Genomic DNA, 132,115 nt, shown 5'->3' on the forward strand with positions numbered 1-132,115 from the left:
TTTTTCTTAGAAAGGACTATCATTCAATTCGTTACAGAGTTTAGATTTTGAGTCCTTGAGTTCGAGATTCGAAAAAAAAAAAAAAAAAAAACCACCGCATTCCTCTCTCTCACCTACCTCCACAAAAACTCTCTCCCTCTTCTCCAAAGTTTGGAACACCTTCCACAGGACTCGCAACCAATCTCCGTACTTTGTTTAATTTTTCATTCCTTTCTATTTGCTAAAACATCTGACCACAACTTCTGTAATTCTGCACAAAACAAACCCTTCTGTAATTTTATTATTACTTTTTCACACGGCTGTATGACCTTTTCATGTTTGCTGGACACTTCCAAAAACCTAGTTTTGTGTTCACACTTTCCTGCTAAATATGACCAACTTGCCCAAATATCAGCCTCCCTAATGCCGTTTTCTTTTAACGCGGACACTGGACGTCCACTAATTTCCTGTTTACTTTCTAACGGTGGCTTAGATAAAAAGGGATACTTCATAACCCAAAAAAAAAAAAAAAAAAAAAACGTAACGTAATTCTGCTCTACCGACACCAGTCTCGTGATACATGATCATGCCCAGCAGATGTGCGCTATTGTAACCATCAATATATACTGAAGTAGACCATTCAGAGACTAGCTGATGAAGAGGCACTTCGCTTGAAAGCTACTACGTATTTTAACGCTTTTATTATATTTTAAAACTTTTATCTTATTGTATTTTAACGCTTTTATCTTATTTTATTTCTGTTTTATCTTATGTATATATCATTTTTATTTTAATAAATTTATTTTAACCAGTTATTCGGTCGTCGCAGGAAACTTGGATGATATGCTTCATAACCCTGTTTCACGGCCCTATTGTTCTTGCCCTTAGTAACCCCTTTTTTGCCCGTTTGGAAATATCACCCCTTCCCTAGTTTCTTGTTTCCATTTAGCCGCTATTCAACACATACGTCTATAACTTCCCCAATAACTTCCCCAGCGTTTCTCCAACTTTAACCTTTATTATATTCAAACTAACTATTTAATCTTAATATTTACTGTTTTTAAAACTTAATACCTCCTTTCCATCGACCATCCTGGATTTATTCTAGCTAAAATAAATATTTCTATTGTATTTGTAAGATCTAGGTCTTATATCTAGTAGTTGACAAGTGGCCTTAATTTAGGGGTGCATAGTTGCATTAGATTGACATGCTTCTGCTTAGCCAATAGAGTACGATTCTCCTGTCCTAATAAAGAATCCCCTAGGATACTATTAATGCAAACAGCTTCACACACAGTGGCCAAAAAAAAACACGAACCTTTGTATTAAGACAGTCACAGACAGAAGAAAATGCAAATAAATGCATAGAAACCCGTGGGACATTTGATGACGTGTTGCCTCATTGAGTATGAAGACTGTACAGGTTCGTCAACTGCAGCAATTCGAAGCCAAAGCATGGAGATGATGCATGATCTACCAGATTTTGAAAGAGGCCTTATGGTAGGTGCACATTTAGCAGAAGTCAAGATTCGACAAACGAAAGACACAAATGGTTTCTCAAAAGCATTCATCTCAAAGGTTCTTAATGAGTGGAAAGCAAGCGGTTCTTCCATATCTCAAAGGCGCAAATCTGGGAAAAACAATACTTCAAGATCGAAGTCCTATTGTAAGGAAGAATCAAAGGAAAAACAGGACATCCAGTGTACAGCAAATAACATGTTAATTTAACCAAGACAGAACTGCCCTATTTTGAACCCGTACCATGGGAACTGAAGAGATTGGGTATTGGCAGTCGCCTGCCTATCACGAAGCCACTTGTTTCAGAGAAAAACAGAAAAATCCTCTTGAAATGGTTCCGAGAATATAGTGATTGGACAGTGTCATGTTGTCATAAAAATCACGATCTTGTTCTGCACTGATGGAAGGCAGAGAGTGTGGCAAAAACCTCATATGCGATGGATTCTGTTTGCCTTGTTAAGAAAACCCAAGCATCTGGAGATGGAATCATCGTGGTATGGGGATGTTTTGTTGGCACAGACTGGGATCGTTGATACCGGTAGAAGGTCGAATGTCGTCCAGAGAGTACCTGAATATTAAAACAGGTCTACTGCACCCTGCAAATGTTGCACTTTTATCCTGAAGGTGATGGCCACATTATGGATGACGATGCAACAGCATATCTTGCCAGAATCGTGCAAGAATGGTTCGGGAACATGACACGGATATCCACCCTCTTTCCTGGTCTCCACATTCAACCGATCTCAATCTCATTGAGAATGTTGGGAATATGCTGGAGAGATAGAAGAATAGAAGGGAACAGAATTCATGCTGTGCCGTTATTCAAAACAGGCGACCCGATTCGATATTGAATAAAGGTTCATATTATTTTGGCCAGTGTGTGTATATTAAATAAGGAAGGAAACTGTCATTATTTCGGTATTTTTATTAGTATTTTCTTGACCAAGAAACTGTCCATATTTTAATTAATTCCTGAGGAAGCTACCAAAAATGGTATTTTTCAGAGGTTTTGACAAACTCCAAGAATATATTTCGAGCAGTTTATGGAATACACACGAATTTAAGGAACATGTACTTTATGTACGAGTCTTCTCATTTTCACTCAATTCTGGAAAGGTTGGAGTCTTTCTTTTAATAGATACAAATCACACATGAAACAAAATGCACTACTGCAGACTCGCTTATTTTCTCATACTCCAGCGTCTGTTTTCCTGGGTACACTATGACCCGAAACATTATGGCCGCCCCTGTACTTCGTGAGTGGAGGTATCCCACATCGCTTATTTTTAACCAACGCATTCCAACTTTTAACCACTTTAGTACTAAGGGATCATCAATAGCATATTAATTCAATTTATGCAAAGGGAATTCTTATGGGATTTCCATGTCCAAATCTTTCAGGTTTCTAGTTGTCCATGTCACCCTAGGAATCAACTTTATAAACTGGAGGGAGGCATTTTTACATCTCTAATTTGATTGGACCTCGCCCGAGTCACATCTATTATAATAGATAAAGGTTTGTCCATTTTAATTCTTCTTTTAGTGTAACTGGATAATCCCATCTGCTCCTTTTGCCTTATCCACATTCCAGTATGAAAACTTCTCAACGATCCATTTTGATTGATCACCCACTCATGTAGTTATTTTGAACCAGTTGTCCCAAATAGTTCATTTAGATGATCAGCTGTCTGTTTAAAGGTTATCAGATATTACCTCTAATGCATTGATATGGTTTTGTCCCTTTCTTCTGGCATTCTCACATGCAAAAAATTCTCTATTATTAAATGTTAGATGGCCTCTCCAAAACAGACACTTTAATACGGATGCTGACACTTTAATTGGCATCTTTTTGATATTTTCAACCTCCCTAGTCCGGACACTTTCAAGAGTAATTGACACATATATTCATTTTCATTGCTCAAAAGGTTTTTGCCAGAGGAAGGCTGGTAAGGGGAAGGTCATCACAGTAATACTGATTAGACTTGTGACAGCCATGGATTACTCGCGTAACCGATGGCAGAATACTTAGTTAATACTCAGTCTACTACTGGTAACAGATGTTTACAAACTTATTTGGGCTGTATGATGCTTTTCCACTGTTTCTGATCACTTAGCCAGGCTATTAGAGAGAGAGAGAGAGAGAGAGAGAGAGAGAGAGAGAGAGAGAATTGTACCAAGTCTGAATACAGGATTCATTTTGTGACAAAACTACCAATGGACTTCATAGACAATTTTGGCCAGCGCCCATGGGGATTTCCTTGTCCACAAAGCTTTAATAAACTAAAACATGGTTATAGTTTTGCAATTATGCTGCCAGTAGATGGCAACATAATAGCAAAACTGCAATCACGATGGAACTTACCAACCCTGAGAAGTCACAGTGCATACTTTGTTTCAATGAGCTGCAGCTCTCACTGCTATTTTGCAAATTTCAAATATAGTTTATAAATAAACCACAGAGTATACCTAGTTCTAGAATGGTATGGAAAATTCATAAAGGATTCGTGTCTGTGCAGTCATTCCAGCCAAAATGTTCGAACAAAAGTTAGCGATGGTAGTGGTGCTGGTTGGATTAAATTTTATGCAAATCCAAGGGAAATCCATACAACATGTTATGTTACTGTCTGAGGATGAAACCGTACATTTTACAGCTCATTGCAGACGTCTTTGATCAATGACAAATCCAAGAGAATTAAATTTTGTTGGGAAATACCTTTAAAGATTTGAATCATCTATCCTATTCATGCAATAATGTTTTAGTTTTGGTAAAGTGGACATCTGTGGACACTGTACTCACGTACAATTAGGATTCATTTTAGAACAGCAACAAAAAGGTAAATCGAGTAATTTTTTTATTTGTGGCTTGTCAGACACAACGACTTACAATTACAATGTCAGAATTTTCTGATTCCGAGTTCGGTTACTTTAAAAATTCACCTAGTACAGAATAACCGGGTTTACCAGAGGCTTAACCAGGATTTTTCAGCAACTGTGACCAAATGACAGAAATACATCTCTGACTTTCAATAATTTTTAATTAAAAACTATTATTTAATTAAATTATTATATAATGGTTTAATAAATATGTATGATTATAATCGAACATTGTTTTAATCACTTAATTATAATACTCATCTGACCATTTTTGAAGTGTATTCAAGACCTCCTGAAGGATCGCTGTTTGACGCTGATCATTAATCACTTTGCCAATCTTAACTTGATCCGAAAATTTGTCAGCTCACCCCCTATTCCAATGTCATTCAAGAAAAATCGGAAACAAGAGGACCCATTTGCGATTCATGACGATCTCCACTTATAATCCTAACCCATTCTGGAAACCCACCCTGCCTCCTGCCATGTATAAATCCCATAAATTACTAGAGACCTTTCCCATGATTCCAATGTGTTTCACTTTATATGGCAATCTCGTGTGCAACCAATTCAGACTCTTGGTAAAGTGCAAATAAACACCTTTCCTTGACGAAAAAGGCCACGGACTTGGCTCTCAGATGATTCTAATCAATAGGTGCAATTCCAAAACTTTGCTTATTAGAGGCTTGAAGTGGTGGAACCCATGTTTAATTTCTAAAGCAAAGCTCCAGCAACCCCATATCTTCCATCATGCAGTATGACTGATGGATTTTCAACTTATAATGGACACCATAGGCGGGTTCAATCTTCCTTACATTTCGAGGGTTCAGCTCTAAAACGGTGTTTGCAGGTAGGCTTCTAGATATTCGACCGGACCGAACCTAACGGTAACCCTCTGGGAGGCTTCAGGATCAACTAGTGTATAATCTTGCTATCTCTACCCTGTCAGATAATGACTGGAGGGAGTTGGAGTTGTGTGTGTACGGGGGGGGGACTTGTCAAGGCCGGGTTATGTCAAGGAGCTGGGTGTAACCTTGCCATTTCTACGAAATATTCAAAAATTTCATTACATCATATATCATGTCCTCCTACCTTTTATTACTACTGAATACACCATGAATTGTCAAACTAATAAAACAAACTTATCTGCGAAAAGATCTAAACCTCACAAACACTTCCTCGTTCATTTTACAAATATACGTAGTCTCAGTTTCAACTTCAATGATGTCCATTTCCGCTTACAGTCTACCACCCCCCTGTAATCTTTCTGACAGAATCCCAATTATCAGTTGATTCAATCGCTGCCCATCTCAGTTGTTCAAATTATTTGCTGTATGATTGCTTTGACTTCAAAGATGGTTTTTGCATATATCCGTTCTGATATTCCCTGTCACGAGATTTAATAATTTTGAAACTCCTCTTTTCGATTTTTTCTGGCTTAATATCTCTCTACCACATTCTGTTAACTTCGTCTGTTGTCTGTATCGTTCTCCCAACTCCACTTGGAACTGAATGAATTCCTCCCTTTAAATTTTGACTTTCTCCAATCGAAATTTTCTCCAATCACAGTAAGGTAATTTTTCTTGTCGATTTTAATGTTTACAACTCCAGTCGGCTTGCGTTTTGTAGTCACAGGGACTCAGCTGGTCGAGATGCTGAGGCGTTTCCAATTACGCCCTAACTGCGCAGTCAACACGCTGGATATTTTTCACACAAACTACCCTTTTGAGCACACGGTCGAGGCGAGTGGTCCTCTGCGCACCACAGATCACAACATGGTGATGGTCTCTTCTCCAGTGGCGCCTTTCTCGTGTGGCCATTCTGAATCTCGTGTTGTTTGGCATTACAAGAATACAAAATGGGATGATTTGAGTGATAATTTTTCTTGTTTTCCTTCTTCGGATTACTGTTTCAAGCCTTCTGATGTCAACTTATAATCAGATCGTGTCAGACAATTTATTCCTGTAGGGATGGAATCCTTTATTCCACACTCCATCTTAAAATCAGATCCTTTATTTAAACCTTGATTTTCCAATACATGAGCTAAGACTGTTCAAAACAAGAATGTTGCATATCGCAATTGGCTTGTATCCAAATCTCCATGTTCATTTTATGCTTATACCAAAGCTGACAACAATTGCAAGACAGCTATTAAGTTATTAATCAGTCGAAACTGGATTTCGAACAGGTTAAGAGTAGAAATTATGCTTCTTGTCCAAATGGTGGTCGAGCAGTCTGGTCTCTTGCCAAAGCTATTTGCCGAAACTTTTGCTCATCTCTGTCTAAAGATGATTCTGTTGCTACTTCATCCAAAGATAAAGCTGGCCTGCTAGCGTCCTGTATTCCTTCCAACTCGTGTATTGATGAACTTGGTAAACCACCTTGATTGCTTATATTGTCCTCCTCTGATGACACCCAGTGTCTACTCTATTTCATTGATGTGCTTATTTTCAACATGAGCCCAGTTAATTTAAAACTGATTCTTGACACGTGAATGGCAAGCATGGTTTACTTTATCTAAATTCCAGGGATGTCCAGATACGCATGGTAATACAACATACTATTTAATTGGTTGTAGCAGGGATTTAGGCGCATTAACAACTTAGTCCACATTGCACCATATATGATATGTCTGTAAACTGCGTGTGTTCTGTAGTCGATTTTCTGTTTGCTGAAAGAAACCCTAGTTTCTGGGATAAAACGGAAACCATACTCTCGCATGAGACCGACTAACTCACCCATTGTGAAAAAGACCCATAAAAATTACTCGCGTCGTTAACAGGATTCAGAAGTCAGGTCCATTACTCCTGGTGTTTGTAGGATGGTGATTATACCAACTCTGCTATCCACGAGGTCTCTTTTTGATGTTAATAGAAAGGAACATTAATGAAGAGAATATTCACTGATAAAAATCAAATATTCCTTCTGAAGATTGTTCTTCCAAAGGCGCACATAGTGGATATTACGCAGAAAGGTCTATATATTGTCAGGTAGCCTTTAAGCCATTACGTCACATCTTTTCACCTGGAAACAGTCTCAGGGACCTTTGTTACCAAGACGAGATAAGGTGAGAACGAATCCTGCTGGTGATTAACTATTTAGATATCCAAATAGAACATCTCAGTTGTCATTCCTCTACAGAGATCCATGATGGTGTTAGTAAGGTCCATAGTCACGATTGCTTTGATTTTAATATCTACGGTGCATGGTATGTTAAATATTTCTTAATCATCATTTTTCTTAAAGATTGGCCTCAGTAGTATTATTCAAAGATAATAGTTTTAATAACAGCAAACACAAACAACTTTCTTCTAATATACATTTGTCTAAAAATTATGTTACAAATAACAGAAAGTTAATGTAATTAAGTGTATCTGCATCTTACTCTGTGCTTACGAAAATTTGATGTGGTTTGTAATACCACATAGTACCACATTTTATTTACTGTGGTAGTACCATATATATAAAAATAAAAGAGTACAATAATAATGAGTAATTAAAGAAAGTACTGGAAAATTAGAGAAATTAATTGGGTACGCTAAACATTAAGTGAGTGTGCAGAATGTTAGTCACAAAATACATAACATGAGGAAATACATCGAATAGCGTAATTATATACATGGAATCGAGTAAGAGAACACATCGGGACTCATTGGAGGCCTTGGCCACCCCCTACGGAGTATTCTTTTTCTGTAATGTCGATCCTGACTAAACGTGCTGAAGAAGGAACCGTCCCAACAGGTGAAAGCTTGTTTGAAGAGGGAATAGCTGTGGACTTGCTTGCAGGTGTGCCACTGGGATCCTCTATGCACAGTTATCCCAGAAGGAGGAGGGAGAAGATGAGACCAGTCATGAGTTTCACTGTAATGACGATTCTTCTTTCATCAATGAGCCACGCGAGCCTTGGGGGGTCGAGTATGTTGGCCATAGCGGTCGTTCGGAGCTGGGGAGGTAGGCTGAGTTGTGGCAAGCCCATTTCAGGAGCCAATACTCGGAGAAGAACAATGGTTTGGTGGTAGAGGGAGATGTGGATGTCCAGATCTCTGCAGCATAGAGAAGTGGGGGGACAAACAATTGTTGAAATGTATCTGGCGATGGTGGATTTGACTGTCAAACGTTGAAGATGCTGCTAGCATAACCATCTTATCTAGTGGCTTTTGCGAGAAGCATGTCCACATGTTGTCTGAACAGAAGCTTTGGATCGAATCTGATCCCTCGGTCAGTATGATTTTGAACAAGCGAGATAGAAGCTCCATTGAGGGCTGCATAGATTTTTGTTGGGTTTTGTTTTAGAGAGAAAACCATGGTTTCTGATTTCTCTGGATTGATGCGTAGACCAAATTGCTTGAGGTAGGTAGCTATTGCTGGATGTTAGCTCTTTCGAGATTTGGTGAGGTTCTTGGTTTGCTTTAATGGGAGTGAGTATTTATACGTCGTCAGCATATATTGGGGTATTAATCTCTAGGATTACCAGTGGAGCAATGAGAGCGGTGAAGAGGAGGCCGGATAGTACTGACCCTTGTGATACTCCAACCGAGATTACTTTGCCGTATTTGGAGGTATCTGCAGACAGTTTCACTATGCGGTTATGCAGCAGAGATTTCAGGAAAGCTAAGATGTCACCACCTATTTGATAGTGGTTCTCTAGTAACTTTAGGAGAGATAGGATGTGGACGGCATCATAGTGAATTTGTGTGGGGTTATTTGGTAGGATCTGTTGGTGAGGATCGGCAGCAGTATTTTTTCTAGCAGCTTCAACAGGAAAGATGAGTTTTCAATTGGCCTGTAGTGTTCACCTCTGATGGAGTTCGGATTTTTGGCCTTGGCTTGACTGGGCATTTCTTTGATTGGTATTGGGATTACAGCCATCAGGTCCAGTAGTAGCAGTTGCTGCAGTTGCTGGCAGTGAGTTTATGGCAGTAATCGGCTCTTGTCTTGATATTAATATGGTGGTCAGCGGATCAAAGTTGGTGTCAGATGTTGGTAGTCGGATGTGATCATCTTGATTGACAATGGCGGTAAACCTGGTGATGTAATGACGCCAACTTTCGGGATCAAGTTGTGGGGGGACCTGAAGGAGTATCCTTATAAGGCACTCTCCCGAGCATATGGTCCTGTCAAGATACGATAACAGTAATTATATTGCATCACTTTGGATTCATGTAGTAGGACACCGTTAATCGCACAGAGTTGAAACATGGAATGACTGTCTAACCACGCGTAAACGAAAGAAAAGATATAAAAAAGTGTTACTTAATGCGCAATTGGTGTTGAATTGTTGTTCACATGCAAAGTGAATAATGCGTATGTCTTAGATATAAAAGCAGATGCAACGACAAATTTGGATATAAGAAGACAACATGACGCTACGAATGAAAGAGTGTGCTTTGTTGCTGAAGTTATGTTTTGCCAAAACAGTGTAACGTCGGTTAAAGAAATTAGGAAGAGGATCCTTTCCGAAAATGAACTGGCAAAATTATGAGTTCCCTTAAAAGATCCGTTTGATTATCACAGCGGACTGAATTCACTGTCCGGTTTCTGGTTAGGATAGAACGTCTTAAGGATCGATGAGGCTCATTCCAACTATGTGAATACCGTAATTGTGTGGAAAAAGAATAAACGCTGTTTTCTCGTGTTATGGACAACGTCCCTCTCCACTGTCCGCATGTTACTATCTGGACGATTCATAGTTTAACGATGGCGATCAACACATACTTCAATTGCAGTGAAATCAAACACCAGTCCTGTTGGAACTTGTCAGTAAAGTATTTCATTTATGAGATGATCAAATCAGTATTTGAAATTGATTTTCCGCAGCGTAGACTACCTTAATCCGAGAATTAGTGGACCCTGGATCTTCCCGATATTTCATAATGTGACTCCGGAAAGAAGGCTGAGAAGAACAGCAGATGATGTACTTTTTTACAGGAATACATTCTGCACACCACACAGCAAGCTCTGAATGAATGGTCAACGATGATATGTTTAATTGCTGTCTATTATGGCTGTGTTACTGTGAGAAGAGCTCTGGTCACCACTCCCAACGGGCTTTCATGAGAACGTCAAGGGTTTGATGGTAAGTAAAGTGTGTTAGTTGTCTGACGGCACCGAGGGTTTTCTTCATCTCCGCGTTGTATTCTTTGTAAGTGACATGAACTCTGTGGAGGCCAGAAATTTAAAAAGCGTGTGGGGAGTGGTTTGTTTTGCGCTGGGGCTAAAGTGTGTAAAGTGTAAAGTGTATTTAGGGTCATACGGCACCAGGGGTTTCCCCCATCTCCGCGTTGTTTACATTGTGATGGGTGTGCCAGTTTGCTGGAAATGCCAGAGATTTAAAAGTGTATGGATATTGTTCATATGTAGTGTCGTGTACCGTTGTTCATCTGGTCATTTAGCCGCTGGACCCCTACTGAGGCCCAACGTTGCCCCACTTTCGCCCCGTGGAGGCAGACCAGGTACACCAGTATTATAATTAATTTACTCTGGCAGGTCCTGCCACCTAATTTCCTGAGATTTCAGTGGCTAGGACCTTAAAAAAAAAAAAAAAAAAAAATTCGCACGTTGTATGTTGATCACATACATGTTTCCCGGTTTTAAGGTGTTGCATTTGAAAATTTAATGGCCGAGGAGAGGGCGAAATAATTTAGAGAAGCTAGAATTTTGGTGTGGGTCTTGCGCTGGCATAGAGATAGAGAGGGGAGGAGACTGAAGGCTGGGGGGGGGAATAGCTAGGAAAGACTGGGGTCAATAGAGTAGACGACCCCAGCATGTGCCAGTGGGGCATGCCCATGCCCCACCAGAGAGAAAGATGTGGGATGGCAGGGGGGAGGCAACAAGAAGGCTGTCGCCTCCCCCTCTGCCAGGGAAGGGAGGAAAGTGTGCCCGGCAAGGGAGCCGGCACAGGTCGCCATATGGCCTGGCGGCTGCATGTCTGCTTGAGTCAGGTCCTTGTTGTCCCATCCGTGTGTAGGTTCCTGTCTGTGGTTGTCACTTGGCAGCAGGACAGGTGTCTTAGTCAGGTCCGTAGTTGTGGGTATTTAGTCCAGTCTGTACTTATGTCTCTATCTGGAGTCATGGTCATTAGTTATTGGATCCTGGGTCCATTTGTTGGATCCGAGTTTGTCGAGTTTTTTTTTTTTTTTTTTTTTTTTAATGCTGTTTCTTCCTGGGATGCAATCCCTTTGTGGATTGTCTTGATGGTGACTGTCCGTGCACCTTATATGGTTGTTTGCAAAGTCATATATTGTGAGCCTGAGAAACGCTATTGTGGCTGTGGGGGCGGAAGAGTATACCTTCTGTGAAAAAGATCTTGTGCAAAGTTTGCCAGTGCTTTGTAGCTATGCTCTTCCTCCAATAAGCGTTCCTCTTGATTCTCTGGTACATAATGTAATTCCGTAATTAGTCGGCATCGGAGGTCTTCATAAAGCTTGCAGTGGTACATTAAATGCTCCCACGTTTCCACTAAGCCACAATGACAGAGGGCAGTGTTGCTCAGTCCAAAGGTCATTAGTTTGAATCTGATGGCGCCGTGGCCAGTTAGGAGGTACGTGACCAGCAATCCTGGGGAGAGCCAGCTTGGGTATTTTGGGTATACGGCCGAGACAGTTGGGAGGAATTTTCGCGTTATTTGCCCTTTTGTTGAGTTTTGCCACCGTGTTTGCCAGGTTTGCTGAAGATATACAGTTAGTCTTCTTTTCTCTATTTTCGGTTCGATGGCTACATTTAATGTGAAATTTAGGCAGGTATCCGGAATGCCTCTGGAAAGGCTGTAGAGGAGTCCACTGCGTATCACTTCCAGGTCCAAGGGGAGGGCACCCGTGAGCACCTGAAGCGCGTGTGTACTCACTGTTTTGCAAGCTCGTGAGATAGTCAGTAAGATGTACCTCTGTATGGTTTCTAGTTTTCTTTTATTAGTTGCAGTGGTTGCTTTCTTGTACCAGACACCCGAGGCATAGAGGATGACTGGCAGGAACACAGTTTTGTGAAAAAGAGCAAGGGTTTTCTTCTTTATGCCCCAGTCCTTGCGGGTGATTCTTGCAAATAGTGACGAGTAATTTCTGATTTTGTTTCTGAGATAGTTAAGATGGGGAGTGAAGGATAGGTTTCTATCAAGGACAACCCCAAGAAATTTCATTTCTGTGGTCAGCTTGACGGTGGTTCCTTGTACTTTTATTTGGGGGGGTCTCCTGGTGTCCAGGGTTCCCCGAAGTAGGATGGAGCTTGTCTTAGTGGATGATATCTTCAGGTTATTTTCGTCAGCCCATTGTTGTAGAGTGGCGAGCGCCCGGTTTGCTGTGTTTTCCAGCTGTGCCCTGGAGTTTTCTGCCAGTGTCAGGACAAGGTCATCCGCATACGCATGGGAGGTTGCATTTCCGAGGTTGAGGTTGAGGAATCCGTCCAGGACCACGTTCCAGAGCAGTGGGCCCAGGACGGAGCCCTGTGGGCATCCTCTGTAGATGCGTCTGGTTATTGTACAGTAAGGAGCAGTGACTTTTACTGACCTGTCGCATAGGTAACTGCTGATGCAATTGTAGAGATTACTTGGGAGTTTGGCCTCACGGAGCCTGCTGAGGACGCTTGGCCACCAGAGGGTGTCAAACGCCCCGGCAAAGTCAACCGCGATGGCAAGAAAGTATTTGCGGTCTGTTTCTGTTGCAGCGTTGATGATGCTGCGTAGGGCATCGGTGGTGGAGTATCCTTTTCGAAATCCAAATTGTTTGGGTGACTCTAGGCCTGCGTTTCTATAGTGCTTCTCTATCCTGTTTCGCAGGAGATGTTCAAGAAGCTTGCTGAGAACTGTCAGGAGCGCTATCGGGCGATAGGACCCTGGGAGGTCCTGCCTCTTCGTGGGATTCTTCAAGATTAGCCGGAGCGTCGCCACCCTCCAACTGCACGGGAAGTAGCCTTCTTTGAGGCATTTATTGTATAGTTTCAGTATTTCCTCCGGGATAGTGTCCACTGCTTTCTTGATGATCTCTGGCTCTAGGAGATCTTCGCCTGGGGACGTTTTGTTTCTCAGCTTGGCCGCCGCGATCTCCAACTCAATCTTGGTGAAAGGTTCCTCAATTTGCTGGGTTGTGTATATCCTGTTCTGTTGGCAGAGCAGTACTTGTTCTGGCGTAGCGGGATCAGTGTGCTGCAGAAACATAGCATCCAAAATATTGTTGACAGTTTCGTGCCACGTCTTTGTGAACCCCCCTTGCGGTTTCCTCATTGCTGGGAGTACCTCGCCTCTGGGAAGCCTATTTGTAGTCACCCGATAGACCACTCCCCAGGGGTTGTCATTTCCTGTCGTGGAAACTAGGTGTTCCCATGTACGCTGTTTTCTTTCTCTGATTTTTGCTGTGTATTGATTCCTTGCAGTGCGGTATCGTTCCCGGAGCGCCTCTACTTCTGCAGTAGGCCAATCACGTCTAGCCCGCTGGAATTTTTTCCGACAGGTGTTTGCTACCTGCCTTAGTTGCTGAAGCTCAGGGTTCCACCAGGGTACCGCCCCCGGAGATGGTTTCTTTCTTTTGATAGATTTGTCCGCCGCTTCTGTGATAAGTCTCACCAGTTTTGCCTGGTGTTGGTCTGGGGTTGTCTCTTCTGTATTGAATGTGTGGGCGGCCACCCGTATGGTTTGTTGGAATTTGGGCCAGTCTGCTTTTCCTATGGCGTATCTGTGCTGTATTTGTCTGGGTGTTGTGCTTCTGGCTATTGTTCGGTTTAGTTGGAAGGTTATTGCTCTGTGGTCCGATGTTGTCCAGTTTTCCGTTACTGTCCAGGCTGTGATGTGATCAGTGACGGATCTTGTGGCAAGGGTGACATCAATTGTTGTCTCCCACATAGTACTGGAGAATGTTGGGAGGTTGTTTGGCTGGTTAAGTATATTATAGCAACTGTTTGTGAGGTACTCTTCCAGATGCTGCCCGTTCACAACGCCTCTCCGTCCTGGGGTTTCGCTATACCATGCCGGTGAGCGGCAGTTTACGTCTGCGCCTACAATTATTTTGGCGTTCGGAAATTCTGTGTGCATGGTCTGTAGGTAGTTAATTGTTGGGAGGATATCTTCCCCCGGTCGACTGTATATTGAGACAGCATAAAATTCCCCTAGTGCGGTGACTATGTGGGCACACGCAGCCCAGGGGAGGCAGTAGTTTGATAGTTTAGTCACTGTGTAATCCGGATTTCTAACTAGGATGGCTGCCCACGGGGTTTCAGCATCAGTATGCACAATCTTGTATTGCATGGGGTATCCCCTGACCTTTTTGCTGTGTGTATACGGCTCTTGCACGAGCATAATGTCGACATTTTCTTCGCTGGCCTTTTTTACCAACTGGGCGGCAACCGCCCTAGACCTTTGCGCGTTGAGCTGTGTGAAGTGAACTTTTAGTTGGTTATACTGTTTAGGGCGTGCTTCCATAGTCGAGTCTTGTTTGGTATACTCCCTTGGCCTTTATGTATACAGGGCACTTGTTGTCACGGATTGAATGGTCTGCCTGGATTTTGTGCGCCTTGCAGTTTGCACATGTTGGTGGATCCTCTCTTTTAGGGCATGTCTTAAATTCGTGTCCTACTTCAGCACAGTGCCCACATGTTGGTTGCGTTTGGGCGCATGTGTGGGTGGTGTGTCCGAAGCGGCCACACCGGAAGCATTTGGGGACTGTCACATGTTCATTGTAGCGATGACTGCCCCAGTTTATGAACACTCTGTTGTGTTTATTTATAGTATTCCAGGCCGCAGGCGAAAGCTCAACCACCCAGTTTGTGGCGCTACCTATTCGGGATTTGGTTTGATACCTCGGATTTATAAGTGATGCTGGATCTACCTCCGGGTGTTCTTGCTGGAGGTTTCTCATATACAGTTCTTCTCGAAGAGCTGTTGGTGTGAGGTCTTTGTCCGTGTTGAATATAATTATGCTAGGCCCTCTTTTTTGGGGGGGCGCGGCCTCCAGGCCAAGAGTTTGTATTCTCGGATTGGCTATTATTTTTTGGGCATCTTCCTGCGTATGCGTTTCGATTATTATGCCTGTGTTGCGCGTTTTCCGTACTGATTTAATTTTTGTGGTCTTGAGATCCTCTGCTAGTTTTGTCATTACTGTGGTTTTGACTGCTTCGCTGGAGGTGTGCTCCTCTGTGGAAGTTGGTCTGAGGATGACCAAATTCGGCCTTGGGAGTAGTGTCTTCCGTCTGGATGCCGATTGGAGTGTCGTCTCTGGTGGTTCCTGGGTTCTGGTCCTCAGCGCTTGAGCGTATGTGGAGGCGCGCTGTGGCATTTGGTTTGCCCCACATTCCATGTATGCTTGTAGTCGCGAGGTCGCTCTTTCACATTCGACATGAGTGTCTAGGAGTATCGTTTCCATTTTATGGAAGATCGTAACTATTTGGGCCCTAAGGCCTGTGGATACTCTGTTTGAGTGGTCCTTGAATAAGTTTTCGAGGGCCATCTTTAGGAAGAGAGACTTCTGGTAGACAGTACCCTCTGGGAGAGCAGGGTCAAGTAGTGAGTCCTGTTGCTTTTCGTCGTTCTGGTCCTTCTGTGAGGTTGTGTTGTGTAATTGGTCTCTCGCTTCAGTCTGAGACCGCGTTTCACGTTGTTCTGATTTTGGTGCCATTCGTTTGACATTCTTCCGTTTGGTTGAGAGGGCCCCCGGGCGAGTGTCCTCCAAATCCTCTGATTGCTCTGCGGTTATCTGGATGTAGTCGCATTGATTAGGTTGCTGTGTGTCCTTCATTTTGTCTGTTTCCCCGTCCATGTCTACAAAATTCGGATTAACGGGGTCGTCCGAATTAGCGGGATTTTGTTGATAGTGTTTGCTAGGGCTTGGATTTTGCTGGCGGATGATGTCAGCCACAAGTTTGTGGGTATATTAGTTGGCTTGCAGTAAGCCGTTGAAGTTTGGTTTGTGCCCCCAGTTAGATTGTGGGGGGGGGAGAAAACAGCTCGGTACAGAAATACTCCTAGGAGAGCGGGGTCACTTTCTTTGCGGTTTTTAGGGTCGGCGAAGTTTCTGGTAATACTAAAAAGTTATTTGGCGCATCGGGAAAAGATGACATTTCACCATTGTAAGTCTATGGTAATGGAGGGGGGGGGGGACCGTTTTGGTCACTGTTCCTTAAAATGAAGAGTACGAAGATCGCTGAAAATTTGGGACTAGGTCACAGTCCGAGGTTACTAGGCTTGGGTCACCTCCCCAGTCAAGTTGCTCGATAGAAGCGTGGCGACCGCGTTATGTCGGTTGCCTCTCTATATCCCAAATGTCAGCCACATGGTGACCATGCGGTCTGGCACAAAGAATACAAATAGTGACGCTTCTAACCAGCCAAATTCCCAACAAAGCACAGAAAGTTTCTCACCTTGAGAGTCCACTGGAGTTGAGGAATCACTGTATATACTTTTGATGAGAAAAACACTTTAAACTGAAATCCACGAGTGTGAAATGAACAACGTGTCTGGCAGCCATATTAACGATCGTGAAGGCGGCCATATTGGCTCTATGCATACGCACTGCATACAGGCACAACGCTAACATATGTAAGAATTTAAAAACTCACATAAATTCTTGAAATCCGCACAGAAATTCACATAAAATCACCTGATGATTCAGTATCGTTAGTTCTTCAAGTCCGAATCTTTGGCGAATAGTAAATCCATGTTTAATCAACACTAAAATCACTTATTAATCAGAGCACATAGAAACGTGACCGCACGATCGAAATCCCACTAGGTCACCTTTGCGCTGGGGCTATTGGAACCCGCTGTTGAGCACACTTTACCACGAGGAGGCAAGTCGGCACCCAGTAGATTAATTAAGTTCTCTGGCAGGTCCCGCCGCCTCTATTTTTCGAGGGTTTCAGTGGCAAGACCTATATATATATAAAGGGGAGGGGTGAACAATAGAATTTGGAAAGGCCGAAAGAGGTTTACGAGAAAGCGGTTGAAATTTTAGACGTTGATTAGAATTTGGCAGCAGTGTTAAGGGGTCGGTTCAGTTAGGGTGGGGGTGGGGAGACTGGAGACGGGGGAAACAGGTAGGAGGAATGGGGACGGTAGATTAGGCATTCCCAAAGAGGTCAGTGGGGACGAGCCCCACCAGGCGAATTATGGGGTGAGACAGGGAGGGAAGGAGACAGAGACCTGTGCATGTCTTGTAGAATCCGATAGGAAGGTCAAACTGCTCATCCCACTCCGGGGGTGCGATACGTTAGCTGGCAGTGGAGAACCCCCCAGACGACAGGGGTGGGAGAGACACACATTTACTTTATTCATAATCCACATTCTCACTCTACTTGTATTCTATTTGTCTACTTTTTTTCTTATAGTTTATAATAATTTTTTTCCCGTTAGGTTATATAATTTTTTTTCTCCCTTCTCTCTCACTCATTCATCTTTTTTCTCTCACGCCAGGGGGGATGCAATAGTGTGTAACGTAATATAAATACTAATGGTTAATAATTAAATTAAATAAGAAAGAATATAAATGATGAAAACTAGGGTTAGTGTGAACTTAACTAACATTTATGGTTTGTGTTCTTTTTCTCACACACTTTCATTCATTCTTCTCGCTTTCATTTCATTAGTTCGATTCTTGCCATCTGCACTGCACTCTCTGAAGAATAACAGTTTACTGTCTTTCTTCAGTTGTGGTTCAGGCCTAGCCCCAAGTTTTTTGCAGGCCAGGGAGTGGAGAATGCAGTGATTGTGTTAGAAAATGTTTGTTAGTACAGTATATGTAAAGTAATGTAAGTTATTTTTAACTTTGTATTCTTTCGGCCAATTACATTTGCTCTTCCGCTCATTCCCATTCACTCTCTCTTTCCTTCACGCTAGGTCACCCTTTCTTTCACCAAAACTGCCATTTATTCCCTTTTACCATAATTCCTAGTTCACTCAGTGCCCAACATATTCATTGTCTTTCATTCTCATTCATTCATCTACGTTGCATCCCCTTGCTACCAACTTACTGCTTTTTTTCAGCTAATCTGCTTCCCTGGCTGCCTCTACATCTCTACATGGTTATTTATTTGGTGTGGGCCCCAGGTTTCTACACAAGACAGGGTAGTCCTGGGGAGTTTTGTCATTTCAGGGCACAAAATACTGCTATCCTGTCACACCTCTTCAGATTGTTTAGGTTTGAAAAATTGTTTCCGAGTATTTTTTGTTATTAATTTTAAATCCTCTGCAGTTCGCCATCTGCTTCTTCTCCAAAATCTGTAGAATGTTTGTTGATTCTTCTGTAGTTGTAGGGTTTTTCAGGCGCATCTGCGACTTAGACCATATTGCGCCGTATTATGTCCTTAATTGCGTACGATCTGTGGTCGATTTGCTGTTTTCTGGACTAAAACCCAAGTTACAGGAAGGAAAAACCATGCAACTCTTTCTTGAGACCAATTAATTCAGCAACGTCCTGAAAAGGCCCACAAAAATTCTTTGCCTCGTTGATGGATTCCAACTCAGGTCTTTTCACCCTGGATGGGAAGGACAGTGATTATAACTGTGCCGCTCACGAAGGGAATGTACTTCTGAACTCAAAGAAATTGCAAACACCTCATTTTTATTCCTTACCAAAATATTTTTGTTCTAAGTTAACCTAAAACTATTTATTTTCTTCACTAATTTAATTTTTTGTTCCTGAGTGAAATTCAATTGAAAAAATCAAAAAAAAAAATCTGCTCAATGACGTAAATGTTTCAAAGGTAACACAAAATAAAAAGACTAATTTTGTATTTGTTTTCTAGGCGACACAGATCCATGTGGACCAGATAAACCGAGACACATAGACTTATCAACCAATATAATAATCTCCATCTTTAGTCCTGGCTACTTGGATAAAAAGAACTACTCCAGCAACTTGGACTGTAGTTATTCTGTGCAAGCCCCTGGTGGTTATGTGAGTATTTTTATATTTAATATGCCATCTACTGGCATTGAGATTTTCCATAATCTGAAGAAAGATAATTTGTGCGATCTTCATCCATTATTTGAGGAAAGTTCATTTATGATCTTTAACCAGGACCTGAAATTCCAAAGAGCTGATCATCCCAATCAGCTCTTTTGAACTTAAAGCGCTAGATTTACAACTGGACTTGTAAATTAGTAATGCATTTGAAAATAACCACGTGTCTTGTTTTGTTAATTAAATCCTTCATAAAGGAATGCATATTAATAGAGAATGACGTGTTTCTTTTTCGAAATAGGGAATTAAAATTTCTTTCGTGGATTTTGATCTGGAAGAAACATCGTTATGTGAGGGAGATAGACTGGACATTTTTATCAGGAATCGGTTGGATTGGAGATTTTGTGGCAGAGACCGCCCTCGAGATAAAATATTCTTCAGCGATTCCATATCAATTAATTTCAAAACAGACTTCATGATCAACAGAAGAGGATTTTATATTCAGGTTGAAGCTGCATCAGAAAAAAGTAAGTGCAGTGTTCATTGAATGTGCCCAACTGTTTATAAGAATATACTGGATCACCTCTTTTTTATTGCTTTTGCAGGTCTCTGTGAGATTCAAGAATTCGAATGTAAGAACAGAAATTGTGTCCCCATTGAGGCTAAGTGTAACGGAGTTGATGACTGTGGAGACGGATCAGATGAAGAATACTGTGGTAAGCGAATTCTGTTTGTAATCCTTGTATTTAAAGTGTAGCTAGTAGTGGGTATCAGGTCCTGAAACTGAAAGAATAAAAGGTACAGAGTTTCTGAGCATTCGGTGATTGGGGACCGAATTTGGTAGGGAAAAGTTCCCTTGAAAGCAAAATTGATTATGTCAGTTGGAGAGGGGCCTCAAAACGTGAGTTTGTATTTGGACCAAATTTTCATGGTTAGGTCCTAATGGTGAGTCATCATCATCATCATCAGCCATTTTAAATCCACTGCAGGATGAAGGCCTCCCCAGAAACTTTCCAGTTCCTTCTGCTTTGAGCACTGGCCATCCATTTACTACCCAGAAACTCATGAATTTCATCTATCCATCTCTACCGTTGTTTTCCAGGTTTTCTTCTAGCTCATCTCCGGTACCATTCTGTTATTTTCTTAGTCCATCTGTCATCATGTCTTCGAGCTATGTGTCCTGCCCAAGACCATTTTAGTTCTTTAGTTTTGATAAGAATGTCCTTTACTTGAGTTTGCTGCCTAATCCATGTGTTTCTCTTCTTATCTAACAGTCTGATTCCCAATATGATTCGTTCCATTCTTCGCTGTGTAGTTCTCAGCTTCTCTTCCATTCTTTTGGTGAGTGCCCAAGTTTCACTTCCATAAGTCATGGTGGAGAGTATACATTGATTCATTATTTTACGTTTCAGACAAACTGGGATATTGCTCTTCAGTTGTGACTATATTTCCTGAATGCTCTCCATCCAAAATTTATTCTTCTCTTGACTTCCAGCCATTTATCATTATTACAGCTAATAACTTGTCCCAGATAAGTATATGACTCCACCTTTTCAATTACTGCTCCTTCAATCATTATATCCCTTTCTATGGCATACTTGTTCATCATTACTTTTGTTTTAGCCATATTCATCTTTAGTCCAAAATCCTTACTAACTGTGCATAACTGATTAAGATTTTCCTCTAATTCTTTGGGATCGTGGCTAATGACCACAATGTCATCTGCAAATCGTAAATGGTTTAGGTACTCTCCGTTCACATTGACTCCTTACTGCGACCAGTCTAATCTTCTGAAAGCTTCCTCAAGGGCAGCAGTAAACAGCTTTGGAGATATTGTGTCTCCTCGTCGAACTCCTTTCTCGATTTTAAATTTCCTACTGTCTTTGTCTAGTCTAATAAAGGATGTAGCACTCTCATATATTTTCTTCAAAATCATAATATATGGAGTATCTATGCCTTGTCTTTCTAGTGCCCGAAATATTGCCTTATGCTGTATGGAGTCAAATGCCTTTTCATAATCCACAAATGCCAGGCATAATGGTGTTTTATATTCATTTGCTTTCTCCATTAGCTGTGATATTACGTGAAGGTGATCCATAGTTGAGAATCCTGTCCTAAAGCCAGCTTGCTCTTTCGGTTGATTCTCATCAAGTATTCTTTCTAATCTGTTAGTAATGACCCTTGTGAACAACTTGTAGATGTGGGATAACAAGCTAATTGGTCTATAATTTCCAATTTCTGATTTATCTCCTTTCTTATGCAGCAAAACTATGATTGCATTATTCCACTGCTTAGGCATCACACCTTTTCTAATGCACTTTGTGAAGAGCCTTGCCAGTTTTTGTGTTATGTCTCTTCCTCCCAATTTTAACAACTCTACAGTAACTTCATCTTCCCCCGGGGCTTTCCGATTCTTCATTTTCTTCAATGCATGTTCTACCTCATCAGGAAGAATATCGGGTATGTCGTATGTGTTGCTACTTTGCAATCCATCTTCCCCACTGCTGGTGTCATTCCCTCGCTCCTTGTATAATTCTCTATAGTAGTCTTCTGCTATTTGAATTATGCCTTCTCTGCTGTTTATAAGTACACCATCGCTATTCTTCAGTTTCAGTATCATTTGTCTTTCTGTATTACTGCTCATGGCTGCTGATTTAAATCCTTTGTTTTCCCTTAATGCTTGTTCTACTTTTCTTGTGTTAAATCATCTTATGCCCTCTCTGAGTCTCTTTCTAATGGCTTTGCATAACTCAGTATACTCAATTTTCTCCCTGTCAGTGTTTATCTTGCTCTTCATTTGTCGCCTTCGGTTCATCATACAAGTGATTCTTTACTAATGTTTTCTTCTTTGGATTTCGTTTTTCCTATAGATGTCTTGGGCTTTATCACTTTCAGAAAGTTGTAATATTCCTCGTCGATATCTTGGCCCTGAGCAGTCTGCAGAAGCTCAAACCTGTTCTTAAGTTCCAGTACATACTACTTTTTCTCCTCCTCTGTTATTTCAAAGACCTTTGTATTATTTATTCGAGTCAGTTTTTTCCTTTCCTTTCCTACATCTATATCAAGTGTACATCTTACCATTCTGTGGTCACTTCCAACATTTACCTTATTCAGGACAGTAACATCATTCACGATATATCTTCTGTTAGTGAGGGTGAAGTGAATTTAATTAGTTGATGGCGTATGAACCAGTAATTCTGAGGGAGACGGCTAGAGAATGCCCTGAACCATTGAAGTTAATTATGATGATAATTATACCGACCATTGGAAGCCAAGTAAGCCCATGATTTATTGAACATTATCCTGTAGAGATATGGAGGTCATTGTCCCACTGTATGAGGGCAATTGTAAGAGCACATTTGTAATACTGAGTTCAAGTATGGAGACCTCATCATTGAGTTTCCTCGAACGTACGAGGAAAGATTCCGATTATGTGGTCTACAGTCTTATCAACGAGGCAGTGTAGACGTCATTGTGGTTTATGAGGCTCTGAACGATATTACTAAAATGAACGAAGGCGAAGATTTCATTGTTTTGTAAAGGGTTCCATAACTAAGGGCCATGACTGCAAGTTATAGGGGTTGATGTTTAGATTAGATTGTGGGAAGTTTTCTTTTAGCCACCGAGTAATTGGTTAATAGAATAAGTTCTCCCTGCAGGTAGTTGAGGCTGACAGTTTGAAGAAATTCAGAAGTATACTCGTCAGTTACCTACGTGCTTAATAGGTTAATTTCCCTATTTTTTTACCTACTTTTTGCTTTTTTTAATTTTAGTCCGTTGCAGCAAAAGGCTATGGCTTCCTTGCAGTGTACAATTAATTCTAACACACTGCTCAACAAAATTAACAGCCACCAGAAGCGATTATTTCATCTATTAGGGATCCTGGTATGAAAATTCCGAGTATCCAATAGAAATCGATCTAGGATCTCACAGAGCTGCACATTATGTAAATTATTCATGTCAATAAACACACGGGTTCCGACCACATCACTCCATTCCCATTTTTTGACTTGTTCAGTGGGATAATCACATCTCCAGTACTCAAGATGGCAAGTCATCGTCGTTTAAAACTTTTTAAAAGTTCAGGGTGTCCGCAAAAAAATGTATACACACTTTGATTGTTAATAACTTCTATGTTTATTTTCATAAATTCAATTTTATAATTTTATAATGGATTAAAAATATGAGAAAAAAATATGCATTAACGCAAGTGTTCAAATTGTCTTCCATTCTCATCCAGGCATTGTTGACATCTTCGAGAAATTGAATTGCATACGTCACCTAAGATATCTCTTGATATTGCTGCACATTCTGCTTCAATAGCTTGGCGTAATTCAGCGATTGTTACTGGTTTTGCCATAAACTTTATCTTTGAGGTATCCCCATAAATAAAAAGCCATTGGCGTTAGATCTGAAGAAGGCCGAGGGACCTCAACGCTGCCTCTTCGTCCAATCCATCTCTTTGGGAAAGTTTCGTCCAGATAAGCCGTAACATCGCGATGAAAATGGGAAGGAGCACCCATCGTGTTGAAAATAGAATTCATCATCATCGTCAAACAGCTCACGAACGTGTGGGACAATTGATTCCTGAAGCAAGTGGAGGTAAGCAACACCAGTAACAGTTGCATCAAAAAAGAATGGTCCAATCAAACCCAAGAATGATAATCCACACAAATTTAGGCATCACTGTAATGTCCGGTAAATTCAAATGTTGTTTCTCAGTGATGTGTGGATTCTCGGTTGCCCAGTACGAACAACTGTGGCAATTAATTGTGCCATTCAACTTGAATGTTGCCTCATCACTCTAAACGATCTTATTGGCAAATAGAGGGTCCGTTGCAGATTTTCTTAAAAATCACTCAGAAAATTCAACCCTATAATCAGGATCTTCTTCCTTCAGGGCCTGCTCTAATCTTAGAATGTACCTTTTCCATTTTACACGCTTTAAAATGTTATGCACATTGGATTTGGGGATTGCCGTTTCTCGGGCTGCTTGCCGGACAGATTTTCTTGGTGTTCGTCGGAAAATGTCTAGCGCCTCTTGTGATCTCATGGGGCTCGTGGATGTGCGAGATCTTCCTAATCGTTGCCTGTACATTTTGCAGAGTGCCATCCATTTCAAACTTATCACGAATACGCGAAATTGTGAGACGCTTTGGTGGTTCAGTGTGGTATTCACTCCTAAACTGTCTCTGGACTTGGTTGATATTTTCCAACTTCCAATACCACTTCAAAACAAATTTCCGCTGTTCAAATGTCTGTCTGGTCTTCTCCATTATTACCACCAACTTGCAACTGAAAAAGAAAAAAGGTTACTAAATTATGGGCTATCTTGAATTGACCTGGATTCAAGCCTGTGACTGCTAAATACGGTGAATGTTTGTACTGATAATTTATCGTAAACCCCTTTGACCCGATGGTCATGCTGGAGTATAATAACGTATTTTTTTTTTTTTTTAAATTCAACTACCCATGTGTATTGTGTCTGTAAATTGCGAGTGCTCTCTGGTCAATTTGCCTGCTTTGCTGGAAGAAAAACCTAGTTATCAAAAGTCCATAAAATCTTCTTGGGTTAATCAGCGAACTCAAGACACCGTTTCCACGCAGGGTTGGAAACGGTGTTTACAATCACTGTGCTATTTGCGAGGATGTAGACAGCTTCAAGGCACATTAATATCATATTAGTAATGGTAATTGCCATTGGTGCAAGGAAGCCTAAGGCTTATACTGCACAAACCAAAAAAAAAAAAAAAAGAAAAAACAAAAGAGTAAAATTATAAAATAAAATAAATAAATAATAAAATAAAAGGAAAAAACAACCTATGCGCTTCCCTCACCCGAAGGTACTATCCAGATGACCTTTGAATTTCCCCAAACTGTCGGCCTCTACCACCCATGAAGGACGCCCTTTTGCCGATCTCACCAGGCGAGTTACCCGTCTTTGCACCCTTTCAAGAAGCTCGATGTCCTTTTGTAGGTGCAGGTTCCATACTTGAACACAGTATTCCCAGTGTGGTCTAACATAAGCCTTATATAATGGAATTATCACGTCCCTATCTCTACTTGAAAGTTCGATAGATCATCGATTGGACACCATGGGCCTTCCTTGCAACCTGTTTACAATGCTCAGAGAATTTCATGTCTGACCGTATCGTAACACCCAAGTCCCTTTCCTCCACTACCGGCTTTAGTTCAACTCCACCAAGTGTATAAATTATTTTAGAGTTTCTGATCCCCAAATATGAGGCCTTGCATTTTACTGAATTAAAGCATAGCTGCCACTTTTCTGACCATCCCTGAAGTTTATCTAGGTCTCTCTGAAGAAGCTCTGCTAGGCGGTGTTCATTAACTACTCTACCAATCTTTACATCATCTGCAAATTTAGGCATCACGTCCTCTATCCCCTTAATCGAAGTCATTTAAGAAAATTAAAAACAACAGTTCCTTGGGGAACCCCACTGCTTCCCTTAATCTAATCATGTTTTAGCATATTTTTTATTAATTTCCAGCCTTATGTCTCTGTAACACCATTGATGATAATTGGAAGAAACATTTAATGAAATTAAATTGGCTTAACTGCTATTGTCAGAAGAATTGAAATTAACGAGTTTTATTTATATCTTTAGCGCCTTGGACATTACCACGTTGTGGAATTTCGGATATACCTCCACTACTAGAAGACGATCGGGTTGTTGGTGGCGAAGAAGCAGTTCCTGGTAGCTGGCCATGGCAAGCTGACATGCAGGTAAAATTTATCGAACCTAATGGACACAGCTGCGGAGGATCCATTTTAAATGATAGATGGATAGTTACAGCGGCTCATTGTATAACGTAAGTTTTGCTCCACTACACTTTCCAAAATAGGTCTTTTCTGTTGGAACGAAGTATAAGAATCATTGCAATAATCATAACTTTCATTTAGCGTTATCTTAAATTCACAAAACTATTTAACAAATATAATACATTCGAACAGAAAAGATATGTATCGTACGCTCTTCTTGAAATACATTTTAACTATTTCTGTCTTCAGTATTTTTTATGATGGTGTTACCATAAAAGACGTTCTCATCGTGTTCGAATCTAGCCTGCATTCGATTTCTGTCGCTGGACAACGTTAAAATATACACTGAGCGATCGCCGAATTATGACCACCTACTTAATACCTCACGGTATTAGGTAGGTGGTCATAATTCGGTGATGGGTCACTGATAAGAGCCGCTATTCGTCTAGGCATGAATTCCACTAGATGTCTGAAAACGTCCGTAAGGATTTGAGCCCGTCCTGCTTTGGTGGCTTTCTAGTATCAGAATAGATGACGGCTGCATGTCCATACGCCTCAATTCCCGTTCCAAACCATTCCAGAGATGACCTATTGGATTGATGTCAGGTGGTCATTGAGGTCAATCAAGGCGGATGGTACCTTCACTGTGTTCTTCGGACCACTCGTTAATACTTGGAGCACGAATGTAAAGCGCATTATCGTCTTAGAAGATCCTATTTCTGTCCAGAAAACAAAAATGCAACATGGCAGTGTTGCGCACAGTTACCTAAGAGCTGCCGGTGGACCTCGCTAGTGAAACATTGGTTCATACGCACCAGGAGTTATACTTCTTGCTAGAAAACCATGTCCCATATCAAGCAAACATCACCTGGACAATGGGCACCATGCTCGATGGATCTATGGACTTGCGTTGCATGCACAACACACGAAAGCGTCCGTCGGCGTGATGCACCAGGTTTTTGAACTCATCCGACCAACACACTCATTTCCAATCCAACCAGCGCGTTGTTGACACCATCTCATTCGCAGTCGACGTTGATCAGCGGTAAGGAGAGGATATCTAGTGCGCTATTCCTGATGATATGGTGTATGATTAGAGAGATTAATTTGCAGCGCAGGTTCATGAATGAGATGAGACTGCGATGGTCGACTGTTTATCGAAAAATTCTCTTGCCTGAATTTTCATCTTCTCGGTCTGTATTTTTTGGAGAACTTGCTAATTTATTTTTGCATGTCAATCAATAAATGTGTGCTGTTTTGAAGTCATAACATAGGTCAATATGGTAGATTGTCCAACACATTATGCAATGATTCCCTAAATGTTTTGACAATCAGCCACAAATGAGCATTTCATTGGTTTCTTTAAATGCCATGTAAAACGTTATTCTGGAAACAACTTTACCTTATTAAAATTTCTTTCACTTAAAATTCATTATTAATTATTAGTTCTGTAAAAACATCATGAATTTTTACAATTTTTTAAAACTCCATTTCCGCTTCGACGGTTAACCACAATACTGCAGTCCAACTCTTGTATATGCATATTGATATGCACTATCCAGACAAAACATTGTGACCACCTACCTAATAGTGGGAATGATCTCTCTTGTCGTTAGTTGTCCTGCAAAACGGCGAGTCATGAACTGAACTGAACTACTGAGAGTACGATCATTGTTCACATACGACCTCCTATACTTGAATACTTCCTCTGAGAACCTTTGAAAAATTCTAAACTTTCTTGAGTTATCAATTAAACATTGAATGTTTTGTTCTGAAAAATCCCGGATATTTTTGGCTAAGTCTTGTTGATTGGACGTGTAGATTGGGCAGTATAGCGGCAAGTGTTCCTCCCCTCTTTCCCACAGAAACAGCAGGGGTCCGACTCCAAGCTGAGATGATGTAATTCAGCCTTCAGTGATCCATCTCCCGAAAGTAAGAACAAAGGCCATGTGGAGGGAATGAACCATGACCCTTTGGTCTTGGTCATTGCGAAGGTGACATTGGATATAAAAAGTTCGGTGACCTGTCTTGTATCACTTGCCCAACAATGTGCCATAGAATCAAGGACCTCAACCAAAGCTCCCTCTTCTCCGATTTGAATGTGTTAGCTAAATTTCCCGAAATTCATAGAATGGTCAGAGATACTCCATTTTTTAAGTTTATAGAGAATAGCTCTGTAAAGATCAATTGGTAATGATCCAGAAATAATCTGAATGGCATGTGTAGCCGCTGTACGTGGATTCCTATAAGAAGCTAGAAGCGTCTGTATTTGCAGAAAGTAAAAATTTCGCTTTAATCTTAACTTTCGGAACACAAGAACGCGAGACATCTGCAGCAGAAGAAATGATTGAAAGAAAGACAGTACTATAACATGTATAATGTCAAAGCGGCTGTGAAGTTTTTGATAAACTATTTACATGAGTCTGGAAAGATATTCTATCATTCAGCAGACACCTAAATATTCTATTTGTGAAACATTTGGAACTTGAACACCATTGATACGAATTTTTGAGGGACGATTAAGATCAAAGTGGTTTTTGAAGGTCGTGAATTTAGTGCTTGAAATGGATATTTTGAGTTTATTAGCATGGGACCAACAAAAGAGATCATCTAAGACAATTTCAGCTCGTTCATCAAGCGGCACTCTGGAATTCCCTGAAACACATACCACCAAATTGTCGGCTTAAGGCATACGGGTGTAGTTGTCAAATATTTGAAATAACCAAAGATCTAATAGAATATTCCACAACAACGGTCCAAGAACAAGGCCTTGTGAGCATCGTCTTGAAATTTTCCAAGTAAATTTTGAGCAAAATAAATTTGACGGTCCTGTTCTCAAAATAAGACCTTAAAGTTTTAAATAAGTAGTTGTCAGAATCTATTAGGCGCAAGTACCTGAGGGCACTTTCCCACCAAAGGGAATCAAAAGCTCGCTCAAAATCAACAAAATGGCTAGTTCATAGGAAGCAGTGGAAGCGGAACCATGGTTTACTGAAGTGGTAACAGCATCCTCAGCAGAGCGTTCTTTTTTTAAAGCCAAACTGCAGGTCAGAGCATAAATTTTTATTTTGAAGAGCACGCAAGATTCTAGGAGCTGAATGACGTTCACATACTTTGCCCTTGCTTCTTAAAAGAGATATGGTACGGTAGGCTTCATGGGGGTGGGGGATTGCCTGGTATGCGAAGTGTCTTAAAGAGAGTTAATTTCCACAAATCAGGGAAAGTGTCCTCTAGTAAACATTTGTTCAATATGTTTAATAGTATTTGTGGTTAATAAGAATAGAATTTTTGTATAACAACAGTTTTAATCAAGTCCAGACCAGGACATTTTCTCACATTTAGCTTTGAAACAACAATTTCTAAGTCCTCAGAGGTAAAAAGTGTCATATCAAAAGAGTACTTAGTATTTCAAGGAGTATTTCTGTTTGTTCCTCCGGGGCAAGGGCTAGGTGGTCATTTGGAAGCAAGTTGTCTGTTATATCTGAAATTATGGAGGATCTAATCTGGAGAAGTAAGATTATCATCAATCATCACAGCGTTATAAACATGTTGACAAATTAATTTATTTCTTAACGATTTATGAATCAAATTCCAGCTGCTCTAAAAATATCATTCTGAACATAATCAACATATTCAGACGCTGTGAACCTATTTAATTCGTTACTGGTATCAGATCCAAAATCCAAGGCCAATGATTCTCTGAATTTATCGCATTTAACAGTTTTCATCGAAAACTTACTGAGTTCTCGAAGACTGTTAGTAGGTACAGGTGAATTTGAAGTGAGCACAAAAACAATAGTTCTATGATCGCTGTGTGCGTATGCTCGTAATGACATCCCAGTCTTAAATCAGATTGGCAATACTAGGCGAGGCAACAGCGATATCAATATTACTCTGATCGTGGACGTTGGAAAATGTGTAATGTCTATTATCTTGATTGAGAACACATAAATTTCATTAGAGTAATTTCACTATATTTCAGATGCAAGGATCTAAAATCTGAACTCAATTAATTCTGACAATCGCTAAATAATACGAATGTCCAATCTGTTTTCTACTCTACTAGCCATTCTAGTCTTTTTCAACTATCCGTTCACTCCTTGAATACCTTAACTCCAGCACTCAGCGTACATCCCATCGAATTGCATCAGATCTCATTTCGTGCCTTTGTCGATCAAGTACTTCGTATACTCCACATGCCAAGACCCTGAAGTATCGCATTGACCAGTTCTCACTGCGTCGCGTGTGCCACCAGGAGGGGACGAACAGCCAACTGCTAAAACAGGGGATGGTCCTAATGTTTTGAGCACATAGCGTATACTGTATTTAGTAATGCCAAGTAAAACTTGTTCGTCCATGTTTCATCGTAGTCAACTGAATTACCCATCCTGTTTCAGTCTCTTATTAATGTTATTCCTCTTCTACATATCTTACAGGCACACAGCTGAGCAATTTAGACTGCATTTCGGAAACCATGACAAATTCGTCGTTGAAGATACGGAACAAGTTCGATATGCGAAAGAAATCTACAAGCATCCGGATTACAACTTGAATGGGGTAAAAAAAAATAAAAAAATTGTTTCATTCACTCCATTAAACTATTGAACGTTTATCTAATTTCAGGATGGTTGTTGTAGGGCTTTAGGAGCATCAGCAACTTCCTCACTCTATCTTGCGGCTTTAAATTGCGCCTTTCCTACAGTCGACTTTCTGTTTTCTGGATGAAAAACCCCTTCCAGGAGAAAAAAGAGAAACATGCTGTCCTCACTGGGATCGAATAACTCTTCCACGTTGGGAAAAAGACAGTTCCAAAATATTAAAGCAAAAACCTCCACTTGTCATTGATGGGATTGAACTGAAGTCTTTTATTTCCAATAAAGACAGGACAGTAATTTTACCAACTGCACTACCACAAAAATTCAATTAACGTATTAAAATCTTATTTCAATGTACAGTACTTCATATGGTCCAGTGTCTTCATCAAACGCACTTTAATAGTAATTTCCACACAATATCGCTCTCATCTTTAATTAATATTATACATTGTTTTTGGTCCTTTAATATTTAATTCACAACTTACCAGACTCGCGCTGACAATAAGAATCATGATATGGAGTTCTGCCTAGATGGCACCATTATGGAAATAAATAAGAGTGGTTAGCGAACCTTATCACAGGGCCAATCATATTTTCAAAAATAATATACGGCTTAATAACACCTAATTCGTTGATGCACCTAAAAACCAACAGCTGTACATTAGGCGCTCTGAATATGTTCCGAAAGCAACTTTGCGCTGATAGGAGATATTGCATTTCTTATTAGTATTAGTATTTAGTATCAATAGTGCCAAATGATGCAAGAAAGCAAGCTTAGTATCAGCAAAAAAACCAAAAAAAACCCCACTATTTCACCTATCTATCCCCACCAATATTTTGTATAGTTCATACTTGAATTTATTTAAACCACCCACTTCCACAACTGCAGATGGAAGTCTGTTCCTGCAATGAACAACCCTCTGGCTGAAGGCAAACCTCCTCACATCTACCCTGCACTCATTCTTCTTCAATTAGAATTTGTATTCCCTCCCCTCCTACACGGCCTTCGTGGGTAGCACAGTTCGTAGAATCGACTTTCTCCCCAACATCGGGTGCAAAAGACTTGAGTTCGAATCCTGCGATGACGTTAGGAATTTGTATGGGATTTTTACACAATGTAGCTGAGCTAATCGGTCTCAGCCGAGGGTAGCACGGGTTTTTCATCCCGGAGACTCGAGTTTTTCGTCCAGAAAACAGAAAGTCGACCTCAGAACACATGAAATTTACAGACAGTATACATGGAGCAATATGGCCTTTTACTGCAATAAGCTCATGCAGCATCAGCCAAAAAAAAAAAAAAAATATATATATATACCCTCCATTCGTTCCAAATTCCTGTCCAGCTCAGGATTAAATTTATTTAGGCTATCAAAAGATGGAAGTCTGTTTCACCAAGCAACTACCCGCTGGCTAAAGACAAATTTACGCATATCTATTCTACAACTCAATTTGAATCAGTACTCCCTCAAGTTCTTAATCACCTCGACCTCGCAGGTGATCTGATTGAGGTGTACAAAGCCTTGAATACTCGAGTACTTTCCGGGCACTGCAACTTACAGAACTTAAGCCTTTCTTGGTAAGAACACCCCTTTGTTCCCTTCACCAATCTTGTTGCCCTTCCTTGTACTCGTTCTAGCAACTCTACAACCTTCCTAAAATGAGGCCTCCAGACCTGTACGCAGTACTCTAGGTGTGGCCTGACCATTGTTTGTATAACGGAATAAACACCTCCCTCTCCCTGCTAGCAAAATTCCTATATATCATTGACAAGACTCCATGACCTGCCTGGCAGCCCATATGCACTGCTCAGCGAACTTAATATTTGCCTTCACAGTTACCCCCGGGTTTTTTTCACTTTCCAATTCCCTGAGTGTAGTACCACACAGTTGGTACGTTTCTTTTGGGTTATTGCTATCCCTATGCAGTCTTTGCATTTGTCAATATTAAATTTCAGTTGCCACTTCTCAGCCCATCTGTCTAACTTTCTAGATCCTGTTGCAGTAGCACATTGCCATTACTGTCATTAACAACCCTGCCAACCTGTGTATCATCTGCAAACTTGGATATACAAGCCTGATATACCTTCATCGATATCATTGATGAATACACAAAACAACAGTGGACCCGGCACCGAACCTTGGAGGACTCCCCCAATAACATTTGTCCACCAAGATCAGGGTCCATTGATTACCACTCTCTGTCGTCTTCCACTGAACCATCTCTTTATCCATTGCAGCAACTTGCCCTTAATGCCATACCGCTCCATTTTGTACAGTAATCTTCCATGTGCAACCGTATCAGAAGCTTTTCTGAAATCCAAGTATATGATATCAAAATTATTTTTGGCATTCAGTTCCTTTGTGACCACATCATAGTATCCAATCAAATTGGTCAGACAAGATCTCCCCTTAACAAACCCATGCTGTTCCTTAACTATTACTGCAGTCTTCTCTAGGTGATCCAGCTATGCTTCTTTAACCAGTGATTCCCTTATTTTCTCCGGTACACAAGTTAAACTAACAGGTCTATAGTTAATTGCATCACCTTTAAACTAACAGGTGTATAGTTAATTTTGTCACCTTTTGAACCCCCTTTGTGAATTGGTGATACATTTGCACACCTGCAGTCCAAGGGGACCTCTCCTGAGCCCAAGGAAACTTTCATAATTATGACTAAGGGTTTACTTACTTCCTTTGCTGCCTCCTTTAATATAACTGGATAGATCCCGTCCATCCTAGGTGCCTTCCTTATGTTTAACTTCAACAATTTTCCCTCCACTTTGCTCTTAGTTATGACAAAATCATTAAGCTCCCTGTTAGAGTTTGATAAAATTCTGGCATTCCCCTCCTTGAACAATTCTGATGTGTGAATGTAAATGCAAAATACTCATTGAGGTTATCAGCTACCTGAACATGATCATCAATAGTCGACTCATCTATGTTAAGTGGTCTAATCTGATTCATCTTTTTCCTTCTAGAGTTTACATAAGTAAAGAACTGTTTGCTGTTTTTTTTGCATCCTTTGCCAAAGATATCTCGTAAACTGCCTTCGCTTGCCTAACGTCCTTTGTGACCTGATTACAGAATAATTTATATTCTACCATAGGCTTCTGTATCATCTGATACTTTAAATGCATCCCATACATTTTTCTTGTCTGCCACGAGCCTCATTAATTCATCTGACATCCATTTAAGCCTAAACTTTGAATACTATTTCTTAGTTGGAATGAAAAGCCGAGCAATGTCCAAAATTAAGTCCCTGAAGGTTTCCCATTTAGAATTCAACGTTGGTACTATCATCAGTTGATCCCTTGGTCGTTGATGCTGCAAAAAACCCTAATACAACAACAACAATAACATCCTGTGCATAGTTTGACCAAGAGGAAAAATTCCATCAGCATTGCGCTTGCTCAGTCTATTCAAGGCTTTAAACGCCCATCAGATCACGTCGCGGCTACCTAATCTCCAGACGCTGCAATTTGCAGAACTGAAGCGCATTTCTAGGTAAGAGCACCTCTTTGTTTCCATCACTAACCTCGTTTCTCTTCTCTATTTCTCGTTCCTCTTCTCGTTCCAGCAGCTATATATCCTTCCTAAATTGAGGCCTCCAGGCCTGTATGCAGTACCCAAGATGCCGCCTAACCATTGCCTTGTACAAAGGGAGAATCACCTCCATGTTCCTGCTAGCAAAGTTCCTGTATGGCATTCATGAGTAGTCCTGGCAGGCTATCCAAGGATTTTCATATCTGATTGCACAATTAACCTAGACGTTTTTCATTTTCCACTATCCTGAGTGTAGTACTACACAGTTGGTACATTAATCTGGGGTTACTGCCACCCATATGTAGTATCTTTGAGCCCATCTGTCTAACTTTTCTAGATTCTGTTACAATAGCATATGCTAGTTACTGTCGTTAACCATCCTGGAAACCTTTATATCATCCGCAAACTTCAACATTTAACTTGATATATATCTTCATCTTTACCATTAATAAATACAAAAACAGCAATGCGCCCAGCACTGCACCCTGTGGACTGCACTAATAACATTAGTCCACGACGAGCAGTGTCCATTGATTACCACTCGCTTTTTTCTTCCACTCAACCATTTCTTTATCCAAAGCAGTAACTTGCCCCTAATGCCACACTGCTCCAAAATGTTCAGAAGTCTTTTATGCGCAACAGTACCAAAAGCTTTCCAGACATCCGAGTATATGAAATCAAAATTATATTTTGCCTCCAGTTGCTTTTGTTACTTCGTCATAATATTCAATCAATTTGGCCCAACAAGGTGGCCCTTTATCTTCCCTATGACCTCGTTTAAAAATGGGAAGGTGAATGACGCTTAAAATTATCATTACGTGCCATTAAGCACTGTCCGATTATCACTTTTCAGATTTATTTTTATGAAAATATTAAAGGTATTGACTTGCGTAGAAGTGAGGTTTGAGGTTTCGTATATTAGACCACTGGCTCAATGGATGAAAAATAAAAATTCATAATTAAGGAGTTCGGAGCAAAATATAATCGCAATTATACTTAATTTTAAATACTACTTTAAAAAAATAATAATATACTGCTTAATTCACTGATGGCTCAGAATCTATGCTCACTGCTTGAAAGAAACTTAGAGACCGTTATTCAATATCTGGTAGGGCTATCATTTTAACTAAATGCAACCAGGACACATCATGCCATGGATTCGACTAGGTGTCTCTAGAAATCTAGCTCCATATTCGACCATTCTTCCAGCAGGATGTGTGTCAGCTGCTGTATTGTGATAGGAAGCGAACTGCGAAGCCAAACTGCCATTCCCAACATTCCCAGACATTTTCAACTGGATTCAAATCTTTGGACTAAGAGGGGGGCCAGCGTAGATGTTGGAGTATTCCTAGAACCATAAAAATTAAATTTTTGCGCGTTAGACGGTTGAGTTGCTGTCTTTCAAAAATCTATCACAATCCAATAAAAATGAAGCATTGCAGGGCGAAGCTGGTCCCTTACCATGACACCACATCCAGCTGCTCCAGTCCTACAAGCCTCAATTTATGCTATTTTGTACCAATGGTAGAGTAAAAGTGTCGCATCAACTGAAGCCATACATCCATTCCAGACTTACTCGTGTTTGTGACTGTCATGGAGCTGACAGCACCATTCCAGTGGGCTTTTTCGAACAATTCTCTTTAAATTCTTAGTCTGATTCTTAGACTACTAATTTATTGTATACTTTTGAGATGGTTGCTGTCGACACCACTGGCTTCCTTTGTTTTCTCAATTGTGGCTCCTGCTAAACGTGCACCAACAATAATTTTCAGAAAATTGGAAACCCACTTTCCAATGAAGGTGTATAAGAGAAGAACGAACCTGTGATCATACCATGATGCCACTTAATTTGCCTACCGTAAGTTTAATTATTAGTTGATACCAATTCCAAAAAGGTACTGGGCCATCAGTGAATCAACTCATTGATCTCAGCTCAAGCATCCTTAAATTTCAAACAGAAAAGCATTCCAAATGAAACAGCAAAAGGCTCAAATAATGAAAAAAGAGTGAAAAAGTGAATTTGTGGGGAAAAAAGGTTAAATTTTTTAATTAATTCATTCAATGTAAAAGCTTATTTTTCACGATTTACTGTTTGGATTGCTCACATCATGCGATATTTATTTTTATTTATTTATTTCAGAAAGTAGACCCATCTGCAAACAAGCCGTCCATCCTGAATGACATTGCGCTAATTAAATTGAGTTCTCCTTTAAAATTCACTTCTTACATCAAGCCTGTTTGCCTGCCATTTTCCGAATATCATTTGCCACCTGGAACCAAGTGTTACGCAACTGGCTGGGGTGTCACCAGAGGTCTCTGATTTAAAATTTATTTATTACTACTATTTTTTGTTTCACTCGCTATTTATAACTATTTAATACAAAACTATTGATATCTTTCTTTTTTTAAAATATAATCGCCGACCAAAAAATTAAAAACAGATAATTAATTATGATATGCAAATTAATTTTTCAAATGGAATAATAAACGTGTTGGAGCACGTTTAGCAGGAGCCTCAATGCAAAAAGGTTTCCTATTTTTGGCATTTGGTTTATTGCTGGGGAACCCTGTGAAGATTGGCTAGTGGCGTTTCAAACTCATGTTGAGAATTCTACATCCAAATATGGATTAACAATCTACGTTGATTTCGAAGGGGCATTTGATGCAGTTTGGTGGGAGGCAGCGATGGATCCGTTAAGAAACGCTAACTGTTCCAAGGAATTATATGAGTTTCAACAGTTACTTTTCAAAACGACATGGGCTAGTAAAGTCGAAGCACTTTGAACTACAAAAACAGGTGTGGGGGAGATCCTCAAGGCTCTGTTTTGGGACCCCTTATTCGGAATCTACTTTTACAGAATTGGTTGGTTCCCATGTTTCCTTATTGTAAGGTGTTGCCATTTGTAGATGGTCTGACGATTTTAATAGCAGGACGATCTCGTTTACTCTTCGAACAGAGCGCTGGTGGCGTGTTGACAGACTTAATTTCTTGGGCTCATACATATCTGCAAGAATTGAAGTTCTCTAGCTTTTGTCCTTGCACAGCTTCTCAGCGTCTATGGATAACCTATTAAATATTTCGATGGAGTTAAGTGGAAACATATTGCCCAGGGAGGACATCCTATGCAGCTTACATCTGTATAGGGGAAAGGGTGCATTGGTCTGGCATCTATTTCGATCTGATGGTCTGGCAATGATATCCCAGATATCAGGTGAGTTCAGTTTTTCCGGATAGAGCTCAGAGAAGGTAATAAGGTTTCTAGAGATACTTCCAAGGAAGCATATTAAGATTGGTGACCAGAACAGATTTTGAGATTGTAGGTGTTAGACCTGCGATCTCATTTAACCATTTAAAAATTCTGTATTCCAGATATAAGAACCTGGTTTGGTAAGATAAGGGTGCAGAGGACCCTTATCTTACTATATAGTTGAGGCATACAAAGGAATTGGGATTATGCATCGAAGAATGTTATTGATGATAAGGTGCGGATTATGTGAAAGTTGGAAATTTCCTGTTTCACTGCCCATAAACCCGGAAATGTTTTCATTCGAGTGGCATTAAAGTCTTTGTCCCAGGTGACACCCAAATCCTTATGTTGGGTGACTTTTTTAACTGGGGAGTTCGCTATAATGATGTTCACATCGTTTATATTTTTCTTCTTCGTAATAGAGAGCTGTGCGGTTTTCTCTTTCTTAATGGAGAGACCAATCGCATGAAGGCAAATTTCCAGTTCATGTAACTGTCAGTTGGAGCTCACAGTGATAAATGGAGAGACTGGGGACATTTTGTAACGATGAAGAACTTTAAATCATCAGCTTACGTGGTAAAGTTAGCATAGTTTGAGAGGAAGGGTTCTAAAGATGCGACGAAGAGGGCGGCAGAGAGAACACCCCCTTTGGGGAACCCTTTGGAGCAGAGAATCCGGTGATGATGGTTCTGATTTCTGATGCATAGGGTCCTTGACTGTAGGAGTTTCTTAAGGTGAACCAAAATGTGGCCAGAGATGCTCTTTGCTGCTTAAGGTATATTCAATTCGGAAAAAAAGTGTCCATGAGGTTGGTGATCGTGGGTCGCCCATTGTAAAGGTTTATGGCCAATCATGTGATGTGTAAGAGCTGGGAGTAGAACTTTTCTACGATTTTGAGCAAGGTCTACAGCAATTGGTCTGTAATCGTTAGGCGATTTTGGGTTAGACTTTTTTGGGACGGGAGAAACAATATGTATTCCAGGTGGTAGGGTAAGTTCCTGTTTCGAGGATGGAGTTATATGCATCAAGTAGGAGGTCGATCGATCATATATACACTGCATAATTTAATCCTAAAAACAGGTCATCCATCCGGGCCAGTGATGGACTTGTTGGGAAGACCGTTGATAACCTCAATAAGGCCTTCCTTTGTAGTAGTAGTAGTAGTAGTAGTGGCACTTGATGCAAGAAAGCCAGTGTAGGAGCTTATGCAGCATCAGCCAAAAAAAAAAAAAAAAAAATCACACCATTCCTCCAAATGCCTGTCCAGTTCCTCCTTAAATTTATTTAACCTATCAACTTCCACAACGCCAGATGGAAGTTTGTTCCAGCAATTAACCACCCGCTGGCTAAAGGCAAATTTCCGCACATCTATTCTACATCTATCCTTTCTTAATTTGAACTTATGTCCCCGTAGGTTCGTATTCTGAACAAGTGGGAGGATCCCATCAGAATTCAGCGTGCTCAACCCATTCAAGGCCTTATAGACCTCAATCAGATCACCGCGCAGGTGCCTAGTCTCCAGCCACTGCAATTTGCAGAACTTAAGCCTCTCTTGGTAAGAGGATCCCTTCATTCCCCTCACCAATCGTGTTGCTCTTCTCTGTACACGCTCAAGCAAATCTACATCTTTCCTAAAATGAGGCCTCCAGACCTGTACGCAGTACTCAAGGCGTGGCCTGACCATTGCCTTATACAGAGGGACAATCACCTCCTTTTCCCTGCTAGCAAAATTCCTATATATCATTGACAAAACCCCATGACCTGCCCTAGCAGCCTGTCTACATTGCTCAGAAAACTTCATATCTGACTGCACAATTACTCCCAGGTCTTTTTCATTTTCTACCACCTTAAGTGTAGTACCACACAGTTGGTACGTTTCTCTGGGGTTACTTCTACCCATATGCAGTACTTTGCATTTGTCAAGGTTAAACTTCAGTTGCCACTTCTTAGCCCATCTGCCCAAATTATCTAGATCCTGTTGCAGTAGCACACTGCCATTACTGTCATTAACAACCCTGCCAACCTTCGTGTCATCTGCAAACTTCGACATTAAGCCTGATATACCTTCATCAATATCATTGATAAATATACAAAACAACAGTGGACCCAACACCGAACCCTGTGGGACTCCACTAATAACATTAGTCCACGAAGAGCAGCACCCATTGATTACCACCCTCTGTCTTCTCCCACTTAACCATCCTTTTATCCATTGTAGCAACTTACCCTTAATACCATTCTGCTCCAATTTGTACAGTAGTCTTCCATGCGCAACAGTGTCAAAAGCTTTCCTGAAATCGAAGTATATGATATCAAAATTATTTTTTGCATCCAGTTCCTTTGTAACCACATCATAATATCCAATCAATTTTGTCAGACAAGTTTTTCCCTTAACAAACCCATGCTGTGTCTGAATTATTGCTGCAGTCTTGTCTAGATGATCCTGCAATGCATCTTTAACCAGCGACTCCATTATTTTACCCGGAACAGAAGTTAAACTAACTGGTCTGTAATTACTCGTGTCACTCTTCGATCCCCCTTTGTGAATTGGGGATACATTTCCACATCTCAAGTCCGTGGGTACCTCCCCTGAGTCCAAGGATGCTCTCATAATTATGGCTAAGGGTTTGCTTAGTTGCTTTGCCGCCTCCTTTAAAATAACCGGATAGATCCCAACCACCCCAGGTGCCTTTCTTATGTTTAACTTCAACAATTTCTCCTCCACTTTGCTCTCAGTTATTACAAAATCATTAAGTATCCTGCTACAATTTGATAACCTTCTGCCATTTTCAAAGCTTAATAATTCCTCACGTGTGAATGTAGATGCAAAATACTCATTCAGTTTGTTTGCTATCTGAGCAGGATCATCAACAGTCGAACCATCGATGTCAAGTGGACCAATCAGATTCATCCCCTTCCTTTTAGAGTTTATATAAGTAAAGAAATCCTTGCTGTTTTTCTTAGCATCTTTTGCCAAGGATTTCTCGTAATCCGCCTTCGCCTGCCGAACCTCCTTTGTGACCTGATTACAGACTAGCTTATATCTGCCACAGGCTTCTGCGTCGCCTGATAATTTATATGCATCCCATGCATTTTTCTTCTCTGTCACGAGTCTCATTAGTTCATTTGATAACCATTTAGGCCTAAACCTTGAACAATATTTCTTAGTTGGTATGAAAAGCCTCGTAGCTTCCAAGATAAGTTCTTTGAATGCTTCCCACTTAGAATTTACTGTTTGTAACATCGTCAGTTGATCCCACTGTACAGAATTTAAAAACTGTCTGAGACCACTGTACTCCCCTTTACGGAAGCAAAAACCCTTTCCTTTACCCCTGACGGTAGTTACCTCTTTGAGTAAATCCCACTTCAGCACACTGTGATCACTGCCACCTAGTGGTTCCTTTATCTGCAAATTCTTAATACAAGAATGATCACTGCTGATAACCAGATCAAGAGTATTACTTTCTCTGGTTGCCTCTCGAACATGCTGCTGCAGAAAACAATCATCCAATAAATCCACAAAAGTCTGACTGGTGTGTGAGTGACCAACCCACAAGTTCCAGTCAATATCTGGGAAGTTGTACCTAGAATCATCTCTCTAGGTGGCTGATGCTTCTGGGTAGTAAGCGGTAAGGGCCGGATCCTAAAACATCAGGCTACGAGCCGCCTCTTACAAAAAATGTGTCCACTTGGTGTACATTAGCATAAGTTATATAATTATAAAACAATTTTCTAGTTTGTAGTAAAATAATCTCTGATCGTTCCCTTGTTTACAGGCAGTGGCTCCGATAATCGATTGAAGCAAGTAGCCATGGTCATCGAAGAAGAATCCGTCTGCAACCACAATGACGCAGTTTCCAGATTTTTAGAAGACCAAATGGTTTGCGCTACAAATGTAAACAAAGACGGCCCGTGCAGTGTAAGAATCTTTTTCGTGTTTTATCGTGGTTTTTTAACATTTGCTTTACAATTTACTCTGGTAAAGCTTTCTTTGACAAGTTTCATAGGTTCTTTAAATTTGTAAAGCTAGTTCTTAAAACCCTAATATTTAATTTTCAAAATTATTTTCAAGTGGATTTATTCTATTTTCGCTTAATGAAATTTGTGAAACATATACTGAGTTCGCTTTGCATTGGCAACACTCCCCTTGTGTAGGAATGGGCTGCTTTGTGATGCTGGTGACAGCTCCAAGTCGGGAATGGCTGATATAAGATCGTAGTTTGCAGATGTGGTGATCAATATTCGAGTGTCTGCGAGGAAGAATGGGTGGGCGTCGAAACATTGTCGACTTCAGGCATGGAATGATTGTGGGGCAACACGTTCAACAGCTGACATGGTCAATTGTTTCGTTCTGTGGTGTCACGAGTCTACCCGGACTGGATGGTTGTTCAACGTCGAACAATGACTTTGGACACTGTGCAACGGATTCAACAGGGTTCGTAATACCAAAGGACATCCCTCAACACCTGTGGAATCATACCAACGTATACGGGTTATCTGAAGAGCAAAAGGTGGATCCCACGTGAGAGTGAATAGGTGTTAATAATGCAAAGTCAACTCAGTGTATTTCTTATCCTGTAGATACATTTCTGAACTCCTTATACACAATACTGCCAATCACATTAGTTCCCCACGAACTTTGGCATCTGAAATTTCAATTTGCAATCCACAGAGTATTAAATGCCTTAAGTGAATATCGGCTTCGTCTTTATTAGACGAAAGTAATAACAGATATTTCAAAAATAACTTGATTAAGAAATGTAGTTCCTTTACTTATTTCATATAGTGTATAATTGCTGATATTTTATTTCAGGGAGACAGTGGAGGACCTTTGGTGTGTCGTGTTGATGGTAACTGGATATTAGTGGGAATATCCAGCTATATAACTAAGAGTAATATATTCGGCCCCCTATGTGCTCTTGTCCCTACTGTATTTACAAAGGTTCGTGCCCACATGGACTGGATTCTAAACACAACAAATTTTGATCGATAAACAAAAGAGAGAAATGTCACTTAATTAACTAAAATGTTAAATAAAGCACCTTTGTTTGCCTCTGTTTAATTCTACTCATTGCTTAACTTTATGTTTGCACCTTTCTTTCATTCAATTTTTCAGTCTATCCTTATTAAGGAAATCTTATAATGCTTGAACAAAAACACTAAAACCAGAGATGATTTTAATAACGTTCTACAAGACAGCTTATCATATTAAGGAGTCGACAAATCGGGTCTCCTGGTGATCATTGGCTACTAAGAAATTTGGCCCCTGTTCCAAACCTCCCTCATTTTTCTTACGGATTCGGTACCATCTAAACCATGTCGAATACCAAAGCGCATGTCAAAAGATTGCTCAGTCTTAAAATTTTCCATTATGCAGCTCACAAAACAGACCACAGTTACAGAAAAATAAAGGTTAATTTGCACCTACCAGATGACATGCCACAACTTGCATCTGTGTCAGCTATGCTTGGACATACACATGCACCACTGCCGGCAGCTTGCCGAAACTTGGGTGGTTGTACGGTGGCACTGCCATTCTCCGAATTAAATGATCAGCCGTTCTAAATACCATTAATGTAAATAGCTTCACACACACACTGACCAAAAAAAACACGATCCTTTTAATTAAGACAATCACTGACAGAAGAAAATGGAAGTAGATGCGTAGAAACCCGTATGACGTGGGATGATGATGTGTTGCCTCTTTGAGCATAACGACTCCACAGGCTTTTCGACTGCAACAATCCGAAGCCAAACTGGGGAAGACGCATGATCTATCAGTCTTTGAAAAAGGTCTTTTACGTGGGTGCACATTTATCAGGAGCCAAGATTCGAGAAACGATAGACACAACTGGTTTCTCAAAAGCATCCATCTCAAAGGTTTTTAATGACTGGAAACAAGCGGTTGTTCCACATCTAAAAAGCAGAAAAACGATACTTCAAGAGCAAAGCCATCGTACTCCCAGGAGGACTGAACAGAAAATAGGACATCCAGTGTACAGCAAATAACATCTTAATTCAACCAAGTCCAGAACTGCCCCATTTGAACCCGTATCATGAGCAGGAAATTGAAGAAATTTAGTATTGGCAGGCGCGTGCCTATTCGGAAATCGCTTGTTTCAGATTAAAACAGAAACTCTTCTTGTAGTGGTCCGAGAAAGTCGTTATTGGACAATGGAACAAAGTCATGTGGTCCCACGAATTACGATACACTTCGTTCTGCACTGATGGTAGGCAGAGAGCGTGGCGAGAAACTCACACTCGATGGACCCTATTTGCCTTGTTAAGACAACTCAATCATCTGGAGATGGTGGTATCATGGTATGGGGAATGTTCTGTTGTCTGTTCTGTTCTAATGTCATCTAGGGAGTACCTGAATTTTGAATCGGGTCTACTGCACCCTGCAATGTTACACTTTTATCCCGAAGATTGTGGTCACTTTATGGATGGCAATGCAACAGCGCATCGTGCCAGAATGGTTGTGAAAACATCACACAGATTTCCATAATCTTCCCTGGTCCTCAAATTCAACTGATCTCAATCCCATTGAGAATGTGTAGGATATGCTGGAGAGAGCTATTCGGCAACGAGGTCCTAAGGTTTCTCTTTTGTAAGTTGTTTCTGTGGGTTAAACGCCATCTGAGCTTGGACAACTCGGATTAGAGGACGCATTCTTCCTCTCCCCCTCTCAGTACATGGGTTTTTCATCCAACAAAACATACACCCACCATAGAAAGATTCTTGGAATAGTTCAAGAAGCTATCTCTTAAAATCAAACAAAACAAACTTTGAGCATGTTTCTTTACTCATGGACCACGCTGTACATAAATACCTTCTTCTTATATAATAATAATAAAAAGAAAATCTTTAGGTAGGTGATTCATAAGTAAAGAAACATACTTGATAGTGTATATTAACTTAAAATCTACAGCTGTTCATATGGCAGCCATTTTGGTCTTTGCAAAATTAGTCTTTTGGGTACAGAGTTGCCAATCTTAACTTGATTTGAAAATTTGACACAGCACCCTACATCCCTTTGTTCCCTGAATGGACCTCCACGATGATGGGACTGTTAGTAACCTCACATGGACATGTGGATATGTAATGGTTAGCATCTAGAACGTCTGTTTAACTGCGCCTCGTGTCACTGTGAAGAACGAAATCACTCTGAAAGGGCCAAAAATGTGTTTGGTGTAGGTTTGTATGAGTGGTCTGCATTTTCTGTTGTTGTGTCTGGCCGCTTGGCTACCCAGAAGCATCTGTCACCTGGACAGATGATTCTGGGTACTCGTCCACACCACGTGAAGGTTGGCCAGTCTCAGTAAAACACGTACTGTCTCAAAAGAGACTCTGATCCACCTAGTGATGCCAGAAGGTGAGCCAGGATCCTCTGGAGATACTAACCGAATTCGCGAGTACGGGTACCCAGGAGGATGCGGGTCCCAACAATATGAACTTTTTTTGCGGGGACGGAGGCAGGTCCCATTTGGAAAGGGGTGTGTCATCATTTGGAAACAATTTGTCCATAATAGTTGTAATTGTGGCAGTCCAGTCTGACGAAGTCAGATTATTATTAATCAGGACAGCGTCATAAACATCTTGACAAATTAATTTATTTCTTGACGGTCTATAAAATAAACTCCATGGATCCGAATTACCACATTCAGAAATCAGAGCCTCCCAAGAACAAAATTTATGGTCCACAGTAGCATTAAAATAAAATTTGCGGTTTTCTTTGTTAAATTGATTTGTAAGTTGCCACTTCCAACTCAGACCAATATCTCTGTTTGCCAATCACTGCTTGCCGATTTTACTTGTCTTCTCGAGGTATCTAATTCTGGATCACCAAGGTACAGGAGAAGTCCTGTTCTGTTTTCTCTTGGAAGAGTAAGTAGTTGGTCTTACAATAGATTTTGAACACGAGCAACATATTCAATTCGTTACTGGTATCAGATCCAAAATCTAAGGCCAAAGATTCTCTGAATTTATCCCATTTGTTAGTTTTCATCGAAGACCTACTCCATTCTCAAAAACCGTTAGTAGATACAATGTCTTTATTAAGCGTACTTAATAGTAATTTCCACGTAATATACTTCTCAAGTATTGTTAATATTATAATTATTTTTGTTCCTTTATTGTTGTCTGTGCTTCTGTTTCTTCTCTTTTTACGCCCCATTTATTTTTTACCTAAAACTTAGCAGACGCGCTGACAATATGAATGATGATACGGAGTTCTGGCGCTAGATGGCACCTGTGTACCATTATGGGAAGAAACAAGCCCATACGCACTAAAATTATCTCTGATAATTAAATAGGAATTTTGCGTTGATTTATATATTCAACAAAATAACATAATATATATTTTTTTAATTTTAAACTTTAAAATCTAAAACTTTGTTTAAAGCTTTGAATGGATTGAGCACAAGCTGAATGCCGATGTGATTCTTCCTCTTGCTCAGACTACACCCTTGAGGAGATATAAACAAAACATATGAGGATGCGTGGTTGATTGTTGGACCGAAGTTCCATCTGCTTTTGTGCGAGTGGTAATTTGAATAAATTCATGGAAAAATTCGATAAATTATTGGTGCATGAGGGAATCAGTAAGACGAGAATAACGTACCAATTAGGTGGTACCACACTCGAGGTGATGGAGAAAGAAAGAGACCTGGGTAATCGTACAGAACGACATGAAGTTCTCTGAGCAGTGCAGACAGGCTACTAGAACAGCTCATGGGACTTCTGTCAATGATATACAGGAATTTCCAGCAGGGACAAGGAGGTGATAATCGCATTGTATAAGACAATAGTTAGGCAACATATTAAAGTACTCGCAAAGAGGTCCAGAAGCCTCATTTTAAGAAAGACATGGATCTCTTGAAACGGATGCAGAGAAGAGCAATTAGATTAGTAGGGGTGCTCCTACCACGACAGATTTTGGTTCTCAAAATTGTAGGGCATGCAAACTAAGCCCTTCTGAGGAGACGTTACTGAATTGTTCAGGTCCTTAAATGGATGGAATAAACGTATGATGGTATTCTAACTCTTTCTCTGATAAAACACACACACTCTCACAAGGGAACCTCTTTTTTAATTGAAAAAGGAAGCTGGCTATCTGACAGATGTGCGAAAATTTCCTTTCAGCCAGAGAGTAACTGATTGTGGGAGCAAACTACTATCTGATGTTGTGCAAGTGAGTAATTTGAATAAATCTAAGGAAGAATTGGACATATTGTCAAAGGTCAGATGAGGTATACTTTTTCTGTTGCTTTGTTTTTTTAATCTTGCTTCCTTGCATCATTTGCCACATAATAACAGAGTCCAGTTGTACCGCTTTTCATTTACATACCAATTATCACTTCCCGTGGAAAAGTGTCATTATTAAATCCTTTATACTTCGCTTAATGTCCTCCATTACAAATTGTTCTTTTTTCATGTGACAGACACAAAGATAAAATTAAGTTCAGTCCATCTCTGTCTCAAATCGTGTTCGTAAAATGCTCTGGAATTAAAAAGGTTAAATTTGTTTTATTGTTTTGTATGTAACGTTTCACTGTTCACTAAGAACGCGTATCAATTTTTCTCATAGAAAATATTTCTTAATACTAATTAAGAGAGATCACTTTTTTATGTTTTTAGTTCTACTTTACTACATAGAACGGTTGGTCTGGGGGAAACCCCTGGGGCCATTAGACACGAATACACTTTACTGCCCTACTGCGCAAGTGGTGAAATAGAAGACTGGAACCATCTGGTATATACCTGACAACGATATGAGGACCTCAGCAGCATCCAGTATACAAGACATCCTTCAAGGAAATGAACACTTATACATCACAGAAGAAAACTACTACACCTTTCCTAACCTAACTAGCCAACCTGACTAGACTTCAGACTCCTGATTTCCATCCCTTGGACCTCATCTTTCCTGACATAATTGGCCTCCTTAAGATCGGAACCGGCCACAGACACTTGTTGTTCTTTCTAGTTTTGTGGCGCAAAAGCTGCTTCGGCTATATTGAGTCCACAGACACTTCATCAAATGCATCTTCCTGGAATGGCCTACTACTCCTGGACTCTACAGGACTTGACTACCTTCTCGCCAATAGCAGGTACATGATAACCTGGGCAGGATTAAGTGGTCCTCAAGCTACATGAATCGCCAATGGCGACCTACACACAGCTCTCTTGAATAATGAGCCATCATTATTCAAGGCGTGGTGATCAATATTTCGGTGTCTGCGAGGAACAATGGGTGGGCGTCGAAATATCTTCGACTTCAGACATGGAATGATTGTGGGGCAACACGTGCAACAGCTAACATGGTCAAGGATCCCGTTCTATGGTGTCACGAGTCTATCGAGACTGGCTGGTGTTCGACGTATCCTGTCAATAATGCGAGGAAATTAACGGACACAATATACAGACGCCTCATGGCCTTAGTTGTATTTGCAATCCACAGAGTACATACTAAATGAATACGGGTTTGTGTTTTCGCCTTTATTATACGGGGAGACAGTGGAGGACCTTTGGTGTGTCGTGATGGTAATAACTGGGTATTAGTGGGAATATCTAGCTGTATAACTGATGTTAATATGGCCGGCCCCCTTCTGTGCAGTTGCTCCCACTAAAGAGTGTCATGGACTGATAAGATAAAGAATGATGTGACATTAGATGGATGAAGAAAAAGACAGAAATAACCAACACCATTAAGGAGAGGAAATTAAAATGTTTTGGACATATGATGAGGAATGGCAAATACAGGATGTTGCAAATGATAATCCAAGGCAAGATCAATGTAAAAAGAAGCCGAGTGAAAAGAAGGAAATCTTGGTTGGCAAAGCTCAGGGAGTGGTATGATAAGAGTAACGAGGGTTTGTTTAGGTCCAGAATGAATACGAATGAACCACTTAAATGGAGGCAGCGATCCGTACTATGCCAAGGAACCGGAAAGGACTCGTATGCTCAGTAATCTGTCATTTTGGCTAAACATACGAGTATGTACACAGGTTGATCATTTTAAATCGAGGTATGGTAGCGCCACTGTACAACAACAAACGCTTGATGAACTGCTAGTAGATGACAAGCGAGTGTATGTCCAAGAATAAACTGACACAGTTGCAAATTCTGTTGTCTGATAGTTGCCAAGTGGCCTTAAGTTAGGGGTGCCCAGCTGTATTAGATTCACATGCTTCTGCTTAGCTGACATAGTACGATTCTCTTGTCCTCGTCCAGAATCTGTGGAAGTGGTGAAGGTCCTCGGTTGTCCAGACTACATATTCTAGACCTTCTTTTAGTGCTTCTGTACCAAACCTCTATCATTTCTCTTAAAGTGTCGGAACCACTGAAACCATGTCGAACACCAAAGAGTATGTCAAAACGTTGCTCAGTCTTCAGATTTTTCATTATGCCGCTCACAAAACAGACCACATTACAGAAAAATTAAGGTCACTTTGCACCTACCACATGACATGCCAGAACTTGTAACTGTGTCAGCTATGCTTGGACATACACTTGCACCATCTACTGGCAGCTGGACGAAATTTGAGTGGTTGTACGGTGGCACTGCCATTCTGCGAATTAAATGATCAGCCGTTGTAAATAACATTAATGTAAACAGCTTCATGCACACTGCCAAAAAAAATACGATCCTTTTTATTAAGACAATCGCTGACAGAAGAAAATGCAAATAAATGCATCGAAACCCGTGTGACGTGTTCCCTCGTTGAGTATAAAGACTTCACAGGCTCTAAGACTGCAGCAATTCGAAACCTAAATTGAGGAAGACGCATGATCTGTCAGACTTTGAAAAAGGTCTTATCGTGGGTTCACATTTAGCACGAGCCAAGATTCGAGAAACGAAAGACACAAATGGTTTCTCAAAAGCATCCATCTGAAAGGATTTTAATGAGTGGAAAGCAAGGCGGTTCTTTCACATCTCAAAGGTCTAAATGGGGCAAAAAAACAATACTTCAAAAGCGAAGCCATCGTACTCCTAGGAGGACTGTACGGAAAATAGGACATCCAGTGCTGAGAAAATAACATCTGAATTCAACCAAGTCCAGATTTGAACAGTGCTATGCTCAGGGAATTAAAGAAATTGGGTGTTGGCAAGCGCATGCATATTCGGAAGCCACGTGTTCCAGAGAAAAACAGAAAAATCCTCTTGTAATGGTGCCGAGAACGTCATTATTGGACAATGGAACAAAGTCATGTGGTCACACGAATCACGATACACTTTGTTTTGCTCTGACGGTAGACAGAGAGTGTGGCGAGAACCTCACATGCGATGGACCCTGTTTGCCTCGTTAAGACAACTCAATCATCTAGAGGTGGTATCATGGTATGGGGGAACGTTTTGTTGAAATGGACTAGATCCGTTAATACTGGTTGAAGGTCGAATGTGAAATTTTGAATCAGATCTACTGCAGCCTGCAGTGTTACACTTTTATCCAGAAGTTGGTGGCCACATGATGGATGACAATGCAACAGCGCATCATGCAGGAATGGTTCGGAGAATATAACACGGATTTCCACCATCTTCCCTGGTCCCCATATTCGCCTGATCTCAATCATATTGAGAATGTGTGGAATATGTTGGAAAGAGCTATTCAGCAACGAGGTCCTCTTTCTTCAATTCTGCCGCAGTTGGGCGAAATTTTGCTTCAAGAATGGTTACAAACCAAACCAAATCCTTACCAAACACTCTATAGAATCCATACCGCGCCGTTATTCGAAACAGGTGGCCTGATTCGATACTGAATAGAGGTTCATATTATTTTGGCCAGTGTGTGTATATTAAATAAGGAAGAAAATGGTCATTATTTCTTCCAGTATTTTCTTTATCAAGAAAAGTGTCCATATTTTAATTAATTCTTTACTGAACAACTTTTTTTCCCCATTTCTCTCTGATTATTTTAATCATTCCTGAGCTAAGCTTCCAAAATTTTTCCAAAGGTTTTGATAAACTCCAAGAGGTATTTTAGTTTATAGAATACATACGAATTTAAGGTACTGTACATATTTACCTTATGTGGGACCCTTCTCGTTTTCACTCAATTCTGGAAAGGTTGGAGCCTTTCTTTTAATAGATACAAATCAAACACGAAGCAAAATGCACTATAATAGACTTGTTTATTCTCTCATACCCCAGAGTCTTTGTTCCCGTGGGTACACTATTAGCCAAAACATTGTGGCCATCCCTGTCATCGTGAGTGGACCCACCATGAAGGAAAAGGAAAGGACCTGATGGAGTTTGTTTTTAATTTTATATATATAAAGGATTGATTATAGTTGACGCAACTCAACTAGATATGATCCTGGAATTCAGGAAATTCAAAGAAAAGGTAAATGATTAATCAGCACCCTCCATCTTAATCATATTACCTGTATTCATTATTGCATCAACTACGTAGAAATACACTTTGAGGGCTTTCGAAAGAATCCAGTAGAAAATGAGGGCGGATATTTTGATAGAATGGATGTACTAGAACAGATGACGTCACAAAATAATAAACATTTTTCTTTGGCTCTCTTTAAATCCGCTGTTCTCCAAATCTCTTCGTCTTTACCCAGGATTACACGCTGAGAACACTATCTTATCTTTCTTTTCTTTGTAAGTAACAGCCGCCATCTGGAAGGTCATAAATTGTCTTACAGTGGACCTCTCCTCCTCTTCGGGACTTGATTGCATTCTTCCACTGTTATGAGGAACTTAGCAATCCCAATAAATCCCTACAAGTTAAGACCTCCTCTTGAGCTATTTATGAGTCTTGAAACTATCCCTGTCCAAAAAGGGGCCACCACTAACTGGAAACTGTAGACCAGCAAACAAATTTATTAGAAAGAACCTGCCTAACTTGTAATTCAAGAAATACGCGTACTGTAAGACGCTGTATGTATTGAGCAACGCGATTTGTGAGGTAGTTCAGCCACAACTGGTTTGTTGTTGGATGTAGTCCCAAAACGTAGAAAATTCTAATCAATTTGTGCTAAGGTTTGTCTTTTGTAAGGTGTTTGAGTTAAACGTCATCTGAGCTAGTACAGCTCGGGTTAGGGATGCATTTCCCAGTCCAACACCAGGGTTTTTCATCCAGCAAAACAGACCATAGAAAGATTCTTTCTCTTAAAATTATTTTAATGACTGACGTTAGAGATGATATTTAGTAAATGAAGGAATTCAGAAATCCTTATTTATAAAATAATCTTTTACTGATTTAAACAATGAAATTTCATTTTCAATTTTAATTTCCATTAAATGTTATTTTAAAAATCATATCGATTGAAGACGATAATAATAATAATAAGAAGAAAATCTTTACATACAGGGTGGTCCATAAAAAAACCTGTTTTCTGAGGGCAGCATGAGGTTAGAAAATTGCTTAAGATTGCTGTAATTAAGATTCGTTTTAATTAGTTAATGATAATATTAATTATATTGTTAGTAGTAATATTGGTGTAATAATAAACACGATGCTTGTGCTTTTAGTGGAATTATAGCCTTCCATTCTCTGCAAGAAAATAGTTCATAAATCATCGAAAACAAACCGGGAAAATTCTAGTCTGCACTGCATAGAGAAGTCCCAAATCGCTTTCTTCCTCTATCATTTTTAATTCGGCCCTTCCAAGTGTATTTTACTTTGGGACTGATATTTTCTAAGTATAGGAGTCAGAGTTTGCAACATTGAAAAATGCTTCGGAGATGGTCAAATAAGTTTCCACTCATCTGACCATCCCTGAAGCCTATCCAAGTCCTGAAGTAGCGCTGTTTGACACTGGTCATTAATCACTCTGCCAATCTTTACTTTATCTGAAAATTTGACATCGCACCCTATGTCCCAAGGTCAATCAAGAAAATCAGAAACAGGACTGGACCCATTTCCAATTCACGACGATTTCCACTTATAATAATAGCCCATTCTGAAAACCAGCCCTGCCTCCATGTTCCCATCCTAAAAATCATTATAGATCTTTCCCATGATTCCAATGTGTTCCATTTTATATGATAATCTCATGTGGAACCAAGTAAGCCTCTTGTTAAAGTGCAAATAAACAACGTCAACCTTATATCCTGTATCTAACTTGTGACGGATACTGTCATAATAATCCTTGAGGCTGTCACAGACATTCTCTCGGGTATATCAAAATGGGCTTGCTATCTGAGAGTCTAAAACGCTGATGGAACTGAATTCGGGTGACACAATTAGTCAAGTGGACCTTATTTTCGGCGAAGTCCGATCGGTCTGTGACGCAAAACATCTGCATTCACCTTCACGTGGGACGGTTAGTAACCTTTGTATAATCCACATGTGCAGGTCCTGACGTACGGCATTTACTTACTGGAGGTGACACCCAGGTGCTAACCAACGTAAGCAGGAGTGACATCAGGAGACGAGGTGTGACATCCACACTACAGGGGGGAATGCCGCCCTCTGTGTTAGCAGACAATTCTAGTTGGTCGATGACTCTCATCAACCGTTGAAATACCACCTTGCTTAATGGAGCAAGGTAGTATTTCAACTCTCATCAACCGTTGAAATACGTTGCTTAATGGAGGCTTGAAGTGGTGGAACCCATGTTTAGTCTCCAGATCAAAGCTCTTGTAAATCCTCCCCATCTCTTCCATCATGCAATAGGGCGTTGTCTTTTGAGGTTATGATTCTTTAGGATCCAATCTTCCTTAAATTTCAAGGATACAGCTCTAAAACGGTGTTCGCAGACCGGCTGCTAGTCTGTACACCAAACCGAGCCTATTGGTAACTCTCTAGAAGCCTTCCGGATCAGCTAGTGTATAATCTTGCTGCCTCTATTCTGCCAGATAGTGACTGTAGGGAGTCCGAGTAGCGTGCATGAGGGGAAATTGACGAGGCCACCTTATGCCAAGGAGCTGGGTATGTTCTTGCCATATCCCAACATTTCATTACTTCATACATCATGTCCTCTCAACCTTTTCTTACTACTAAATAAATCATGAATTGCTAAACTAATAGAAGAAACGGATCTGCGAAAAAAATCCAAACCTCCCAAACTCTTCCTCGTTCATTTCACAAATATACGTGATTTCAGTTTCAATCTCCATGTGCTCTCATGGGTAGCACAGTTGGTAGAATCGCCGTCCTCCTCACACTATGTGGAAAAGACTTGGGTTCGAGTCCTGTAGATGAGAGGAATATGTATGGTCCTTTTTCGCAACGTGGTTGAGTTAATCGGTCTCAGGAGAGGGTAGCATTGTTTTTCCTCTCGGAAACTCGGGTTTTTCGTCCAACAGACAGAAAATCCACCTCAGAACCCACGCAATTTACAGACAACGTACTCGGAGTAATATGGCCTTAGTCGCTGATGCTCTTAAAACCTCGCTACAACAATGATAACTCATTTCTCCAATGGAGCCTTTCTTGTGTGGCCATTCTCAAACTCGTGTTGTTTGGCATTACAAGAATGGCAAATGGGATGATCTGCGAGATTTCTTTTCTTTGCTCCGATTACTGTGTCAAATATTCTGATGTCAAAGTTTGCTCAGATCGGGTCAGTGAAATTATTCTTATACGGATGAAATCGGCTGTTGAACATATCGCAATTGGCTTACATCGAAATATCCTGTTTCATTTTCTCCCTCCAACAAAGCTCGCAACAATTATAAAGCAGTTATTAATCAGTTCAAACTGGATTTCGAACAGGCTAAGGGTAGAAACCTTGCTTCTTGTCCAAATGGTAGCCTAGTATTCTGGTCTCTTGCCAAAGCATTGACAGCAACTTTTGTCCATCTCTATTCCCACCTCTGCCAAAACCAGATGGTTCTTTTGTCACTTCAGAGATGTTGTCATGTAGTGTTCTCAATGATATACAGGAATTTTGCGAGCAGGGATAAGGAGGTGCTTATCCCCATGTATAAGGCAATGGTCAGGCCACACCTTGAATTCTGCGTACAGAATTCAAGGTGTGAATTCGATCTCAACCATTGAGCATGTTTGGGACCTACTTGAAAAGGACATTCGATGCTACAACCATCCTCCTGACAATATGCGTGCATTCCTAGAAACATTATGCAAAGAATGCGTAGAACTACCACAGGACATCCTGCAACACCTTGGGGAATCCTTGACAAGACCTGTGGGATATAGTCCCGATGAGATATTAGGCGGGTGTTGTTACAATCTTCTGGAATCTCCATATTGATGATTTAACAGTGTTCTGGGTCACTTTTTTTTTTTTTTTGTTTGTTCTCTTAGCCAGTGATTTTTATATAGTTAGCGTTGGCCAGCCTGATCATTCCTAGGGTTCATAGCAATTGTGATGATACTTTTACAAATTCACTTATTCTGAAACCAAGTCGAATCGCACTTACGTCCAGGATTCATCAACCATATCCTAGTTAACCCTCTGATGTTTACAATATTTGCATTGATCAAAACTGCCCTGCAAAGAATTAATAACCGTTGATTCCAGTTACCTTGGCGGCCCAACTTCACATAAATTGCCATTTGCTTATTGGTGAGTGTCTTACGCGAATGCGCAATGATCTTCATTGCGCATTCGCGTAAGACACTGAATGAATCTCGTTTGAGATTCATTCAGTCAAAGTTTGAGTCTCGTTGAGTGGAGATTTTTCCAAATACTTCTTCAATCGGCTCTGTAACTTGCCAATCTCAAGCTGATGGTGTAGGATTTTCATCCCGTGTGAACTTTAATAATTTTAATAACTAATCTATAATATTATAATTATATATACATATATATACATATATATAATATAATATAATCTTTCTTTCTTACCGGACGAAGAAATTGGCAAAGCTATCAGAACGGATTATTATAATTATATCAAACTGAGATCTTCCGGTCGAGTGAACAAAAATTCTCACTTCCTCTATAGAGGAAGAGGAAGAGGAGAGGAAGATATCGAAACAAATTGCTTTAAAAGGAAGTAGATGCAGGTAGTTGACTTTGAGTTTAATAGGGCTGTAAATGTCAATTATTTCTGGAAGTGGAACATTCTTGAAAGTTTTAATTAAGAAAATGCTGCTAATTATACAGTGAACGCCAAGAATATCTACTTTAAACTATAGAAAAGGAACGGAATAAGAAAATCGTGTCAAAAGAAGTCCCAGTTATTGGGCCGAATCAATGAGGTTACAGAGAAATGCGAGGGTGGTATTTTTTTGTATTTCTATTGGAAGCCTTGAAGCTGTTGGTATATTAGAAGTATTATTATTTTGTCCCTCTTCAAAATCGGGGAAGAACGCTAAATTAATCCAAGAAATTTGAAAGTCTGAGATATGACATGATCAACATGGGAAGAGGGATGAAGGTCAGATCGAAATAGGACACCTAAGTCATTAAATGCATCAGAGCCCCAAAAAAAGATAAATGAATAAATGAGTAACAAAATAAAGTAATAAATACGTACAAATAAAAAAGTACGAATCAATCTGTATTAAGAACAGCCTCAGAACTGTCTTGCAGTTAGAAAGGTCACCGTGTGCAACAGATTTCAAGAAATCGAGCGCACAGTAACAAAAGGCTGTCCTTGAAGATCTGTGCTGGGTCCATATTTCTGGACCAGATGAATTTCTCTATCCAATTTATAAAGCTGCCTTTGTAGACCTTGCTCTAAACTAAAGCCATTTTTCTAAAAGGGTAATCTGAGAAGGTCTTCAATCATCAGAGTTAATAACATATCTATAAAAACAGTACAGGAATTAAAGTACCAGAGAACTGTGTTTGACAATATGTTAATCTTCTTCTTCCCAAATCTAAACTATCTATCCAAAAAAGTCAGAAATCACGCAGATATAATTGCCTGGATCAGTAGATCTAATTGGGGCCTAAAAATACGAATATTCATGGGAATAGTCCTCAATGTAGACAATCCAATAACCCAAGAAAGGAAACGTATTGCCACACTGCTGACTCATCAATACCAAACTAGTTGGAAGCAAAACCACTAAGGAGGGAGGTAACCAGAAATTCCTGCCACTGATATCGCTGATCTGTCCCAAGCCTCCATCGTGGTTTTCCCCTTGACTGTTTATCACTTTTATTCTGATAGGGAACGGCTCCTTAAAGGCCAAGCTTCACTGTCTTGCCCTGGCCGTTGACCTCTACTGTTCCTGGGGAGACAGTCAGGACTGGACTCACGTGCTATATAAATTTCCACAATATGACGATCAAAGAAGCACACCAATCAGTAAAATTTAACCTTTCCCAAGAGGACACGCACATGTATTCTTTACTAAGAAAACTTATTACAAAACACGCAGACTGCTCAGACAGTACTGTATTTCATATAAGATTAAACATGAAAAAGGCCCTCAATAATACAATCTTACATGCACACTAAAATAATAATGCTACCATGATGACAGCCACTCTTCCTAGTGGCAGCTGGCAGATGAAGGCACAACTTGATACAACCGTAAATTACCTATAAAATGGACACGCAGACAAACCCGATTACCATAGAATGTTAATTTGAAACTGGCCATACCGATTGCGACTAGGGACTGCACAAATCAGTAAGACCCTTGTGGGTAGCGCAGTTGGTAGCATCGCTGTCCTCCCCATATGAATGGAGATGAATGGGGTCTACAGCCTAAAACACTAGTATTGTATTATAAAACTATCTTTCTGCCCGTCGTATCTTATGCATCAGGAGTTTGGTTCACTAGAGTGACGCATGTTAAGATCAAGGCCAAACTACTTTCCCTTCAAAGAGTTATGATATTGGCGACCTATAGGTTGCCGAACCACTTTTACTAGTGCTCTTCAAGTTATATCTGGACAGATCCCTCTCTACTTATATATACACTACAGAGGAATGGTATATAACCTCAAGAAGGGCTTGTCATGCAGGATCATGGATATTGAAAGCAACTCTGAAGTTGACTATAAATTAGAAAAACAGAACTTATGGGCACAATCATCCGTTTTATGGTAGAGAAGATGGACTAAGAGTGAAACTGGAGCAATAAAACGACAGTTTATAGAGGATGCAAAATAAAAAGGCGATGCAGTGGTTTTACCCATTGATGACCACCTCTTTTATCATAACGGGTCATGGCTCGTTACGGGATTAGTTATTTAAACTGGGGATGGAAACAAATCCCTTGTGTTTCTGTGGTGACAGCGAGAACTGGAGCCATGTTCTGCTTTCGGGTCCAGAGTACGAGGAGGAGAGACCTGAATTAGTGTTGTTCATAACGTAACCTATGATACCGTCAAGATACCTGTACAGGACGTCAAGAACTTTGTGGCTTTGCAAAGATTTTCGGCATTGGTTTTTAAAAAGAGACTTGCTTTGATGGCTAGGGCTATTTGAAGGACTTGTGGACTTGGCAATAGAAAACTTGGTTCTGGACTGTCATTTGGTATTGAAAATTATCTTCTGTTCTGTTTAGTGCTGGCTTGTGCTAGGTCGAGAAGTTTTTTTACTGATTATTTCATTTGAAGACCGCTGACATGCTTGTGATTAAAGGGGGTTGTCTTTTTGGATACAAATCATATTTATCCTCAGGTCGGTTGAATGTACGTGGGAAAAAAATGTGTGGACAAATTACTTGCTGTAGCTGCAAGTTAGATGTATATGTCGGCATGCCTGAACTGTGACTAGTAAATAAAAACAAAACCAGAAAAAGTGTGCGGTGTATCTATTCGGAGCGCTGCATGGGTGTAGGTATATTGAACATATTGTGTTGTGGACAGGCCACACCAAATTTGATTTGCAGCTGTTGGTGGTGCCCCAATGGGGCTTGTGCTCCTATAGGAATTATACTTGCAGATTCCATGCTAATTCCTTCTTCTTGACAGCATGGTGTTACATGCTGACACTGGAGACAGCCATTCTGTTCCCCCGTGTGAGGTTAACTGAAAAGAAAATGCAGCTCGAAAATTATGAAATGCGAAAGGAAGTCAGTACTCTAAGAACAAGGCTGCGAATTGTGCGTCACAGGGGTGTTCCAGTTTTGTGCAGCAAATTATTGAAAAAATCTAATTTAGGCAAAGAAAGGTCCATTTCCAATCGAATATGTGGCAGGAGTTGAAGAATATAGGACAATAGTTATGTGCCTGGATGAAAACCACTGCCTTCTGTGTGATTGGAGTCGGTGATTGTACGGTTTTAGGCACATCAGCAACTTAGGCCATATATATATGGCGCAATATGGCCGCCGTAGCCTAGTGGTTAGGGGCACGGGTGCATAAGTACACGTGCCTTGAGTGACCGGGGTTCAAGCCCGTGACTACTGAATACGGTGCTGTTTCTTGTATTCTGTCTATCTTGTGAGCTCCTCTGACCGTTTGGTCGTCCCGGAGTATAAACAGAAAATTTATTTATTTATTTATATTATGTTTGTAACTTGCGTGTTTCTGTGGTCGATTTGATGTTTGCTGGACGAAAAGCCCAATTTTTTGGAAGAAAAAATCATGCTACTGTGGCCTGAGACTGACTTACTCAGTCATGTTGGGAAAAAGGCCAATAAAAATACCTCGCATCATTGACGGGATTTAAACTCAAGGCCTTTCAACCCGGTATAGGGACGACAGTGATTATACCAGTTGTGCAAACCGCGAGGGCAATTCCACTAGAGTGGTGCTGCCAATGCCAAGATTGGACTCTGGAACAGTGGAAAAAGTATCAAGTGGTTGACGAGTCTCGATTTTACTTTTTTGCACCAGTGATAGGGTGAAAGTGTGGCGTGAACTTCATGAAGCCTTGAATCCAGATTGTCTCGTGTCCACTACTCGAGCCACAGGAGTTGGAAGGGGGTAAGTTTCGTTCGTATGGAGTGTTCAGATCACACTGTTAGAAGATCGTTTTTACTTCCAATGAACATCCTTCTGTTCTATCGAACTAACTTAAACCTGAAACATCATTTTTATCCAGGTTGCGGTGAAGTCTTCCAAGAGGACAACACAACTGTCCACCGTGCAAAAATTGTATCAGAATGGTTCGCGGATCATTCCGAAGATTTCCAATCTCTATCCTGGTCCCCTAATTCTTTGGATCTTCGACTTTGCCGTTCTCTACCGACCACAATATACAGTTGACAAATGTCGTCATATGGAAATAGAAGAATGGTGTAATCTGGAGCCAGACGCCCCTCATACACCTAGTGGAATCCATACCACGATTTTACGGGCTGTGATTCTAGCAAAAGGTGGCCCTTCTAAATATTAAATAAAAAATTAGAAATTTTTTTTGGCCACTTAATGTATAAGCTGACTGCGTACTTAAATCAGAAGTTTCCAGTTTCTAAGTTTTTTCTTTCTTGTTCACCAGTTAAGTTGGTATCACCATAGGTTTCGTGCTGTGTGTTGTTCTCTTTGAGTAAAAAGGCTCCACCATGGACATGGTAATCGAAACAAAACACAGATTTAATTTTCCCTTTCAAAAATAGTATCATATAACATGGAACAGACATATAAACAATTTACATACAATTCGTTCTATACCTTCTGTCCTGGAATAAAATTATCGCCACAGATGGTTCATCCTTCATCTAGCTTACTTACACATTTGGTTAATATTTATATTACCTTTACAATTATACATTATTTAGACCTACTACGCAGACTTAAGAATCTAGAACACAAACCTCTCAAATCAAATTCACTACACCTCAGAATACTATCAATTTCACTAGTGCACGCATATATGGCCCTAATAGCCTTACAATTTCTAGATTATGATTCTAGTGACCCAATCACTTATACTTATTGATTGGTACTTTAGAATCTATACATCTCTATTCATTATTCTTATACAGTTTATTTCTAGGGTGACACAGCTTTCTCATTGTCCCTAAACTCCTCTAATAATGATACAGAATACTATTCCTTAACTATCCAATGCCTTCAGTTCAAAAGGGGGGCTTACACATTCCACTATCTCACTCTTTACCATTATTTTTTACAAGATTTCACATTCAGAAACGGAAAGGTCCACCAGTCTTTACCCCTAATTTTCGTTTCAATAAACCATGAAAGAACGGACTTACTTTCGATGTCTTTAGGATACCTCTTTCGTTCCCTCGTCAAGGTCCTCCCTTATAGGCTCCTTTGACTTACGATCTTTCTAGTAGTTGCGGCGTGGTTACGGGTTTGGCTTCTCTTGTTCAGAATTTCTCGAGCTCTCCCTTGCTTCATTCTAATGCTTATTCCTTCCTTTTTTCTTTGTTCCTCTCAACTTTTTTCTCTGGCCAATCACTTCCCCCAATTCTCAGCAACTTCCTCCTTATACGGTCACCGGCCCTTGTACCCCTTCCTTGGATTCATTCCAATTGGACAGTGCAACTTCCATAGTTCAGGACAGTACAATGTTCTCAAGTTCTAGAAAGCTCTTGCAGTAATCCCCTCTCTGCTTACTTCCATTAGTTATGCCTGTTGCATTGACCATCTTTGGAATTCATGCAGGTGCACTTAAACCGTGCCGTCCCCCTTCCCTCTCACTACCAAACTTGTATTCCTGGCTGTCTCCTTAACAACCATGACCGTTCATTTATTCTGAAAATCTCCCTCATCACGGACTTTGTTTTTCTATATTACTTTTACTAAGTTCTCTCTCTCTTCTAAACCTACCCATATAAGCTGTCTAACCCCCTCCCCTGTAGTTTATCATCCCTTGTTGCCTCCACTTATAGCAATCTACTTCGTCGCGATTGTTCTTTTTTTCCAAGAATAGACTTATTTACAATTCCATTTCCATGCAATATTTGAATTTAATTTCTTTATTAATTCTTAAAGTCTTTTCTTTAGTCTTCGTGTATATACACATACACCCTATACTTATGTACATGTAAGATTTCCATCTTACACATCCACTCTCTGTCCGAGTGAAAACAGACTTTCTGTTTCCTTGAACAAATTTCCCTCACGTGTATTTGAGACAATTACAGGCTGTCAAAATTTAAACGGAATGCCAACAAGCATCTTCTCCCCCCCCCCTAGCATCAATCACTATGTGGGTATTTTGAAATCTTAAATAGCGACAGGCATTGAGTTTTTCCTTTTTCTAATGGAAGAGATACTTTGTACCAGATTTATTTAATGAGCCTTTTCTTAAATGAATCTCTTACATACAAGTATGAGAAGGAAAAAACTTTATCTAGAAATCATTTTGGCTATTTTTGTCATGGTCTTCGTAAAGAAGTTTAGGAGGAACACATTCCAACTTGTTTCAAAACATTCTTACTGCGGAATGTTATTCAATAGCAGCTCATTAAATAACATTTAATAAAACAATGGAAAACCTGTTTGTTGGTTTTTTTAATGAAGTCACAAAAGCCATTTTCTGAAGTGACGTCGTACATATATATATATACACTCTTATACAGGGGATTTACTAATCAGACAAAGAGCACTGTTCCATCATTTCGTTCAGATCCAGACCATACCTTTCCTCAGTCCAATTAACTTCCAGATAGCTGGAATAATCATGCATAATTCCACTTCAGTTGAAGTAAGTAATCTTGTTAATTAATTTATTTTGTATATTCTCTCTTATTTTGGCTTCCAAACAACTAAACTTTATAGAATGATTCGTCCACCAATGAATTCCTCTTCTTCTTCTGCTCAAGCTGATGTGGTATCATCTGTGGTATCATCTGAATCAAGCAAACGCCCCAAATCTGACAATGCGTCAACCTTGATCGAGCCACAAAGCATCGCACTACCAGGTTCCCTAGGGAAATCCTCCCTCTTAAAAGAGAGAATTGTTTATACTGTTCCCGTCCAAGTGATTTGAAGACCCGAAATCGGTCATATCACAGAATAACTTGCAACTTGAATTACTTGAGAGGGTTCGCATGTGACAAATGTCTTGGAGATGACTCTGAAATATCTGAACTCCCTATCAACCAGACGATCATTGATCCAAGTCTATATTCTCAGTCAATACTGGTTTGCCTGAACCTTCGCTCATGACCGTTGAGTGTGCTTAAATAGTGGGCAACGGAACATTACCTGATGGCATTGCCAACCACTTATCAGCCCAATTTTCTATTGTAAATTAATGATCAATATTGTGCCTCGAACTCTAACGTACTCTCCACCTCAAACCAGTCACTACTTGCAACAGGTACGTTCCAAGATGACGGTGATTCTCCCAGAAGTAATGCCAAAACTAGTGTGGACCCCTTCTCTACAGCTAGATAGTGCAGACTTCTTGATCCTCCTCGAAGATAACCAAAGGAGCTGAAGAATCCTTTTTGCGATATATAATCCCACTGGAGAGTTATCTGGCGATCAGCATTTAAGGAATTGGTAGCGGATATTCGAGAAGTTCAAGTTGTTTGTGCAGGGCAAAGTTTCTCAAACTGGAAGGTGCAGTGCAATGTGCTGTCATCAGCAATACTATGGATAGGATTTCCAGTCAGGGGAACAAGAGGAAAAGAGCGGGAGAAAGAATTGAACCTTGGGGAACGCAAGCATTTGTGGAGAAGTTAGAAGACAGAGAGCCAGCTACCATCTACAATGATTATTTTGCTTGTTATTAAGTCTACTTCTTTACTTTAGATTATTAATTAACCCGAAATATTAATTGAATAAATCCATTATCTAAATTTATTTCTTTTATTTCTGAGGTAATCAAGAGTCCATTAAGCTCGAACTAATGAACATACCCTAGTTATGAAACAAGCATTTAAAAATGGTGGTCAGAGTTCCCCTCGGGAAGAATCAGTGGTAATTTAAATAATTATATGCTTAAGGGATCGCTGTCCAGTCACACTGAACTTCGATCTCCCGCGAAGAGGAATTTTTACCACCTACTTCCTCTATAAGAGGAACATAATTAGAGATTTAGAAAAAAAGTCCCCGGAAGGAAGTAGATGAGTTTAGGTCAATGGGTTGATGAAAGAAAATTAAATTCCATTTAAAGTTCAAGTTATAGTAAAGGAAGAGGTTGTAAAAATACAGGATAAGTCACAAGAAGTCCCAGTTATTCAATCGAATCAATGGGATGCATAGAAGTGGGTGGGTGGTCAGTATTGTATTCTTATCGCAGTTATTGTCCCCCTGCTGTGGTGGAGTTGATTTACGATCAATTAAATTGCTGATCCTTCTCAGTTACGCATCGGTACACTACGCAAAATCTGCTTTTCCTCATCAGGGGCTGATGAGGAAAAGTAGATGAATTCACTCTTTTCAAGCGACAGGAGATTCCAGTTTCTGTGATGCCATTGTGCCAATGGTGTCAAAATTATAAAGTTTTATTAAGTATCCAGTAGGACTACCTTTAGCGGAATTACAGAGTATACACGTCATGGTATGGATTCCACTAGGTGTCTGAAGGAGTCTAAGTCCAGATATGTACAGTACCAATTAATATTTATTTAGTTTTCCACAGTTAATTGAACAACTGTCTTTTTAAAATGTATTATAGGGACGGCAAAAGCTTGATCCTCTGTAGTGGTAGTAATTGGTTTGCAAGACCTTGAAAATAATTCTAAATGTATTGAAAATCACCCAAAATCTTATTTTGTTGGTCTAAGAGGGGGTTAGCAATACTCCTTTTCAATATTGCATTATAAACATTCAGTTTTCGCGTTTATTTATTTCCCCAACGACTGTATATAGAGTATTTCATCTGCTCCACGCTGAAATCCAGACTCCAGAATGATGCTGTTAATATTACCATCTTTCAATGGATATTGAAATAGGATACATGGTAACCGGAATTTTTATTTCAATACTGGTTTACCGATGCGATGGTTCAAAAAGATTTTCTGTGAGTTTCAAAAACATCTCCAAAAAATAGACTTTTTTTCCCTTTTTCTTTTAGATCTCGCATTCCATCCGTGTCCTTTTGAAACGTGAAATTCAAGTCATGTCAGGTGTTCTCTAGAGCGTTCTTAAAATATGAAAATTGCCTTAAACCATCACTTAAAATATCCATTACGGATAATGGAAGACCAGATAATGTCTGTGTTGTTTCCTTACCACAGTATGATTTATGTCCAGAATGATGCCATTTAAGAAATACCACAAGGAGAACTCATCAATATTTATGTCTTATTGAATCCTATTTGAGTATGACAAATACGTTTTCTGGCAATTAGAACGCTAATATTCAATGTGAAGGGGATTTTCACAGAGTAATGTCATTCGTAGTGTGTTCGGGTGATACGAAGATGAATGCGCTAGCCTTTCAGAATGAATATATACACTCTACTTGCAAAAGTAACTGGAAGCCCACATGTTTCTAAGAACCTTAGGTTTATACAAAATTTAAGTAAAACGTTCAGTTATATGATTGTTTTATAAACGTATCTAACAAATTTATGATAGTTGAGCTCTGTTGTTGTTCTTGGGTTTTAGGAGCATGAGCGACTAAGGCTATATTGCTCCATGTGTACTGTCTGTAAATTGCACGTGTTCTGCAGTCTATTTTGGTTGCTGGACGAAAATCCCGAGTTTCTGGGAGAAAAAACCATGTTACCCTCGCCCGAGACTGACTAACTCAACTACATTGTGAAAAAGGTCCGTCAAAATTCCTCCCGTCATCTATGGGACTCAAATTCAGGTCTTTTCCACCCGGTGTGGGTAGGGCGGTGATCCTACCAACTTGGAAGTTGATCTCTGCTGAATGAAAGATCGTAGTATGAAGGCCTGTTTGCAAAATGGTGCTCCACTACTACAGGGAGCGAACAGTTATTGAGATAGGGTGCAAATCTTTTGGAAACTTCAGGTGTTTCATCTTCGGCACATTTTAGCGATAATTTCCTGATATTTGTGATAATTATCAGAATTTCGTTAAAAATCGGCAAGATCCAACCGGAATGATCCACAAGACAGTGTAAAGTACGCTTCAGAAGGTAGTATTGTAAATAGTTGGAGTATATACAATTGGACTATTGTCAACACATATATCTCCATCGTGGGTTCCAGACTTTGTAGAACTCTATGGGTGACGTGGATCCTATGGGCCAAAAGAAACTCCTTTACACAGAAATCACAAGAAAGAAGAGTTAAGTAGTTCCTTTTTCGTGTAGGAGATTGGACACCAATTCCTACCACTTCACAATGTCCAGGGAAGCTTACTCGCCTACCCATCCACGGTACTAGCCCACTACTGACTTCTTTCATTAAAAACTATAGAGCAGGCTGAAAACCTAACGTCAGAAGATGCATATTAAGCAGCGGGCATCCATTAATGATCTATACTTTTGGTCTCCTCTCCTCCTCCAATGTGTATTCCCTAAAAAAAATACAACTTACAGAAGCGAAAGTAAAATGCGAACAAGGTTCTCTTGTATCACAATCTTTAACTTGTCCTTGGAACCTTTTTTTAATAGGATCTCCTAAAAAAAGTAGAATGTGTGTTAGAAAACGAAGGTGGACATTACGTTCCATATCAAGGACGGTCTCATGATCATTAAATTCTTCATCGGGTGGAAAAGACCTGAGTTCTAATTCCGCCAAAGAAGCGAAGAATTTTTATGGGCCTCTTTCGCAACGTGGCCGAATTAATCAATCTCAAGCTTTTTCTCCTGGAAACTCGGGTTTTCGTCCAGCAAATCTCCTACAGAACAAACAATTACAGTTAATATACACGACGCGATATGACCTGGATCACTGATGCGCCTGAAACTGTACAGCAACGACACAACGTCATCTTTCATCATCACAGAGTGTATGAACAGTAATGAGCGTCATTTACGCAGAGAGAAGGAGTTACCTACTAGGAAGTCATGGCACGATTTTCTACAGACACGCAGGCGTAAAAAATGCAGTCAGCGGTCAGTTGCCCTATTTCTACGAAGTTCAAATTGATGTCTACTCAAGGCTAGAGACCTTCACACGCAAGCGCCTCTCACTAAAATTTTCTTCCTGGTTCATCAATCATCTGGTGAAACAACTCAAAAATTATTTTAATTTAGGATTTATACGTGAAATTTGTACCGTGTTTATTATTTGGTGGGGTGGCTGGTCTTTCCAATGAGTCTACTAAAATAAGGTATACAAGAGGCTGAAAGAACATGGAGTTCGCTTTAAAAATACCTTTCCCACAACGCCTTGATTTTCAGGAATTCGGGATAGTCTCATCTCTATTATACGAACTTCACCCACAGAATTAAGAAAAGATGGCCGCCTTCTTCGATGAAGTAAAGGATACGCTGACATCCATCATCCACACGATCAGATTAATATTGATATAATAAAGAATATCAGCAAGTATCTTTGACAGGATTCCTTGTTGTACAAATACTGATCGAATCATTAATCGATCTTATCTGATCAATAAGTTTCGCCTTTACTCAATTCCATGTGTTATTGAGTTAAGTAACAATGTCCTCTGCAAAAGGTAGCTTCCTCAGAAACCATCGATAAACACCAAACCAAAAGTGGATCCAGCCCATCTAACTTGCATATTTCCAGTTGGAACAGAGTCCTTTCCACGACGATTTCTGCTTTGGTACCACACTAACTGTAGGTACTCAGCACCGCAACATCTTTTCCAAGTTCCTCCAACTAATGCAAACAGGGTACATGAAGATTAGTCGCTCCACAGAATCCTTTTCCCCAGCTCCGAGCATGTGCCCTCATGAGTAGTGTAATCACCATCCTCCCAACACCGGGTGCACACCCCTGGGTTCGAATCCCGTCAATGACGCGTGAAATCTTTATGGCTTTTTTACAACGTGGTTGAGTTAGACGGTCCCAGAAGAGGGTTGTATGATTTTGCACCCGGAAACTCAGATTTTTCATCCAGAAACAGCAAGCCGTCCGAAGAATACAATTATATACACATAATATACCTAATAGCCTTAGTTGCTTTGGAGATTAACACACACCGCCACTGGGTATGACACTATTGTGTCGTCACTACGATATATTTCGTGATGAATGCTTGTGGGCAACAAGTTTTCCGCATAATTCTTGTTGACTCAACGCTCTGCATACAGTTTGCACACTTGGAAAAGCTGCTGGGCGTTTTCCCGGTTCTCTTGGGTCAAGGCCTTGCTAAAGGCGATTTAATAGGGTTGGCGACCTCAGCAGTTCTTTTCAAAGGGCTGCATGGCAACGTTGTCATATATATGACTTGGGAAGCAAGAAAAGGATTCAAATGACTTTCTGATAGCGGGCCAATTGCTTCCAGAACGCTTTGTAGGCAAATTGCCTCTGTTGATTGCAAACTGAGTTCCAGGGGCATGGCAGGAAGGATTTTTTGCAGACTATCGCATAATCCTTGGATCATCCACAGAGGCAATATACAACGGGACTTGGAGTTACAGAAACATTAACTGTAAGAAAGGCCAGAAGTTGAAGACGATCTATCAACTATGCTATCCAGGAGGGGGTCGATGCAATTATTTTACTTTTTGTTTTTGCATTGATGGATCCATTTGGATAACTCTGTTAGAAAAAACTCGATATTATTAAATAAAATAATAATAGGAACAAAGAAAAAAATGTGTATACGTTAACCAAAACAGGAAATTCAAGTTAAAATGATGAGGAAAATTCTCATTTCGATTAATTTCCAATTGGAAATTAATCGAAGGATTAATTTCTTCTCACTTCGATCATTGGAAATAATCGAAGTAAGAATGTTCTTTAATATGGAAAATGGGATTGAGTTGGGACAGGATTGAAACATAGGAGTAATCTGACTAAAACTTAAACTGCAAATATTTATTTCAGAAAATCTATCCGCCTTTGGCAAATCCTTAAGATAACCTTAAGGATTAAAAGGTGGTCAGTAAGAGTTGATGCTCCTCTTATGGAGGATCTAAATAAATCATTATATAAAGTTTGCTTTTTGGTATCCCACTTATCTTTGAAGCTCAGGTTGTTAAACCAGGTAATAAGGTACATGCACTTCCGAGATAATATAAGTTATGGTGGAAGACAAAAATCATGGTGAAGAAGACGACCAACAGTCTCCTCTTTTATGGGCAATTTTAAAATTAGTCTATGCGGCTGGTCTAACAGGTTTTTCTAAAGTAGTTATGAGTAATACAACTAAATTTCTGGGCTTAATATATATACCAAAAGAGAATTTTTAAACTCAGAATCTTCAATGAAATTTTCTTCTTTTTCTCTTGGTGACTCAGTAATGGAAATCTCATAGCAGAAGAGTGTCTAAAGCTAATGCAAGATAGGTTCCACGAAACTTGACTGTACATGCCCGTCAACGTGTTGAGTCATCCCCTGACATTTAGGCTTTTGTCAATGTCAACCCAGAAGCCTTTATTTCTACAATTTTTACTAGTGACGATACCTATTTATTGCGAAAGATCTAAGACAAAAATCCAGACAAGGGATTGCACAGTTGGTAGAATCGCCATCCTCCGGGTGGAAAAGACCTAGATTAGAGTCCGGTCGATGAAGAGAGGAATTTTTATGGGTTTCACAACGTGGATGAGTTAGACGGTTCCAGGTGAGGTTAGCATGGTTTTTTCTCCTGGAAATTTTTCGTCTTGCGTCATATTCGATGCAGTATGATTATTACTTCTCTTCGACATCGTCTTCCATTTATGGAGGTGCATTTAGCTTCTGCTTACGTCCAGTAGTAGTCCTTTGGATCAATGCCAGATGGTGCCCCTTAGAACTTCGGGAAGGTAGGTCCGATGAAGCGACTTTAGCGATTTTTTATTCTTATTTTTATTACTCTTATTATTATTTTTCACTTTTGTTAACCACCGAAAAGAAAAAAAATTGAATTTATTTAAGAAAAAAATGAAACAAAGCTAAAATACACGCACTGCAAACATTATGAAGATTTATTCGTGGATTAGCACAGAGTTTAATTTATTTCACTCTTCTGGTTAGGTCAATTATCGCGAAGATAACAAGCCTAACAGGAAACCTAATGGCAGAGAAAAGTTGATTTGGGTGGAAAGACAATTATATCCATTACGAATCATTAGACAAATACATTATTCATGGAGTCATCTGCTAGAACTCATCAATGTCATCAACGTGCCGTATCTCATCTTCCCCTCAGTGTGAATGCAGCTTTTGACCTCCTTGAATAACTGACCCAATTAATGAAAGTTCTCTGGGTACACATCACGTTATAACAGCAGCATTTTATTTGCTACAGACTGGTACCTCATCACAGGACAATGATCCTCCATTAATTTATTCATCGTTGTTTTAATATATTTTAATTACTTCTACTCTAAAATTAAGGTTCAGTAACACTTGGTACTTGAGATATTTCATGGCTCACATTGGACACAACGCAGAGTTTTGTAATGTTTTACTTATTTCCTCCTAGAATTTAATTGCATTTGAAATATAACCATTATTTCAAGTCTGCGCTGTAATTAATATAATAAGGAAATAGCAATAATTCACGTTTTATATATTTAGTTAACTGATAACAAAAAACAAGCTCATCAAAGCGAAAATGCTTGTAATGTCTGTAAATTGCGTCTGTTTTGAGGTCGATTTTCTTTTTGATGGACGAAAAACTCGAGTTTCCATGGTCAATTGACACTACAATTGATAAAATAATTATCCTCACAGAACGAACTTCTACTAAGAAGACCGAGAAATAAAAGTCATATTCTAAGAGATACTCATCTGTTGATATAAGCAAAAGAAAGCTGTTCAGCGCCATCTTGACCTACAATCTTACATAAATCTTACGTACAGTCTAAGAAGTAAAGCCATCACCCGAGAATCTGGTCCACTACGACCATCAAGGCTGCATTAGTCATTCACTGCGTTCTTTAATGCTCTCCACCTCCACTTGTTCCATTAATGCCACTCACGAAAATGCAATTTACTTGATTATATATAAGAAAAGAAAAATCTTAAGTATTCTTCTGAATATTATCTTTGTTTTCTATTCTACTTGCTGATAATACAGTAAGACAACCTCGAAAATAAACAAGGTCTTTGTCGGACTAATGTGCACTTGATCTTGAATTCCAGTGTACGTTCAGTCTCTCTCTCTCTCTCTCTCTTGCTGAATTTCAAGGACTTTTTTTTTTTGTTCAGATTCTTTAACAGCACTTGGGCAAGTTATCCTCGCAAAAATCTTCTGGTACTGTCCTCGACTGATACTTTTACCATCATCTATCTGCCCAGACTGAATTCCATCCTTCACTCTTCAAATTTTTCGATTTCGGAAAAAAAAAGGGGGTGAATGGGGTAATAATTTAAAATGGTGTCCAATACTTGGTTCTGGGTCTGATTAACAGAGGAGAAAAGTATAATTTTTGCGAGTCCATATTATTAATAATCACTCACTAAAAGGACTCACTAAAATCTCCAGGAGATCAAAGTTATTAAGAGAAGAGTTCCATGTGTTGGTGTTCTCTTAGGTGTCCTGCCTGAAGCCAACCTGGAGCTATTTCGGAGGAGAAATGTTAATTTTGTATCATATGCGGACGACCTTAAGATGTACATTAATTCGGATGATGCAGGAGACACCCAATCGTTAAATAGATTTGTTAATACAACCATTTTGAACCTTGAGAGATACCTACGACAAAGGGACCTTGATCAATCGAATCAAGTATCTTTGATCTAACATAGTTGGAGAAGGAAGTTACGTGGGTGGTTTCCCATGTAATCTAGATGACCACTCTTATACCACGTGAATATTAGTTAATAGCTAAATAAGTATGCTTGAATTCAATCAACACATATTCACAAAAATAAGAATATAGCTGGACATCAAAGTTTATATCAATGGCAACAAGGTGGAATCTCATAGTAACCTAAGACTTACCTAAGACATAAACCTCGCATTTCAAAACCATTTCTCAACCACGAAGAAGAATATCTTTGAATCCATCCGGATGATGTTCCACAGGAATGTGTAAAAGGAGTTCATCACTAAATGTATCCACCTTTGGCGTTTATGAATTCCAATGTATGCTTCCGAGAGTGGAATATTGGATATTGAGTTGAGCTGGAATCCATCCTGGAATCGCGGCTACTCCAAGAGCAGGTAGGAACCACAATAACCCCTGCCTGCCTTTGAGTCCCATGCTGTGTTACTTATTGATTTTGTTTTATCTACAGACCTAATAACAAATTGAACGCATTATTATAAATACAATTTCCAATATAAAAATTATATACATGAAATCTTTGGAAAATATAATTATTTACATTTTTTCCAAAAATATTTCATATAAATCGTCAGAGAAGAAATTTTTAACTTGCGGAAGGATTTTAACCACCCTATGTGGGAAGAAGTGTTCTAAAAATACTCTTAGGGCGCAGATTATTGGGTGGAGAGACCAGTTCGAAGCTTAAATCTCCCAAAAGGAAGTCAGACAACATTAATTAACTTTGATGCTAATCTTGGGCATTTTTCTGCATTCTGGCTACGATGGACGCACCTTGCATTTTGGCGACACTAATTCTATTGTAGAAACCAACTGAAAGTCGGTCATTGGATCTATTTGTGTGACCTTCGACAACAGATCTGTCTTCCGTGATCGTCAGAAAAGATAAGACATTAACAATGAGAAAATATTAAAGGCAACTTATTTTCTTATGTTGGTGATTTTTCTCCCGGTATTTCCTAGATGGAATAGCCTGAATAAAATAAAAGAATTGGTAAAATACCGTTTATTTTACATCGAGAATTTTCTTTCTCCAAATGTAAGTACAAGGTTGAGCAGAAGTTTGTTACAACCGGTTTCAATCCTTGCGGGTAATACAGTGGATATAATCACCATCCTCTTCACACAGGATGGGAAAGGCACAAGTTTGAATCCCTTCAATCACACGAGGAATTTTTATAGACTGTTTTCAAAATGTGGCTGATATAGTAGTGTCAGAGGATGGCTGTATGGTTTATTTCTCCTGAAAATTCTGGTTCTTCATCCATCAAACAGGCCAGTCGACAACAGAATAAACTGGCGTTTTGTAGCCTTAGTTCCTTTGACGCATACAATCTATTTATAAGCCCACGTGTGAGTATTCTCTGGTCGATTCCATATTTTGCTGGACAAAGATCCATACAAGTTCTTATGAACCATTTCCCCCCAACGTGGCTGAGTTAGTTGGTCTCATGCAAGGGTAGCATGGTTTTTCCTCCCGGAAAGTAGGGTTTCTCGTCCAACAAATAGAAAATCGATCTCAGAACACAGTAATTTTATGGCCTTAGTCGCTGATACTCCTAAAACCCTATTATAGAAACTTGCCAGCCTTAGCTGGATTGGTCCAATCCAATTTGGTCATTGGTCCAATATTGCATTCTCACATATCTGTTCGTCTTCTTTATATCGCAAGATTCGAACACGTGATGCTATAACTGAAGGAATGTTCCATTTCATGCACCTAATAAAGCGGCAACTCAGTGTATAATGAACTTAATCGAATCGGATAATCAATAAGGACAAAAAGATCACGAACATTGCAGGAACAATCGATAATTGATCATTGGTGCACGTAAACCAAACTGGAGCAGCAACACTCATTCAAAATTGCTTTTAGACAAACAGAAAGGATCCAATTGTCTACATAAGTGTTACAATAAAGTTACAGCCCCCATCTGAAGTTATTTTTAACTTTGCATTAATCCCAGACAGATGACCTTCACTGCAACATAACCAACCTCTAATTCATTCATAACTTTCGAAACAAAAAAAAAAAGTGTACAATCCATTACGTCAGCAGTCAGAAACCTTTCGCATCCCAAAGACAATTAACAGTTCATTTACTTGAGCAGAAAGACCCGTCTGGTAGAAGCGCGTGGTCATCAGCAAAGAAGGAAAGGAGATACTTATCGGTGACCTACTTCCTGGTTTTGTTCACGGCTGTCTTTCAAATGCTAAAGAAATACCTGCCACTCGCTTAGCACGAGACACAGAGAGAGGAAGTAAATCCCGGTGCGATTTAATTTACAGCGTGTTCTGGAACTGGTAGCTCCAGTAGACCGTGAGCTACAGGTAAAAGCATCTCAGTGTCTGACAATTACTCTTTCACAGCTGACAGTGGTAACAGTAAGGATTCTCCGGTCCTTGTGAATATTTGTTCAGTGTTCCACAGGCTTTTCTTGATAGCATCGCGTTGTTTATCTTAAGGTAAGTGATTCGCTTTTAAATGAAATAGGGATTCAATTCAGAAGACGCTGTCTGTGATTTCAGTATTATCCATTATTTAATTTTAAGTTTATTTAAATTAATAATAGAATTTTTATTTCTTTTGTACGGGAGAAATAAGCTAATTTAATTTCTTAAATTAATTCGCTGTACTGGTTAAAAAATATACAGCCCGAGTTAATAATTCGGGATAATACTTTTGCAACCCCGAGTTAACTCGGCAGAAATTTCTATATAGTGCAACCCCGAGATAACTCGGGGATAATATTTCTAAATATTGCAACTCCGAGTTAACTCGGGATTATATTTCTGTGTATTGTAACCCCGAGAAATCTCGGGATAAGTTATCTATAAACTAAAATTCTTAGATATTTTCGGGTTAGTAAAGATTAATTAAAATGTTATGGAGACTAATAATCTCGAATTTTGAAAATGTTTCTAGATCTTTGCACAATTCGAGCGGTTCTGAGTGGTATTTACTAGTTCAACGTCCATGCTTTTAACACTGACATTTTGAACATCTGACAGACATTTTAAGTGACAACGTGTGGCTTAAATTGTCCAAGGTCCAAATAGATCCAATCGGCTATGATCAGGTGCGACTGATTGGCACAGCCGATTTTAAAGATGAGGTTACTCGTGGTGGACATATTTTTGTAGTGTAAGAATTATTTCTTATAAAAATTCGTTTCTAGAAGGAAGATGTGCAAAAGAAAAAGCGAAAAAAATAGGCGAATATCAAAAGGAAAAAGGAAAAAAAAAACAAAGCTTCATGGCTTGGGGAAAGCGAACTTCGAGCGTCTGGAAAGAGGAGAAGTTACCTTCAGGGTTAGCTCCCAACGACTTAGAAATAGAAGAAGAAACATAAAATTTATTATTTAACGGTCGACGTTGGGAGATTGTCAATGTAGCTTGTAGTCACAAAAGCTGAGTCTTACACCTGATTGATTTTGATTGCTTTCCTTAACTGTAGGCTCTCCTACAGAAAATTGAAAGTTTCCGTGCAGTTAATGGATGGCATCGAGAGGGTCGGAAGCGATAAGGTCTCCTATTTTGTCTACACACGCACACTTTCACGAGGAATCTGCTTCAGAATGTAGCCTGATACAGCAGTCCTGGAGTGTGCAAGTGTCCTTGATCTTGATATTAAATGCGTGCGATTAATCCTATTATCAAAGTTGTTGACAATGGCTCCTCCTCAAAGCAATGCGACTGCTCGATATTGCATTACTGAAATCATTAAAAGAACCAAGAATTGAGAGTACTGTATCAAACTTATATATTATATACACGAAGTGTGATCTCAGAGGAGTCCAGTTCTAGATTCGACTATTCTTCCATTAGGATATTTGTCAATTGCTGCTGTATAGTGGTCGGTAGAGAACTGCCCTTTCCAACATATCCCATATATTCTCAACTGGATTCAGAGCTGTCGAATTAAGCAGCCAGAGTAGCTGCTGAAAACCTAGGGAATGTTCCTCGTACCATTCATATATACGGTTTTTGCAAAGGGTCATCTTCAAAGAATCCATAGCAACCCGGGTAAAAATTAAGCATTGCAGGGTGAAGTTGGTCCAATACTACAGAAAAATATTCATTGGAGGAAAACACGACCTTCTATTAGCGTTAGCAGATCACTGCATACCAGATCGTACCCCATATTATGATTCCACCTCCAACCGCTTGAGTGGTGGACACGAGACAATCTGAAAGCATGGCTAAATCTTTCGATTTTTTAACAGAAAGAAATGATTTTCATGTAGGCACAGGACCACCAACCCTTCTTCAACTCCTACATCATCTTAATTGATGACGCTGTGGACTTTAAAATGGGCTCACAGTTATTTATAACCAGGACTTTCAACTCTTTTATGTGTCCCTTTTTTTTTTTTGTTGCTTTAATGTGTCGTTTTATAGGGTCTTCCCACCCTACAATTGGGCAAAAACATGGGAGGGAGTACATTATAGTTGTAGACATACCGACATGTATGGTACCTTATCACCCGAATGTCAGTTCAACTCCGTTTTGGTACTCTGTAAAAGGCCAGAAATGTATGAAATGTTATATTTGTGCATTGGTAAGTTATAGTCATCTAAGACATCTGTATATTAGTCAGAGGTGTTACCAAACTTTGGCAGGACCTTCCAAATTAGAATGAAAACCTAAACTGAATTTTTAAGTCATTTGCTTCACTCTGGACCTGCAAATTCCTACAAAATTCTCGTTCTTGGAGGACCGACTCTCTGCCTATTTCTTCCTTTTAGAGCTTCTTGTAAACTTTTCGGATGGTTTCTTTTAACACCACTGATTTCCTTCGTTTTCTCAATTGTGGCTCCTGCAAAACGTTCTCCAAAATGACACCGTTCTGAAAATCTGGAAGATCACCTGTCTTCTCCGCCACGGATCTTATAAGAAGTCCAATAAACCATACAGTATTTATCGGCTACCAAGGAGCTTGTGGTCTTAGTATGTTACAACTTAAATTTGCATTTCGTATATTTCATTATCTGTTGACACCAAATACAAAAGGTTTCCAATTTTTAAAGAGTGAGTGTGGTTGTTTGCTGAAGCATTTGCCCTTAAGTTCTGATGGTTATGAACAGTTCTGAATTACTTAGTGGATGTTGCTGTGTCTTATCATAATCGTGACCTTTTAAGGTATGTTGAAAGCTCAATTTATAATGCTTTATTTATTTCTGTAGATTACTATTAGTATTTTTGGTAATTCATTAAAGAATAACCGTAGTTTTGTCTATCTACCGTATTGGCCCTAATTATTCATACCTCCTTGGCAGTTTCATTTTAACGCTCCAAATCATCATCAGCCATTTTCAGTCCACTGCAAGATGAAGGCCTCTCCACCAATTTTCCAGTTGTCATAAAGTGCTGGAAGGGTTTGGGCTTTTCCTCTTTACCAGGAGTAGAGTGGGAGTAGAGTGGTTCTTGAAGAGAACCACTCTACTCCTGGTCTTCTAAAATAGAAAGATATTGGATCCATCAGTGTTTTAGATTGAGTGCGTGATAACACACAGAATGTCGGTTCCTGATGCTATTTAGAAGGGAAAATGACCTAAGGATATTTCATATCCTTAGACCATTTTCCCTTTTAAGAAGTTCTAAACCTCCATTGCCTTAGAAAACGTAATAGGATTTAATTAATTCTAATGTTGCACATTCTTTCTCTTTGCCCTCATGAAAGCGAATATATGAAAATAAGAAAGTTAATCAACGTTTCTCATGAGACCGGTTGAAATTCCCTCATTAAACAATTCCTCTTATTATATTTATTAATTTTCTAAACTTTACTCAATGTTTATTTGATACTCAAGAGTGGAACTCCATTTTAATTACTTTTAACACTTGGGAAGACGTCTTGCGCGGCTTGTAAGATTTAAAAAAAGACAGGAAGAGTAATCTGAGGCTATTTAATAAAAAAACTAATTAACAACTTTGAAAGGAGGATTTCTGCAACTGCCTTTAGGACATGCTGTAAAGTAATAAGGTGGATTTTTCTTCTTCTGTGTATCCTAACAAACGGGAATTGCGTGTTTGAAGTCTTTGTAAGTTCTTCGGTTTCTTCATTTCTATCCAAGAATAAATAAAGATCGAAGCCAAAAGAAAAAAATTGAAGAAGAATATATCTTCATACACTTGTATAACTAAATAGATATTAACTGGTAATTAAATTGGTGAACTGATTAATTAACACGCAGTACCAACTGTTCAATGTCCTCCATGCATTTGGGCCACCAGAGATTTAAGTCTCACAGACAAATTACACTACCATACCAAAATATTAGAGAATCAGCCATTTCAATCAAATATTTTTTCTCTGTACTCTGGGACAACAAAGGTTGTTGACAACATAGAGTGAAAACAAAAACAGAACCGTATTGAACAGCTGCGTATGAACCATGGTAGTATCATGGTTCATACGTATATAAATTTTTCAAAATTTATTCTTTAATGTTTTCAGCAAAACTTTTGAAATAATGGAAAAAAAGTTAGCTTTTTGATTAAAAAAAATTTATATAAAGTACATCAAAAGGAACCTGTAACTTTGTGAACGGATTCTCTGATGTGGTTAACCACTAGCAAAAATTTCACGTTAAGTTTTCGCAAGTTGATCCATTATGATTTATGACGTGATCTGGCGGGTTAAAATACCAACTGGGAGGTAGGGGGAGGGTAAAGAAGGAAGGTTCTTTAGTCCAAAAACATCTTCCTGTTTTTATCGTGAATCTCGGTCAATCAAATGTGGTTAAACTTGTCTGACGAAAGTGCATTCTTCCGAAGGTCGAGAGCCGAATTATGGTTAAAAACAACAACAAATGTGATCCAAATTTGGAGCCACATTGTAGAAAACGGGTCGGTGTTTCAACATCGATCGAATTTCGCAACTTTAATAGAAAAAGAAGACACCAGGACATGATGCTTGTTGAAATACCGATTCAGCAATGAGTATCTCAATCTTTTCCGGGTCTTGAACCGGCATTGAACTTATAACCCATAGCATCAACAACCATTCAACTATCTCTATCGAAGAGATCCAACATGTCATCTGCTTTTTCAAGATGGATATTCCGAAAAACAAATAATAACTCGTACGATATCTGTAAACGAGTAAAGTTGCAGACGGTGCCCATTTAACTGAAGTGTGCGCATTAATTTAGTCCCAATGTATCGAAATAGGGCAAGTTGTCTGGGGTCTCGTGTTGGTTCGCTGTATTTTCTGCTCATACAGATACACTATTCTAATATGTTTTAAAAAGTTCCTGGTTCTTCGAATCTCTGTTATTGTCAGCAGAAAAACAAACTCTAGAGAAAAAATAAGATATATGTTTCTCTTTTTTTTATTTTTAGAATAAACGTATAAATTATGGTTATTATGGTTACCCTACTGAGAGAACAGGGCGTGTATGTGTGTCATTAAAAACAGATCGATAGGATTATAAACTACACGTGTCCTTAATATGAGCCCAAAGGCAATTTATTTATTTATTATAATGATACAGGTTTAAAATTTTAAAGGAAAAGACGCAAAATTCCCAAATTGGGCTTCACTCAAGGATTTTTCATTCCGAAGTCCCCTCGTAGCTTCTTTCATATTACTTAAAGTAATCTCCAACTACATTTGCGTATTAGTTTATTTTTATACCACAACTAACTGGCCATAAAGGGATCTGCTTCTCTATTTAAGACTTAATTAATCCCCCCTAGGGTGTATCAGGAAGAAGTTGTACGTGAAGTATGGAACAGTAACAGTTAAGTTCAATTTTTATAAGACCCTGAGTGGGAGAAACAGAAATACAAAGGGATAATGTACAGTTCTTCTTGGGGTCAATAATTGGAACATATATTCACCTTCATGAGTATATTAACGTGACACTGATCGAGCTGTGGTAACTTGGTCTAAACCAGGTCGCCTTCAAGGAAGAGTTTCATTGGATTTGTGTGGCATTCTTTGCTGTGTTTTTATTTATTTATTGATGCTAATACAACAACCAGGAAAACGAACCGAAATTAACGAAACCAGTTTTGTTTTTATACCAGAGGGTGTGTTTGAGATGGAGTGGGGAAATCAAGGTTAAGACTAATGTCCTGTAGTCTTTCAAAGGTAATTTTTCTGACTAGACATTTCCTGATCAAAAAGTCTGATTACCCATAATGTCTTCATCTAGGAAGTATACAAATATTAGCTTATTTTTCATAAATATTCATTTAAAATTTGTTCTCTTTATCCATTCCGATTCAGACATCTTAATTATTGACCCTCTTAAGTCTTGAAAGGATGTACCGTAATTGAAATTCTCTGGTCTCTTTTCTACCATTTCCTTCTTAAATAATTCTTTTTAATTGACTTTGTTATAACCATAAACGGATAATTAAGACAGTTTACACTACCTTCTGATGAAAATATAATTTCTTTTCTTTTTCTTTTCTTTTATTCCCAAGGAAATGAGTCCTCATTCATCTCAAGTAGCAGAAACACTAGGAATAACAGAAGAAAAGAATGACTTTAAGCACTCGGTAGTATGGAGAAACGTTGCAATTTTTATTTTCCTTCACTCCAGTGCTTTATATGGATTATATTTATCTTTCACTGCAGCCATGTTCAACACAGTTCTATTTGGTAAGTTTGATTTTATAATTTAAATGTATTTACTAGTTTTCCCCAACGAGACCCAAAAAATAATACAAATAGTCTTTTAAGACTAAATATGAGAATAAAGGTGATCAGGATCATCACTTCAGCGAGCCTGATAACCTTGAAATGACCTTTAAGTGACCTTTAAGTGATTGAGTGATCAGGATCACTGAAGTGGTCCTGATCACTCAATTATTTTTAAATTACAGCATCACTTTAGTGAAATTATTTTTAATTTAAGGATTATTTCAGTGAATAATATAAATACCGCATTTTTATTTCTGTTTCATATTTCGTGTGTTTTACATGATTTTTTTAGTATGAATGACAAATTCTGACTTTATGATGTCTTATTTTATTGGCTCAACGTTATTGAGCACTTCTGAACTGAATAGTATTTCGACCGAATGGAATGATTGCAATCATTTGAACTGTCATGGCTTAGAGACAATAAGACTGACCTCTTTAGATTCACAGTATGAATTTCATCCATTTATAAGTGACATTTTAAACGGTGTGAGACATGCCTCACTGACGAGCATCCTGTCCGTGGCATCTCTTGAAGATTTGGGTCAACGTTCAGCACCATACTTTGGATTCATAAAGTTACAGATCACTTCATGCAATAATAAATCATTTTCAGAGAGGCTCCCCACATGTTAATGGATACTTACATAATGTCCAACCAAGTAAATGACTTCAGTATATAATACTCCAGCTTTAGATTTTTGAAAAAAGCAATGTTCTCTTGTTCTTCTGAATGAATTTTCCTACAAAATGGTTTAAGGTGATCCTGGTCACCTAATTATTTTTAAATTACAGGATCACTTCAGTTAAATTATTTTTAATTTAGAGGATCACTTTAGTGAAATTATTTTTAAATTACAGGATCACTTTAGTGAAATTATTTTTAAATTACAGGATTCCTGAAGTGATCCTGATCACCTAATTATTTTTAAATTACAGGATCACTTCAGTTAAATTATTTTTAATTTACAGGATCACTTTAGCGAAATTATTTTTAAATTACAGGATAAAAAACAAGACACGGAAAAAACTGAGTAACTATTATAAGCCACAATAAGTATTCTGACTTTCCTGATTGATTGAAAAGAATTTTACCCTGAAAATTGTACGGGTGTCTGGCATTCACCTGTCTTTCAATATGAACGCGGATATTGTGAAGGCCTCCAATACGTGCAAATTACATTAATTACTTAATTTAATCAGGATTTCGGCGTTACCTAATTTAGGTGTGCGTGCTAAATGCCGAGAGTGTACTACCTCTCACATCCTGCTCGTTTCTGGGGATTATCAATATCCCCTTCGGCTGTTTCTAACCTACGTTGAACTCAAGTATTTAAATCACTTGTACCGTAAGTTGTTGGGTTAGGGTTTTCTAAACAACGAAACCAATCTTCGAAAAATTACAGAAAGCTTGTTCTGTGTCAGTACTCCTAAATGTATTCCTTATGGTAAAGAATCTTTATCGAAATGAGGAGGTTTCCTATAAATACACGAGCCAAGAAATGTTTCTTGTTTAAGAATGGCCAAGTTCGAAAACTTTATACTTTTGTTTTCAAGTGTGCACTTTAACCGGGGATTATAAGCATTGAACTCGGTCAGAAAGCTGTCTATGGTAGATCTGTTGATTACTATGAGAATATTGTTTGTCTAAGCGTATAGAGAGCTCAGAAATCTGTTTAAAACTTTTTAAAATATTTGTAAAATAATTAACTAAAGAAGCCATTTTGGCTTCCATATCCTGGAAGCCAAAATGGTCTCATAATCTAATAGAACTTCACGTAATTTCGGAAACCATTCCCCATATTGTTAATCCTATAGGTTGACTTGGAAATAGCCACAAACTTAAACAATGTTGAAATTCAACTCAAATTTTTGCGTACTGGAAGCCCTCGTTATAGCTGACCAAACTGCCAGGGTGACCGAGTGGTTAAGGTGCCAGACTCTGCCAAGCCAGAGTTCAAAACCTTGCCAGAGTCACAACTGTCTTTAAATAAACATATGCGCTTTTTATTTAGAGTAATACAATACTAAGGCAACTCGTGGCAAAATGCCTCCAGTGTGAGATCGATGCACTAAATAGCAACAGCAATGCCCAAATGTCATACTGTGGTCAAAAGTTTTGATTGCTTCAAGATATGTACTTGAATATTTCATTTAAAAAACTCTCTTCGATTTTTCCCAAGGCTCCCTCCTACATATGGTTTCTGGGATTGGAGTCAGTGCGGGAGCTCACAGATTGTGGTCTCACAGATCGTACAAAGCAAGATGGCCTCTTCGACTTCTTTTGGCTGTGCTTAATGTTATTGCTGTTCAGGTAAGATATTTGACACCTCCTAATTAGTTAATAATAGTATTAGTCACATGACCAGGTCGAGTATGATGAGCTTCCTTCCTTGTATTTCGCTTCGTATCAAACTTTAATCAGTTTAATGTAAAAATTCACCACAACCTGCAAAAACGTTTACTTGCATTTATTCAAAATGGATGCCATTTTCCGTACTACTTAAATTCCATAACATGGAATTTAATGTTATGGAACCTCAACAGGGACGTATAATTAAGGAAATTCTCGTCTCAGATGACATATGACATGTATCATCTTTAGAAAAAGCCAGTGGGAGCCACATGCCATTGGCAAATGAGTAGAAACACATCGGTGGATATTCTTCGGTGCCCTGAGACGTTATTCGTCTCATTAATAACCGCCACATGTCAGCGTATGAAAGGATCAAATGTCTTAAACCAGGTTTTTGTTGACAGGGAAGAAGTGATCGGGAATGTCCTTCATTAGTCTATTCAACCACCACCCGTCAGGCAATGTCAAAAACGTCCATTAAACTCTTAGTTCGTGGCAGCTTGGTGGAAACACTTTCCTCTATAAACGGCAGAAGAAATTCAGGTTAATGTCGAGGTTGTTTGAAGAGTGAGGAATGGAGGGAGTGGGAAGTTTACTTGCAGGAAAAAACGGAATGTTTTTGTGGGCCGGAGGGCAGAACGCTCTGAAGCTACTGTCTATGTTTTTTAATAATAATATTGACCTGCCCTTTACAGTTTTTTTTTTGTTTGTTTCAAAATTGCTTTAAATGTTCTTTTCAGTTAGTGTCCCAGTACTTTGGTAACATGGTGTATAAGCGGAGTATCAGGTTATATTTTAAAAATTCTGATCCCAAATAATTCTATTAAATCATCTAAACTTTGCAATTAGTAACTTTTATTATAACTACGGCTAATCTGTTTTCCTTTACGATATATTGACCCTTCATAACCGAAGTTGCCTTGGTTTGTTTAAGTTTCTTTTAAGGGTGTTCGTTCACACAGTGGGTAAAGCTTCTTTAGGTCACAGTAGCCTTGGGTTTCAGCAGCCTAGCTGAGACCGCTTGTGTAATTTTAGAAGAGTGCAGAAAGTTTGTGACACTGGCGTGCTGTAAATGTGGAGTTCATGGAGAAGTCCTCAAGTGGATGCCTTATGACTGAAAGACTAGATTGGACTTAAGGCTTGGGGCTGAGATCCTTCATTTGCAGTGTTCCTAGAAATCGAGTTCAAAGGCAATCCCGACCAATAGTCTTGACAACACAGACGAGCTTTCTGTTGTGAATGATGGCTGGAAGAATCTTGATGTTAAAAGTCGAAGTCATGTTCGTTATCCTTAGTGGGGAAGAAGCCGAAACTTCCATATGGCCCACTTCAACAGCCATATTTAAACCTGCGCTTACACTATCATACTCTACGGTGTCGATGTCTGGACATCAGGTGCTGCGACACATCTTAGATGGATTTCGCATCTTAGATAGACAACATAAGAATGTGGATGTTGTTTTTCATCAGAAGTTTGGCCTTGCACACGTGTCAATTTGGTTGCTTTAGCAATCACATGTAGGTGATCGATATTCGAAAGACAGGAGAACTCCTGACATCTCGAATCCTCCCAACATAGGTTGTAATGTTGTCGCGGATTGCTTTTGAATAAAGCAATCCAACAAGAATAAGAAAGTCAACCTGACAGGATTGATGTGGAGACCCGCCATCCTGATAGGTAGACCTCACGATTCTCAGGAGCCTGGATATCTACATAATTATCTAAATGTGACTTCAGATCCGTTCTCAAAGGCCTGGCTGTTATACAATTATTTGGGTAATTAATGTTTTCAGATGAGATTTCTCAAAGCGCTTTAATACTCTGAGTGCAGATGAAATTGAAATCACTTGACTATGGTGGCCAAGTGGTTAAACGTGAGGGTTCAGAGAAGGGTGGCCAGATTATTGATGAGATGAGTGCAAAGACTTGGAAGGTGTGGACTACAGAGTTTGACAATCAGATATCTAAGGGGAGATCTGATTGAGGTGTATAAAGTACTAAAGGGGTTGACGAAATGAATAAGGAAGGTCTGCTTTCCCCTCATAAGTGTGACAAGAACCAGAGACTCGCAAATATAAGATCCCAGCAAATAACAGAAGATGGGAAGTGGGTTGTCGAACACTGAAATAAGTTGCCTCCAAACGTTGCGAAGGAAATAAGTCTGGCTAAGTTCAAAGTGGAATTGGATGATTACCTTGTTGGAATGAGAATAATGAACATATTCTGTTTTATTATTTATTTTATTATATATATTTTTGGCTGATGCTGAAAAAGTCGTCTTCCTTGGATTATTTGGCTTCAGCAATCAAGATGTGGCGTCCGAGTACGATAAATATTTCTGATAATTTTAGAATACGATATGGAGTACACTTCGTACTCCAAAAGAATGCAAATAGTATTTGAAAAGCAAAATTTATTTATACTTATAGTAGTAAACTGAAATCAACTGATAATAAAGCTTGATTACATTTTCCTTGCAGTATTATTCTTAAATCTCGCCTCTCTGTTTTCCCCTTATTATTTGGGTACACCATAGTGTGACATTTGAAGGATCCCCAAAAGCCAATACTGAATACTAAGGATTTCAAAATATAATTTTGATTACAAAATATAAATGTTTAAAGAAAGTTTGCTTCATTTCCATCAAAGATGAAATTTCCTGTTTATACGGACTGTGAGGTTATAAGGTGACCTCACGGATTAGCAGGCTATAAGGTGACCTCACGGACAAGCGGGCTACAAGGTGACCTCACGGACTGCCAGGCTAAAAGGTGACCTCAGTGAGCGGAGGTGACGCAAAAACGAGGATGCAGTTTCCAAAACTACTAAAGCGGTTCCACAATTCAGGTCAGGAGCGAGAAGATCCGCTGATGAGTCGCCCCCAGCAGTTCCACTCTCCCTCTGAGTATAAGGGGGACCTTGACCCCAATGGCAGTCAATTTGTCTTGATGTATAGACCTGTCTGGGAATTGCTGCCTTCTCACTGTTATCAAAATACTCTACATTAAACTATTTTTTTTTTTTTTTATTATTGATTTGTTATTGGAAATTTTTTGTCTATTGGACTGCTGGCTAAATATTTGTCTTACGTTTTTCAAAAACGTATAAGATGCACTACATTATATGAATATATAACAAAACATCGTAATGTTTTTCACGATTTAGTAATCTAAGTAATCTTTCGACACAAGAAAATTAACTTTTCTATCTTTTCCCTTACAGGACGATATCTTCACATGGTGCAGAGATCATCGAGTTCACCACAAATTTTCAGAGACAGATGCAGATCCCCACAACCCAGCACGAGGATTTTTCTTTGCCCACATCGGATGGCTGCTTGTAAGGAAACATCCAGATGTTTTAAAGAAAGGAAAGTCTGTCGACTTAAATGATCTCCTGGCAGACCCAATAGTCAGATACCAACGAAAGTAAGTTTTTTATTTTAAAAGTATTTTTTGAAAATACTTAAAGTATTTTTTTCAAAAAAAGTTAATTTTATTTAAATTTTTCGAAAATATTATAAATTTATTTTATACATCTTTTATTTCTCAAAATAATTTATTATATATTTGATATTAAAATATGTTTAGCAGCATTTATAAAGCGTGATCGTGTTTAAAACCATAAAATACAATTTGCTAAAGAAACCAGATTTCTCTTGTCGCCATTTTGTTTTCTAAGCGTGTACTACTACTGCCACCTAGTGATTCTATTTGAATATGGCGCATAAATATTTATTACATAATTATTTCTTGATTTTAATTATATTTATAAGGAAGTGGTGAATAAAAGAATTTTTTGTATTTATTTATTATAAATTTATTTTATACATCTTTTCATTTCTCAAAATAATTTATTATATATTTGATATTAAAATATGTTTAGAAGCATTTATAAAGCGCGATCGTGTTTAAATCCATAAAATACAATTTGCTAAAGAAACCAGATTTCTCTTGTCGCCATTTTGTTTTCTAAGCGTGTACTACTAGTGCCACCTGGTGATTCTATTGGAATATGACGCATAAATATTTATTACATAATTATTTCTTGATTTTAATTATATTTATAAGGAAATGGTGAATAAAATAACAGAAATGTGCACCCAGAGGGTTAGATCAGGTAGATCTTCCTGATCTGCTCCTCTGCGTGCACATTTCTATCGGAATAGAGATAACCACTTTTTTTCCTTTTTTTTTTGTCATTATTTTCAGGTCTAGCAACAAGCAGTTCGAACATAAAATAGATAAAATTAGATAAACTAGCTACCGTGACAGTTAAATTGTATAACGTCGAATGAACAACTTGGTCAGAACTCTTCACACATCTGTATACTGTTAACTGCACAATTATCAGCATAAACTAAACACTGCATGTACATGTCGTCTTTCATGTCGTGTTTGCACAATTTATTATGCCTTCGTAGATAAACTTGACCAGGTTGTTGCACTGCAATACTTAACGTGACCTAATTAGCCCCATCTCTGCTCAGAGTTATTCTTTAGAACGAGGAAACTCGATGAGTATAATTCACACCACGCAACAGGCAGAGGGCGATGATGTCATACTATAAGATTTCTTGAGGAGTTCTCGAAAGCGTAGTACAGCGACCTTAAAAAAATTGCACATACACTTGGTGAACTCATAACAGCTTAAAAATGCACATTTAGAAGTTTTGTGGATACTGTTGTACTTTTTCCATCTATGGGTATACTTTGGTAACGAAGTATTTGTTTTCATGGCTAATTTTTTTCCCTTGTTTGTTACCAGATGATCAGAAGATTGGTACCAATTATTAGCCGGGCATGTTATCAATTATGTCATATGCGTCTCATTAGTTGGTTCAAGATATTAGAAAGTAGGAGAGGCAACTACACCCCAAACTTGCGCATAGTGACATGTATATATATAAGCCTGAATATATCTGTACTCCAGTATTGTTCACTTTCTCTCGTTGTACAATAAAGAGTATTTAAGATGTTCTTGGGAACCCTCGATCCCCCGTGGGTAGTCTATCTCATCTAACTCGTCAGCTCTTTCTTCAACGGATATAACAGAGGTGGGAACAAAGATGGACAGAAGTTGTGTTCAATGTCTTTGGCAAGCGACTAGAATGGTAATGAGATTTTCAGTCGAGGGATATCGGAAAGGACTGAATCAAAGGTAGGAAGTCTCTAATAAGGACTATCAGAGAGTACAAGTACCGACTTTTAAAGGAGGAAATCATAGAGCTAGTAATTATGAGTGAAGATACGCGTTGGTTGAGGAACACAATAATTGGGATTCTGTAGGTTTTGTTTTTGTTAGGAATTAGTGTATTATTATATCTGTAAATTGAGTGCATCCTATTGTCGATTTGGCTGTTTTGCTGAATCAAAAAAACCTGAATTTCCTGAGGGGAAAAACAACAACCCTAGCCAGAGTCCAGTTAGAAGTAAGAAAGAATTTTTCAGCTCCAGGAAAGAGATAAGTTTTTGAAAACTTTTGCCGTTTTATTGACCTAATTGTCATATTCTATACGTAGCTTTATAGTTGTAGTCACGCTCCTTAGTTTATTTTGAATTTAGCTAGAGATTTTAAAAATCGTGGAAAGGTAAAACAAATTGGTCCGCGTGTACTTCACAGGCATTTTAGTATAGTATTGTAAATTAAACTCGCTCTATATTTTAAGAATATTTATTGTTTGTCTATTTATTTACATCATTTGTCAATAATACCAAGCTGACATTTATTATTATTGTTTTTTTCAGGCTTTACGTGCCTTCTGTGATTCTGTGTAGCTTCGTATTGCCCACCATTATTCCAGCATGGGGCTGGAAAGAAACGTATTGGAACGCATTCTTCGTATCCGGAATGTTTCGTTACTGCCTCACGTTGAACTCCACGTGGAGTATAAACAGTGCAGCTCACAGATGGGGTTACAGACCCTACGATAGATTTATCAACCCCACAGACAATTTGATCGTACAATTCGTCACAGTTGGAGAAGGATTCCATAATTATCACCACACGTTTCCCTACGATTATCGGTCGAGTGAATTTGGAATGAAGTTCAGTTTGGCAACTGCATTCATTAAATTAATGGAAATCGTCGGGTTGGCTTATGACTTAAAGGTGCCTTCAAAGGAAGTCATAAAAATGAGGAAGGAAAGAACAGGAGATGGTTCTTGGTAAAGAAAAAAAAAATAGTTACGTAGTTCATAAATAATAGTCATTAACAAATTGTGTAGTTGGTGTGGATAATATGTAGATGTTTCGTGAGAGCCATCCACCAGGAACACATTACCAGTTGTAAGATTATTAGATTAGCAATGATCAGCTGAAGTTTGTGATTCTTTGTGAACTTTTTTAATTTTCCAAAGCACGGAAACACACAAAAGGTATTGAGATCTCCTCCTCTACCTTCTGTATAGCTCAAATTTGTTCTTTGCTCCGTTTCTTGAAGACTGAAAAGGAGTTCCTCAGTCATGTTTGAAATACCTCAATATTTTGTTAGAGTTCCTGTAATGTGTAAGCAATGATGCGAAAACATTCAGCTGAATGAAGATAAATCCAGGGATCTTGGTAGCTACAAATTCTTAAAAATATATCGTCCAAGCAGTCCTATGGTTCCGGTAGGGCAACCCTTGTTCTGAGCAAGCTTTCTAAGTAATTTTAGAAGTTACCTTAACAAAAGTTGACGAATTTTACCCAGGTAAATCAGAAAATGTCCATTTGCAAGCATTTGGACATCCTTTGTAATATTCAATAAGAAAACGTTTGTACCTAATAATAATCTCTCATGTGTTAGAATGATATGACAAATACATGATACTATATGCGATGTCTTGTCCACATTCCTCGCATTTTTATAGATTTATTTTTACACCATGCTTAATTATTAAAAAAAACAGTACAAGAGTTTATAATCTTATAAATCAAATCAAGCAAGAAGTTATATTTTAACAGATAAAAATGGTTTTGTGCTAATTTCTTGGTGAAAATATAAAATTAATGTTTTTAATCAGATAATGATTTGTATTAGTAATTAATACACTAAAAGGATTAGTAATAATAATTAATTATAGTAGTGAAATTGTGGTTTGAAACTATTTACTAAAAGAAGCGACATACTAATATGTTTAGGTCATGTAGAACAAATGATGAAGATAATCATCGCATGGCCGATTCTAATGTATGATTGAATATGACTGATATTCTTGGAAAATGGATAAATAAAATCCTTTTTCTTATGTTGATGTATCTGAGGCTAATGTGAGGAGTCGTTAATTTATTCAACAGTGACACCTAATAAAAAAATAAAACACTTTTATAGTACTGTTCTTCCCTTCCCCCTCAACAGCTATTCCCTCAGTTTCGCTTAAAATACTCCAACTGTGCCACCCACACATATTTCGTTTAAAATACGTGTGTAGCGCAGTTGGTATAATCACTGTTCTTCCCACACTGGGCAGAAAAGCCCCGAATAGGAATTCTGTCAATGACACGAGGGTAGAATGGTTTTATCTACTGGAAACCCGGGTTTTTCATCCGGAAAACAAAGCCTTCCACAAAACACACGCAGTTTTAACATAATATTTACAGCGTGAACCTCATGAAGCAGGCATCGAGACTGCCTCGTGTCCACCCCTCAAACGGCTGGAGGTGATATCATGGTATTGGGTACGCTGTTGGTAAAGACTGAGTCCGCTCACGCAGTTAAAAGTCGTGTTACCCGCAATGACCGATATGACCTAGATTGAATTTAAAAATTGAATTTGAACCCTTTGAGCACCATTCCCAAGATTTCCAATATTCCCTGCACCCCAAATCTCCATTTCAGCTTCCCAGTTCTCTGCTGACCAAAATGCAACCGCTGACAAATATCCTGCTGTCCTAATGGTCAAATCTAGAGTTAGGCACTTAGTGGAATTCAAGCCACCACATATACGGGCTGTAATTCGGACAAACGTTCACCCAACTAAGTACAATACTGAAGAAAGATTTCTAATTTTTTAATCAGTGAGTGCAATTCCTATTTTTCAGAAAAAAGGCTAGCCAATAGTAAATCTGATTATTGCAATTCTGTAGGACGCAGTTTTGCCTGTTCAGCCACTGTACTCATCTCTGACTTACTGTACATTCACTTTTTGGTAAAAATGCGTTATCTTTATTTAAATAACATACACAGGTTTCTCAAGGGCTTCAAACTTATGCAAATTTTTCGTAACTACATAATTAGGCTGCAAATATTGAAATACATAAAATCATTTGATTAATTTGTGTTTAATATATTTTCCACAACGTAAATTGAAAGTTCCTGGATGCTCCATATTTTTGCACACTACTATATGCATCTAAAAAGTGGACTAAAGGATGTCATCCTCCCTTGGTATCAGACGATTGTTGAGACCACATTTAGAATATTTTGTTCATGTTTGGGGACCACACTTGAAGAAAGACAACTTCTTCTAGAAAAGGTTCAGGGAAGGGAAACCTGATTTTGCAAGGCCCTGAAGGAAATCAATAAAATTTTGGAGGAGTAAAGGTCGCCCTAGATGCACAGACAGTAATGTGTGCTTTCATAATTAACTCATTAGTGGCAGGCTGTTTTTTGCAGAAATTATTGTCTACCAAAACGGTTGTTGTTCACAAACTACATCACAACTAAATCTGCACTGGTTCTCTTATTTTTAAGGCGAAGAACGATTCTTCTAGAAGGTGATCATTCGTGGAGTTTCAAGGTTAGTTCGAGGAACACACAACAGATTTGGCACACATATGTCGGTCATTAGCTCCTATAGTTTAAATTCAACTGCGCACTCGTGGGATCGCCTGGAGAAATATATGGAGTAGATATTCCAGGTTGTTGCATATTAAGATTTCATTAAAGTTACACATTGCACGATACTTTACGTAATCCTGATGCAGTCCCGTGATATTCATTTAAGACAGAGAATGAGAAATTGCAATTTATTTATCACTGGATGGACAATTTATTCTCTATATCTTAAACTATATGAACTGGAATCAGAAAGGAAATTCCGACTGGAATGCCTAAAGGCAAACAAGTCCGGCCTACTCCACTGCTAACGTGATTCATTCAGGAGATTACGAGTGAAATGTTACAATGACCTTCAAAACCTGAAGAAAAAAACCTTCCTTGTTCACACTGAGGAAAGCGTTGCTTTTCAGTGTCAGCACCATATCAGTGCGTTCTGTACTCTCTCTCTTTCTCTTACCCCTACACAGTTGGATTGCTGTTTTCTGGTTTTAATGGCATTATTATATAGTGCCATCGTGTATTATGTCTGTACAAGCGCGAACACACCCTTGTTCAGACATAATACGCGATGGTGCAATCTTTCCGATTGAAATCGGCTGACTATATCCCTGATTGAAGCCTTTAAAATTTCCTCCAGTCTACAACGGGACTCCAACCATACACAAAAAACAAAAGAAGGCGCCAATTGCCTAATGCTAAAAAGCGCCATAATAACAGATTTCGGTGTCAGGGGGTACGATGAACCTGCTGACCCTACCCTGGCTAGACCACTGAAAAACGGACCTTGTCAGTTTAAGACGACAACCTTCATAACATACAGCATGGGTAATATATAACTGGACTGCTCTGTAGTAGTAGTAGTAGTAGTAGTAGTAGTGGCATGTGATGCAAGAAAGCAAATGTATGAGCTTATGCAGCATCAGCCAAAAAAAAAAAAAAAATCACACCATTCCCTCCAAATGCCTGTCCAGTTCCTCCTTAAATTTATTCAACCTATAAACTTCCACAACGACAGATGGAAGTTTGTTCCAGCAATTAACCACCCGCTGGCTAAAGGAAAATTTCCGCACATCTATTCTACATCTGTCTTTTCTTAATTTGAATTTATGCCCCCTTAGGTTCGTAATCTGAACAAGTGGAAGGATCCCATCAGAATTCAGCGTGCTCAATCCATTCAAGGCCTTATACACCTCAATCAGATCACCGCGCAGGTGCCTAGTCTCCAGCCACTGCAATTTGCAGAACTTAAGCCTCTCTTGGTAAGAGGATCCCTTCATTCCCCTCACCAATCTTGTTGCCCTTCTCTGTACCCGCTCAAGTAAATCTACATCCTTCCTAAAATGAGGTCTCCAGACCTGTACACAGTACTCAAGGCGTGGCCTGACCATTGCCTTATACAGAGCGACAATCACCTCCTTTTCCCTGCTAGCAAAATTCCTGTATATCATTGAAAAAACCCCATGACCTGCCCTGGCAGCCTGTCTGCATTGCTCAGAGAACTTCATATCTGACTGCACAATTACTCCCAGGTCTTTTTCATTTTCTACCACCTTAAGTGTAGTACCACACAGTTGGTACTGTACGTTTCTCTGGGGTTACTTCTACCCATATGCAGTACTTTGCATTTGTCAAGGTTAAACTTCAGTTGTCACTTCTTAGCCCATCTGCCCAAATTATCTAGATCCTGTTGCAGTAGCACACTGCCATTACTGTCATTAACAACCCTGCCAACCTTTGTATCATCTGCAAACTTCGACATTAAGCCTGATATACCTTCATCAATATCATTGATAAATATACAAAACAACAGTGGACCTAACACCGAACCCTGTGGGACTCCACTAATAACATTAGTCCAAGAAGAGCAGCACCCATTGATTACCACCCTCTGTCTTCTCGCACTTAACCATCCTTTTATCCATTGTAGCAACTTACCCTTAATACCATTCTGCTCCAATTTGTACAGTAGTCTTCCATGCGCAACAGTGTCAAAAGCTTTCCTGAAATCCAAATATATGATATCAAAATTGTTTTTTGCATCCAGTTCCTTTGTAACCACATCATAATATCCTATCAAATTTGTCAGACAAGACTTTCCCTTAACAAACCCATGCTGTGTCTGAATTATTGCTGCAGTCTTGTCTAGATGATCCTGCAATGCATCTTTAACCAGCGACTCCATTATTTTACCCGGAACAGAAGTTAAACTAACTGGTCTGTAATTACTCGTGTCACCCTTCGATCCCCCTTTGTGAATTGGGGATACGTTTGCACATCTCCAGTCCGTGGGAACCTCCCCTGAGTCCAAGGATGCTCTCATAATTATGGCTAAGGGTTTGCTTAGTTGCCTTGCCGCCTCCTTTAATATAACTGGATAGATCCCACCCACCCCAGGTGCTTTTCTTACGTTTAACTTCAACAATTTCTCTTCCACTTTGCTCTCAGTTATTACAAGATCATTAAGCACCCTGCTACAATTTGATAACCTTCTGCCATTTTCAAACCTTAATAATTCCTCACGTGTGAATGTAGATGCAAAATACTCATTCAGTTTGTTTGCTATCTGAGCAGGATCATCAACAGTCGAACCATCGATGTCAAGTGGACCAATCAGATTCATCCCCTTCCTTTTAGAGTTTATATATGTAAAGAAATCCTTGCTGTTTTTCTTAGCATCTTTTGCCAAAGACTTCTCGTAATCTGCCTTCGCCTGCCGAACCTCCTTTGTGATTTGATTACAGATTAACTTATATCTGCCATATGCTTCTGAGTCGCTTGATAATTTATATGCATCCCATGCATTTTTCTTCCCTGTTACGAGTCTCATTAGTTCATTTGATAACCATTTAGGCCTAAACCTTGAACAATATTTCTTAATAGGTATGAAACTTTTAGTAGCTTCCACGATTAATTCCTTGAATGCTTCCCACTTAGAATTTACTGTTTGTAACATCGTCAGTTGATCCCACTGTACAGAATTTAAAAACTGTCTGAGACCACTGTACTCACCTTTACGGAAGCAAAAACCCTTTCCTTTACCCCTGATGGTAATTAAATCTTTAAGTAAATCCCACGTCAGTACACTGTGATCACTGCCACCTAGTGGTTCTTTTATCTGCAAATTCCTAATACATGAATGATCACTGCTGATAACCAGATCAAGAGTATTACTTTCTCTGGTTGCCTCTCGAACATGCTGCTGCAGAAAACAATCATCCAATAAATCCATAAAAGTCTGACTAGTGTGTGAGTGCCCAACCCACAAGTTCCAGTCAATATCTGGGAAGTTAAAATCCCCCATTATAAGACATTCTGATTTACTGGCCCACTCTATTTCTCTGTACAATTGTTCATTGTACTCATTCGAGTCATTAGGCCTATAACACATTCCTACTCTTATTTTTGCTTTCGCAGTGCTTATGTCACACCAAACTGACTCAACAGTGCACTGTCCATCTATATCAACTGGATGCACTTCTTTTGATTTTATATTTTTCTTTCTGTAGGAAGAATGGACGCGAATTCGGGCCGACCCCTATCGGAAGGTGGAAGAACATTGGCTTCAAATTCGCTTTCTTGTAGACTCAAACATCTCCCATATTCCTTCAACATCGAGTCACCAACCGGGTGAGGGCAAATGCTGGACCTTATGGCAATACGCATTCTCCAGTTTTTAATGCTGCAGGTACAATGGTCGCCGGTCTGTGAAGAAGCAGTTTGGCTGCTTCATCCAAAGATTTAAGCACGGTGAACGTGCAGTTTCAACCCTTTTGTGCTCTCGTAGGTCAAACCCGCATGTCAGTAAAGTATTCTTAGAATCTTATTTAGAGCACTTTTTGCCACAGACATTGTCCGTGTTCTGAAAGCTCAGTTCGTGAACTCTACCTGATGATTTCGTACGTCAGTCAGACGAGCTGGTGTAGACTGGTATGGTACTGTTGGACAGGGAAAATGCTTCTTAAATACCCCGATATTTGGAAGATTGACATCCTTCCTTCTTCGGAACTTCAACTAAAGTAGAACACAAATTCCAAGGTCATACACACTACTGCGCTTTTTTTTTTTTTTTTTTGAATGAAAGTAATAGAGCGAACATTTTTTTACATATTTTTATTTTGTAAAAGAAGAATACAGTAGAACCAGCGAATATGATAACTGAATTAATTTTTATTTATTTATTTAGGTTTTTTTTTGTTTTACACAACTGTTTTCAACTTAGTTTTTTCGCTTTTTTTAACTTTTTCCCTAATCTCAATGCTCTTGCTGCTTTTCAGTTATTTAAATATAAATTTAATTTATAATAATTATGTATTTAATCAATATATATTTAAATTCATTTATTTAAATAAATCAAGTTGGCTTAAAAACTCATAGTACAGTATTTACTGAATTTTCAAACCTGATGTCCCAGAAAACAGAAAAGTGGAAAATATTGTTGCCCTTATATTGAACTACCTCGAATAAAGTAGTTCAATATCGCTTCTCCAGTGGATTCTCAGCGGATTCCACCACCACAGGGGTGGTGGTATTCGCCAAGAATAAGTAACATTAGTCTTCTTCACGGGCAGGGCCGGCCACAAGCATGTGCAACGATTCTTCCATCCATCATAGTGTATGACACACCCAAGATCTGACGAATGAGGAGGCTCTTGAAGACCTGTACCATAAGAATTTGGTGGCTTACGGGTTCACTTGAAGGAAGTGAACATGGAGACCACCTTTAGATTTATTAGTACCAAATCCAAGTCTAGTACCATCGAACATAGGGTTTTAGCTTCACCCCACGGATCTTCAGACACAGATCGAATATATCTGTGCTGTAATTCCCATAGATCGGAAATTTACGATAGTTTCAAAATGTTTCCTCTGCCTTGGCTTTGGGCACACATCCCATAACTGTTCCCATAACAACCCATCCCGCGGTCACTGTTCCAGGAGTGGCCACGTCTATGCGGAGTGCCCATAGCGCGAAAAGGAACCCAGCTGCGATAATTGCAAGAGGTGCCACTGCCCCCATAACCATTCAGTCCAATCCAGGATTGGATATGTCCAGAATATCAAAAAGCTCTTAAACTCGTACGGCTAAGGAACGCTGATGCCTGAACTGACGAACAACCAAATTGGTGGTTCATTACCAGTTTCAAATACCTTCTCTAGACACCCAGCTGTAGTACCTTCCACTACTCGGGGAAAAAACGTCTCAAGGTGATGCAGATCAATGGGCAGAGATCCCGTGCAGTTTCTGATGAGATCTGGCGGGCAGCTGAGGAACACCCTGTCGACATAGGGTTCATCTTGGCTGCAAGAACCTATGCAGCCAACATGAATCCTCATCCATCCCCGAAAATTACAGGCTTTTCAATCCACACCAGGGTTATCCAGCCAGTCCCAGCAGATCCTAAAACGTGCATTGCTGTTCTAAATAGGGAAATAGGGACTTGGACGTCCTGGTCTTCCACAGTCTCTGTATCCAACTTTCTGCATGTATCCAGATTATGCACTCAACTCAATGGATGAACCTGCTATCACTTTATAGCCCCCCCCCCTCCCTCTGGGGACATGAACAATACACTGAACTTCCTGGAATTTGCACTAACCTTCATTGGATCCAATTTTAAAGTGTGTATACATAATTTTGAAACACCCTGTATATTTAAATATCCACAATAGTGCTAACAGCCATTCATAAGGTACTCAATGTGCTCATATTTACATTCCCAATCTTCTAAATATCTCAACATTTTTTTTTTTTTTTGTGCGTGTGGTTTTGTGTATCCTATTTTTTTATTCAATATAATAATAACTAGATGAAAGGACTATATATATTTTTTTTTAAATTTAACATGTTTTCACGGTTACAAGATTTATATTGTCGATTCAAAGAAACGATGATACAGTTCAAAACTTTTCCTTCAAAACGCGTTACACTGGTATTGCACTACTTTGAAATAATTTTATATAAATGGCATTGGAAATTTCAGGTCTTATTAGACAGACGTTTCGAAGCTAGTTGGTTTCATCATCGGTGGGAGGGCAGGTACCCTGATAATATGCAACATGGCATAAATAACAGTAGTCTGCTCTACTAAAGAAGCGTTATTTATTCGAAGTAGTGCAATACCTGGTAACTCGTTGTGAAGGTAATCTTCAATAATTGAATTTATACATATAAATTCGTTAAAAAGACGATTTCTTACCATTGCTATTTGATTACATTGGAATTATATAAAGTTGGGAAGGCTATCTCATTTTTAATGTTTCTTGCAGTAGTATTTAAAGTGCTGTATGTTCCTAATGAAGAAACTGTGCCTTCACAAGAGGTGCCCTGATTTTGCACTATTTTTAAATGGAACTTATATGATGCATAATCTGTCGGGTTTTTTGTAGACAAGATAATAGCAAATTATGTAAGATAAATATGAACCTACTTATTACTAAGGATAAAAAATAGATACAAAAGCTAGTTTGATTTTTTGAAAGGTAATATTATGAAAACAATGTTCCAGCGAGACACCATTTGTTCGCCCATTATGGCATCCTTCATGTAATTGTCCTCTTTAAAAAAAATTTTAAAAAATATTATTTGCATTATTTTATTTTTTATTATAACTTAAGCTTTTTATGGCAAAAGTATTATGCAAATATGAATTTATGGGAAAATGTTATGTGCGTAAACTAACTGGACTCCAACGTAGAACCTTTTTTGATTGTGACTAATAAACCTTCCGTTGTTATTTAGTAGTAGTATTAGTAAAATAATAAGAGGAGTTTACCTCAATTTAGTAGGTAAACATAAAGTAAACTTGGATTATTTTTATCCTATACAGTTTTCATTATAAAACGAGAATAGCATTTTTCCTGAAATTGAATACTGTACTATGAAAGTCAGCTATACATTTTACATCCAAATTCAATTAATTTAAACATGTAAATTCGTTAAAAATAATAATTTTGGCCAATGCTTTTTGATTATATTGGAATTACAGTATATAAAGTTAGGAAGGCTATCTCATTTCAAGTTATTTTTTACAGTAGTAGTTAAGTTCCACCTCTGTCAAAACCAGATGGTTCTGTTGTCACTTCAGCCAAAGATAAAACTGACCTGCTAATTTCCCATTTTTCTTCCAACTCATGTATTAATGATCTTGGTAAAACACCTCCCACCATTCCCAACACGCTCCATTCAATGTCTCCTGTGGTTTCCGTCAAAAGGAGGTCAGAAGGATTTTGACGAAACTTGATGCTAAGAAAGCTCCAGGTCCCGATGGTATTTCTCCACTTGTTCTCAAAACCTGTGCTCCTGAACTTATTCCTATTCTTTGCTGCCTTTTTTCACTTTCTTATTCCAAAGGAGTTTTTCCCTTCTTGGAAATTTGCTCATATCCAGCCAGTTACTAAAAAGGGTGACAAATCCCTCCCATCCAATTATCGTCCCATTGCAATTACTTCTACTCTTTCTAAAGTTATGGAGAAATCAATTAACCGCCAACTCTTAAACTACCTAGAAACCTTCCATCTGAACAACGATCGCCAGTATGGATTTCGTCAGTGTCGATCCACTGGTGATATTCTGGCTTATGTCACCCATTTATGGACTAATTCAATGGAAAGGTTCGGTGAAACACAAGTAGTTGCTCTTCACATCTCAAAGGCTTTCGATCGTGTTTGGTATAAAGGCCTTCTAAACACGCTTCCATCTTATGGTTTGCCAACTGTTTTTAGTAATTGGTTATCCAGTTTTCTCTCTGATCGCTCACTGAGGGTGATGGTAGATGGTTCTCTGTCTTCTAACTTCTCCACTAATGCCGATGTCCCACAAAGTTCAGTTCTTCGTCCCACTCTTTTCCTCTTGTATATTAATGACCTTCTTCCATTGACTGGAAATCCTATCCATAGTTTTGCCGATGATAGCACATTGCATTCCACTTTCCATTTTGAGAAACCTTGTCCTGCTCAATCAGCTTCAACTTCTCGAATATCTGCTACTAATTCCTTAAATGCCAATCTTCGGGTAATTCTCCAGGTGAGGCAAAGACAACTTAGTTGATTTCAACCCTTCTAAAACTCAGTCTTGTCTTATATCTTCCAAAAAGGATTCTTCTGCTCCTATGCTTACCTTTAGTGACACTCCGATTTCTAGGCAAGATGATATATGTCTTTTGGGGATTACCCTGACTTCTAATCTCTCTTGGTACAAGCACATTACAAATATTGCTTCCTCTGCATCTACAAAACTTGGTTTTCTCTTTCGCTCTCGGCGTTACTTTTCTCCCAAACAGCTGCTCACTCTGTATAAATCGCAAATCCGTCCTGCCATGGAATATTGTTCCCACATCTGGGGTGGTGCCCCCAAAACCTCTCTCAGGCCTCTTGATTCCATTCAGAAGAGGGCAGTTAGGTTAATTAATAATTCATCTCTAACAGAGTCTCTCCACTCGCTTTCTCATAGACGCACTGTTTCTGCTGCAGGCCTCTTCCACAGATACTTCCATGGGCACTGTTCTTCTGAATTGGCTTCTATAATTCCCGCTCTCTCTTTCAAAACAGTCCGAACACGTGCCGCCACCAGCCAACATCCATTTACTGTCCAACTTCAAACTCACAGAACCCTCTTTTCATCTTCCTCATCTTTCTGGAACAACCTTCCTTCGTACGTATTTCCTGAAACTTTCAGTCTACAGAAGTTCAAGTCCAATGTCAACAAATATCTTCTCTCGTCTTCTCAACCTCCAACCCAGGCACGGTACTAAGTATTACAGGTTATAATTCCTCTCCTGTTTGGGGTTTTGATAAAAAAAAAATATTCTGCAATGGTCCTAATGAAGAACCTGTGCCTTTACAATCAATTATCTGATATTGCACTACTTTGAAAAAAAAAAAAAAATGGTATCGCTAAATGATTAATCTAACAAATTTTAGAAAGTTTCCAAAGCACAATATTCTGTTTGGTATCCCCCAAAATCCTATATTATTAATCTTAAAAATATACATACATTGTTGCATTGCAAAGCTGCCTTTTGAGCGTTCGAGAGGTGATGAAAATTTTTTTTAGGGTTACGAAATTTATACTACACATTCAAACTCTGTTACAGTTCAGAAAGATGTCTTCCCAACGCGTTCCGTTGGTATTGCACTACTTTGAAATAAACAGCATTGGAAATTAGTAATATATATAAATTAATTAAAGATATCTCCAACCCCCACCAAAGTTTTGAGCTTATTAGTTCTTCTCACATATTTTAAACAAAATGCATAAATCTGCATATTGTTTAAAATATGTACAATTTGATGACGGCAGGTGTTTGAAGTAGTGCAATATCGAGGTAACTCGTTGTAAATGGAAAGTTTGTTCTCCTCTGAGCATTAAGATGGTTTTAATAAGCACTAGATGGTTTTAATCATGCTGGCTTGAGAAACGCGTGAAAGACAAGAATATACATCCTAATTTCATATAACTTAAAACACCTAATAATGTTAATTAATTTATTAAATTGAAGAATTGTGATTTTCTATATAGTTCATATATATATAGTAAAATAATAGCTTTCGGAGAAAGGTGTCCCCTCTGCTGAACAGTAAATGGCGTGCATATATTGGATATGCGCATGCCTCAAGCCATGAACACTTGAGTGAATAACCAGATCGAACAGGAAGAAAACTTTTTTTGTCCAACGCGTGGGTTCACGTTTCACAACTGTTTTTAGGAAATCTATGTGTGCGGGGAAATTTATGAACTACAGGTCTGCCATGTTCCTGGTCATCTAAGCAGCACGGCACGTACCTTGTTTACTCGCGTTTGGACCTATTCCAGCTGCATAGATGACAGGCCATTAGCGATTTCCAAAGTAAGGGTGGGTCTTTCCAAATGCAGTTATCCAGCCAATATTCTGGATAGATGTAATTTACAAGCTCGTGAGTTTGTTGATTTACAAGCTCGTGAATATTGGAAACAAGTCCTCTATGAGTGTCAACTGTACAACAACAGTCAGTTGAAAATTTCTCTCCCAGTCAAGAGTCTCTCTTAGTTCAAAACGTTAACGCTTTTCATGCTCTCCAACTGGTTGCCCACGATGTCTTTGCTAGAAGACTATCTCTAGCTTCTGACTTAAATGGTGCAATTCTGCTCCCGTGGACTCTTCAACAACAACTAGTTTCAACTGTTCCTGCAACAACTACGGCTTCATCGACCACCGCTGCATCTACTTGGACAGTTCACTACGAACAAAACATGGCGCAAAACACTGACCATTCAATAGTGAACCTGAAGCGTAGTCCCATTGCTTCATTAGTTATTATTTCATGTAATATACACTGATTGATCACTGAATTATGACCACCTACCTAATACTTCGTTGGTCCTCCTTTTGCCCTCAGTACAGCAGCTATCCGGCCTGGCATTGATTCAACAAGATGTCGGAAGCGTTCGGGAGGTATGTCCAACCAAGCAGTGTGTAATGCGGTCAGCAATGCAGGTATGGAGGTGATTGGTGTATCCACAAGCCTGATATACCTCATCTATGCTACGCAGGTCGACTAACTGTGCACTCTCGTGGTCAACGGGTCGCATTCAGTTTTCATAGGGGTGGTCATAATTCAGTGATCACTCAGTGTAAATATGTATACATATCCCTCACTGTTCAGCTGAAGAATGGACACCTCTCCCCGAAAGCTACTGTTTTTCTTATATATTAAGAACCTAGTTATTAAAGAAATGAATACGAAACAAAAAGAATCTCTCTACTGAAGAGTACACACCCGGTACGAAACTACTATTTTGATTTTCTTTTACTTCAATTATATGTATATTTTATTTGTTTAAATAAAGACATTTAACCAGTTTATCAATCGTGACCAAAATACATATTGAACAATGCGAATAGTATAATGTAATTTATCGTGTATTTTAAATACCAAATTATTATTAACTATACTATGTATTTTAATCATATTTTAACCTTTTTTTGGGAATAAATAGATTACAGTGAAGTTTATGATGTCTTGGATGTTGTTATGATTATTTTATGGGAGAGGAGGAAAAGGCGGGATTCAACTGATTATTAACATATCTTTGTCATAATAATACAAAAGCAATTGCCTCTAATCGCTTTAGTAGACAAGGTAATATCATTATATAACGTATTTATTAATTAATAAACGCAATAGATAAAAAAAGAAAGGTTTATATATGACGTCATCGAAAAGCCGAGAATAAGTAACATTAGTCTTCTCCATTGGCGAAGCGTTGCTATTGGAGGTAGTGCAATAACAGGGCAACTCTTTCTGAAGACATTCACAATATGAGATGTAGCAAAAACGATAACTAAAATGATGCTTGGCACTAACTTGCTCGATTACCAAATGTTTATATTGGTTAATGGTTTTTAATATTAAAAATAAATAATTTATATATTTAAAAAACGTATTAAGTGGGAAAACGTCATTATAATAATACACCGTGTATTATTTATCACGAAATTTTTATGAGGGAAAACTTTTTACCCGGAAAAATAATGGATTACAACATATTGAGTTGAAATTGGGACTTAAGAAACCAAACCTAATAAAGGGGAAATTTTCTTATGCGGGAATTTCTTATCCGGGTTCTACTGTACTTGGATTTCAAGAAAGCTTTCGATTCTGTTGCGCATGGAAGACTGCTGAACAAATTGGAGCAAAATGGTATTAAGGGTAAGTTGCTACAATGGATAAAAGAATGGTTGAGTGGGAGAAGACAGAAGGTGGTAATCAATGGGTGCTGCTCTTCGTGGACTAATGTTATTAATGGAGTCCCACAGGGTTCGGTGTTAGGTCCACTGTTGTTTTGTATATTTATCAATGATATTGATGAAGGTATATCAGGCTTAATGTCGAAGTTTGCAGATGATACAAAGGTTGGCAGGGTTGTTAATGACAGTAATGGCAGTGTACTACTGCAACGGGATCTAGATAATTTGGGCAGATGGGCTAAGAAGTGGCAACTAAAGTTTAACCTTGACAAATGCAAAGTACTGCATATGGGTAGAAGTAACCCCCGAGAAACGTACCAACTGTGAGGTACTATTCTCAGGTACTACTGTGGTAGTACATCTAGCAGGTGGAGAATGAAAAAGACCTGGGAGTAATTTTGCAGTCAGATATGAAGTTTTCTGAGCAGTACAGAAAGGCTGCCAGAGTAAGTCATGGGGTTTTTGTCAATGATATACAGGAATTTTGCTAGTCGGGAAAGGAAGGTGATTATCCCTTTGCATTAGGCAATGGTCAGGTCCACGCCTTGTACTGCATATAGGTTTGGAGGCCTCGTTTTAGGAAGGATGTAGAGCTGCTGGAACGAGTACAGAGAAGGACAACAAGATTGGTGAGCGGAAAAAAAAGGTGGTGTTACGAAGAAAGGCTTAAGTTCTGCAAATTGCAGCGTCTGGAGACTTGGAACCTGCAAGGTGATCTAACCGAGACGTATAAGGCCTTGAATGGGTTGAGCAGGCTCAATTCTGATGGGATTCTTTCTCTTGCTCCAATTGTGCACTTGAGGCGGGCATAAATTCAAACTGAGGAAAGACAGTTGTAGAATAGATGGGCGGAAATTTGCTTTTAGCCAGCGAGTAGTTGATTGCTGGAACAAACTTCCATCTGTCTTTGTGAAAGTTGCTAGGTTAAATAAATTTAAGGAGGAACTGGACAAACCTTTAGATGGAAGGGATGCGTGAAATGTTTTTTTTTTTTTTTTCACTTTGGCTGACATTTTGACATGATGACAGTTTGCCAGAAGAGGGCGCTTGTTATTAAAATTAATGAAACTTTTTGAATGGCTGAAAGTCACAGGACAACAATAATTGTAGTTCTACGAGTTCATGTGATTTTATTCCACGTTGAATTAAACGAAACTACAATAATATAAATTAGAATGTCTAAGTTATATAGACATTATAAAATTCATACGCACGCGCACACACACAGAAATATCTAGCGGGTGTATGGTTTTACTGAGTTCTCAAAGTAAAGAAATTTCTAAAAGGTCAGATGGATTTGAACTCAAATTATAAACGTTAATCTCATCCTTAAACACTGATAGCGTAGTCTATCGACTTTTGTAGACAGTAATATCTGATTATGTATGATAAATATGAATCTACTTATTAATTAATAAGCAAAATATATTAATTTAATAATTTAAAATAAATTTCTAATTTTTTTTTAAAATCCTTCCTTGTATCGATATGAGAAAATAGCGCGATTATGTTCAACTGTTCGATATAAATTAATTACATCTGATGAAAATTAATTAATCAGTAATACACTGGAGAACGTTTGTGTGCGTGCGTCTGCGTACAATGTACGCTGCGTATAAATACGTAAATGTATACATGCTAAGACTTTTTAGGAACTCCAAACCATCCAAAAAGGAGAATTTCTTCATCGTAAGAATAATTCTTCCAGCAGGATTATGTTTCTTGGCACTTTTTGTCAAATTTAATGCGTCCTACCCAGTTGAGGTATTCTCAGCTGGTGATTAATTGATATTATTGATCCATTCGTATTCAGCATTAAACACAGAGCTCCCTCCATCGGATCGATGGCTTGTTATTGTTTATCATCTGACCCCAATGAGTCAGCTCGCCTTTAGTGGAGGCCGTGTAAGGTCCAGCCGTTACCCTCCCAATGACATAGTTCTGGTGCAGAAGGCCTCCTGCAGTTAAAGTGACTACCACACTGGTGTCTTCAAGGAAAGCTGGTGGAACCACAAAAGAAAATGCTTGGTTGAATGACGGATCCCTTGAGGGTGTTGCAGTTCGGCTGTGTTTTGTTTTCACTTTTTCTCCCGCGCACATCAACGTGACCTTGGAGTAGGTGTCAAAGTTATCTGAAAAGAATATTTAAAAAAAATTATATCGAAGTGGAGATTTTTGTTCTACCATGAAAATATCTTTAATATAGTACATAACTCATTTTATTTTTTATTTCTTATTTTAATTTTACAAAGGACAAATAATTAAAATTATTCATCTTACCGAGTCGTATATTTGAAAATTTAACAGTAACTATGGGACCCACCAGAGTCCCATTGCCAACACCACGACAGCGGACTATGCCTCAAGTGGACGAAAAAACATCGACACTGGACCTTGGATGATTGGAGACGGATCTCATGGTCCAATGAGTCCCGTTTACAGTTATTTGAAGCGGATGGGAGGGTGCGCATCTGGCGGAAACCGCACAAACTATGCACCCGTCATGTCAACAAGGAACTGTTCAGGCAGATGGACGGCCGGTAATTAGTATTGATATTAGCTATATGGTGCAAGGAAGCCTGAGGCTTATGCTGCACCAGCCAAAAAAAAATTTCTGAATTACCCTGAGAGAGAGAGAGAGAGAGAGAGAGAGAGAGAGAGAGAGAGAAAGAGAGAGAGAGAGAGAGAGAAGTTGAAGGGTATTACCAAGGAAGAGAAGAATGATAATATCCAGCTCAGGACCCTGGGTGTGCCAAGCCCATACTCGCCAGATGCGAGCCCCTGAGGTTAAATGGTCTGGGACGTGTTCAACTGGCACAGGTTAGGACCTCTGGTACGTCTGGATGCATCTCTCAACGGTCCAGGATACCTGTACATCCTTGCAGACCATCTGCTTTCCTTCGTGGTCATCGTGCACCCACAGGGCAATGGATTCTTCCAGCAGAACAATGTGCCTCTGTGCCATGGTGACTAGAAAATGGTTCAAAGAGCATTCTGCAGAATTTACTACCATGGAATGGCCTCCCTGTTCACCAAACGTGAACCCTGTGGAGCATCTTTGGGATGAAGTGGAAAGGTCCGTTCGAGCTGTGGATCAAAGGAATGAAACGGAATTATATACAGTGGTGCAGCAAGCATGGATGAAAATACCTGTGGAACGCTTTCGTGAAGTAGTGAACTGAATGCCTCGCCGTGTAACTACTCTTATCCGGTCAAAAGATGGGCCTACCCTTTACTAGGCGGGTATCCCATGATTTCTGTTCACTCAGTGTATATATCACACTGATTAAGTGTGATATTGAAAAGTAATGGCTTCTCAATATAATACCAGCAATTACATGGAGTGTGGTCTCTGGAATGTAAATATCCATGAGTATTTTATTTATCTCATATGTACTGGAATATGCAAGAAACACATTTTTGTGAAATACAGAAGGTTTAATGAGGGTATTATTAAAAAACTGGGGAAGATTATCAAAGAGAAATGGATATGTCCTAAATGCTCCAAACCAAAGAAACTTCAGGCAAAGAGTTCACGCTCTACTCGCGATCTAACCCTTGATGCAAAAGAGAATGATAAGACGTCAAGACCCTGGATCTCTTCTGAACTGTTAATTGCTAATAAAGGTGATTACAACCATAAACCGACAACTTCCGAGTTGTTAAGGCTGGACCATTCATTTGATGATCTCTCTGTCCACTTTAAACTGTGTATGGAAAGAAATGAAAAGTGGTTTACAATTATCAACGATAAACTTAATGAGTTCAACGCATAAAAAGCAAACTTGTGGACGAAAACCAATAGTGGACATAGTGTGTATCTGTCAGTGGTGCCAGTGGTCCCCCAACAAAACCTCGAAAAAAATTGTGAAGAAGAAAAATCTGCCGAGACCAGATGAGCGTGTGAGTAGTGTAGATATTGTGGAGAGAGTGTTGTCGTGTCGTTCATCTGGACTCTCGGTTACTGGAAGGCCCGTCACCAGGAGGAGGCGTTCCGGCATCAGTCCAAGGCACGAGGAGCAGGACCAGGTCAGTATTCCTCCAGCAAAGCAAGGAAGGAGAGGACTCAAGAAATGAAGTGGGGCAAAGGGAAGGAAGGAGGTAAGAAAGGGAAGAGGAAGAGGTCCAACAAAAAATTAATCAATAAATAAAAAATAATAATAAAATAAAAATAATTAATTTAATCCTATCGCTAAGGTTTATCAGACCACCAGAGGAGAACCTTGGGGGAAGAACCTTGCACAGTGGTGCATGCGCCAGCAGGAATATTAGAAATTCCTGTCCCAGGTTGGAATTTGTATGAGGATGGTCCCAACTTCGAAGAGAGAGAGCAGGGAGAAACCAGGAGCTTTCACACAAGAGAAACTTAGTTAGGTTTCAGTGGAACATAGTGTGCATAGTGTACACAGTGTTAGGGTCGGGCGCCACCTGTGGTTTTCCACATCTGCGCCATATAAAATGGGGGTGAAAGTAAGAGTAAGGGGATATAGGTGAGGGCATCCCATAAATTGACAGTGGAGCGTATGCCCCACCAGGAGAAAAGGGGGGGGGGGTGATAACTCCAGAAGGGTAGAAAAGCCACTCAGCGAGAGTGCTGAGTGTGACTTATATTTTGCGGTGGAGTGGTCAAGACCACTGGAGCCTACCAAACTGTGTGGAAAGTTAGCAGGTAATCATCCTACCCTGGATGTTCCAGGGTTAGCAAGTCTATACTGGTAAAACGGTCAAGTACAGATTTTTTATTTCAAGTTTGAGCAAGTCTCTTACAGGTTTGTATCCCTAGCTTGAGTTGGTTGTAGAGTCCTGCACCTAGAAAAGAGGTTCTGTGCGTACTCCGTTAATAATTTGTAGTATTGTTCGTTAGAAATTAACAGGTGCTCCTGTCCTTGAGGTATGTGTTGGAGTCTGGTGTACAGTGTTCCTCGAAGATCGTCATAAATTGGGCAGTTATAAAGAAGATGGTCCCAATCTTCAATTTCTCCACATGTATAGTAGGGGTTATTAATGATTCCCAAGGTAGTCAACATATGATTTATAGAGCCGTGTCCAGTTATAATATATGTACAGTAGAGGCCAGGAGAGAACCAAGGCGGCGACTTTGGATAAACTAGTTTGACATCCCGGATGAATTTCTTAGTTATTAGGCCCTTGTCCGTCTCCTCCCATCTTGTCTGCCAGATTTGTAGTAGCATGGCAGCTAGTTTCTTCTTTTCTTGCTTACAGTCAGTGCGGGCGTCGATGGTATGTCCAAAGATGGTAGCTGGGATTCCCCGCGACAAGCAGTAGTGCAATCCTCGACGGATAAACTCCAAGTCAAGGGGGAGGACACCTGCAAGAACCTGAAGGGCTGGAGAGCTTACTGTGCAACAGGCCCTGGTAATGGCGAGCAATAGGATTAAATTAATAGGATGAGCCACATTCCTTCCATGGAATGCGGCTCATTTCGGGTTTTCGCGTGAGGGCTACAGAGATCTCACCCTCAACGAATTGTTCCTCAAAGTCAGATAAAGTTGGTGTGTGAATATAACTTGGTAATTAAGGGTTCGGATTAGCGGGGTTATTCCTACACAGATGGTAAGTACAGTTCGCAAGGGATAAAGTGGTAGTTAGATTATCTCTGTCAATGTTTAGAAGCCAAGATATGCGGCAGTATGAGAGTCAGCACATAGTAGAAAAATTAAAAAGGACAGTTGTTTCTGCAATATGACAGACTGGAATATTTTAACGCGTTCAAAAGTTACACATGGGTTGGGGAAAATAAGTCAGATGCAAGAAAACTTCAGTTAAAGCACCTTGCCGGTCTGCGGTAATTAGCAGTCTTTGTTCCCGTTCATTCGAAGTGTTGCAGTGGTAACTCACTCCCCTCAGTAGTGAGACATGGGAAGCTATCCAGCTGTGCTTTGACCTCTTTTAGGTGGGGTTGTGATCACAATACGTTTGTTAGTGTGACCTTGTACTGCGAAGCATTCCGTGACCTGATTTAAACAATGATTACCTGGCTGGGAATTCAATATTCAAAATTGCTAATAAAAATTTATCTGGTCATTGCATAGTGATGCTTTCATCAGATTTAGATACTCAGGACACATGGGAATCACTGGATATCAAATACTTGACTTGGATAGAGAATAGAATTGAAACAAAATACACCTGGATGCTTTTCACCTGAAAATGGCTAAGCGAAGCAACGTCTCCTCTATATCAAGGATATTAGCATCACCAGAAAGCATATAACCACAGTTGTCTGCCCTGTGGGCAAGGGAAACCGAAGTCCAGAAACATGGACTTCGGTTTCCCTTGCAACACTGAAACCAGTGTACACTTCTGAATATTGGTTGCTCAGGTGGGCAGCTCATAAACATGGTGTTCTCTCTATCAGCAGCACTACAGCCCTGATGCAATCCTTAAAAATACCAACGCCCGCAGCTAGACTCACTGCCACTGCAAATGTGCTAGTAGTTCGTATTTCAGCTCCAGTGAACAGCATCTGTGGGATGCTGTTCAATGGAGGATCCCACTCTGTACTCTTCAGGCGATTCCTTCCCTAACCACCAACAGAAACAGATTGCACGTGGTTGATAGATTTAGGAACTTTGCCTTTGCACGTATATACTTTGCAATAAAGATTTGTTTATTTAATGATTTTTAACAGATTTCAATTGAACAATTACGGGTTAGTCATATCTGGCTCAGGTGTATCTGCTAAACCTTTATTGATGGAAAAACATGAGGAATGAGTTATTAATGGAATTGGTACCAAACTTTACCTTTGACCCAAGGCTTCAATGTCAACTTGCAGACGGGTACCTCTGGACGCAAATGTCGAGCTTTCAGTAGAATAACGGTCAGTCTTCCAGCAGAACGACAGTAAGACAAAGAGAGTAAAATCTGGCCAAGGTCAGCAACTGGCTAAAAACATAATGCATGAAACTTTATTCTTATTATGATAAATAAAAATAATCATGAATTCAAAACGATCATTTCAATTATTAATTGAATTAATTAATCAAGCATCACATACTTTTAATAATAAACCATGTATAATAATTTAATTTATTATATATACTGGAACTAGTGGTTCCAGTTCCAGTTAAATTAACAATTAAGATTAAGAGCACTTACTTTAGACATTGGCATGATAGGGATACTATGATTACCAACTTCATTCAGGTTTATTTTGTTTATCGGAAGGACAACGTATCCGATGGCGTCATGTTTGCCTTGGCGTTCGACATCCATGACCGAAAACTGGAGGTATTTCAACTTGTATTCATCCTTTTCTTTATCTATTGGAAATTTAAAATAGAAATGTTCTTTATAAGATGGGTTGAGGCTGCTTTTAATTGCTCGAGAAAATCGGCTGTTCTTTTTCGATGGCATCACGGACACCTTGACGAATGTATCGTAGACAACTCGGCTTCCTTTGCAAGGTAAATCTCTGGCTTCGTCCAGGAACACGGTCAACCTAGAAAAATCAATGCAAGTGTTATAGAAAGCGGATCAGAAATCTCCTGAGAGGCTCAGGAGCATTTTGGGAGATTAATAATAAGAAAAAAATGATAATTGTGTGTTGTCACCAGACATTACCTGCTATCTGAGGGATCGGTTATTCTAGAAATAAACTGCCAGAGCAACCAACGAATAATCAATTAAACCTTTGGCGAGGCCTTCTCTTTTAAAGCAGGGCAAAGCCATGGTAACTCTTTACGAAGGCAAGTTTGTTCTGCTGAGAGGATCAAGACTATTGGATTATCAATAGAGTTTAAATCGGGCTGGCTGGAAAAGCAGATAAAGGTACATGGTAGTCCTGGGTCCATCTTATAATTTCTCTGTGGCTAAGCTTTGGCAATATTAAAACTTTCTCTCTTTTAGTACTATCTCTTATTCAGTATACTTCCTAACTTAGCGTGAACTGCTCTTGCGAATAAAATGTGTGCTTCAATAAATCTATGGTTAATCTCTTCCATGAACAGCAATCTCCTGACGAGCACAAACAATAGATTTAATTCCAACAAGTTTCTTTTTTCGCTATTATAACTAGTCATGACTAAAGCAGCAAAAAAAAACAACAACTGGAGGCTAAAGGTCACTCACCTGTCTTCCCTTCCCACTCTGTACTAGTGCTATGGAACGAAGACAGACTTTTGAGTGGCTTGACCCCATGTTTTTCTCTTGGGATTTCGTGGTGCAGGAAAATTTCCGGATGTTCTCCTACTAGTGGTTTTCTGGTCCTCTGGTCCCCTTGGGCCCTCCCTTCCTCGAGGTTCCAGCTTTGCCTTGCCCTTTCCTTCCCTCTTCCCCTGTATTCCACTTCATTTCTGAAATCTTCAACCTTCTTGCTCTGCTGGGGAGTTTGGACTACAACAGGCGTTCCTCTACTGACCTGGCCCGGCTCCTCGTGCTGTGGACGGATGCTGGAATGCCTCTTCCTGGTGACGGGACCTTTATCTAAGTTGATATTCGTTTGGCGTGAAAAGTGTAAACCAAATAAACGATGGAAAGTATAAACCAAACGATGAAAATTATAAAAATGAAACTCCAAACGAACTATTGTGTTTTCATGTACAATTAAATCAGGCCCAAAAGAAATTCCACTTCATGTTTTCCAACATTATTTAAATTGGTGCGAACAATAAATTTCTAATTGAGAATCAATAACAACTTACAAACGTAGTGAGAGAAATAAATGAATCCTTGTGAACCAAAATCCAATTTCCTTTTGTAGACTGCGCAGCAATAACAGCCCATAAAGAACGTAATAATGAAATTATTACGTCCTTTATGCGCCCCTCGCTCACTGCTCTCCAATATCATTAAAACTTACCTCAGGCGTATCTTCAGACTCATCTTACAGCGTCTTCAAGTTCTCAAAGAGCAGAAGAGCGAGTGATGCAATTTTCGCCTTCCGCTTTGTCGATACGGAGATCTACGGCAATTTGCTTTAATCGTGTTTGTACTTACGGCGAAATGCGTTATATTTCGGACTAATGCCCTTCTAGCGACAGCTGATGTGAAAATTCGTAGTAAGCTTTGCATCAACTAACATCCATCAATCTGGAACTTTAAAGTCTTCACTGCTTATCGAATAAACCCATAAAACTAACTTGCGCAACCAGCATTTTGCTTATAAAAGAACCTTTAATTATAATTTTAATTCCTCCCATCGCGGATAACCACTCTGGCAATGTCCAAGGGATGTAGAATTTTAGTAAACAAACATTACGTTGTATAATTACGCCAAGTTATCAATATTAACTTATACAATTTGAAGATATTAGGGTGTCTATAAGGTTCTGAAGCAAAAATTCCCATTCTTCCGCCTGTGTTCGCAGCTGCTCTACAACGTAATGAGACAACAAGGAAGTGAGGCGAATCATCGATGGGACTCTGTGCCAAGTATATCAACACGTCTGGATCCTGAATACGCGACAACATAAAAGAAGAACCATGGACTGGACTGCGTCCCATGAAAACCAGTCCAGTGAATTGCCACCATAACTATAAGAAACAAGGAAGTGACCATAAATCCCGCACGGACCTGATCCCACGCAAGACTCCAAACCCAGACATTGGAGACACCAGCAGCTTCGCTGCCATAAGCCACATTGGCCATCAAACCGAGCACCCTCGCCTGGTTTTCTTTTACTCCCCTTCCCGGTCAGGGGGAGGAGACGGGTCCCTATCTCCTCCCCCTTCTTCCGCCTGGCGAGGTATGTGGGCCTGGCTTACTAACTTTCTGGAATCGCCTTCTATACCTTCTTTATCCCTATCCTCTCCGACTCTTCTTTGTACCCTCAATTTAACCTAGAAACAAATGATGGATGAGCCATCTAAAAGGTTGGTATCTTCTTTAAATTCAACAATAAATCACATAGTATTAACCAAGAAACAATTTTCTCATCTATTTCTTAAGTTTATATGATTACTTTTTCATACTTACTTTTCTTGGACTTCGCAGTACGAAGTTGTGAAGTCCAAATACCCTAGGACCGTGTCCTTATCACGTGACAAAACTCCGTCTTGCGTTTCTCCATCATTGGAATCCGTGTGGGTTAATGAATGACCTTCTTCGATGATTATATCATCTTCGCCAACAGAATATTGTCTCCACACGCTGATGTCATAGCTAGAAATGTGGGGTCGTTTTGACTTCATCGCGTTGGGATCGTTGCTAATATTCGCTACTGACATACTCCGCGTTTTCTGGTAGGTGTTTTCTTCACCTTTATTACTCTCATAGTCTTCTACGCTTCCAGATATTGCTGAAGAACAGAATACACACAAAGGTGGATCAAGATGTAGGGGACATTAATTTATGAATATTTTATAGCCATTTACAGTTAAATTTAAATCCCTTAAAACTTTCCTTAGTAAGAGATGGATAAAGTTTTACTCAATATAACAGAAAAACTGAAGATACTCACATGTAACAGCTGAAGAATGTCTTCGAGGTACGTAGAAGGACAAAGATTCCAAATCATCTCCTTCTGTCGATCGCGACTCTCTTCTTAGAATAAATCCTTTCATATCATCGATCGCTTTACGGGACGATATTGGGGATGGGCAATATCGACAGCAGCAGGTGCGCATCATTTCGTGCTATCGCTCACTCCACAATGGAACGAACGTCGCAGGAATCACCCAAGCTGGTAGAGTAACATCGGAAGGTGCAAGCTTCGCTCTAACCTTAAAGGAAAATCAATTTTAATTCTGTTGGTACAGTCACATGTTCTGTTTTCGCTGTCTGGACAGTTTACATTAACCAATCGTTGTATAACTGCAATTAGCGTCACTTTAAATACAATTACTTAAGCTGACATAAACCTTCAGCTGAAAATTCCATTTATGTGAAGATGAACATCACTTTCGGTTGATTCATATTTACTATACTTCCTGGTGTGAGACGTCCCATGTCTCTCCGAGAGATTGTTAGCTCCTTGCATCTTTATCAAGGTTACTTTTGCCTAGATTAGCATGAATGCGCCAAATGCACAGATCCTCCTCGCTTCTAATAAAGTGTATAGGTAGTATAGCTAAGTATATTATAACAAGATAGTAATTTTTCATATACTGAAGAGGAAAATAGAGATTACCAGGGATTTAGTGAGGGCTATCGGCTGTTGGGAAGTGCCTTATGTTTTTAGGCGAACAAAGACTCAGACTAAAGGAGCCTATATTTCAAAATAAAATACGACACAAATTTTGAGATAAAAATACGACGTACGCTGCTTTACCATTAATATCCAAATACAGTAGTACGATTTTGAACGCAAGATCTCACGATCAACAAAATTAACAGATGCGGAATGATAATAGCATGCCACTTAAGGTAATCGATCTGTATGTGACATTTCAACAGCACTGAAGACCCCAGGTGGACAACTAGTGATGTGGTCTGTAAGACCTCCGAAGCTGAAGGACTGTGACAGGAGAGCTCTGCAAAGAATCATCCGCTCTGAACGGTTGACGTTGTCGCAACACATAGAGGCGACTGGGACACGCGTCAGTACCAGTACAGTGCACAGTATGCTGCATGATATGGGTTACCACAGTCGTGCAGCCATCCACAAGCGACTAATCACCACGAAGAATGCCAGACGTCAACTAGATTGATGTAAGGCCTGCAGATCTTGGAATATAAACCAATGGAAAGCTGTGCTTTGGAGTGGAGAGTCATGGTACATGGTCTAAACTCCTTTTCCTCTAAATAAAGGTTATTTGTAGATAAGTAGGTGCCCGGATATTAATGGTAGGGCAGTATATGTCAGTAGGAACAGCGTTAAGGGCTAGCGAAGAGACTGATAGTCCATAACACTGACATGGTGAAATTCATGGTCCATTTAGGAAAGTATTTGGACATCAGAATCACTTAAGGAACAACAATCTGGAATGCCATTTACATCTAATTCCAGCCTGTGATCATCAGCTGTTTTTTAATCTTAAAAAGTATACATTATTTTTAATAGATCAACGATCCAAAGTTGAATTTTGAAGTGCTAATTAATTGATTAATCGTGAATTATTCTAATTAGAATAACTGCTTCGATCAGATATCAAAAGGCCGACGTGTAGCGCCATCTATTGGCATACATCAACACATATATATTTAAATAGATGTAATGTCTAAATCTACAAAAGAAAAGTACCTCTCTTGCTCCTGTATGACGGTGCCTATGCTACTGGTGCTTCAAACACAGATTTCACATTGAGACATGTTCGTGTTCTGCGATTACAGCACAATCGAGTCTTAAATATTTCACGGTTGATATCCTTCAGGTACATCTACCATTAAGCATTCCGTTGATGTGGTATTTTCACGAGACAGTTTATTGCGAAAATGCAGAGCACATGTAGTCTTCTTCTATATAAAAATGGACTAATCGCACAACCAAGTGTTGCACCACCTGTCTTAGCATCCGGTGCACGCAAAAACACGTACTTATTCATGTTTATATTGAGATGCGATTTCTATTAGGAATATTTCGTTTCTTTAGCATCCCTATTCGTTGTCGTGTTTATATTTCCTAACGTAGCTATAAAATCGTAATTATTCACATAAAAATGTATTATTTTGTTTGACAAACCCAAACCTGATTGCATCTATCAGAATTAATGAGAAAAATACTGTATTTGATTAGGTGAAAATTCTTAATAGAGGGCGCTATTACTACAAGAAACATTTGCAGTTTCATAAGACGATAATGTTTATATTCAGATGCGATTTTTATTCGGAATGTTTCTTTATCATTTCATTTATTTAGCATTCCTGTTCCTTTTTGTATTTATAATTCCTAATATAGCTATAAAACCTTAATTATTCGCATAAAAATTTATTAGTTTGTTTGACGAACTTGTTTGTATCTATCAGAATTAATGAGAAAAATACTGTATATGATTAGGTGAAATTCTTAATAGGGGGCGCTATTACTACAAGAAATATTTGCAGTTTGATAAGACGATAATGTTCATATTCAGATTCGATTTTTATTCGGAATGTTTTTTTACCATTTCGTTTATTTAGCATTCCTGATCGTTTTTTTATTTATAATTCCTAATATAGCTATAAAACCTTAATTATTCGCATAAAAATGTATTAGTTTGTTTGACGAACTTGTTTGTGTCTATCAGAATTAATGAGAAAAATACTGTATTTGATTAAGTGAAAATTCGTAATAGGGGGCGCTATTACTACAAGAAACATTTGCAGTTTCATAAGACGATAATGTTTATATTCAGATGCGATTTTTATTCGGAATGTTTCTTTTCCATTTCGTTTATTTAGTGTTCTTATTCGTTTTCGTATTTATATTTCCTAATTTAACTATAAAACTGTAATTATTCACATAAAAATTCATTATTTTGTTTGACGAAGATTGCATCCATTAGAATTAATGAGAAAAATATTGTATTTGATTAGGTGAAAATTCTTGATAGAGGGCGCTAGTACCGGTTTGATAAGAGGATTGCTTAACATCATAAAATTTAATGTTATTCCCGAAATAACATTATATTAGATTAACGTAATGTGATACAGCAACGCAAGTTGAACACAGAACTCGACCTTTCAAACATGTTTTTTTTTTTTTTTTTAAACAAAAAGGTTTCAGCAAATATAAAACAAATGTAATATCGACTTTCTCAATTTTGCAGATCGCCATTATACAAATTCCCTGACTGGTATACTGTCTTTGATAATTAAGAAATATATATTAATCATCGATGCAGATAAAAATATATATATATATATATATATTTATTCAAAGTACAGAATATCTATTTCCGGAATCGATTAAATAGTGTGACACCCATATGTTGCTACTGAGTAATTCAAAAGGCTCGAAAAAATCGATAAATGTAAATAATGTTTCTGAGCTGATATGTTATCTGTTTCTTGAGTGAAATGTTCCAGATTTCATCTATTTTTTTTTTTTTTTTTCATGACACCTTATTTCGTGAGAGTTTAGTGATCTAAATGTAGATGTTCAATCCACTGGCAGTTTTCGATCAGCATTTTTAAAGTTTTACTCCAAATGATAAACATAAAAGGAAGATTGAAATTGTGAATATTCTTAACCAAACAATTACTTACGTAGATCCAGGAATTCTTGGCTGGAAAGAGATAACAGAAGAATGGTATTAGCAGTTTACAGGGATCTCTTTAATTGGTTCTCAAGAGCAGATGTTGAATTGCGGCATTGACCCTATTAATATTTTTGCCATGAATACTATTCTTCGTTATTAATAAAGGAAAGCATCCTTCTGATTGGCAAGGCAAATACCATTTCATTTCTAGCGATCTTGGGACTGGATTTGGCATTGGCCACTTCAGTAGTCAGAACCCACCGGCGTAGATTCTTTCTCTGTTGGTGGTGGGGGCTTTCGAGACTCAAATCTTGAATCGTAAACAAGCGCGGTATAAATTGTGATTAAGAATCTTGTGAAGATGGAGGAATCCTGAACATGAAGCAACTACTGCTTTGTAGCCCACAGAGAAAGTACTCCAGTTACCTGTGGGTTAGAAGTATGTTAAATGTTTTTGCTGTTTAATTTGACGAAAAAACCGAAGTTCCCGAGAGAAGAAGCAGTGCAACCCCTCACGGGAGACCAACCAACTCAGCCACGTTGCGAAAATAGCCTATAAAGGTCCTCGCGCCATTAACTGGATTCGAACTCGGGCCTTTCCACCCAGTATTGCAGGAAGACGATCATAACCACTGCTACACGCGAGAGCTTTCCTATTACCATACCAATGTGAGTGATTACTGAAAGAAGTGAGGGATAAAAACCGCATTTGAAAATGAGGAAAACATATGGATTGGGGAAAATGTTAAATGAGTCCGTAGCAGCATAGCTGGATGTCTTCTTAATTTATTGGAAAATGGCGTGAATCACTTTCACACATAAAGAAAGGTTGAAAAATGGAACAAAACCATATTTGCTCGAATTCCAAAGGTTCCATTTAAAAATTTTACAACGGTGGAATAAGAGTTTAAATAAACACAAGCACACAATTTATGGACATAATACTCATGGGCAGATGAGTTAGTTCTCGGGTGGCCCTAATATGAGTTTTTGTAGTTGAAGTTATACTACCTAAAAGTCCTAGACACTGTCTGCATCGATATATAGGTAAACTCCACTACTGTCTGTAACTTCTGCTCCCATTATAAGAGCACCTGTGATCATTCCTCTCATGACATTGCTGATGCTTGTCTATCTCTTCATGGTACATCTTTAATAACTCCACAGGCACTGCAACTCTTCTTGCAGATCTTTCGTACCATGTAACGTGACAGCCAGACTATTTCCTTTGCCTACGACCGAAGGCATGCGTCAACCGAATGATGGGTTCTCTAATAAATTAGTAAGGCAGTGTATATAGTACATTAAATAATATTTATGAAAATTAGATACATTCCAGTAATAATGCAATTTTAATAATCATAAAAATTAATTGAAATTAGTACCCATATGGAATTGTACACAATGCTTTACTGGCATCTGTGTACGTATGTAATCGAGCTACCATATCTCTATTACATAATTTCTGATTGTTTCACTTCATTTTAATGTTTAATATGAATTTCTTCGTTCGATTTTATCCCCATCAGTTTAATCCTTCAAGCACGCAGGATTAAATTATTCAGAAGCATGTGCAAAGGTATTATCGATGTAATCAGCGAAAATTTGTTGACAGCAGCACGTATCTGCAAAAGTGAAGGCTAGAACTTATCTGTCTAAAGTCTGGGTTCTCTGAAACCTATTTTATTGTCCTTTTACGAGCGAATGAGATGAGAGAACCTCACAGAAATTTGGAAGTATACCACGGTTGCCCTTTACGAGGGAAAGCCAACAAATAATGAAGGTGTAGTGTTTTTGACGCTGTGTACACTGATGGGAAACAAAATTAGAAACCACATTCAGAATTCTAACAATTAGTTATAAGTTATAGTTAATAAAGCTGGTTAAAGACAGGGATAATTATGCTCTATAAAAACTTGAAGTTGACTATGGCATTTAAAGTCGAGATCGAAAACAACTGAGGAGGTAGAAGTGGAAATATATGATTCTAGAGATAGAATTTTCTCCAAGATTTAGACATTTTATGGTGCATCAATTGAAACAAAAACTGGATGCAGTTGTCCTCTGCCATATGCACATAAAAATTTCAAAATCGGTAAGTGCCTATGATGTTGAAGTGCGTGTAGTGGAATAGATTTAAAAACGAAATATCTGCTTACCCTTAGAAACACACTCCCCTAACCTTGAAGAAACTCAGCGTGTTAGGAGAACACGGTACTTCCCCCGTTGATAGCGAGCATCGAATACATATTACACCGTCAATCGGCCTCGACATAAACTCCATATGGTAACGGTGCGAGGTCACCCACGCCTTCCTTGACGGTAGCAACTGTATTTGCGCATGAGTAAGACGTCCGCAGGAAGTTGGGAGTTGATTTGTTAGCATAGGATGAATCCAGAGTCAAAGAGAGGGAGAGTGCATCACGCACGAGTAAAGCTCAATTGTCTTCTTATTATTGTGGAAATTAGCAGTACTTGAAGTTAAACTGGGACTGTGTTAAACAGCCTTGAGTTGTTACACGCTAAGATTATTTTCTTAGGTAATAATTAACCTTTTGGACTGCCTTTATTTCTGGCATGGGAATAGCGAATCGTGGACAGGTGTTCTTGAGGAAGATAATAGCGAGGGTCATTGGAATTGGAATACTATTGTCACTGTTGTTAAGCGGACGAGCTCATTCATGACTTGAGATAACCAGTTTGATGATCCCAATGGCCAATTTATAAAACGATGTCTTTATGTTATCAAAGAACACGTCATCAAGTTACCACTGTACCAGAAGTTCGTGATGGGACCCACAGAAACAGTACACGCATCGACGAACGGAAACAGAATAAATCTAAGGATGCATCTTAAATGGCAACTCCACGTTAGGAGTTTAAACTTGCTTCGAATGCATCGCCACGAGTTGCCTTAGTATTGCACTACTCTAAAAAGTACTGTTCCAATGAAGAAGATAGTATAATCTATGGCTAAGTGTCAAGGCATGAAAGCTATAAAATGTTATTGTAAATATTCAAGAATACGTTTCTCTCAAATACTTCTCCACTGGAGCAGTGACTTTTATTTTTAGTAATGCAATACCAAGGCAACTCGTGGCGAAGTTCCTCCACAATATGAGATCGATCCACTATGTGGTAAACCCCAGCTTGCTGAAAGATATATAGAGAGTACTACACTACACTGGGGGGAGGGGATTTAACTTATTTTAGAGTTAAACAAAGTGTTGGGGGGGGTCCAAAACGGAATCAGTGCGAGGAAAATTTCGCAGGAAATGTGCACTAATTTTAATTTGCATGACAGCTGGTGGAAGCAATGTTCAGATGCCAAGGGCTTTAATAGGTGAGCCAAAGGTGTGGGGATTCTCATAGATAAGTTTCACCTGTCTCAGCGCCTTCTTCATCTGGTCAATTAGACAACTCACCATGATATCAGAGAGCAATGTGACCAATATGATTTTGTTTTGTCGAGACCGACAGGTTTGTCAATCAACAGAACCCCATCTGTAATGTGAACGTTGATCCCATTGGGCTGCTTGACAGGCGCTCTCATCAGCTGGAAATACACAGAGGACAACGTTCCAGTGGAGTACACTTCCACTGAATCTTTGGATCGCTTCCAAAAAGGAGAGAACTTTAAAAAGGTCGTCCTTAATTAAGGAACTCAAGATATATCAAACCCATCGATGAGAGGCCAACAAGCTCCGAAACGGTGCCGTCTGGGTGGTGGGATATCCGCCGAGAATAAGTAACATTAGTCTACTGGGGAAGCGTATTCGAGGTAGTGCAATATCAGGGCAACTCGTTGTGAAAGCGTTCACAATATGAGATGTAACAAAAATGATATCACTTCGGTGATTTACTACGAACTAAAATGTGCTTTGCACTTACTTGTTCGTCTAACTACGTTGGTAAACACAATTTCCCTTTAAGAAAATCTGTTGGGTATCTTTCAGACTTCGATTTCTATCTAAATTTTCACGTGCTGCACTTTTTATCATTGCTTTCATGATTTTCCTTACCACTGAAGTGAAACGAACCGGTCTGTAGTTACCAACTTCTTTCAATTCAGGGAAATCGCTCTCGAGTATAGTGATACCTCATAAGTAATCTTAAATGGTTAACTCTAAAACCAAATTTATGGATTATGCAGGAGACTGCATAATCCATAAATAAACCGATAAACATTTAGGTAGATATTTCTAAAAATGTTTGAGATTTAATGTAAGCATTTTAATGTCTCCAATGGAGTGGAGAATAGTGATTTCTTCTAGAAGACATCGTCTAATAGGTGTACAATAAATACAGCTCGTTGAATTTCTCAATTTCACCAGCTCTTCTTCACCACATACCATAATACACAGAGGAAAAAAAGTATAGCATTCGGTGATCGTGATGAAGATAAATTTCTTCAGTAGAACACTTTATCTCTTTAAGACAACCAGACAGGTAACACAGTCAGACAAGCAAAGAAAGATTTAAGGAGTGAAAGAACCGTAAAGCAGGAAGCAACGACAAATTCGCTTTCTGGATTATACGTAGTCCACAAAAAGGTAATTTTCTTTTTATTTCTTTTTCGATGCTTAAAATGATTGAGTTAGTTCAGAATACAAATCGTGTAGACAACTCAAAGTACGGTAGACTCTGTGTAAATAAATAAATTCATTCTTCGATGACGGTCTCCTGAAGAAAGTAGTATCGATCCACACAAAGAGTTGCACATCCAAGGGCTTGTGCTTTACTAAAGTTTAATCACCAGTTCTATCAGCCAACAGGGAGTGTTTTTTACAAAGAATTTTAGACTTCAGATTGATGATATTCTTGTTTACATATAGAATAAAAAAAGTTTTAGATGATATAGTGATTGTTTTATCAAATTAAAACAAATTTTACATTTGATTTTAGAGATAAATCTTCAGGTTTACTCCAGATTTAATTATTGTATGTAGTGCTCTTTTGAATATCGATAATCATCAAGTAGATTTTCACGAACTTCAAGACGCAACGCCCCTCCGCACTAGTAGGACGAAAATTAATGTTTGAACGACGAAAGGGCAATAGTTAAAATTAATTGAGTGAAGTCAACGTAATAGTATTCATGTTATGGCACAACAGCACCGTTGGTAGACTTTTTGGGTCAATTATATCCAGTGGAAGAGGAAATTTCCAAATTGGCTCTCTTGCTGCCAATCAGGGTAGTCCTGGTGGCATCGAAGTCCACTCTTCCAAGGGAGTGGACTCTTCTAAGGTTCTAGAAGTGGATTGTAGTAATATTTTTTCCAAAAAGTATCACATTCATGATCAATGAGATTCAGTTCCGGAGACCTGATAGCAATTTAACAAATACTATGAGAAAACTCTTCCGCACTATAGGACTAATAGGAACTGTTGAAATGGTACTTCAATTGCACCATTAAAATGTCTGGTGGAGGGTTCAAGGATTTTGTCGCTATGGTTCGGTACAGTCGCAGTACCTCGCAAAACAATAAACGTAGAATGAATATGGACTCATTCGCGGACATCACATTAAGCCATTGTACTTGGATCCAATTGTCATGTTTAACACCAGTATAAATGGGCATTCTTAGCGATGATATGCGAGGTAGATATCAAGGGTCGTCTTGCATGATGATCTCTCTCTCTCTCTCTCTCTCTCTCGCTTTTGCAGCCTAGCATGCAGTTTAGATGGACATAATTCCTTTTGAGGCTTTGAGGTATAACTCAAGAAGAGATTACTGTGCTCTCATCTCCCTTTTATCTAGAAATTAGGGCCATATATATAGGTCATCCGTTGGTGTTATAACCTTTAGCTGGTCTTGTATAACAGCTCTTCGGGATACTTCTCCTGTTTCCTGCAATCATGATATCATAAGTGTGAAAATTCACAACGTTTGCTTCTTCTAATAAGCCCGCTTCCTTGTCAATCGCGCTCACCGCAATGAATCATTGATACAGTGATCTCCAGGCCACTGGACCATGAAATGTTAACTCAGATATATTTACTATCCGTACACAGTTCAACTGCGCGACGTACGGTCAGACCATTCTATTTAAAATCAATCCATTTTACATATCAGAACAATATATATGTGGGCAAATGTGCTCATTTGCATTTGCCTCAGTTACTCGACATGTGTAATTAGCTATTATCATTATAAGAAGATTATAATGATAAGATCCGTATAAGATTTTCTGACCCCATGACGAGTATGGGTACCGGGTGCGTGAGTGGTTTTATATCCAGCTATTATTACTATTGGTCGACCATTTCTCTGACTTTCCTGCAGGTGTTCAGGATCACGGCTTTCTAGAGTTTCATGTAAGTGTTCTCTGCGAGACCTGTTGCTAGGTTTTCACCTGTCCATATTTGTAATACTGTACACTTTCTTTGATCAACTGGCATTTTCTCGCTAGCTTCTGATGTATTATCCTGGCGACCTGCTCATATTTATAAGTGTACTCTGTCTAATTATCATGCATCTTGTGGTAATGTTTGATCCTTTCTGAGAACAGGTGATATCGTTGAAATTTGTCATCTATCACTCCGGGGTCCTTGGCGATGTATTTTCTATAGTTCCTGGCATTTTCCTACCTGGTCTTGGATGGGGAGCATGAATGCTTCAGTCTCCGGGAAGAGTGCTCCGCTTGTGAGCCATGCATTGGAAGCCATTTTATCTATGTGGGCTTGATGGAGATCATTGCAGTGTCTGCCATGGAGTAACTTCTTTGCCAAGCTTTCTATCTTCGTTTCTTCTGTCTGGGTGGAGGCGGCCTCCATTCTTAGGTTGAGTGGGGTGTGCCGCTTGTTTATCTTCCTTGTAGCCTAGTAGAGTGGCCCTTTTTTTTTTTTTTTTTTTTTCTAGAAGTAATACTTTGTGTTCTCAATCGCTTTCTTCCGTTGCTTGATAAGGTCTATCAAGCCCCTTTCGCTTTTTTTTCCGAGATATGGTCAGTCTCTCCACAACCGACTGCAGGTGGTGTTGGTGGGCACTTGATCATCATTATTCTTGCTTTCTCGTGTTCTCCTCCATCTCGATATTAGTCTATTATATGAGCCTGAAGGACTATTTATGGCTTTAACTGTGTTCCCTACATTTTGTTTTGCTTTGAGCAGGGTACTTAGTCTCTGATTGTATTTTTCGTTGTTCATCTCGCATTCCTTCTGCTGCTCTGGCATGATGTTCTGGCCCTTCAAGTGGCTAGATATCCTCTTGGTTATGCAGCTCGTCCAGATCTTGTACATTGTTGGGAGACAGGTGATCGGCCCGTATTTCGACAGGTTTCTTGTATCTTGGTACTTAACCTTGAGGTATGTGATTCTTTGAGTAAGAAACTCTGGGACTGTCCCTGGATGACTTATCATCCGTGTGAACTGTTCTGCTAGCGCTTGTGTGTACAAGTGAACTTCCTTTATCAGTTATTGTGAATGTTATCTTTTTCTAGGGTTCGCCAGTTATGGGACTTTCCGATCGCCGGTTATATTTCTCCCTCCTGAATCTCCCGTTCTGTCATTTTTTATATATCCTTTGTTTCCTTCCATTCTACTTCTATCCAGGGGATTCGGCTGTTATGTCTTACTTCACTGCTCCAGAACTCCTCGGTCTCCTTCTGCTCGGTTGGTCCGTTACCTTCTTTCTTCTCTGTCTGATATCTTCACAGAAGGCTCTTTGATCTTCATTGAAGATTTTGTTGTTTGTTTTCCTTTCCTCTGAAAGCTTCCACTGTATGAATCTGTGTAGTCTCTTGCTGAGCGCGAAGAGATTGTGCTTCAATGTATCTAAGTATTCTCCTATTCTTTGATTTTTGATCTCGTGCTTGCTGTGGTTGTTGTCTTTCTTAAGGATGCTCTTCACTTTTCTAGCTGCTTCTTACTTCTGTTACCCCACTGAGACTGGGTCAATTGGTCTATCTTGACGATTATTTCGTCTATCTTCTACTGAAATCTTCTTTCCCAAGCTGGCGGTTCCTTGTTTTTCCGTTTCTTCTGCTGCTGCTCTCTCGTTTTTCTTCCATTGATCCTGGTGGCTGCTATGGAAGCACAGTACATGGCTGTGTGGGTCTGCGCGTGTAGCACAGTGGTATCGTCACTGTCCTTCCCACACCGGGTGGAAAAGGCGCGGATTCGAATCCCGTCGATGACGCGAGGAACTTTAATAGGCTTTTTTCATTCCGTGGCTGAGTTAGTCGGTCTCAGGCGTAGATAGCAAGGTTTTTTTCTCCAGAAACTGGTTTTTTTTTTCGTCCAGCAAACAGGCAAATCGACCAGAGAACACACGCAATTTAAAGACAAAATAAATATATGGGTAGAGTTAATCATTTACGGATGACCCTAATATAATAATAATAAATAATAATAATAACGGTTGTGTGGATGGCCTCCAGCTTCGCTCGGTGCTGTAATATGGTATTAACAGCCCACTTAAGTGGTCTGTGACTTGCCACAGGATTCTATTGGGTCTTTGCGTCGGCCTGGTGTGGGTCTTTGTGGGGTCCATTTCCTCGAATTCTGTTAGGGCCTTCTCCCCTCGTCTTGATATCATGACTTGGTCTGTTTCCACTTCAGCTGCTCCGGGTTGTATTTTTCTTGCTCTGCCTCCTTTGGATCGATGTTGTCCATATACTTTTGTAACTAGTTGCTCATATTCTGCTTGATTTTTTTCAAGGTTGCTGGAGCTATCAGATTCTTTGTGATGATGTTCCTACCCCTCTTCCTAATGCCTGAACAAGAGTGACTTTATCCTGTGCCACACTCGATGCAGTATCTTCATTACACATCTTCATCATCTTCATGACATGTTCGACACCTTCATGGAAGTGGACCTGTTCAGATTCGGCTTGCATCCCGTGGCGGGTGTTAGTTCTTGGAAGTATTACCAGATGGCGCCATTGTTTACCTCATCCGTCACTTCAACCTTTGGCACATGTGGACATGTGTTTTAGTAAGGGGCGGCTCCTAGAACGTCAGTTCAACTCCGCCTTGTATCTCTGTGAAGAACAGCACAACTGTAAAAGGACCAGATAGGTGAATAGTATAGGTTTGTGTGTATTGTGTATTATGTTGTTGTTGTATTGTTCTACCCATTTGGCTACCAGGAAGCTACTCGTCCATATCACTGGAAAGTGGGTCAGTCCCAGTAGAACTCATACTGTCTTAATTCGAGACTCTGTCTCATATGATGTTGCCAAAAAGGCTGGGCAGATTCCTCTGGGAAAAAAAAAAAAAAAACTTTGAGGGAGATTATTCAGAAGAAACGACTTCCGCCATCATTTTCTTCATTATTATTTTTATTTATTTTATGTTTTTTATTATTTTCTCACGCGGTCTACCATCGCGATGGATATGTGCTCCTTTTTGCTAAGGCTTGACTCGAATCCAACCCATGACTATCAGTCCAGCGTCGTAGACACTTGGTCATTGTGACCCCTTTATTGTTATTATTATTTGTTTATTTAAACATAAGGTATTGTCCCTGCATAGCCTAAGTTCAATCTGATTAACAAAGAAAATGTACTATTCCTTAACTTTTTGTCCATCAGTGTATATCTTGGTACTTTCATCTAGTCTATTAGATTAGGTCTAACTTCGTGATATAATGATGAAGTGAATTGTGGGAGTTATTTTAAATCACTCGTGTTCAGTGCTCGATAATTACTAATTTTTAAGGAAAATTTCCTCTGTTATTAAGGGAAAACAGATTTTCCTTATACGTTCCTTTTGTCTTGTAACAGATTCCACTGCTATTTGCAATGATCGATGCATAAATTAAAACTATTTAATTAAACTGCATAATTTCATTAAAATAAATATACAGATAGCATCATGTGCCTCTACTAATGCTAAGTGTTTAAAACTCCTATAACTAATACATTATTTTTATCAAAAAATCGTGAATAATATGAGAAGATGACATTGTAAAATTGTACATTGTACGTGTGTAGGTGGGTAAGCTGAGAAATCAAAATAAATTTGGAATTCTATTCGTGCTTTTGCATTTTATGTTCAGTATCTTGGTCAGATAAGACAGAGTTAAGGTTTTCAATTATTCACGCATGCGTACTTTGTATCGTTGGTAATAAGTGGCGTCATCTATCGGATTTAGTTTTCAAATTATGTTACAGATTTTCAAAATGGATGAAAAGAGATATTTGTGTAATTACTACAAAGTTCGTACTTGCTTATCTTTTTATATTTCACTAAATTTCGTTACTTTTATTCGGATTTCATTTTTTATCTTATCTTCGTCTTATTTTTACTTTTAACATAGCATCATTAACGAACCTAATTGGAAATAAAGGCTGATTTCACGAGTTACTATTATTTATAATAATTAAACTAGTATATTTTATAGAAATATGCTTTTTTTCGTATTTTATAAATATAAAACAGCAAAATTTAAAAATATAAATTGTATATTTAAAGATGCAAAATAGGTTGTTTCATAAATATAAAAGAACGAGGTAACTTAATATTAATATTTAAAAGGTGTATTGTGGTAACATACCTGTATATAATACAGCATCTGAAAAAATCTTCTGTCATGTTGTGTCACGAAACTTTTAAAAGTTTTAGTAGATTTATATAAACGAAAATCTTTGTAGTCAAATTCCAAAATCCATTACAAGCTGTAATGATGTACCAAGCTCTATGGTGACAAATGACAGTTTGATTTTTGATTAATTCAGCCGAAGAGCAAACCGTCATCTATAAAGATGAAATAAACAATATATCTTATCTCCAGAAAAGTATCCATGTCTTATTTGTCACTAATTTTTACTGGTATGGCTCACAAAATTCGGATTGGTAACACCACACGTCTGAAATGCCTGTACAACATTTATCGATAAAAGGCGTTTTTAAAGTGGTGCCATCTAGTGTGCTGAAGAGAAAGCTTCACAGCAAACTAGATGGCGTTGTTTTACTCTCTACAGCTTCTATTAAATAAAAATATTGGAGACCTTACTTTGTAGTAAGTTTCCCCCCCCCCAAGACACCCTCGTGATATATAGCGATCTTCACTCATTATAAAATGTACAGTGTTGATGTTTTGATCGACCACCCCAGATGCTTGAACACCTGGATCGCGTGCATATTTAAATTATTTAAATCACAATCTAGGCTTGCTACAGGCAAGCATATTTCTTCGTGTACTTCCTGTAACACCAAGTAAGTTTTGCCACTTTTTAGACTAAATAACAGTTATTTAACTCCTCACATGATGTAATAAAGAACGACCTTTTGTTCTAAGATATGTCTAATCAGGTTGATGAAAGCTAAAAGGTGACGTCAGCGTCACGTGGTCATCTTCTAAAGATCTGGCATTTTCATTTTTCAACGAATATAAAATGGTGTTGTTAAAATATTTAAAAATAATTTGAAAAATTTTCCTTTTTTTGAAAATTTTAAAGAATTTTTCCAATAATAAGTTATTTGCTAAAAACTATTATAGAAATAAATAATTACTTTTAGATTTAACTAGTGTATTAAATAAAATATTATATAAATGCCCTTGTCTGCCATTTATTATTGTTATCATTAGATGAGTTTTTATTCACTTTATAGAATTAAGATGTAGATGAGTTTTTATTGAGTTTTTATTCACTTTATAGAATTAAGACGTGTCATCTTTTCAACAAATTTAATGTACAATGTACATTTTTTTAAAAATAAATAATAAAAATGCATTGTATTGTATTATTATATCTTATATGCATTGTATGGTTATATCTTCAAGACTAATTTAATGCATATTATAGAAAAAAATGGAGTTATATTAGGACTGCCACTAAAATGCACTCTTATTCTGCACACATATTTCATCTATTATAAATATTGACTGTGCTTTTTATTTTTAATATAACAATTAATTTTATTATTCATTTTCATATACAGTAAATTTTCTTTACAATGGACCATTGCTTTCCAAGCAAATAGCAGATTTTATAGCTAAAAGTTTCCTGCTGTTAACTGCTGTTAAATCAATATTTCTTTCTTTCTTTCTTTTTTTCTTGCCAAAACTGGCATTACCGAAACAGCAATCTTAGGAAGGGTCATTCATGCACTCGTAAACGGGCATTGTCTTGCTGGAAAAAAACATTTAAGATGAAGCATAGAAAGTGAGGAAGTAGTATTAGAATGGTTCCGGTGTTTTGCATTCAACGTACACCTCTGATTTAAACAAGTTCATCAGAACACAAGAGTAAAAAAGAAACAAAATAAAAGCCAAAATCAACAGGAACCTTCTACAGAAACTGTAGGAAATGCAACGTCACTATGTAGCCCCGGATGTATTAAGGAGAACCCCAAGGACTACCTGATTCAGATTCGATTCCACAGGTGGACGACATTTAAACTATATTTTCAAAAACGCAGATATCACGGATCGAAGATCTGTTTACTAATAGGCTATTCATTTCTCAGACCACTACCGGCTTTAGAGAGTCCATTCTTGCAGTTGAGAATGGAACCCATTGTAATAATGGATGAATTGGTGGACTGTACCCTCTTCTTTACATGGAACAGTATGTTCATTTTTATATAGGAACAGAGAAAATTCTTTGCAGAGGTGGATAGGATGTTGGTACTCTGTTTCCTTAATGGGTGGGTGTCCACTTCTGCTCCTGCCAACGCAGTTGGCAAGAAGCCTTAATTGTTTTTCTTGGATTTGATCCTGCAATAACACCTTCTTCCAGCTTGATTTTGCTGGTTAATATGATTAGCTTCTGTTGAGTTCTCTGGCTGCTGGTAGATGACTGTTCGTTGAACTCTTTGTCTTTTGGAGAATACCGGTGATGATCAATCTCTAAGATCTGATACTTGTGCTCACTATGAAAGTCTCTTAATCGGTTTTTGTTGTAGCCTGCTTGTCCAGCTCGTTGTGATGATCAGTCCCTAGGATGTGATGCTTGTGCTCATCTGTGGACAGTGTCTCTTTATCGGTTCCTGCTGCCTACTTGCCAGATTGTTGTGCTGTAGCTGAGGGGATGACCATTGCACAGTACAGTTGAGTTGTAATGTGAATGTGAAATTTGGATTGTAAATAATTGTATACTGTACTATACTATTTCTATATGTATGGCGTATTTACCAGTTTTTTTTTTGGCTAGGGGCCACTTTACTCAATAAATGAAAAAAAAAAAAAAATGAAATGAGATATTTATGATAATCTCAGAAGAACATTGATTGTTCAGAGTTTTTTTTTTTTTTTTTTTTTGTGTGCACGTTATTAAATGGAATGAAAAAATTTTGAAAAGTTTAAAAAGATTTGGTTTTTATTTATTTTTTAAATATTACACTCCACCTCACACTCTCCAACAGCCATTAAATCAATATTCTGGCTTTTTTTCACTCTATTGTTCCGATTTTCTGATAAGTTCAATAATTCGCCAGTAGAGGCGCTGCCTATCAGTTGCTAGACAACATTATAGGCAGCCATATTTGAGCTTTTTATGTTCATGATATCAGTCACTTCTCGCAATTCTAGGTAACTTTGGTATGAAAAAAGATAAGATACCTTAATTCAGTCAATTTAAATATCGTGAATCGCCTATTTTTGTGAGTTAATTCCCTTATTTAGTAATCATAATGATTATTAAAATTTTATTATTTTATAAATAATTATTTATAAAGTAATTTTTCATTTATTCTTTACTATTATACTTGGAAAAACCGAAATTTCGTAACTTTTCATTCAAAAGTACCTCGGTTATTCAAAATCCGATATCCTTATGCAAATATTCATTTTCATACAAAGTGTACCTGATGAAATCGCTACAGGTGACAGGAAATAGATTCCACAAGGAAGAAGGTGTACCTGGAGTCTGAAATAGTCTGCAGGGGCACCAATGACGTAAACTAAAGCGTTGGCTAACGTCAATGTTTCATATGGAGCTAGAAAATCATTTCTGCAGCCAGAAAATACTCGGTTAAGGAAACTCGAATGTGGCAGATGTTTTCTGACAAGTATTCGTTTGTGGTATCAACGATAAACCCTCCAGTGATGTACAGATGGGATGGGTCAAAAAATGGAAAGAATCTTGAATTCGTTTATCATTTTGAATTATTGCGTAATAAAATAATTCTGTTTATTTAAAATATATCTCTTTAATACTTTTAACAACTACAGTATTTCTCAAAATTTTAATGAATTGTGTCACGTGAACATGTTATATTTTTCGCACATACCAGAACCCCTCTAGGAGTGAGAGGGAAACCCAAAATGTTGAGCGACTATGCTCATTTACAAAAACTATTTTTGGTGTACTTAATTTTTTTTTTTTTTTACAATTTTGTTATTTAATCAAGAAGAAATTTTTGATTTTTACTAAATAAGAATAAATTGAAATTCTTCTTGATTATAAGCATCCTATGGTGCAGGTGATGCGCCTCTGTTTTGAACATAAAATACACAGCTGGCTTTAGCTAAAACTGATGTTATGCGCATGCGCAAAAAAAGCAGTGAGCCAATTGTATTCATAGGCTTTTATGCAGTAAAAGTTACTTTTTAAATCAAAAGGAAAAATCAAATTATGCTCTTATTATATTTTATTATACTGTCATTTTACATTTTCTAGTCATTTATGAAGAATTTTACAAGAAAGATAATATTACTTTCGTGATTTCTTTAACTGCTCATCCAAGGATAAACAAGCGTGAAATGTGAACTGTTCGAATACTTGATATGTATTACTACGCCAGTAGAATAAGATTTATGTAATATAAATGTTTTATTATACTTAATTACAGTTTTCCAATTTTTATGACAAAAATTCTATTTTAATATAAAGATCATTAAATAAATAAATATAAAAATAAGAAAATACAAAGCGAAAGAATAATTAGAATCGAATTCACTTTATAGAGTTCCTCTAGCTGTATTTGATTTGCTTGTACTGTATATTGATGCATTCTTTTACTGTACATGTTCTTAATTTATGGTGTATAAATTAGCTTTATTACAATTAGTTGTACAGTTCTTTGAAATAAAAAAAAAAGATCACAAGACACTGATGGTAAGAAAGACAAAAAGAAGATGGAGAACACACACAACACACACAGTTTCTATATGCTTACAATTAGTTGTACAGTTCTTTGAAATAAAAACAAAAAAGATTACAAGACACTGATGGTAAGAAAGAGAAAAAGAAGATGGAGAACACACACAGTTTCTATATGCTTACAATTTGTAAACTGCTTTTCAAGTGATCAGTACACAACCCCTCACGATAAGAGTAGCTCAGTTTTTATCTTTTAAGATAAGAAACATTACAGATGATTTAAATTGTGTAATCGTGGAAGGGTAATTACTTTTGTTTTTGTTGCAGACATTACCATCTGCAGCCATGTTGGACTTCATCACGTGCTCATTTTTTAACTCTAATAATCGCTTAATGCTTTCATAAAATAGTACGAATAACTAGAAAATTTGTGATAAGATAAATAGCCTTAAATAGACTAATATTATCAGTCAGCTGCAAGAGATCGTAAAAGAAACAAGCAGGGGGATGGTTACAAAATACCGTTGATAACGACTATGCCTTGTGTTCAGCAGTTGGTTTAGTAAACGTACGTAGATTTTTCATAACCAGTTCA

The 132,115-nt window shown here is 38.8% G+C and overlaps 3 protein-coding genes across 3 annotated transcripts; 2 read left to right on the plus strand and 1 right to left on the minus strand.

The window, feature by feature from the left end:
* Positions 1-16,397: 16,397 nt before the first annotated feature.
* Positions 16,398-36,482, plus strand: LOC150083580 (ovochymase-1-like). The gene is made up of 7 exons (XM_090378529.1): positions 16,398-16,413; positions 19,087-19,238; positions 19,546-19,771; positions 19,850-19,960; positions 25,871-26,075; positions 30,462-30,582; positions 36,303-36,482. The coding sequence occupies exons 1-7, from the start codon at positions 16,398-16,400 to the stop codon at positions 36,480-36,482; spliced, it is 1,011 nt and encodes a 336-aa protein (XP_090234655.1).
* Positions 36,483-37,355: 873 nt separating this feature from the next.
* LOC150083581 (acyl-CoA desaturase-like) lies at positions 37,356-88,128 on the plus strand. The gene is made up of 7 exons (XM_090378530.1): positions 37,356-37,374; positions 41,187-41,329; positions 42,224-42,352; positions 79,381-79,558; positions 81,784-81,914; positions 85,180-85,385; positions 87,705-88,128. Exons 1-7 carry the CDS (start codon positions 37,356-37,358, stop codon positions 88,126-88,128), a joined length of 1,230 nt encoding a protein of 409 aa, XP_090234656.1.
* Positions 88,129-103,934: 15,806 nt separating this feature from the next.
* Positions 103,935-118,806, minus strand: LOC150083582 (synaptotagmin-7-like). The gene is made up of 6 exons (XM_090377372.1): positions 118,686-118,806; positions 112,869-113,130; positions 112,385-112,706; positions 109,567-109,909; positions 109,212-109,353; positions 103,935-104,576 (listed from the first exon to the last, which is right to left on the minus strand). Exons 2-6 carry the CDS (start codon positions 113,035-113,037, stop codon positions 104,260-104,262), a joined length of 1,293 nt encoding a protein of 430 aa, XP_090233498.1. The 5' UTR covers positions 113,038-113,130; positions 118,686-118,806; the 3' UTR covers positions 103,935-104,259.
* Positions 118,807-132,115: the final 13,309 nt, after the last annotated feature.

The sequence above is a fragment of the Mastigoproctus giganteus genome, chromosome 7 (assembly GCF_048544385.1).
Source record: "Mastigoproctus giganteus isolate SK-2022 chromosome 7, ASM4854438v1, whole genome shotgun sequence".
Classification (NCBI taxonomy): Eukaryota; Metazoa; Arthropoda; class Arachnida; order Uropygi; family Thelyphonidae; genus Mastigoproctus; species Mastigoproctus giganteus.

What these genes read in the sequence shown, in the direction of transcription:
- LOC150083580 (XM_090378529.1), top strand. An exon ending in ATCAGATGAAGAATACTGTG is followed by an intron (nt 19,961 to 25,870) that starts GTAAGCGAATTC and finishes TTATATCTTTAG; the next exon opens with CGCCTTGGACATTACCACGT. An exon ending in CGGATTACAACTTGAATGGG is followed by an intron (nt 30,583 to 36,302) that starts GTAAAAAAAAAT and finishes TATTTATTTCAG; the next exon opens with AAAGTAGACCCATCTGCAAA.
- LOC150083581 (XM_090378530.1), top strand. An exon ending in TCCCTACTGTATTTACAAAG is followed by an intron (nt 42,353 to 79,380) that starts GTTCGTGCCCAC and finishes TTTATTCCCAAG; the next exon opens with GAAATGAGTCCTCATTCATC. An exon ending in TTAATGTTATTGCTGTTCAG is followed by an intron (nt 81,915 to 85,179) that starts GTAAGATATTTG and finishes TTTCCCTTACAG; the next exon opens with GACGATATCTTCACATGGTG.
- LOC150083582 (XM_090377372.1), bottom strand. Translation starts at nt 113,037, where the DNA reads ATGATGCGCACCTGCTGCTGTCGATATTGCCCATCCCCAATATCGTCC. An exon ending in ACATTCTTCAGCTGTTACAT is followed by an intron (nt 112,707 to 112,868) that starts GTGAGTATCTTC and finishes TCTGTTCTTCAG; the next exon opens with CAATATCTGGAAGCGTAGAA. An exon ending in TACTGCGAAGTCCAAGAAAA is followed by an intron (nt 109,910 to 112,384) that starts GTAAGTATGAAA and finishes TGATTTTTCTAG; the next exon opens with GTTGACCGTGTTCCTGGACG.